The following is a 143,664-nucleotide window of genomic DNA, read 5'->3' on the forward strand; positions in this document are numbered from 1 at the left end:
GCCTTCCCCCATCCCCTGGCACCTCAGCGCACCGCATCCAGGAGTGGCCCTGGACAGAGCTAAAGCGGTGTGGCTCCAGCGGGGCCTGAGCTCCTCCCTGCTCAGAGCTGCATGGTAAGGGGGTGGGGCTGCGAGCTCCTGGCTGACCGGCGGGAGCTCAGGCCCCTCTGGAGCCATGCCGCTGCAGTGCTGTCCAGGGCCGCTCCTGGATGCGGTGCACTGAGGCTCTGGGAGGGTAAGCAGCATGGCAGGGGGGGTTGGATAAGGGGCAGGGAGTCCCAAGGACAGTCAGGGGACAGGGAGGGGGCAGAGGTTTGGGGGGGTGGTCAGGGGATGGGGAACAGGGGGTTGGATCGTGGGCATTCCAGGGGTCTGTCAGGACTCAGTGGGTGGTGGGGGGGTGGCTAGGGGTCAGGGCAGTCAGGGAACAAGGGGGGGTTGGTGGGGGGGTGGGGTCCCGGGGTGGTGGTTGGAGAGGGAGCCTCGGGGGGCGGTGAGGGGACAAGCAGCAGGATGGGTAGGGAATTCTGAAGGGGGCAGGAAGTGGATGGGGGTCAGATAGGGGGCAGGGCCAGGCTGTTTGGGGAGGCACAGCCTTCCCTACCCTAAAGCTCATTCAGCAGTTTGAGGCTTGCAGACAGCTATTTAACACAAAGAGCCAAGCTGTTATCTTTTCCATGGGGGAGGGATCACATGAGAAGAGCAATATCCTACACCACTTACCTCCTTCCCAACCCTACCAAGGGAGACCCCCCCCTCCCCTGCATTCCCTGAGGCTCCAGAGGGGTTAATTCAGTGGTTCTCAAACTTTTGTTCTGGTGACCCCTTTCACATAGCAAACCTCTGACTGTGACCCCCCCCTTATATATTAAAAACACTTTTTTAATATATATTTAAGACTATTATAAATGCTGGAGGCAAAGCGGGATTTGAGGTGGAGGCTGACACCTCATGACCCCCTGCAGGGTCCCGACCCCCAGTTTGAGAACCCCTGGGTTAATTTAATTTTAGCACCCTGTGTCCATTCACATACATGTGCTATTTTGAGCATTTCAATTTTCACAACATAGGCTCATCTCAGATTCTGGAACAAGCTCAAATGCTCAGTTTGTGGAGTATGTACATACACTATATTAAAGACAAACCCACAGTAACCGTCTCCAGTTTGTGAGGGACCCCATGGAGCCAGTCTGTAGAAAACAGATACATTTATGGAGTTAAGTCCATTAATGGTTATTAGCCAGGATGGGTAAGGAATGCTGTCCCTAGCCTCTGTTTGTCAGAGAGTGGAGATGGATGGCAGGAGAGAGATCACTTGATCATTACCTCTTAGGTTCACTCCCTCTGGGGCACTTGGCATTGGCCACTGTTGGTAGACAGGATACTGGGCTGGATGGACCTTTGGTCTGACCCAGTATGGCCATTCTTATGTTCTAAGCTAAATGAACCCAAAGTTATGGGGATAGATATGAGTCAAGGAAGCCAGCAGAGTATCAGAAACCTGGAAAAATCTCTGAGTGGCTGGGCTCAGGCATTTGGACACAAGCTGAAGTGGTTCAAAAGTTTTGGATTTTTTTTAGGCAGAATTTTTTTTATTGTTTCTTTAAACAAACACAGCAAGCAGCAAATATTTGGCCACACACTTCTGAAACCCCAAACCACGTTCAGGTTTTGGCAGACGAATTTCAGCTTTTCAATTAAAAAATCCACAACAAATTTTGAAGGAAAACAGACATTGTCCGTGATTTTTTTCTGCTTTTTAAAAACCCTTAGTTTTCGATCTAAAAAAAGTTGACAGAAAAATATTTGTCCAACCCTTTTAATGAGCTTTAGTGCCTTTTAGCACTAGCTGATGCTGAGAACAAGTGATACCTTGTAAAGAAGTTTTCTCAAAACTGGGTTTGTGCCAAGATGCGGAAGGTTTGTATATGTTTATTTTTCCCAGGGCTGCCCGAGGGCAGGGGGAAGCGGGGGGGCACAAGTAGGGCAATTTGCCCCAGGCCCTGCAGGGGCCCCCACGAGAATATAGTATTCTATAGTATTGCAACTTTTTTTTATGGAAGGGGCCCCTGAAATTGCTTTGCCCCAGGCCCCCTGAATTCTCTGGGTGGCCCTGGCTGGGCCTGCTTGCTCCTCTCTCGGCTTTGCCTATTCCAACTGAGCTCTTTGGGGAGGGACTGTGTCAGCGTGTATCTGCAGTGCATCATGCAACCGGGCCCCTCCAGGCACTACTGTCATACAACCAGCCTGCGCTTGCTTTGGCATTCAGAACAGGGAACTGGCTGCTTCCGAAGAGAAGAGGCTTCTGGCCAAGGGCTCCCTGAGGCAAAACCTATGTCTGGAAAAGCACATACAGCTAGATATTCACTATCCAGAACTATGACATTAAAACAGATATTAAAAGGGGAGAGGGGGGAAGACGACTAAAATCATCCCCTGTACATTGGTATGAGTGATGATTTAGACGGTTTACAACACTGGGGCAAGGACCATCTTTTTGTTCTGTTAGTACAGCACCTAGCTCCCTGGGTCCTGGTCCATGACTTGGCCTTGTAAGTGCCACCCCAATAAATGATCCTAAAGTGAATGGGATGGGTTGGTGAATTCTCATTTTTCAATCCCTCATTGTTTCCACCGTCCCCTTCAGTGGGAATCTAGGCCTGTACCATCACTAACATGTTTTGGTTCACTGTGCTGTTAGACAAGTCATTCTTAACATACAGATGGGTGCAATGGGCAGTAAGATTTCAAGCTAGATTTCAAGTTAGCTCTGGCTAAGCCCGGGCAAGAAAAATTTTAATGCAAAAAAGCTTGTTTTTCAGGATGTCAGGAGCATGGGGAGACAAAGGGCTGGAAGGAAAGTTCGGACCTGATCTTAGCCAGAAAGCTAGAATTAAATAGATGTTAAGAGGAAGGAAATAAATCTGTGAAGAGCTCATGGAACCAAGCAGCAGCAGTCAGATATTGAGTCAGTTACTTGTTTGCTTTTTCTATCCAACCTCAAAGTGACTGGATGAAAGGAGCAGATGGGAAAGGTTGGGTTTCAGTTAAGTGTAGGACATAGGAGTGGAAGGGCCATCCTAGGTCATCAATTCTGGTTCCATGCAATCACAGGCAGCCCTGTCATATAATCCATATAATTCATAAATCCATCAAGCTCCATTTTAAAAATGAGTCAAGTTGTTCCCCCTCTTCCCAATCCATGCTACTGGGACGCCATCCCAGAATCTCACTGCTCTGATAGTTACAAAGCTACTAATTTCCAGCCTAACTTTGTTCATGGCCAGTTTATCCCTATTTGTTTTTGTGCCATTAGCTTCAACAGCTCTTCTCCCTCACTTGTGTTTACACAACCCTGCTGTATTCAGAGAGAGCAATCAGATCCCCCTCCCCCTGCCTTTGTCAGGCTAAATAGCCAAGCTCTTCAGTCTCCTCTTGTAAGCCACACCCCTAATCATGCTAGCAGCCCTGCTCTGCACCTGGTCCAGTTTGAATTCATCGGTCTTGAATCTAGATGACCACATCTAGGTGCAGTATTCCAGAGTGGTCTTACCCCTGCCTCCTAAAGTGGTATTAATACTTCCTTCTCTCTACTGGAAATACCTCTCCTGATTCATCCTACAATCGCATTTTCCTTTTTCATAGCCACATCATAGAGTTGGCTCATAGTCATCCCACAATCAACTATACAGCTAGGCCTTTCTCCTTCAGCCATTTCCAGCTGAAGTCCTGAGCTTATAGCAATTTTATTAGTGCCTAAGTGCATGATCTTGAACTTTGTACTATTACATTTCATCCCATTTCTATTACTCCAGTCCTCAAGGTCATCCACTTCTTCCTGTATAATATTCCAGTCTTCTTGACAAGGCCTCCCAATTGTCTCATCAGCATACTCCCAACTTTTTGTTCCAAGGTCATTATTTGAAAGTCATTCCAAATACGTGGGTATTAGCATGATTGTATGGCCACACAGTTAGGCCTGGTTTAAGTCCAGTCACAGATCTTAAGGGCAGAAGGGACCATTGTTATCATCTAGTCTGAACTCCTGTATAACAGAGCCCAGAGAACTGCCCCAAAATAATTCCTGTTTGAACTAGAGCAAAGAAAAACCTCCAATCTTGATTTAAAAATGACCAGTCATGGAGGATTCACCACAGCCCTTGGTATGTTGTTAATGGCTAATTATACTTACTCTTAAAAATTCAACAGGCACATGATGCTAAGTCGGTGCAATACACCAGCTAGGAAAGGCAGAGTTGAGGGGGATATTATCAGCTAATAGCCCACCTCTCCAATGAGATGGAGAAATGAGGGCAACAGTACTTCTGAATGATGCTCAGGGGTGGAAGCAGAGAACTTAAATGGAGTTTGCAATATTGCATGGTAGCAGAGATCAGTGCAGGATACACAGAGGCACCCTACCTGATTCCAGAATAACTTCTGCATGCAGCGCTATTAAGACCAGAATGCACCACCCATATCATAATTTGACCTCCTGTACAACACAGGCTAAATAAATATCACAATGCAGCCCAACAACCAGAATTAGACGCAAGTATTACAGCCTTCAGAAAACTACACTATTGTGTGCCACAGGCAGAGAACAGGATGGAAGCCCTAAATTACAAACGCCTAGGGAACCCAATGCCCACAAAGAGCATGAAGGGTGCAAGCAAAGTGGAGAGAAATTGAGTTGGTCAAAGCAGGCATAACAAAGAGATATAGAAGGGAAGGGCAGGGACACATCCTGCTGTGAAGACACATGGCAGCTGTGCGATCTTTCAGCTTGTGAACCCAGACTGGAAGGTGATGGAGGTTTTAAATCTGGTTCTCTAGTTCCTTCCACCTGAGCCTCTCAAAGCACTTCCCTGCTTCAATGGCTGTTTATATATAGTGACTGCAGTTGGTCTGAAAAGCTTTTGCTTCTCTGCTAAAAACCCCATCAAGTTTCAGAAGGCTTTTCTTCAGTAAAACCCAAAGCTATGAAGGAGCCCGTGAAAGGACGCAGTGTACTGAGTCTCCCAACAGACTTAACGGCATTAGAGGTGCCTACATGAGTCAAAAGATGACATCCAACAGAACATGCATAACGGGTGCTTCATCTTCTACTTTACAAGAGCCTGAAGAGTGGCAGGATCTCTAGACTATTTTTTCCAACAGAAATATTGGTCTGAAGACTGTCTAATCAGAGAACTAGCAGAGGTCTGACAAGGAAACCATCGTTAACGGAAATAGGAAAAGCTAAATATGCACAATAAAACATCTGGTAGGACTGTTATACTCTTCTGGTCACCTCAGGGGTAGCAGGATGATGGCAGTGAAACTAGGAATCTGAGTGGTACCATCAACTTGAATTCACCTTCCCCTCTCGGGATGTCCAACACCCACACAAACAACGTGCAGACCCGGCAGTGTTTTCTTTAAACTTTTATTCCAAAAATCCACCCCCAAGAAACAAAATATTTCCCTTCAGAGGCTGGTATCTTCCCCTCCCTCCCCCACAAATGTCTCTCCTGTTCATGTGGTAATAGGTTATGAGTAAAGATTCTCTCTAAAACCAGTACTGGAGAATGCTTAGAAGAGAAAATAAAAAAAAAATTCCAACTAGCTCCCCCTCCCTTTGCCCCCAAATAATAACCCCCAACCCAAACAGCATAAGACTTGTTTTCTTTTACCCTTAATGCTTACATTTAATTTTAAAGCACAAATGTTGGAGATGGACTCTAAATCGCTAACAAAAATATATATTTACAATATTTCTCTGGGGGAAAACAAAACAAAAACACAAAAACACAACCAAAACCCTTTAAACCAATAGTGACTTTCTTCAGGGAGTTTTATTTAGGGAGCAGGGCTTTTTTTTAAATCACTACGTGATTTCATATATATATATATTTATTTCTTCTTTCCTTTGTGGATTTTCATCCCTTGCCCTCCAAGGTGGTGGCCAGTTACAGGAACAAGTATCACACCTTTATTTTAATTTTTTTAAGTCTCTGAAGCCACAGACTTAGTGGAAGGCTGCGTCTGAGAAGGCTGTGGGACAGCGAACTTAAAGACTGACCACTTCCTTCACCCATCAATCAGCTCGACTCCTCCTCCTGCCTACCATGGACACCCCTGGCACACTGATCCACTGTTGCTCAGCGCTGAATGCATATGTGACAGTAGCTAAGATGCTTTTATTTTTCAAACTGAAAAGCCAGCCCAGAAATCCTCTGGGCTGGAGTGTCCCCCAGGTTGGATGCACTTATATATCCTGTTTATAGCTTCCCCCTGCCTTCCTTTAAAACAAATAAAAATAAGTAGTTTGATTCTTCTGTTTTCCACAGGCGTTACCAAAAACAAAATGGCAGAAAGCTTCCACTCCTAGGTCAGTGATGATAACAAAGTGAGCTTTCCCCCCCCCACAAAACTCTTAATCCATTGTAGCAAAACTCCCATGTACCGAGGCACTGTGGAATTCATCACACTTGCACGTTCCAGTCAGCAAGCAAGCAGGCTCACGATATGGAGGCCAGAGGGCAGGAGGGGAAGCACAGGACCTGAGCCCCCCACTGGGGGTTCAGTGGATCTAAACAAAGACATCCCCCACCCACAGCCAACACTGCAGCAGCAGAAGACATTGGTGCCAGAGAATTCGGAGCCAGCAGGCAATGGGGAGAGCTGGAGGGGTGACAGCTGCTTCTGCCTCCCTTATTGCTTTTGAAGCAGTGAGGGTGCATCTGGTCGATTCTCCTTTGAGGTTTCACAACCGCTTGTCCCTCCCCTTTTTCCCTGCTGCTTAGAGAGTTCCTTTCTCCCCTGTAAGGCTGGAGAGGGGCTGGGGAAACACGTGGCAGGCTGGTATTGTGCTATCAGTATGCTTAGAAGGAGGGGATTTGGGGGGCAGGAGGAGGGGAGGGAGAGAGCAGAGTGCAAACTGTGCATTAAACATCAACAAGCTCAGACAGTCAAGGGAGCATCCAGTCACTTGGGGGAGGGAGGAGGAGAGGGGAGAGGAATAATGACCCAAAATAAGATTCCAACCTTTCTTTTTAAAGTGCAAAAAGCTCTCTGCTGCCCAAGAGAGAGGGTTCTTTGGACCGACCATTCATTGCAAAGGAAAAGTGGCAGCTAAAGGGGTAGGGGGATGGGGACTTTCACACCCCCTTCCACATCTCCAAGTTCGAGAGCTGACAGCTACACACTGGGTGACAAGATGGAGAAGCATCCTCTCCTCTGGCCGCAGCATCCCAAGAGTGCTTAATTATACACTAGCCTGCCCGAGGGGGTGGGGAGAGCATGTAGCCCACTCTGTGCAGGATCCAGAAATCCCTCTGGATGCCTTCTGAGTCCTCCCTGAGCTCTGATGGACCTGGCCACCTGCAGACACCCACCCCCAGCCCTTCCAGAAGGGCTGGACACTCTCATCCTCACAGGGGCGTGGATATATGGTGCTGTGAGCAGTCTAGTGCTGCTCTGGAGTGGAAGCTTGGCTAGCCAAGGGAGACACCTAGCCTTGAGAACCCACTGCCATAGGGCTCTCACCCTCCACATACAAGCTGCAGGAGGCAAACCCCGGACACTTCAGTGAGGCAAGGCCAAGAGGAGGAAAAGCTCAGGGGGCAAAGACGTGGCATGTGTGCCAAGTATGACAAGCCACAGGGCCAACAGCCATACCCGTGGCAGTGGTACTGGAGAGACCAGGCATGCTTGCTTCATACCATCCAGCTCCAATCCCTTTTCCAGGGCACTCCCCTTGCCCATGCTGAGTAGGAAGTGAAATCTGTTTTGGGGTGCCAAGGCGGGGAGAAAAGAGGGGCACATTTCCCTGCGAAGACACCTCTGAACAACCTCAGACTAAGAGCAGCCAGGCTCCAGAACGAGCGCCCCTGGCCATGGCCCATTCCTCCTCAGCTATGGGTCAGCCTGGCAGGACCCCTTCTGCTGCCGAACTCCCAGGAAGAGGAGGAGGAGGAGACCCAGTGGAATGGGGCTGGCTACTGCCCTGCCTGTGGAGGTGGGTGATGGAGGAGTGCAGGATGCTGGCCTCACAGCAAGACAGGGCTGGGGAGGAAGAGCGCCTCTTCGAGAGGGGTGGGATGGGATCTTTCCTTCTCCTCAGTCTGCCTGGGGTTGGTCTCTAGCTGATTTTCTGGATCAGCTTCTCATCGGACAGGCAGTAGAGGCTGCTGATGGACAGGTCTGAGATGAAGTGCTCGCAGGCCTTGCGGGTAATCTGCTTGCAGCCTCGCAGGTCGATCAGGGTGAGGTTGGAGATGCGCCGCAGGTACAGCAGGGACTGGTCTGTCAGCTTATTGCAACCTGAGCAGAAGAGGAGGAAGGGGTTACAGCAGAGCACGCAGTACCCCCCACATGCCACACAGGGCCCTGCACACCCCACAGGAAGCTGGGACAAGTTTGGCAGGGGGCTGGAGTAGCCAGGTGGGAACGTGGGGTAGATTAGAGGAAGGGAAAAATACATTGAAGTTTATACTGAATATGAAACATCCCAGTCAGAACAATATCCACTTAAATATCCCAGTCAGCACAGCACCCCCCACACCCCAAGCTAACATCTACCCCTGCCCCTCAGCCCCATGAATACCTCAGCCAGCACCTCCTGGGGAATTTAATCTGATGTCAAACTCAGACTAAGCAGCCCCTAGATTTTAAACTTTTCTGCCTGCCATAGACTGGGTCTCTACCATTCACCCTGCAATTGACAAGAGGGAGATGGTGAGTTCTGGTAGCTAAGGGAACCCTTGGGTCTGGAACAGAGCTGGCTGGAAATTGTCAGACAATGTTTGTCAGAAAAAGCTGATTTCACAAAATCAAAATGTTCCATTGGGATGTGTTCACTTCATCCACTCTTCCAGTTGTGCTCTGAAAGCCTGCCTGGTTCCCAGCCATCTCGCCTGGTTCCCTGCACCTGCTAGGTCAGCTGCCAGAGCACAGCCCTGGCTCAAGCTGGGGGTCCTGGCTGTATGCCAGAGAGCCTAGAAGCAGGGCTGATAGGCGTCTGGGCGGCTCAGAGAGTCTCAATCAGGAAAAAGATCTTGGAGTCATCGTGGGTAGTTCTCTGAAGATGTCCACGCAGTGTGCAGAGGCGGTCAAAAAAGCAAACAGGATGTTAGGAATTATTAAAAAGGGGACAGAGAATAAGACGGAGAATATATTATTGCCCTTATATAAATCGATGGTACGCCCACATCTCGAATGCTGCGTACAGATGTGGTCTCCTCATCTCAAAAAAAGATATACCGGCACTAGAAAAGGTTCAGAAAAGGGCAACTAAAATGATTAGGGGTTTGGAACGGGTCCCATATGAGGAGAGATTAAAGAGGCTAGGATTCTTCAGCTTGGAAAAGCGGAGACTATGATAGAGGTATATAAAATCATGAATGATGTGGAGAAAGTGGATAAGGAAAAGTTATTTACTTATTCCCGTATCAGAGGGGTAGCCGTGTTAGTCTGGTTCTGTAGAAGCAGCAAAGAATCCTGTGGCACCTTATAGACTAACAGACGTTTTGCAGCATGAGCTTTCGTGGGTGAATACCCACTTCTTCGGATGCAAGTGGGGGTTCTTCTTGCATCTGAAGAAGTGGGTATTCACCCACGAAAGCTCATGCTGCAAAACGTCTGTTAGTCTATAAGGTGCCACAGGATTCTTTGCTGCTTTTACTTATTCCCATAATTCAAGAACCAAATGAAATTAATAGGCATCAGGTTTAAAACAAATACAAGGAAGTTCTTCATGTAGCGCACAGTCAACTTGTGGAATTCCTTACTTGAGGAAGTTGTGAAGGCTACGACTATAACAGCGTTTAAGAGAGAACTGGATAAATTCATGGTGGTTAAGTCCATCAATGGCTATTAGCCAGGATGGGTAAGGAATGGTGTCCCTAGCCTCTGTTTGTCAGAGGATGGAGATGGATGGCAGGAGAGAGATCACCTGATCATTGACTGTTAGGTCCACTCCCTCTGGGGCACCTGGCATTGGCCACTGTCGGTAGACAGGATACTGGGCTAGATGGACCTTTGGTCTGACCCGATATGGCCGTTCTTATGTTCTTATGAAAGTTTTGATCTCACTCTCACGTGGAATGAAGGTTTTCATCCATCTGAGCATTTCCCCACAGGATGGGAATTGTGGGTTCCGATCAGCCCTACTGGCCATAAGGGCTATCGACAATGTGTTTAAAAGGAAAAAGAGTACTGATTTCAGAGCACAACCCTGCAGTTGCTGAGGAACATCTGGGGCACTGGAGACAATGCCATATGAGCCCACCCCCTTCATTCAGCCTTGGGAGCAGATTCCTAGCTGCCGGGTATTGTCGAAGACTCACAGTTAACTCATCCCTCAGGAGCAGGACTGTGCTGAAGGCCACAACTGAGTCAACATGGAAACTAACCCCCACCCCGCCACTGTCCCCCAGCAGCACGGAACCCCTCCGAAGCTAGGGTAAATGAAGGCGGAGCAGTGGCCCTGTCTGGCACCATGCAAGGTGCCAGTGGAGGGATGCAGAGGTTGCAGGCACCTGCCATGTTGATCTCGGTGAGTGAGTTGCGCGTGGAAGACCCCACGGCCGTTAGGAGGTTGGCCGACTGGTCCGTAAGGTGGCTGCAGTGACTAAGGTCGAGTCGTGAGAGCAGGGGCATATGGCGGATGATGAGCCGGAGCGTGGCATCGGTGATGTCCAGACCAGCTAGCCGGAAGTCTGTCATGTTGCGGAGTTTGCTGCGATTGTCTTGACCTGCAGAGGTACGTGAGAAACAACCATGTCATGGCCACCCCCAGCTGTATTCCCACCTGCTACATGCCAGCACCTCCCACTTCATCACCTGCACCAAGAGATGAACTTCTACTAAGTCAAGTATCAGGGGGTGCATTTGAAGAAGCGAGGTTTTTTACCCACAAAAGCTTATGCCCAAATAAATCTGTTAGTCTTTAAGGTGCCACCGGACTCCTTGTTGTTCTAATAAGTCAGTGCAGCTCAACCACCCTGCAACACTACCTGGAGACTACAGTCCCCATCTTGCGCCCAGAAATATGGATCCCTGAGGAAATACCCCCATCCCATGGCAACCACAGCTCCCACCACATTCCCTGAACACTGCCCTCTGGAGATTCTTCTTGGTAACCACAACCCCATCCCACCTGAACACACGCCTTCCTTGTGCAACCATGCCGCCCACCCTCATATTACCCAGGAACCAACATACTGGGTTTGTCTGTGGGAGGTGTGAGCAAGTCCCGGATCTGAGGGTCCTTGATTCCTACTGCCCACCGAAGATCGAGGGTCCTGAGAAGGGGGCAGCTGGAGGTACTGAGTGCACAGACTGCAGACCAGGAACAGCCTGCTAAGATGAGGTCTTTCAGGCCTGCCGGGAAGAGGGGGAACCAGTGAGTCAAGAGAGCCCTGAACTCCAAGACACCCCCGTAGCCTCCTTTCTGATCTGCGACCAACGGGACCCTTTGTCCACACCCCTGCCAACACATTCTAGTGACTTCACCTCTTGCCCGCCCCTGGGAGAGAGGAGGCCAGGACGGGGATGTACACAGAACCTGAATTCCCATCTCATCCTGGCAGGATAGGGGCGGGGAGGTCTCCCCACCCAGCACTGAAGAGGAGCTTCAGTGATGGGGAGACTGGGGCACACAGGGAACTTACTGCAAAAGCTGGCTTCCCCATGTGACTCAGGAAGATCCACAAGAACTCCTGGGAATGGTTGGTACCATGAGATACCCTGAAGATACATGAACATGGCAACAATCCTAGGTTACCTCTGACATCCACAGGGTTATGGCACTCACGGGCTGGCTGGCTATTCGAAGTGGTGGTGGGGCTACCAGACAAAGAGCAGTTCTGCTTTGCCCTCAGCATTACAACCCATACGCTGAAGAGACAAGCCCCACCTCCCCCAAAGCACAAGTCCCACTGACCTGGCAGCCTGTTGACAAGCCAGGTGAGCTGTTTTTTGGAGATATTGGTCCAGCTAAGGTCGAGGCTGACCGGCTGCCTCTTGATGATGCCGCTCAGGGCCTGGGGAGTGATGGACTTGCACCTGCTCAAATCAATCTTCGTCCACAATCTCTTGTCACAGCACCTGATGCACAGAGACACGCAGGTTGGATAGGAAGAGCCCACAGCCCCACCCGATACAGACTGCTGGATGCCAAGGGAGTGAAGGAGCTCCAGTGGTAACATGCTCCAAAGGACCAAGGGGCTTGCTGTGCTAATCAACTACTGCAGGCTCTTCAGCACCAGTCTGTCTCTAGACACATTCCAGCTTGTGCTGGAGGAGCAATCTCTGATGCCAGTCATGCGGCTCATGCCCCAGAACAGGGGTTAGGCTGTCCCGGGAACCAGCAGCAGGGCAGTCAGTTATCTCAGCACTGCTGGTTACAATAAGGACCAGGGAACGCCTGAAAGAGAAACCATGCTGGGCCAGCAGCTAACAGGTCTTGCAGGCCTGTAGGATCTAGTGTGCTTGTGCCTTCATGGGCACTGAAGCTGCTAAGGCTGAGGGGTTAGGGAAAGATGGGTCCCTGCTTCCCACCTCACTAGCTAGGAGGCTGCATGTTCTGCCTGAGGGGCCAGCTCTCCTCACACAAGCTACAGGTAACTCCATTGCCTTGATGAGAGCCACCAGGTAGCCTGAGGTGAGAGAAAAAGGCCCCTGGGTGGAACAGGTAATCACCACGTGCCCATCACGACTGGGGACTGGAGAGGGTAAGAGATACTTAGGACCCCATGGGAAACATCACTGCAACAGTGCAGAGCCCAGAGACAGTCCCCAGTCCTCAGTGCCTTTGTATAGCGCCCTCCACAGAGAGTTAGTTTGTACAGCCTGGAGACAGCTGTGCAAAGCCACCAGGAGCGGGCTGGTGGACACAGGACACCGTGTCAACCACAGGAAAGGTAAGGAGAGTGCAGGATTAGTCACTGTGGGCACTAGCAAGGATGGAAGGCAGGGACTGGAAATCAGGAAATGCTCTCCGATGGAGAGGACAACCCACTGGTCATGGCCCAACAGAGCCATGCAAAGGTGGTTATTTCTTGAGGCTGGAAGAGCAGGTATGGCACAAATAGCATGACAAGCTTCTAGCACCAACATAACTCACCCAAGAGCCAGAGGGACATGGCACCTCTGCCAGGGCCCCAATATGCACCAGCTGCGATGAGGCCGCAATTGAGACTGAAACAACCCTCCCAGCTCTAATCTTCTCCTATTTGGTACTGACCAGCTGGCAGGGGTCCACTGCCTTTGATGAGGGCGGGGATGGCACCATGCCCCACTTACCATTTGTACCAGGTCTTGCACACCCGCATACACTCGCAGAGCTCTCTGCGGCTGAGGTAGCGGAACACGGACATCCACACCTCACGCTGCATCCAGCTCTCCTCGCCGTCCTGCGCTCGGCCGCCTCTGCCATTCAGCCGGGCCACCCCGCCCTCCTCCGTGCTTTCCTCCTCCTCCTCCTCGTCTGCCGCCTCCTCCTCGTCTGCCGCCTCCTCCTCCCCGGCCCGCTGGGGCGTCCTGGCTGGGCAGTGGCGCACGACCACGCGGGGAGAGTGCCGCAGATTAGTGGAGGAGGCGGTGATGGCCTGCAGCTTGGGCACAATAGAGGTGCCGTGCAGGTCTTTGGCAGGCCTCTGCAGCGTGACCGTAAGGTAGGAGCCGTGCAGCTTGGCCTTCTCCACCTCTGACAGCTCCTTCTTGCCGCTGGGGTTGTTCTCCTTCTCCCGCACCATGGTGCGCTCTGTGACCTGGAGCCGCTGCAGCTGCCGCCGCTTGAAGCGCTCGTCCCGGCTGGCGCTGTGGTGGTCACTGGGGCCGGCCCCCGGGGACGAGCGCGTCACCACACCCCGCGGCGATGCCGGGTCATGGATCAGCTGCAGCATGGAGGTGGGCGAGTGTGGCGGGGGTGTCAGGGGCTCCTCGCAGCTCCGCAGGGGTCGCAGGACTTTGGCCTGCACTGTGTCCTCGTCACTCTCCTCCATCTTCCGCTTCTGCAAAGGAGCCAGAGGAGAGGGGAGTTAACACCTCACCTATCAACAGTGCCAGGCCCAAACAGCACCCCCCGATGGCACAGCAGGCAAAACCCCAGGGGAACACACCGCCACTGTGCTGATGCAGGGCCCCACTCACCTGGGCAAGACCACCTTCTCTGGGCACTGAATAGCGGGGTCCGCACCAGCAGTGCCCAGTATGTGGAGGAGGGGCTAAGAAGAGCTTGCCCAGCACTGTCCATATGGCAAGTCTGCTTTCCCAACACTGACCTGTAGTAACCAGGGTAGGGAGTGCAGAGTGTTACAACATAAAAGGCAGAGGGGCTCGAGCCAACCATCCAGGCTGCGGGCATCTTCTTTACAGTAACCTCGCACCCAGGCCATGGCAAGTTCACCAGGCCTCACCCACAACTGGTTTCCAGGGAGGGGCCATAGGCCCCTCCACCATTTGCAAACCCACCTGCATAGAAGACTCAGTCAAACTGTTGGGAGTCACACTGACGGGAGGGGCAGAGATTTGGAGGCTGGCTGGGAACAGCACCAGCTTTTAGGAGTTATGTGATCAGAGCTCAGCTCCTAAAGCCACACCTGGCCACCTGAACAAGCAGCCTGACTTTCAGGATGGCTAAGTACCCACTGAGGTCCTTTGCCTAAGGGAGTGGTGATGGAAGGATTAAGCCACAAGGCTTTACTATGTCCTTGAGGCCGATGGGAAACCTGCCCCCTTCCCACTGCTGAGCTCTGCACCCAGGCTGGCCACATTCATCTCCTCCCAAGTTGCAGGCCCACTCCCTGCAGGAGGGTCCCCCACCTTGCTCGCCTCTGCTGGGACACTGCTCTCTGGGGCAACAGGCACAGTTCTACGTATGAGCTGGTAACTGTAGTTCTGCTGCCTAGGCAGCGCTGCCAGCCTCCACTTGGCCAGCCGGCGCCGCACATAGTCTGCTCGCTGCTTGGTGGCAGGGTCTGGGCGCCAGTGCCCTTTGAGGAGTCGTTTCTTCTGCAGGATGCTGGAGTTTGCTTGTTGACGGGCTCTCTGTGAACGTCGTGGGGGGTGGACACGGAAGAGCTATGAACCAGCTCCACTGGAAGTTAGCAACGCGCAGCTTCACCAGTGCCCGCAAGCCACCTGGCCACACCGAGGTGCCACAGCTCCACCAGTGCCCACCTGCCTGAAGTGGCACTCACTGCCCTCTAGAGCATCAGTTCCTGTTGACCCCATGTGGCCATGCACATACATGCACACGTGCCTGGCTCCATGGGCATGGTGACCTCAGACCCTGCTCAATTCTCCCTGCAACTCAGTGTCCAGAGTGAGTAGCATCCCACAACCAGCTGGGCTCCCTGCTTCCCCACAGACCTCCCCCACCTGAGAAGAATGAGTGGGGTGTGCGTTTAGAGGGCAATCCAAGTGCTCCCATTCTCCCCACACTGGTGCTGTCCAGGCAAGTGGGTCTCCTCTTACCTGGCCCTTCTCCGAGTCATCACCCTGGTAGCACTTTGGACACTCCCAGCAATTGGGCAATTCATCATTCAGCAGCCCTTCCCCGTCCATCTGCAGACGGGACATACCAAGTGGTTAGGCACCACCCTTCAGCCATTTGCCCCCACCCCCTACATGAGTGTGGACCCAAAACCCATGTCCCTAGGCCCACCTCACCTGCAGGCAGCCAGGGTGAACTATCTCATTACAGATGCAGCATTCCATGAGCTTCTTCTCAAAGTCCTGCGAATCCTCATTCTGATCCACCTCCCCGCAAAGTGCGCACGTGACCGAGTGAGGCAGCCTGGGCTACAAAGGAAGCCAAGAGTGAAACCAGGGAGACGGGCAGCCCAAAGGAAGTGCCCTCAAGCTTGGGGGATGGGTAGTTCCAGGCGCTCCCTTGTGTTGCCCCAAATTCTGCTGTCAAATTCAGATTTGGAGTGGAAGGCTCAAGCAAATTCTCCTCCATCCTTGGCCCCAAGTGGCCAGCCACTGCCCCCAACGTAACTTGCCGCAGAACTCACCGCTAAGCACTGCCGGAGGACGCAGGACTGCTTCATGCGACCAGGCCCCCCAAACTTCTTCATGTCCCTGCAGTAGTGGCACATGCCGCACTCGCCTTGCATGCAGGCCTTGCATTTACGGCACCGCACTCGCCTCCGTCGTGCTCCTGACACTATTGGAGACACTGTGGGCCTTACAGGTGCCAGGCGTGGGGCTGGCTTCATGGTGTGAGGCTTGGTGATGGGGATGGTGGGCAGGCGCACCTTCGGTCGGGCCTGGAGCTTTAGCTGGCGATAGAAGCACAAAGGAGAGGTCGAAGACTGGGAGGCTCATGGCTCACCGCTTTCTGTCATGTTCGGGCAGCAGGAGCATCTCAGCAAGCCCGTCTCGCACCTTTCATTTGGATCTCAAAGGACTGCACAGACTCAGCCCAGTCAGCATTTTCCCCATTTTACAGAGCTGGGAATTGACGTAGCCAAGGGAAGGCAGGATTAGATCCCTAGCCACTAGACTGCTACACCACAGAGTCGAGTGGGAAGTCAGCACTTTCATACCATGAACCAAGGAAGGGAAGTGACTGTTTGCAGCACTTATCTTCTTTCCCAACCCATACCCCAATCTCTTCTTCCAGTCCAGTCAGAGCTGCAAATGGGCCCCTACATCTCACTATGATCTTAAGACAGTGGCTCGCTCCCTTCCAGACTTCCCCTGGTGAGACTTGTTTCTGACCCAGGGCCAGGGACTGGGAAAGTATGCCAAATCTGAAATTGTTTATAACTGGCCCAGCTGCTAAGCACCTTCGCAACAGTCTTCTCCATGCAACTGCAGCAAATTCTCCAACTGCCAGTGCTTTATACCACTGGGAAGCTGGGATCCAAGCTCAGCCTGTTAGGGCTGGTCAACGGTCTCCTCATCTAGGAAGGCTTTTTGGTCCAAGCCTGAATATTGATGCATTGCTCCTTGGAGCTGTACAGTTCCCAAATTCTCCTCCAAGAGACATCCTATTCTGACATTTCTAAGAGCAACACCCATGGTGAGAGCAGCCAGAACAAGAGGGACAGACTATCAACCCTCACAGAGCTATGGGGCATAAACTAATCTCTAGCTGGGGTAAGCTGCAGACCCACTGGCCAAAGGGCCTGAGTGGGGGGCTTATTGTATCTCCCTTTCTCCAAGTCAAGAGATAGGAAGGCAGAAAAACTCCTTGGCCAACTGCCAACACAATAATTTCTGTTAGAGGGAGCCCATTGTCCAGCACGCTCACTCCCTTTTGGGGAACAAATTCTGACTTATGAATGTACAATTTTATTTTATTTTTTCAAGTATTTAGGTACCTAACTCCCATGTACCTTTTAAAATCTAGACCTCACTGCTTATTCCTATATATTCGCTGAATAGGTTAGGCAAACATTTCAGCCTATGAGACCTTTCACTAAGTTTTCCCTGTGACTATTCACCACTAGCAGCAAGTGACTGAACAAATAAATCACATGGCATCACTTCAGCTCCATGACTGGATGGCAAACTATGGATGGAACTGACGGAGAGTGGTGACTCCCGTTTGCATGTGAATCGTATTCAGACCAACACACTTAGATTCATGGATAGGATGTGAGGGCAGAGTCTGAAGCACTCACTCTGGATCGCTAGCTAGCTGCCACCTTTGGGAAGCATTTCTTTGCAGGACAGCTGAAGCATAGCTGGGACTGATACCCATGAGGGTGGGGAAGCTGCCTGCTTCACCCTGCTGTGGGCTTGTTAAGACAGCAGACACTAGATAAAGGGCCTATCTGTGGGAGGCCCAAACTCTGCTCCAAGGCAGCCACTTATGGAAAGTTCACTGGCTTAGAGGTGCTTGCCGCTGGGTGCCAACTCTTGTACACAGAAGCGCACTTGGGTTTATGTTTATCTTTCACTTCTGCACTTTGCATTTCACCTGAAGTGGGGAATGTGACAGCACCACTTTCTCTAATCCTGCATCTTGCTGCCTCCTCCCATTCATATTCCTGCATTTAAGTGACTCTGGGAAGGGCTGCCGGGAACATGACTCCCCTCCCCTATGGAGGGTCACAGGGCAATTGGGCTCCAGGACTCTGCTCTCCACTTCCACCACTGCAATCTCTCCGCAGAAGAAGCAATAGGGAGGAGAGAGATCAGACGAAACCCAAACCACCAGCAGTTGGCTGGGCCATGGTACAGCCCCATCTCTTACCTTGTCTCTCTTGGGCCACTGGATGATAGGGACTCCTGTAAGTGCCAGTTTGGGGTCGCTGTTTGCGTGCTCTTCCAGCAGCAGCTATTGGAGAGTCAGAAAAAGAAAAGGAAGGAGACAAACAGAAGCACAGATACGTAAGCAAGGGAACAAGAAACTGCTGCCAGCCTGGATATGTCCAGATGCGAGGGAGAGAACATTCTTTTCACACACTGCTGCAGTAGCTGCGGAAGAGATGTCCTCCACTCCACCCCCAGCTGCTCCACTCCACTCCCAGCAGAGACACCTGTTCATCGTTAGCAGAGCTGAGCTACACAAGTGATAGTTATCTAGCCATTTCAGCCCAGAAGTCCCTGGCAGACCATGCTGAGAGGAGTGTGCACATGTATGGGGACTAGTTCTTTTGAAAGAGTGTAGGGTAGAGGAGAGGAAGCCCGGCCCGTTTCCCTGAGGAGCCGAATTGGGGCATGATGCATCCCTGTAACTCAAATGCTTGAAGCAGCAGACAGAGTGCAGGACAGCCAGCCCCTGCTCTGGTGTAGGAGGCAGTCAATCTCACAGGGAAACCGCACAGCCCTGTGCTGGGTGCCAGGTAGCTAGAAGTGTCTTCCTATTCTGCCTTCCAGTTTGGATTTCACAGTAATGAACAGTTCCAAAAGGTGGCAGGGTTTCGAGGCTTCTGGGAATGTTCCCAGGGCTGGACTTCCTGCCTTTAACTCAAGGACAACATCCTACAGCCAGGTGTTAGTGACAGGCACCTGCATCCCCAGGAAGGCTCTTGGGCTACCAGTGCCAAGCCTCCTGCCTCTGCTCTCCACCCCACCCACCACCCAGATTGCCGTTACAGATGTGCTTTATTTACTTGGCTGTTGCTATGGCTACATTTTCAGGAGCCTCCTGCTGGCACTCCCATGTGCCAGGAGAGTGCAGTGCTTCCTGCTGCCAGGAGGAAACAGGGCATGGGCTGGGCTCACTCCCCCACCCCAGGGGATGCACGTCCCCCCAAAGGAAGCCTCTGCCAGGGAGGGCTGCTTTCCAGTTACTCCCCGCCCTTCTGAGAAGGCTGCGGGCGGGCGGAAGTGGCTGCCTCCACTCCCAGAGCAGCACAGTGTGCTGTCCACAACCAGACTTTCCTCCCTCAGCCAGCCTTCCCATGAGCACACACTGAAAGGAAAGGTCAGGGTCTGGGGGTATTTAGACACACACGCCTCAATGCCTATCAGAGCATGGAGAGGGAAATGCACACACCCCCTGCCCTGGGCACTCCAGGGGGTGGCTGACTGTTCAGAGACACACACCCTGCTCTGAGTGGGAGGGGGCACACCCTGATCCACCATCTAATCAAACAAGGCAGTTTGGGGTGGAGGACCCTAAATGTGTCCCCTCTGCTCTCATCTCAGGAGGGAGAACGCCAACTCCCAGCCTTGAAACACCCCACTGCGACGATCACTAGCACAAGTGGAAAATGCTCCCAGAGAGGGAACGGGCGACTAGATTCCCACTTTAGAATAACCCCCAGAAAAAGGTGCAGGGACCCCACGTAAGCAAGCCAACCCCAGTCAGATGAGAGAGGACAGCCCGAGCCCCAGCAGGGAGCTGTTTTGAGAGGGCGGGATCTCACAGAACAGCGCCAACAGCATTGTTCTGCAGAAACGTGGATGGCAGCTGAGTGCCTCCCCCCCGGGGGTTCCCATCCATTCCCCCGCCAAGGAAGCTCTGCTAGCTGCCTGACCTTGTGTGCCACGTCCCTCTGGAGCTGCCGAGGCTGTGGGGGGTGAAGTTTCCGAGCCCCTTTGTTTCGCTGCCTGCACTGCGAGCTGCAGGGCTCTCCTTGGCTCCACTCCTTCCGATTTACAGTGGGTAAATCAACAACCCCCTAGCTCTTCAGGAGACATGTTCTCAAGAGCCGCCCCCCGAACCCAGCTCGCTCCTTTCCAGACCCGGTCCGCAGCTTCCTGTGCCTGCAGACAATGCTGCTGCGTCACCCACATGCGGCTCCCAGCAATGCTTTGCAGCGGAAGATGGCAGAAGAGAAAGAGCCAGCGAGGGAGGCAGCGCGCAGAGGGCAGCTCCGTTCTGCTGCAGAGTCAGAGGAGGCTGGGACAAGCGGCTGGCGGCTCGCTGATTGGCAGACAGGGCTGCCCAAAGAGCCCCCCTCCCCTGTCCCCTCCCCTCACCACTGCAATCGGAGAACCCAGGGCCAGACCCCCGAGGGCTCCGGCAGTGTGGCAGACTTTAGAGAGCAACAGAAAAGCGTTAACCCCTTGTGTGCGTTGCGGCTGGCCTGCATTTGTCCTCATCTTACACGCCCTGGCTAGCCACCTTCCCATTGTCTTAATCAGGCTGTTTTACGGGTACAGCATTGGGGGAGGGGGGGGAATATTCAGATGAGAAAGGAGGTGGTCGGGGACGATTGCAGACTCTACGGAACACAAACCGAGTTTGCAGGCATTGATCCCAGGGAACCTCAGGATCTAAAAACATGAACCTCCACTACTTCAGCTAAGAGACCACGTCCACTAACTTTTGGAGGCAGTTGCAGCCTCGAATCAATTTATGTGTCCCCCTCTAGTAGCTACATCAAAGAGTCATACTGGGTTTACATGAGTTACACAAGATATCCCAGTGCACCCATCCCGTTCCCATCACTGGTGAATCTCAACATAGCACACTGTGGGACAACTTCAGCTAAAAATGGAGGATGTTATTTAAGTATGAAATATATAAGGAAAATTGTACTAATTAAGGTCTATTAAATTGTGTTATGCTGCCAAAGTTTAATGTATTACATACCACAGAACCTTCACTCTTGTAGAAGCTGGAAGGGAAAGCTGAAAATCTGGCAGGTGAGCAGGGGACAGTTGGATTTTTTTGCACCCAAGGGGCATGGGGAGCAGTTTGGGAAGGATGTGGCAGGGATTAGCTGGATTTTTCCATTAAAATAATCCAATAGCTAACAAGGCTGTGGTTTGAACGGTCATCCATACTGGGCATCAGCATTAACACCATGGTGAACTGACCCTCTTAGTGCTACTGTTGCAGGCTGTCTGCAGACTCAGGCAGACATCTCTGCACCCATAAAGGTTAGAAGATTTGTATAATAAAAAGCTGAGATACTAGATTACAATTCTGCAGAAGTCTGCAAATCATGGAGTACGAGGTCCTTCATCAACCAATCACATGCACCTGTGAAACATACTCTGCATTCCTGTTCCTCAATGGGAAATGCTTCTTCATACAGTCTCATTAGGTAATGGACCTCACCTTCAATACATATGCCTTCTTACTCATCTTGTGCTGTAGGAAGCTACCTCCTCTCATCACCAGGCCGGCTCCAGGCACCAGCACAGCAAGGAGGTGCTTGGGGCGGCCCATGGAAGGGGGTGGCACGTCTGGGTCTTCGGCGACAATTCGGCAGCGGGTCCCTCAGTCCCTCTTGGAGGGAAGGACCTGCCGCTGAACTGCCGAAGAATGAAGCAGCGGCGGTTGAGTTGCTGCTGATCGTGGCTTCCCCCCGCCAGCGGCAAAAAACACTGGAGCCGTCCCTGCTCATCACACCCTGATATATCAAGGTTGAGAGTTTGGGCAGTTGTCTACTGCACTTTACAGGTGAATAGGGAAGGTTTAACCCTCCCTTTTACAGCAGGAGAGATGAGAAATGGCTGGTTTCTCAGAACAAACACCTCTTTCAAGCTACACCCTTCTCAGATTTCATTGTAGGTTTCATTCTGCCCTGTGGCATGAGAACAACTTCCCATGTAGCCAGTGACCTCTCTGCAGAGGGTGCCTATTTCATGCTTCTGGGCAGCCTCCAGAACTGAGCAATGGCCAGCTCCCTCCAGCCATGGTTCCTCTCTGTCCTAACCTTGTCTCCAGCCATGGCTTTCCTTGTTCCAGTATCAAAAAGGGAGGATGTAATGACCAGAGGTCTAGTTTGGCAATTTTGAGAGATGTGGGCTTCAGCGACAAAGTCCTTGCCACCTCTTTAACAGAGACAGGAGAGAGCAGCTCTAGACACTCAGAACCTAGAGGGAGAATAGTGAGGCGGGAACCTAAAGGATCCTGATTTATTGCAGGGGGGAGAAGACTGGGGTACAGGAGAGCTATCCTGCTTTGAATGAACAGTGACTACCCTTGCATGGCTGACAGATGGAGTGGACTACTGGCCCTGCAGGCAAGGGAAGGCCATAACAGCCCATCATGCAACAAAGGAGGATTTAATTAGTGACTGCAGAGGTAACAGAAAATAGATTGGTGAAGAGATATAGAGCAGTTCTGGGAAGCAGTCAGACTCTGCCATGAACAATTAGCTCAGCTACACTCTTGCGGCAGCCAGACCAGAGAGATCTTGGATATGGGAACTTCAGATTGTTCACCCTTCAGGGTAGGGAGTCTGTGTTTTTACTGCACCCAGGTCAATGGGGTCCCAATCCCAGCTGGGCCTCCAAGCACTACCAGAATATAAACATTTACTACTGCAATTACTAAGAGGTCAAGACTTGGACTTATGAACAATCTAATTCCAATGAGCAGGTAGTAGATATAACAGATTTCTCCGATGGCCCACTGAACAGCTATACCACTAAGAAACCAGGTCCCCACTAAGACTTTGGGGAGCACTGGATGTGGGAAGACTGAGGGACAAGGGTGATTGGAAGAAATGGGTGTGTGTGAAGCAGGTTTTAAGACCACAAAGCAGGGAGAGGGAGGGGAAGGAACCTCATTTATTGAGACCAGATGAGGCATAAACTAATGGCTGCCCTGTTAAAAACTCACAATTGCCAGCTTAGGTACCTCAAGAGGAACCAGATACACCTCTACCCCGATATAACGCCACCCGATATAACACAAATTTGGATATAACGCGGTAAAGCAGTGCTCCAGGGGGGCGGGGCTGCGCACTCCAGCAGATCAAATCAAGTTCGATATAATGCGGTTTCACCTATAACATAGTAAGATTTTTTGGCTTCTGAGGACAGCGTTATATCGAGGTAGAGGTGTATTAGCTATGCACCAGTAAGTGTTGTTCAGTTGCACAAGGCTTTGCATGATGGTCTGGAGGTAAGAGTGCTGCTGGATAAAGGGAGTTCTGAGAAGTTTCTTCTTTGCAAGAGATCTGGCCCAAGCTGCCACATTCAGGTTGTATGTATGAGGACTGAGGGATTTATGCAGCTCCTGAAGTACACATCACTGTTTTATGATGCAGGTTAAAGTAGGAACGCTCCCTTCCAATAGGGTATGAGGACGAGGTTTTCTAGTTCTCATAGGCCTTCTTAGTGAAACCATTACAGTTTGCGTAGTGATTCAATCATGGGATAAAAAAGGAAAGACCTGGAATCACACCAAGAGGTTGTTGAGGAGCCAGGAAAAGCTAAAATACAAAGTCTTGGAGAAGAGGGTAAGGCATGATGAGATGAGGTTAAGAGAAAGATGAAGGTGGATGTAGTACAACCCTCTCAGTATTGATGTTCTACAGTCAGATCTCACTCTTCAGCCTCTATACTCCCAAGTGGTGTAGAAGTCAGGGGTATACCAGTGAAGGTATAAACTATGTCCAAGTATGGGACCCCAGATAAGTATGTATCAGAATGGCCCACAAAAGGAAGAAGCCAGTAATCCCTAAAGCTTGTAGAGGAATGGTCCTAAAGGTTTGACATACAATTCCATAGGCAGGACCCCTCTGCACCAACAAGAGGAAACCTAGGACAGGATAGCACTAAGATTTTATTGGCCTGATTTGTATCAACAAGTAGAGGAATGGATTCAAGCCCGGCCTGAAAATCCAGAAAGTTGCCTTCACTAAGAAAAAAAGGTGATTACACATCTTGTGATATTTCCAGTTGTAGGAGGTGTCACTTTCCCCCACGTAATGATGGATGCTGCAAGACCCCTAGAATGCAGTTATTTGGATAACCAGTATCTAATGGTTGTTAATGACTATGTACCCAGAAGCTTTTCCCAAAGAAGATATTAAAAAGCCAGCCAGCAGGTGGTGAGTGCATTTGTTCAACTGTTATCCAGGACATACCACAAACACCAGAAATGTCATTTCCAAGGTTATGTAGCCACTGTACAGACAATTGGAAATAAAAGGGAATCAAATGCAGCCCTAGAGAAAGGTTTAAAAGATGCAGTGGAATCTATAAGTGCTACATGGGCAGTCTGGGATAGGTGACCGCTCATGTGTAAATACCTCAGGTATCTATAGCTTTTACTTTGTTCTATTATGTCTGACAGATTTGAGGACTGCTACGCGTTCTTCAAGAAACTTGGGAACCGCAGCTAAGCCTGGAAAGTAAAGCAAGTCAAGAGCTTCAGGTGAGCAACGGACTCTTCCAAATGAGCAAGCTGGCACAAGAACATTTTAAGGAAGCCCCCAGTTAGAGCGTAATGAGGAAGCAAAACCTACTAATACCAGGACAGAGGGTTTTATTTATTAGGCCTAGTCTACTCTGCAGGGGGTGGGAAGAACTCGATCTAAGTTACGCTCCCCTGTCGACTCTGCCTGCGCCTCTTGCCGAGCTGGAGTACAGCGCTTGGGGATCGATTTATCCCTGCTGGATCAATTTATCGTGTCTAGACTAGACACGATAAATCGATCCCTGCTGGATCAATCGCTGCCCGCAGATCCGGCCAGTAGTGAAGACATACCCTTAGTGTTGCAACAGAATAAGTTACTTGCAGAATGGGAAGGACAATATGTAAGTTTGAAGAAAGCAAGGCTGTTAGTTATCAGACAGCTATCCCAGACAAATGCCAAGTGTGGTGAGAATATATCTTAACTCTCTTGGAGCGAAGCAATGAGCCAGACAAGGGTGGAGGATGGAGAAGATGTAAGATCTAGACAGGCTACGGTTACACCAGGAAGAACCTCATCTGAGCCACATCTCAGAGAACAAAGAACTGCAAGGGAAGACTGAGCACTACTAGAAGACAGACCAGTCAGAAGAACATATCACCACTGTAGGACTCCATTCAGATACAGCAATAGTATCACTGTATTTCTGAAAAGATGGCTGCAGTTCTGCAGGAAGAAATACAAACCATGATGAATATGGGAGTTACTGAACCAACCGACAGCAAACAGGTAAGACTCACAGTACTGGTACCATAGAGATGGGAAGGTCTTCAGGGATATTTGCAAATTAAACACAGTATCTAAGTCTCATTCATCCTTTATGCCATGTATTGAATTATGGAGGCATCAACAGCAACTCCAAAAAGATAAAGTTTGGTTCAATTTTGCTACATAAAGCAAAACCCCTTTGTTTTCCCTAAGTAATGGAGCGTATCTTGTCCAAGTTCTCAGCACATAATCTGAGAGTGAAGATTTAATGTTGAGGATTTTACCAAATTGATCAAGAAATTTAATTATAATTTGTTTAAAATGGTCCCTTTAACTTTATTCATGTCTCAAACTTTTGGTAAAAAATTACTCATTTAAGATTAAAAGACGATTACCTTGTAGATTTTAAGGGCATCTAAGGGAAAGCTGACTTTAAAGTTTCTTAGTTGGTTATTTTGATTTAACAATATTCACCTGAGCTGTTTTTTCCTCCATCATGATGTTTGTTGACTAATATTTCTGATGACAAGTAGTTGCTCCAGAATCAAAGCTTTCATTTGAATAAGTTTCTAGCCCTCATGGCTGTGGAGAAAGTCTTGAAAATATGGATTGAGCTAATATAGGCAAGCTTCAAAGAGGTTCTTTCACAAGAGATGTGAACTTCCACAGAGATCCTAATTGGCTTAGGAGTTCTATTGCATGTTCTGGTCAGTCTGTACTCCTTTTCACCCACAGTCCTTTCTGTTGATCTGCAGGGCATGATCCACCAGGTTTGTGGACTACAAAACCTAGGAAAGTGGCCAAGAAGTTCCTATACTCCTTCTGGAGCATCCATTAACTGATGTTTAGAATGTGCCTAATATGCCATGTAATTCACAAGATACGACATCAATTGTTGCAAGCTGCGAGGGGATCTAAAGGCAGTACACCTAATATTCAAATGGTAAGGATACGCAGCAATATCCCTTACTCAGGTCAAGAGTGCAGACACACCACTTTCACAATTCTTATACAACACTATACTGTGTATCGGTTAAGGCTGCGACATACATGACAAAGCCACAAAAGCGAAAGAAAAAAGTTAAAACCATCCAACAGTACACTCCTCTATGCAGACACACCTCTCCACATGCGTAACTACTATAAACCACAGCTGTGGCTCACTTCCCCAAACTGGAAGGAGCATGTTTTTTCTAAATTTTGTACAGAAGGAATGGGTGGGAATCTGGTCTACTTGTGCTGATGGCAGGAATATGGGCAAAGCTTGGCTAGAAGGCTGGCAGTGCTACTTGTGGAGAGGTAAGGCTAAGTTTGCCTCTTCATCCGCTTCAGAAGGGACAGAGAGCATAACATAGGACTGGACAATGAGGAAGAGTGGGACAGAAACCCAGCCTTCTAACCTTGGTTTTAGGATCCAAAGCTGATATTTTGGGAAAAGGGTGGGCTGGAATTCCCTTCTTCCTTCAGTAATGCAAGGGTTAGAGACCTGGCTCATGGTGACCATCTTCATAAGCCTGCCTATTGCAAAGCATGGTGGGATACAGGGTGAACATGAGAAACATGCATATAATAACACACCTAGCAAATTCTGCAAGAGATCATATATCCTGGGCAAACAACCAAACAAAAATACAACAGAGTCCATCTGTACTGGGCAATGAGGAACAGAAGCGATTGTTCTGCTGACCACTAACAGAGGATGAAGGCTAGTATGGAGAATACATTGTGCCATGAACAATCTTGCAGTGGCACCTGAAAATGGACCAAATGGGTCCTAAGATGATTTTTAGAACTTGTGTCCATGACGGCACCAGAAAAAACTGCCTTGGTAGAGACTGTCACACTAGCATCTCTACACCCCTAAAGGAATCAAAATTAGGTTGGGTTCTGTGTTCCCTTTTGGGCCCAGAGACCCTCTAAACATCATCATTTGGTAGGTTGAATACCTACATTTTATCTCTGAAATATGAGTAAAGACCATAAGTCCCCACTGGAAAAGGGGGGAGACCAAGTTAGAGGGTAGCACATTTAGAACTAAATGTGCCTTTGGGGGAGGGGTATAGCACACTTTTGGGGCACCTCTCACAGAAAGTCACCAAGACAGAGTGGACTCAGTAATGGAAGGTGTAGTTTTATAACCATTGATAACTATGTGCCAGCTTAGATCATGTAGCCAGACCTCATGGTTTCAGGCACAAGCTGGTCAGCTGCAGGGGGAATTCCTCCCTAAGCCTCTCTTGCACTGCCCCCAACAAGCCAGGAGCATATTGGCACTCCTTGCTTTTGTATACAGACAATGGCAGGCAGTGGGAATGGGACTCCATGAAACAGAGGTTCTCAGCTCCTACATACCTTAACGTCAGCAATGAGGGCGTCCTCATCCTCTATGCCCGTGGGGACACATTTCTTGTGCAGAGGCAGTGATTCCAGCTTGTCCACCAGGCAGCGTAGACCTTCCAGTTCAAACTGGGTCAGATGCACCTTCCTGTACTTGAAAGGACTGCTGCCATGGGGATCCCAGGCCTGACCGTTGTGGGAGCCCCGGCTGGAGTCAGAGGAGTCCATAGACAGAGTTCTCTTAAGGCCTGGCAGAATCCTGCAGCTTCTGCTTAGTTCATCATAGTCTAGGTTGGCACCATTAGCCACAGGGCTTGTGAGGATTGATCGTCTGGTGACTGGGCGCCTGGGCTCCCTCCCTGCTGCATCGTCCTCTTCATCCATGTTCCCCGGCTCCAAGCAGCTCAACTCCATATCTGCCAGGAGGGTGAGGGGAAAGAGTAGAGAGTGAGAGGAGCAGAATCACAGGCCTGCCAAGCAGACTGCTTACAGGAGATTGAGGGTTTTCAGGCTAATCATCTGAAGGAGACAAGAAGGGATCTCCCTCAACCACCAGAGAATGGCATGTAAAGCCAGGAAAACAAGCAGTTGGACAGAGCAAGACATTGAATGGATACACCAGTGGGGCTGATCCAGAGTGACCACTGTGCGGAAGTGGCAGAAGAGTAGCCTGATTTCCAATGAGTGCCAAATATAAAGCATCCCTCCCCACCAAGGCCAAGAGAGGAGAAGGGCTGCAGATGCTGCTGGTCCTATAGCTGTCCCATTAACGTCACCTCTCTGTTCATTATTTCACCACACTCCACTGCTGGGGGAAGCTGATCAAATGGACAGAGTCACGCTGTAGAAGAGCAGGAGTTTCAGAGCAGCCGGCTGCCCTGAACTGACCATCTTATGCTTCTAAAGAAAATACTCTGAAATCTGCAGGAGGAGGAGCCGCCACAGGGCTTTGCCTTTGTTGGAGCCCTTTGGGTAGAAGTTCGAGCCCTGGAAATGCTACAGCTGTGATGAGAGGCATCCTGCAAATGATTTTTGGATCCCTTTTGAGAGCAAGGTCTCATACATCACCTTTTATTGGATTCCTAGCTCCAGCTATGTTGCAAGAGGCCCCTGCAACCATCAATGTAAAAAAACTCAGACACAGCAACTTAATCTAGCACACCATAAGGTTCTAGGCCACCGGAAATATTTTCCCCATCATCAGATGGAGCTGGCCCTTGAACACAGCAGCAGGGACTGAATCGCCCCTTCCCATTCACTAGAGGCTGCACGCCACTACATTGGGCACGTACACGGTGACAACTTGGGCCAGATTATCTGCAGCTCTTTCGAGCAGAGATGGCGGGCCTAGCACTTCATGGGGTAAAGGAAAGCTCCAGGACAAACTGCTGCTTTTGACTCATTGATAAAACCATACCTCCTCCATCCTGTTTGCCCTCTCCCCACGGATTCCATTAAACACAGCTAACAGGAAATATAGGAAGTGTGAAATTTAAGGAACTGAACCTCTTGAATGCCCACCCCACTCTGCTTTATTGGCAGGGAGGGAAGTGGAAGAAACTCCTCCAGTATGACAAGGAAGACATGGGGGCCAAGCAGCTGCTCTTACCCATGCTGAGTGATTCCTTCTGGAAGTCCTTGGTCAGGTGGGAGTGGCTGGTGATGCAGTAAACGTAGCGTTCCAGCACATACCAACACATCTCATAGTAGAAGGGGTAGCGAAACTTATTTGGGACCTGTCATGGGGTGAAAGAGGCAAGACAGAGCCAAGGGAAGAGATCAGTTACACCCAACAGAAAAGCACAGTGATGGCACTCCAAGCACAGCTATCATGGTCCCAGAATGAGCATCTTGTGGGAGGTGGGAATTGCAGGTACATGGAACAGCATATACAGGGAGTGCTTCCAGCATCCTGACATTTCGTCTCACCGTCAGAAGCTGCCCAAAGGCAGTGCAGGCATAGCTCACTCCCAGGCCATTCACATTTTATTCTTGTTTAGGGTCACAGATCTGTGCTACATTTAACATCGAACAAACCCTCCCGCATTGTTGCAGGGATAGTAGCAAGGCAAGCACACTACACAACACCTTAGCTGCGAGTACCACACTTTGACCTCAAGCTAAAATCTAAGTTACATGTTCTGAAGGATGCTTAAGAGAAGGGAAGGCTATTGTCAATAACAGTCTGTGTAGTGCTTTTGCAGCTTCATGTTAGGAGCTGTGCGCTACGCCTGGCAAGTCCTGAACCTAATTCACAGCAGTTAACTGGTGGGGATGTATCAGCCTGCAGATCCAAGCACTCTCACTCAAGGTCACAAGAGGTCTTTGGCCTCATTAATCGTCTCCGCCTGGTCAAAACTTAGCATAAGACTCCTAAGCAGCAGAGGAAGGAAAATGAAAATGCAGAAGCATCACATTTGAGTGACTCCAGTGACAAGTAATCTTCTTTTTCCTACAAAGAAGGGCTTGGAGAGCCCCACTCAGATTCACTGTACTCAATTCCCTGCTCCCCCTGGTTCTCCCCAACCTGGAGCTGGATTAGAACCAGTGCCCTAGAAGTTAATACCCCATATCCCATCCTGCCCCAGTCCCAAACCAGTCAGTCCTCCCATTTTCTTAGACACGGTAAGCTTTTGGAAGCTTGGTAACCTGTATTTTTTCCATTGCGTTGAGGTAGGGTCTCTGATTCAGAGGTCACCTTCAGGGCCTCCTGATGGTCCTTACCCGTGTGCGATCTTCAATGTTGTAGATCCGTAGTTGCATGGGGATGTTGAAGCTGTGCAGGAAGTTGCCCCCGAAAACCAAAGTGTCAGTGGGCGTGTACACAGCATGGATCCAACCTGTCAGAGTAAGACAGTAAGCAATGATCTTAAATTGCAGTGCGGGAGGTCTAGGTTGGATATTAGAAAAACTATTTCACTAGAAGAGTGGTGAAGCACTGGAATGGGTCACCTAGGGTTTTTTTTAAAGCCTGGCTTGACAAAGCCCTGGCTGGGATGATTTAGTTGGGTTGGTCCTGCTTTGAGCAAGGGGTTGGACTAGATGACCTCCTGAGGTCCCTTCCAACCCTAATCTTCTATGAAATGGAGAGTTCATAGACTAGCTCTGTCTAACAAATGCATGGTTGAAGCATCCTCACACACCATATTAATTTAAAATACCCCTCTAACTCTGAATCCAGCTGGCTGATCCCAGCCCCTGGAAGGATGTGGACAGTGTGTGCCTGGCGGTGCTAATCCCAATCTTAGCTGCTACAGCCACCCCCACTCATGTATGTCTACAATTTCTCATTTGTCACTCACTTCCTTACCTCCAGCAGCACCTTCTCTCCCCTTTTCTACTTTTTCCTCGCATGATAGTCAGATTAAACTCTTTGGGGCAGAGCCTGTCTGTATCTGCATGTCACCTAGCACACTCGTGGTCTCAAAGAAATAGCAGGCAGTCTACCTCATCCATTTAGAAATTAAAGTGTTTCTGATGACACTAGATTCTCCAGTAGGATGTGATCTTGGTCATGGGTTTCCTCGGTTTGGATAGCTCTATAGATGCCTTTAACCAATTCGTTCCAGTGAAAGTTTCCAGTTCTCTGTTTTGCATGCAGGCCAGCTATAACAGACCCTAAGTCAAACAGGTCAGTGCCTTGAGAAAAAGCAGAGATGGGGTATGCACTGTTTACTAAACCAGAAGATCTAGAATGCACAGATATGATCAGCAGCGATGCCTTCTAAACAGTGGTCTAATTCCTGATCCTCCCATCTTTTCCAAAGGTGCATGTAATTCTCACGCTTTCATACCATTAGCACTCTTCACTCTCACAGCTCTCTCCCCTTGCTGAAGCCTTCCCACAACCAGCAGGGAGGAATTTACTTCCTTCCAAGCTGCGGCAGCTATGGTTCAGGGAAGTATCTATCTCCTCCTTTCCCCCTACCTTCCTATCATCCAATCTCTTAGGAAAGCCACCTCTGCAACATTTGTCCCTAACTCCATATTCCTGCCACTCAGCTCTTTTATTCAGGTACACCTCTACCCCGATATAATGCTGTCCTTGGGAGCCAAAAAAATCTTACAGCGTTATAGGTGAAACCGCGTTATATTGAACTTGCTTTGATCTGCTGGAGAGTGCAGCCCTCCGTGCTGCTTTACCGCATTATATCCGAATTTGTGTTATATCAGGTTGCATTATATTGGGGTAGAGGTGTATCTTTAAGATCTGTTCTCGCCTTTAAAAAAACCTCTCACTTACCATTTATTTGTAATCTTTGCTTTCACAAAAGCGGTGTTAGCTTTCCTCATCTCTCCAATCACCTCTTACAAACCATGCCCTTGACAAATTTCAGCATGGGTTTCACTGCAACAAGAGCCCTCTGAGACAACTTAGATGCTAGGCATTATGAGCACAGTTGAAAAAACCTGACACATTTGGTATTGTCCATTCCTTGCCCCAGGAGGAAGCTGCATATGGTAATTTATGTGCTTTTATTAGTGAAGGCAGGCTAGAGTGTGCCTGGCATTTGGAACAAAGTAGTGACCCCCAGATCCTGCAAGTGTTCCATAGACTTGGACCAGCTCTTGAGAAAGCTCTCTTGCTCAAACAAGCTTTGCCTTGCAGTAGACCATTCCATTTGCCAGCACAACCCAGCTGACTGTTAATTTTCAAGACATACCAGACTCAAATAATTAAGAGTCTTAAGATAAGTGTTCAGATCTATAGATTTCCACAAGGATCAATGCTTATCTTTCTGCTTTATCTACCTTTTCTCTGAGTTCTCGTCACCTTCTTTAACACTTACTTGGATCATATTCAGCGGTATGTTTAAGGACTCTTGATACTTTTCTGTTTATCCTCTGCCTGCCTTGGCAAAGTCAGTCTGAAGCTTTGTTTCAGCTCCCTTTACCTGAATATCCCAATGTCTCAAAAGACAGAAGGGTTCCTCTTGGACTGATGGAACAATCTCAAAACCCACTTCTCATTTATCTTCTCATCTGTTTAGAGCTCCCAAGTGCTTCCACAGTTCCTAGCCCTGGAACCATCCTTGGCTATGAACTCCCTTTTGCCACATGTTTGTTCTACAAGTCACTACACACAGTTAGCCCTCAAAGTCCCAAGATCCTCTGACCTTCACTCCTGCAACTCCCATCTCAATGTTTCCACCTCCACAGATTCCAGCATCTGCCGGATGCTGCTGCCACCTTCTCACACATATAAAGCAGTGCAGTCACATTTCTCATTTCCTAAATACATGCACTCTCCTCCCCACACCTTTCATTACAGGACACAGGTCAAAACTGTCCTCATTTTAGAAATGTCCACGGAGTTATTATAGCCAACCACACACCCTCCCCCCTACCTTGCTTCCTCTATCAGGACTAGCTTCCATTTTGCACCTCCAATAGTTCCCACCAAGCACCTTCTCTTCAGCTTCTGCCATCTGGAAGAGCCTCTCTTTGTCCAGCTCATTTCAAATATTCAGCTGAATATATCTTTCTCCTCTGCCTATTACTGACCCCTGCTTTGTTATTTAGATTTAGTATCTAGTTAACTTGGTGATCTATTATGGGAGTTTGTATGAAAGATACTATAGAGAATAGAGGTGTATCATATTTTCCTCTCTCACAGAGACTTGCTATCCAGGAAGTTCAGGGAGAAATCACCCTGCTCTGAACTACCCTAATTTTATGGGTGCATCCCCCAGAGATTCTTTTCCCCACTGCCTCAGACTTCCTGACCCCTAGCACAGATCATATTCCCTTCAAAGACAAGGACAAATGCACACTTCCAAGGTTCTCCCCCCAGCCCCTTATACCTGAGGGGATGACGAACGTGTAGCCCTGCTTGAGCTCAATTCGTTGACAGTCTGACACTTTGTCACCAAGAAAGATGTCCCCCTGTTTCCCTGACAGCAGCCAATTCTCGTAGAGCTCCAGGTTCTGTGGTGTTGGCGGGATCAGCCAGAAGATCTGCAAGGTTCATTGGGTAGAGATCCTTTAACGGTTGTGGACAAAACTCCTTTCACTCCTTTTCTATTATTTCTTTCAAGCACCAAACATCCAGCTCTTTCCACCCACAATAGGATCCACACAAAGGATGGTTCTAACAGAACCATCAATAGGTATTCCCTTAGAGATACCAGCAACTAACAAGAGAGACTTCATATCAGAATGACGTGAGGAGTACTGCAAGCATCCAGGGTATGTGGAAATTCATCACCTTACAGGCAAACCACCGAGACAAGAATACAAAACCCACTGGAAATTCTAGATCCTTAGACACGCACAAGATGTATAGCAATGTTTTCTGAAGTGAAGTTCTACTACTGAAAATGCCTATTAGCCTCTGTGTAGTCCTACAGTATACAAAGACAGTAACTCCTCACTTAACGTTGTAGTTCTGTTCCTGAAAAATGCTACTTTATGCAAAACGATGTTTAGCAAATCCAATTTCCCCATAAGAATTAATGTAAACAGGGGTGAGGGTGTTAGGTTCCAAGGAAATTTTTCCAAAATGGCTCATTTTTGTGAGCCTATAATAAATAGTAAGTTGCCTGTTACTACTGAACACCCCGGGATGACTTTCAAAGGCAAAGATGAGAGTTGTGTACCTTTCTGTGGCAGACAGATGCCTTAGCTTCCTTGGGTGTTAGAAGATCTCCCTCTTCCTGTACATGTCAAACTCCATAAAGTGTTGTGCATAATTAAAATAGTTTTTACAAAAAGCTATCTCAGATCTTTGACATCCATGACACTGAGGCCTAGCCTACACTAGAAAGGGTTAAAACCTCCCAGATGAGATAGCTTATACCAGCAAAAAAGGTTTTTTTTGCACATAGAGCCTATACCAGGGGTTGGCAAACTATGGCCCGCAGGCCGGAGCCGTTTTAAGCCGGCCCGCAAGCCTCACCATGAGGCTCAGCCCCTCTCTGGCCGGGAGCCGTATCACACAGCTCCTGGAAGCCACGGCATGGCCCCACTCTGGCTCCTACGCACTCCAATGGCTCCCTCCGGTGCTCCAATGGGAGCTGCAGGGGCGGTGCCTGTAGATGGGGCAGCATGCAGAGCCGCCTGCCAGCGCCTCCGCATAGGAGCTGGAGAAGCGACATGCCACTGCTTCTGGGAGCCGCTTGAGGTGAGTGCCGCTCTGAGCCTGCACCCCTGAGCCTCTCCCCCCTGCCCCAGCATTGATCCCCCTCCTGCTCTCCAAACCCCTTGATCCCAGCCTCCTACACTCCAAACTCCTCATCCCCAGCCCCTCCCCCAGAGCACTCACCTCCTCCTGCACCCCAACCCCAATTTTGTGAACATTTATGGTCAGCCATACAATTTCTATCCCCCAATGTGGCCCTCGGGCCAAGAAGTTTGCCCACCTCTGGCCTATACCAAATTCCCTAAATGAAGTAAGCTATACTGGCAAAAGAACTTTGTCAGAATAACTGCATCTACTTTTCGGCTTTTATTAGCATAGTTGTTTCAGTTAGGGGTGTGATTTTTCCCCATATGTCCTTAACTGACATAGCTATGTCTGCAAAACGTTATAGCTTAAACCTGATCTGAGCCTCTCTTAAGCTGAAATATTGGAGTTTTTTTGCACTGGTTTAAACTCAAACAGTGCAAATTTGTCTCAACAATTCTTCAGCACTGTCTACACTAGTGAAAATGGTGTGTTATTAAAACATGATAGCTATTGTACATCCCAAAATGAAAAAAGTGAACATCATTCTTGCAAGAGTGTTGTAAACAAGATACAAGGAGCAATTCTTCCACTCTATTTCACACTGGTAAGGGCTCAACTGGAACAGTGTGTCCAGTTCTGGACACCACATTTCAGGAAAGATGGATAAATTTCAGCAAGTCCCAAGGAGAGCAACAAAAATTATTGAAGATCTAGTAAACATGAGGAAAGATTGAAAAACCTGGGTTTGTTTAGTCTGGTGAAGAGAAGATGGAGGGGGGGCATCATAACAGTTTTCAAGTACATAAAAGTTTGTTACAAGAAGGAGGGTGAAAAATTGTTCTAGTTAACCTCAGAGAATGGGTTTAAATTGTAGCAAGGGAGGTTTAGGTTTCACATTAGGAAATACTTCCTGTCAGGATAGTTAAACACTGGACAAAACTGCCTAGGAATCTTCTGGAAGCTCCATTACTTGAGGTTTTTAAGAACAGATTTGACAAACAGCTGTCTAGTTATTATTAGTCCTGCCTTGAGTGCCGAAGCTTGGACTAGATGACCTATCAAGGTCCTTTCCAGTCCTTATACTTCTGTGATTCCACATTTTAAGTCCTAGTGTAGACAGGGTAAGATGGTACTTAACACATATCAGGCAGGGTGCTGGCCCAGACGGATCTTGGGTCACATTGGGGCAGACAATTCCTACATGAACCCAGAAGGGTTCAGCACAAGAAGCTAACATATGTTAAGTGTTAAGACCAGGCCTGAATCAAGCCAAAGTATAGTTTCAAGACCAAAACCCCCCCAAACATTTAAACACTTTCTATGCAAGATGAGTAGGCAGGGAGATCGATCATGCTAGGAGGATGTAGCAGCCACATATTTGCTACAACAAATATGTAAGAGACTGCAGGAGCTGGGGGATCCAGCTCTCTTTCAGGTGTGTCTGATTTCAGATGATATCTTAAGTCTATGGTTCCAGACCTACAATTCCTTTAGAGACTGGTGTTGATGGGGTCAGAGCTCTGTGGGCTTCTCTGTGCATTTTACCAAGGACTAGATCCTCTGTGACAGAGTATAGACCAGGGATGAGACTCAATGATGTTTGTACAGGGAAGAAAACCTGGATTATTCAGAGCAGTTTTATATGCAGGAGTCCATCTAATGCCTATGTCTTTCAGATATCAATAGCCCAGGAAGGCTTTTCAACATTGAGTTTATGCATATAAAATTTTATGTACTGAAGTTTGTTTATGCTTTATAATTATGCTTGGGTAGTTCTTTATTATTACCGTGTTGCCTTGTACCTTTAAGCGTTACAAAAAACTAACATTCTTGTTAATAAAGATAGCACAGTAGAACCTCAGCGTTATGAACTGACCAGTCAACCATATATCTCATTTGGAACCAAAAGTATGCAATCAGGCAGCAGCAGAGAAAAGAAAAAGCAAATACAGTACTGTGTTAAATGTAAACTACTAAAAAAGATAAAGGGAAAGTTTAAAAAAAATTGACAAGGTAAAGAAATTGTTTCTGTGCTTGTTTTATTGAAATTAAGATGGTTAAAAGCAGCATTCTTCTTTTGCATAGTAAAATTTTAAAGCTGTACTAAGTCAATGTTCAGTTGTAAACTTTTGAAAGAACCACCATAACGTTTTATACAGAGTTACAAACACTTCAGAGTTACGAATAACCTTCATTCCTGAGGTGTTCGTAACTTCTGTGCAGTTCATGTGTGTTGTTGTATTACAGTAGAACCTCAGAAGTCTAAACCAGTGGAAAGTCACATTAGGCTTTCAAAGACATCCCACAACCTTAATTGTAAATCATCAGAAGTCTATTATGCAAAGTTGAGAGACTTAATGCTAACCAATCAGAGATGAGCCAGAGAAATTTGCATCCAAATCCATCCAAGCCTTGATGAAGTTTGACAGATTTGGGTTCAGTTATAAGAAATGGACTAAAGCTGAGAAGCTCAGAGTTGGACAAGAGTTTCATATTCAAACCCATCACCACCCATCCTGAGCTCTGATCCTTATACTTTTAACCCATGTGTCACTTTAAGGGTACCTGTCTGCAATTTAAGATCTTTAGATAACTGCACTTTTGAAAGCACTCCAGTTAGTCTTTAGGAACCCCAGATAGTCTCTACCGCTGGTCCCAGAATGCTGATAGTTATGTCACACCTACCATGGAACAGCATCCAAGTTTAGAGGTCAGATCTCTCCTGAAGCACATGGCTTTGTAAATTTAGCTCTACTTTGGTTGCATTCTAAAGACCAACATAAAACATTTTTAGCAGTCCTCACAGGTGCTGCCCTCATACCTTTCCCCCTCGGTGAATGTGGTACCATACGGAGGTGCCGCCAAAGTCCACATGGAAATCTGTGTAGCAGCCCTTAACACTCATCAGACAGTACCTAGCCAGAGACAGGAAGAAGAGATGAGCAGGATGAAAGTGAGTAGCACATACCTCTGTTTTAAAGCTGTCACTTGTGAAACCCCCAACAGCTGCAGCATACTCAAGGGGTGTGGAGAGGCAAGATGGGGGTGGGTGGGTGCAGGGACAAATAGTAGTGTTAGGCTCCAGGAAAATGCAGACTGAGCAGCATGTGAGTCTAAATACTACAGTGATAGATTGCTGGCAATGGCAGGAGAGTTTATTTACATCAAGAAATCAAATACACAGGAGGAGCCTTAGCCCAGGCAGGACAAGGAAGAGCTTCCCTCCTCATCTTCCTAAAAGCTCTGGGATTCTAAAAGATCACTGAAGTCTGTCATTGCCTAGTCTTGCTTGCTATGGCAGGACAGTAAACACTTGGCAACTTGTCCAATTCAACATGCTGTATTAGAATGACAAGCCAAGCAAGTTTTACCAAATGCAACAAAGATGAATTTGTGCAACTGTCCAGAGGCTGGAGGAGTTAACAGCTCTGCTGTTTTAATGGTATATACAAACAGTACCTGGGGGCAGGTACAGAGGGACACCGACTCCCTCATCTCTCCTCAAAACCAGGCTGCCTGCCACATTCAGTTTTACTTGCGTGACTGCCTCACCCCTTAGATCCACCAAAAGAAGGAGGAGCTGGGTACATGTGCTTCATGAGGTCACTTACTTTTGCACCTTGGGATACTGCATTTCCAGAATGGCATTTGTAGACTCCGTTTGACTCTCCTTTAGGTGTCTTGGCCACATGTTGTCGACCCAGTCAATCAAATCCACCTGCAACCAGAAAGGAATTAGGCCCAAGTCTCGGTAAGATGGTCCATGGCTCTTTTCGCATGCTTGAGTATTTCTAGGAGGTCCTGTGGCCAATCTGACATCTGCAATGGCCAGGTAACAAAAACAAAGGACTACTAAAGTAGAAATACTATTTATGGCTGTAGTGAGACTGCCTCCCAGGCATGATCACAGTCACAAGGATGACCAGGTGTCAGTTCCTAGCCACTTTGCCACACTGCTACTTCAGGCTTGGGACCGGAATCCAGGATTTTCATGCATTTCACAGCTCTGCAGAATCCAGCGTGCAGATCACCCTTGCCACAGAACTGTGCTCTGAAATCTAACTTACTTAAACAAACTGTTCTAATTCTTATAGTTGTGTAGGAATTCTTCCAAATATGAATGACGAATACGTAATACACCAGTGTCAGAGTCTGCAGAGAATCTGACACAATAGCTAAGGTATGAACCACTCTGCATTTATCTCAATGGGACCCTGTCCTTAGGTTTATGAGTTAATTTAGTTGTCAACATTCACTACTCCATCATATTATCATCATCCTGCTTGTGTGCTTCTCTCACATTCCCAATTGTTTTTTACATATTCTCAAGACCCCTCCCCACACTCCCTTTACCCAAGCTGCAGAAATCTCCAGCTCCCCCTACCCCCCACTGCAACCTCTACATAGTAATGGACATTTGTAACACAAGATTCTGAAGCACATGGAAGGTTTAAGAACAGCATAAATAATCTGATGGGATGCTGCCCTGACTGGGTTATTTTCATATGTCATGCAACAGAAGTATTACTTTGTAGCTTTGCTGGTATTCCCACCTTTTACTTGGCTGTCTGTGCTTCCCCCAAGATGCAGGAAGGGGTTCTGCCAAACTTCATAGCAGTTCAGTGCACGCAACTGAATGCATAAGCAGGCACTGGTTGGAAGAGAGCCATGGTCTTGTCAGGCAGTGGAACCAGCTTAACAGGATGAGGTTGGGAGTCAGTGATCCAGTCCAGGGACTAAAACTTGGACTAGCTCAAATGTATCCTTTATTCAGACTTGGATGTGCTCTACCATGTATCTGTTCTTGAACCCCTTCCAGCAGAGCAGGTTACTCCACTGCCTAGTTAACCGTCCTCATTAGGAACGGCTTACATTTCTCTCACCTGCAGGCTGTCACTCCGCAGCTTTGCCCCCCAACCTACCTCATTAACTACAAATAATTCTGCCTCCACAATGACTGTCTTGACGATTTAGATAGGATTACTGTGGCCTCCTCTGACAGAACAGCCTACCCATTCCTTTCTGCACTTCTCACCAGTTTAGCAAGGTCTGCAATGGTGCAGGTGCTCAAAACTTACATAGAGCTCCAGCTGCTCTTTGGGGTTGGAGAAGCAGCAGCAACCCTGTCTGACCCCATAAGTATTGTAGGGAGGCCTTTGGTTGCTCTCTTCTTCAGTACAGAGGGACCAGGCTCAGTGCTCTACCTTTACCAAAATGAAAGGAAAGGGGGGAGAAGACAACAACTTTACTGACCGTAGCAGGTCTCTGCACCAGGTTCTCCAGCCTTGTATGGCTGAACTCCAAGCTGATGACATTATATAATTTCTCCCGTTCCTCCTCTGGGGTCTCATAGTAGCGTGCCCACTGTGCCATGGACATCTCAATGTCCCTTTGTGTGTTCACATCCATGACATCCACCATCCGCCGGCTCCCTGCCAGAGCAAAACAGACATCACTGCTGTGCACAAATTGCTACTAAGAACAGACAAGCCAGGATACAAGAGGACAGGCCCTTTCTGAGGGATGAACTTGTAAGCCCCACCCATCTATGTGCAAGGCCAATCCCTTTCCTGCAGGAGTGTACCAAGGCCCTCGTCCTCATCCACACCAGGGCAACCAGGAACTGTTTAGAGTTTTCTGAACAAAGCCCATGGCTCAGCTACTCCTGGTCAGACTAGATTTCTTCTCAGGCAGTAAAAATCCTTGATTATTTGGACTGGAGAGGCTGTTAGAACCCAGACAGCAATGTGTTGAGGGAGCCATAAAGACTGTTGTAGCTCATGCATTCAACAGTCTGAACTAGTCCCCTCCACCCCTTCTGAAAAATCACCGTGGCCAGTTACTACCATGCCACAAGGCAGCAGGAGAGACAGACACTTACCTACATACAGTCGCACGTCATTCACACTGAAGTCAGGATCTGGCATCCTGCAAGACAGACACTTAACTAAAACAAACCAGGGTCTCCACCACAGGCCTCTCTCCCTCCTGTAGCCCTTGGCTTCATATAGGCATTTCAAAGGCTCCATCCCTCCACATTTGCCTTCCTCTCCCCTATAGAACGCTATATGCTTGCCCCTCCACCTTTGAGGGCAGCCAAGAGAGCCATGATAGTAGCACACAAACCAATGTGTGCAAACAGATTCTTCTGTAAACAATAAATCCACTCAGGTGCCTCAACAGGCAAATGCTGGCCACAACTGTCACAAGGGGAGTAGTGGTAGTTTAGGAATAGGATAAATTGTCACCAGCAAGTACACGCATTGTATAGAGGCTCTAGGAAAAGGTCAGCCTATACTTGAGAATCACCGGACACGTCTACGCTATGGACACTATAGCCGCACAGCTCCCCCTATGCCACCGTAGCACAGACACTTCCTATAGCAACCCAAGGGGTTTTCCAGGCGATGTACGTAATCTGTCTCCCGAGAGGCAGCAGCTAGATCAACAGAAGAATTCTTCCGTTAACCTAGGGGTTAGGTTGGCTTAACTACAGTGCTTAGAGGTGTGATTTTTTTCACACCCCTGAGCAATGTAACTAGGTCAAACTAAATTTTAATGTAGAATAAGCCTCAGCTTTCATTTAAAAAGTCAAAGTAATGGCCTGTCTATACTGGCGATTGGTATTGGTGCATCTACAGCAGTACAAGCCGCATCACACCGACGCAGCACATCTACCTTTGTGTTTGTACCGGTGTAGCTACACTGGCATAAATATCTCCACTGCATGCAGGGCCTAAGTCTCTAACCTTCATGGTTAAAGAAAACCTTTCAAAGTGTGAACTGAATAATGCAGCAATATATGATACACCAGTCATGGTGTTTTATCTACACTGATCCGGTTAAAGTGGTAGAACCCCCACTAGGGTGGACTGTTATACTAGTACAAACGGGGTTTCATTGATATAGCTTACTTCCAGTTTATTCCTAACTATAATAGGTAAAAAAATGTCATCCCCATAACTAGCAGACTCATACCAGTACTAAAAACTGTGAAGACTAGGCCTAAATTTGCAGGGAGTCTGAAACAATAGCTCTGAAGGGTGAACTGTCCCATTCATCTAAAAAAGGGGTTAATTTGAATGCCATCAGCATTAGCTGATCACAGCATATAAGGAAAGAGGGATGAGCATGTTAAGCAGATCCGCACAATTGTAAGTGACATCTCACTTGGCACCATGAAAGCACAGCACTTGGGAGTGTATCAGTTAATTCCCTCCACCCAAGTCAGGAAAGAGCCATGCCCAAGGAACCTACCAGATCTCAGAGCAGAGCATTTGAGCCCCACTAAGGGAGAGCCAAACCCAAAACCTATATAGTGTGTTCATTATCATATTCTGAATGGTCCTAACCTATTGACTAGCCTCTCCCTTTAGCAACTCAGGTAGGCAAGAGCATCTTCACTTCACTGATTGACCCATTCTTGTAACTCTTGCCCAACTCATACTCTCTCAGACAGGGCTCATAAGCCAAGCAACTGTCTTTGTTCTACATGCATCCGACAAAGTGGGTATTCACCCACGAAAGGTCGTGCTCCAATACATCTGTTAGTCTTGCCACAGGACTCTTTGCTGCTTTTACAGATCCAGACTAACACGGCTACCCCTCTGATACTTGTCTTTGTGTGAGGTGCTGTATCAGCACAGAACAATGTGGTCTGGCCCACTGCTGGGGATCCTAGGCGCTGCAATGATACAAATACAACCACCCCCCCAGATGGGCGCCCAGTTAGAATGAGCACATATGTCAAAAGCACGGTAAAAACAAGTTGGACACCGCACTGGGGCAGCTACCAGAATCTGCTTTCCCACAGTTGGACTAGATTCTGAACTGGGAACTCTTAGGAGAGCATCCACAGATACAACTTGGGATAGAAAGACCACCCTCAGGTGGAAAGGCCCTGTCAGACTGCTAGGTTATTTCTGTAGTACAGCCAGTGGCCAGCTAGGCTAGAGTCACCCACCCTTCCATATCCTCAACACTTACTTTATTCCGAGCCCGTCAGAGTTCTTGAAAATCAAAGGGTCTCTCAGGCCACCCCGCTGGATGTACTCAACATTGAAGTCTGTCATGAGTGAGAGAGAAGAGGGGATGTATTAAGGGGAGGTTGCCAGCCACAGAGATACTGGGGATATTAACCAGGGAAGGGGCAGGTAGCATGAAGAATGGAAAGAAGAACTGGGCTTAGCCACCCTCTCCTACAGAATTTCATCTCCAAGTACTGTCCTAACCAGCTGTAGGCAGCCTGCCATAAGCATGGGCCAGAGAGGCACAAGCAGGGCAGGGTATGTGGGCCCCTATCACTGAGTCAGACAAACAGGGAAAGAGTTTATCATTTCCCAAACAAACTCAATCAAGCAAAAGAGGCCTTAAAGCAACCAGTTAGACTTCCTCCTCCCTGAGAGCTCTGCATCTAGAGCCTAGCTCACATCAGCTGTGTGAGCATCAGGAATCCTAGTTTTCCATGATTTAAAAAAAAAAAAAAACCAACCAAACAAAAAAAAACCCACCAAAATTCTCTGATAAAACACACAAAAGTCCATGCTTTCCCACGATTAAAATGAAACGCTGAACTTAGTTTCCTTAGCCACAATATATTTAGGTATCAGTTGAATACAAGGTTTTATTGATATATTTACAATTTTTAAGCTGACAGCCTGAGTCCCGCCCATTCTCTTGATTATCTGAATTTGATTATCCGATCTGGGACCGGGGCAAGTTAGATCGGATAATCGAGGTTCCACTATGTTTTTATTTTTTTCACAGAATATAAAAACTAAAGATTCTCTGTAAAAATGCAAATTCCATGTTTTCCCGTGGCAAATGGATTTCTAGGATCCCCGGTTATCACAGGTAAGGCTAAGATTTTGTCATGGTTATTTTTAGTAAAAGTCATGGACAGGTGAGGGGCAATAAACAAAAATTTGTGGAAGCCATGACTTGTCTGCGACTTTTGCCACTGCAGCTCCATGGTTGCCCCTGCCACTGGGTGGCTGGGAGCTACGGGGTTCTCTCCCCTCACCTCCCTGCAAGGCTGTCCCCAGTCACTGGAACCCTGCAGGGGGACCCTGAAGAGACTGTCACCTGTTGCTGGAACCCTGCCGGGGCCCCACTGGCTGCTAGCTCCAGTCCCGCAGACCCAGGGGCTGAAGCAGAAAATGTAAGGGCAGTCTCTGGAAGTCATGGCTTCTGTGACTTCTTGACAATAATGTAGCCTTAATTATAAGTGTCACATGCAAGCTTATATTTGCCCCTCTAACTCTCTTTACCCCACCCCGCCTGGGTATGCAAAATTAGGGACCTAGCTCCTCTCTTACTCAGTATGTTTCAGGTGGAGGTTTGCTAGGGAGCAGCTTCAAAAGCCATTCTTAGGACTGGATTCCCAGCTGCTGGCTCATTGGCAGCGTGGGGTAGAGTTGAGACTTCACTTAGCATGTTCCACTCCATCTCCAAGCCACTTAACAGTGGCTACAGCAGGGCTTTTTTGGGGAGGTGGGGTTGAAAGGCCATATTTACTCTGCTGCATGTGCTAGGAAAGCAGAGCAGCTCAGAGAAGAGAAAGAATCAAGACAGACAGCAAAGGGGAAGAAGGCCCAAAATATCAAGGGGGCCAGGGGTGAAGGGAAGAGATAGAAAATAAAAATAGAGGCAAATCTCTGGATTTAGATACCAGTTCTTGTGTCACCACTGATCCAACTGGCAGCTAAAGAACTTAGCAGTGAGTTTTGTCCTCTAAGGCCCTGAGCACTGGGGAAGAGCTCCTCTCCTCCCACACATACATACACACACACACACACACACTACTAGAGAAGTAGTTCTCCTCCCTCCCACAGGAGTGAGGACTGTGGAGGACACACACTGATCAGACAGTTTGTTCACAGGGGCACTTTTCCTACAGTGTTTCTCTCTAGAAACTTTGCAGTAGAGTGGGTGTGGGCAGTGGAGGGGGCACAGACCTTTGCCTTCCATAAAGAGGACGAAGTTGGCATTGAATTTGTTGGTGGAGAGTTTCTCCTCCAGGTCAAATGTCCTCTTTCCTTCAATTTCATCATCTGAGATGCCATCATCTTCATAGCGCCGCCTCATTGTGCCACGCTGTGGAGAGAACAAAGAGGAGGATGAGAACAGCTGTAGACAGTGCCAAGTAGCCAGCTAACTTCCTTTTCCAACTGTCACAATAACCCCAAATTAGACACCTGGATGCATTCCAGCTTCACAGAAACATCTAACCTGTGTTTTCAGAGGGCCTCACATTGCCTGACTGGTATTACATTGGAAAGGAGCACTCCACCCTCCCAGAAAGGAAGAACAGCCATGTTAGCATGTCAACATGTTGTCCCGGTATTTTTCTGGGACATCTACCACTGGATAACTGGTGCACACATTTATTCCCCAGTCCCTTTTGTTCAGGGAAAATCATCAACTATTGTGGTCAGTTCCCTGGATGCAGGCCATGCAACAGCAAGAACAGCTAAGCAACCTCTGCCCCCACTACCAGAAACCATGCAGCTGTAACTCCATATTTGTTCCCCTCGCTGCCTATAAGCTCCCGCACTTTAGGCAAGATGGGGGACAGATGGGATTAGAATCATTGGCCCTGGGTGTTGACCACACCTCAACTCACAAGGAAGGGAAGGGGTAGTGGTTCATGTGACGTGAGGCCAGTGCCCCCTGTGTCTCTGCCAATTTTCACCAAGAATGTTAGCTGGGCTTTACAAACTCATCAGTATTTTGTCTTGAGGTGGGAAACAATTGTGTCTTTTGTACATTTAGATTCCAGCAGGCCTACCACATTATTGATTACACTGGGCATACAGAATGCAGGCACATTTTCATCTTTGGCCTTGTTGGCACAAAAGAGTAGTAACAGACAGGGAATAGGGGATACCAGTATAAAGATGCTTCTGAAACCACAGTGCTCTGCAAACAGGTTTATAGCACCTGGAGCAAAGGAAGTGGGATAGGTGGTAGGTGTTGAGGCTCATCCACGGGCCCTCTCCACAGGTTCAGATCTGACTTTCCATCCCAGCCACGTGAGCTGGGAAATAAGGGAGTAAAAGCAGTAACTCGCATGGGAAGAGCAAACCCCAGGAGATGCAAATCCCCCAGCAGGAGGCACTACCACCTCTGGACATAGAGATGATAATCAGAACAACTAGCTTAGATCCTGGACTCAATTTGCCATTTGACTTGACCTCCTTCCCCATCCCTCACACACTCTCTGCTGCCAGCTTCACTCTCCCCAGCTTTTCCAGTCTCCCCAGACCACATGATGCATTATAAAGCCAGATCATAAACACAAAACCAGAACACTAAGCAGCTACAACTAAATTGCCAACCATCACCCTTATCATTGTAGGTTGTATCTTTCACCCTTGTCCTTCAGTCTTGTCTATTTAGACTAGAGGTGGGCAAACTATGGCCCATGGGCCACATCCGGCCTGCAGGACCCTCCTGCCCAGCCCCTGAGCTCCTGGCCTGAGAGGCTAGCCCCCTGCCCCATACCTGCTGTTCCCCCTCCCCTGCAGCCTCAGCTCACTGTGCTGGCAGTGCAATGCTCTGAGTGGTGGGGCTATGAGCTCCTGGGGCAGCAGAGTTGCAGAGCCTGGCCTGATCTGGTGCTCTATGCTGTGCAGTAGCGTGGCTGGCTCCAGCCGGGCAGCGCGGCTGTAGCACCGCCAGCCACCGCTGCTCCAGGCAGCACAGTAAGGGATAGAGGTCAGGGGAGTTCAGAGGGAGGGAGTGGTCAGGGGGTGGGGAGGTGGATGGGGTCAGGACAGTCAGAGCGCAGGGAATAGAGGGGTTGTAACTCAAAAATTCCGGTTAACTAAAAGGGAGGGAGTTTGGGTGCGGGAGGGAGCTTTGGGCAGGGGGTTGGGGGGCAGGAAGGATTTCAGGGTGCCAGATCCAAGCGGCGCTCACCTCGGACAGCTCCTTGAAAGCGGCGACATGTCTCTGCTGCTCCTAGGCGGAGGCGCAGCCAGGCAGCTCTGCGTGCTGCCTCCACCCGCAAGCACCGCCCCGTTCCCAGCCAATGGGAGCTGCGGAGCCAGCACTTGGGGCAGTGCACGGAGCCCTTGTCGCTGTTTCTCTGCCTAGGAGCAGCAGGGATATGTTGTCGTTTCCATGGAGCCATGCAGAACGCCTGCTGGCCCCACACCAACCAGACTTTTAATGGCTGGTTGAAAACTGGACACCTGGCAACCCTACTGAAGATCAGAAATGCCGGTTTATAGAGCTTTCTGCTTGGTAAACTGCCAGATAACACTGCTTTTACTGTATTTTGACTACCTCAACTTGCAAGTAATTTACAAGTTTGATCTAACAGCATCCTCAAAAATCACTGATCAATTTATAAGGTATTTTCTACCATCCAGCTAGAGAAAAATTTACTCACTGATAACACCTCATTAACTTAGCTTGGCTTTCATGAAAGCCAACACATTAGTATAAGCAATAGGGGTGTAGCCACCTTATCGGCAAGACATGCAACAACATGCAAATTTTGAATGATTGTTTTAAAAGTTACCTAGCTAAATATTCTACAACAATTTTTTTGTTCTCAAACTTGTTTGCATAGTTTGTAGATGGTTAAGCGTTCAACTCCAGTGAAAGATAATGTCGGTCTTAGAAGCCACATTTCAAGAACAGATTACAAACATGAACACTATTCTTAATTCAACAAAAGTTTGATTTTTTTTTTTTTATAAAATACTGTAAGATAAAGTCAGTTTATATGTAAGGCCATTTTAGGACAAATTAAGACTTTAGGAAGTCTATTTTTATTATATAGTTAGTGTACAAACATGGCCAAATTAGGGTCTCAATACTAACCGTTATAAATGAAGATTTCATATTGAATAATTTTAATATTGCAGTTTCAAAGCCATATTTTGCTCACTAGCCACTGGGAATAGCACTTACTACTATTAGCCCCAGTGAGAATACTCATAGTAGTTCCGCTATTGTTTTTAATAACAATACACCTAGATGTATTTGTAGGACAAGACCAACAGGCTGAATTCTCAACTTCATCGCTGGATTCTTGATCACTTGAAATCTTTAAAAGGCCGGGTATCTTTCTAAGAGATATGCTATAGGTCAAACAGAAGCTATGAGCTTAATGCAGATGTTACTGGGTGAGCTTCTAAGGCTTATGTTATACAGATCAGACAAGATGATCATAATTGCCCTTTCTGGCCTTAAACTTTTTTTTTTTTGGGTCATGGCGGAATCTACACATACCTAACAGTTAAACACAGCAATTAAGAGTCCTATTCTATGCAACTTTGGCCCAGGATTTTGAGCTATAACGGTACCACATCTGTGGTCTTAAGCTCAAAGTTTGGTAACAAGTAGTATTTCAGGAGGCAAGAAACATTAGTGCCTGTATGCTGATTCAGGAAAGGTTTGCTTCAAGCCTAAATTTTCTGACCACACTAGCAGTTAATGTACTTTAGGAAGCTGTGCACCAGTGCAGCTGTACCACAGCTGAAAAAACAGGTAAGAAGCTCCTTAGAGAAGACAAGGCCAGAGCTACACTACTGCACAGCAAAGTGCTGTGCTTTTTGCACAAGTCTTAAAATGTTTAGAAATGCAACTCCCCTGTAAATGAGAAGCCTTGTGATCCCACCTCCCAGCTGCAGTAAGCCTCCCATCAGGAGGGAATGCTAGGATTTGACAGTAGTCAGAAGAAGCAATAGTGACTGGCTTACCACATTGTGTTCATTGCAAGATGCACACTTGCAGCGTGCCACCTCCTGCAAGATGGAAGTGAAAGAGACCAGCTCCTTTTAACCCCTTGGGATCTGGCTCTTGTCCCCTGGGAGGGTCAAAAAGAGGAAAGCCCCAGATCAAGAAGTGAAGCGTTATCCTAGTCTGTAACCGTATCACTGGAAAACAAGTTCTGAGACTATTATACACCCTCCCCACCTCCAATGCAAATATAACGTACATCTCTACAATGGAAGTCTGAATCAGGATTGGCACAGCATCTCATTTTCCCTGCCCCCCAAGGATTTATTTTACAGTTCTGTCCCTACCCCTGCCCTTTGCACAAGCTAAGGGAGGGAATGATTTGCCAGGATCTTTACAAAAATGGGACTTTCCTGAAAAGCCAGAACGTTAGTCACTCTACATAGCAGAGGTGAAGCATCTATAATAGGGGTCGGCAACCTTTCAGAAGTGGTGTGCTGAGTCTTATTTATTCACTTTAATTTAAGGTTTCGCGTGCCAGTAATACATTTTAACATTTTTAGAAGGTCTCTTTCTATAAGTCTATAATATATAACTAAACTATTGTTGTATGTAAAGTAAATAAGGTTTTTTAAATGTTTAAGAAGCTTAATTTAAAATTAAATTAAAATGCAGAGCCCCCCGGACCGGTGGCCAGGACCCGGGAAGTGTGAGGGCCACTGAAAATCAGCTCACGTGCCACCTTCGGCACCTGTGCCATAGGTTGCCTACCCCTGATCTATAGTCTGGCAGCCACACAGAACCAAAGCCCAGTCCAGAAACTGGAAGTTTCATTTCTGCTCACTTGCTGGGAAAGCTGCATAGCTGTAGATTTTAAGGATACTGACTGGGGCACACCCAGCCCAAAACTGAAAGTGAAAAAACTGGGACAGCTTTATTTGTCAGACAACCACACTGGAGATCTGGAGTGCTATTTTAAAATAATTCCTAGGCTGAAGAGAAAGTGTAAGGGTGTTCAAGAAGTCTTTCACAGTTATGTTTAAAGATTCTTTGTGGCAGCAGGCAAGTCAGTTAGGCTTGATGCTTTCCCCTTCTTTATGATATTAAATAAAACCCAAAGGTTCTCTTCTGGTTGTTACATTAGAAATTGAGGTCCTATCTGTAGTAGGAAATTTTAGAAATAGCACCCTGTGGCAGTCACAACAGTTCAGCTGCACCAGAGGAAACAGAGCAAACTTCAGCGGCTTCTGATGATTTTACCACTGTGTTGGAATGAACCTGCTTGTGAGAGGGTTTAACTAAGGGTATTTTTTGTGTTAGTGGTTTCTCCCTTATTAATAGACTACAGGGAAGCTGACTACTCACAAAGTACTGTCAAATGTCCTATCAGAAAACAGAGCCTTCCTCCCAGCATTACTTTTTACTTACATGTAACAGGTAAGGTTACTATAGCAATAGTTGACAGTATCCCTTTAAATACAAAAACTGAAGAGACACCAGTTCCCAGCATGCAATGCTCTATCTGAATAGAAGATGTGCATATTGAAGCAGACTATCGAGCCTAGCATGCTGTATATCGGCCACACCCACATGTTGAACAGGAGGGTGGAGGCAAACTGCAGTGTCAGATTGTGGGCTGCATTGGGCTTGCACTCTGCCCAACTCCAGATACATCACTAGTCCTAGATTACTGAAATGCCCACTTCAAATGCTTTGAGATCTTTGGAAAGATCTCATTTTTGCAATGCAGTTACTGGTACAAACAGATAAACATTAAAATGGCACAGGGGCATCTGTGTTGGGAAAAACAGGCTTCTTGCAAACTAATCCTAACAGAAGAAAAATCTGGTTGCCATGCCAGAAACAAGAAGGGTGTTTCAGGGCTTCCAAGATAAAGCTATACCAGGGGTCGGCAACCTTTCAGAAGTGGGCTGGATGAATGGATGGTAAGGTGGATAGAAAACTGGCTAGATGGTCGGGCTCAACGGGTAGTGATCAATGGTTCCATGTCTAGTTGGCAGCCGGTATCAAGTGGAGTGCCCCAAGGGTCGGTGCTGGGGCCGGTTTTGTTCAATATCTTCATTAACGATCTGGAGGATGGTGTGGACTGCACCCTTAGCAAGTTTGCAGATGACACAAAACTGGGAGGAGTGGTTGATACGCTGGAGGGTAGGGATAAGATACAGAAGGACCTAGACACATTAGAGGATTGGGCCAAAAGAAATATGATGAGGTTCAACAAGGACAAGTGCAGAGTCCTGCACTTAGGACGGAAGAATCCCATGCACTGCTACAGACTAGGGACCGAATGGCTGGGCAGCAGTTCTGCAGAAAAGGACCTAGGGGTTACGGTGGACGAAAAGCTGAATATGAGTCAACAGTGTGCCCTTGTTGCCAAGAAGGCTAATGGCATTTTGGGTTGTATAAGTAGGGGCATTTCCAGCAGATCGAGGGACGTGATCATTTCCCTCTATTCAGCACTGGTGAGGCCTCATTTGGAGTACTGTGTCCAGTTTTGGGCCCCACACTACAAGAAGGATGTGGATAAATTGGAGAGAGTCCAGCGGAGGACAACAAAAATGATTAGGGGGCTGGAGCACATGACTTATGAGGAGAGGCTGAGGGAACTGGGATTGTTTAGCCTGCAGAAGAGAGGAATGAGGGGGGATTTGATAGCTGCTTTCAACTACCTGAAAGGGGGTTCCAAAGAGGATGGATCTAGACTGTTCTCAGTGGTAGAAGATGACAGAACAAGGAGTAATGGTCTCAAGTTGCAGAGGGGGAGGTTTAGGTTGGACATTAGGAAAAACTTTTTCACTAGTAGGGTGGTGAAGAACTGGAATGGGTTACCTAGGGAGGTGGTGGAATCTCCTTCCTTAGAAGTTTTTAAGGTCAGGCTTGACAAAGCCCTGGCTAGGATGATTTAGTTGGGTTTGGTCCTGCTTTGAGCAGGGGGTTGGACTAGATGACCTCCTGACGTCCCTTCCAACCCTGAGATTCTATGGTGTGCTGAGTCTTCATTTATTCACTCTAATTTAAGGCTTCGCGTGCCGGTAATACATTTTAACGTTTTTAGAAGGTCTCTTTCTATAAGTCTATATTATATAACTAAGCTATTGTATGTAAAGTAAACAAGGTTTTCAAAATGTTTAAGAAGCGTAATTTAAAATTAAATTAAAATGCTGACCTTATGCCGCCAGCCTGCTCAGCTTGCTGCCTGGAAGTTGGGGGGGGGGGGAGTCAGGGCAAAGGGATGGGGTGCTCGGCTCATAGGGGTGCTCCCAGCCCCCTGCCCTGAGTGGCTCATGGCAGGAGGCTGGAAGGGATATGCCCTGTTCCACCCCCTTCCCCAAGGCTCCGTCCCTACCTCTCTCTGCCTCCTCTATGGAGCTGTGTACATGCTGCCGCTCTTCCCCCTCCCACTCGCAAGGGCCATCAACTGATTGGCGCAGGGAAGGAGAGAGAAAAGCACCACACTCAGGGAAGAAGTGGGGGAGGAGGAAGCTTGGCTGCCGCAGAACCAAGCTTCTGCCTCCTGCTCCCGCAGGGGAGAGCGGTGGGGCTGAGTTAGGCTGGAGGCCGGGACCACGGCAGGCAGCTGCGTGCTGCTCAAAATTGGCTCATGTGCCGTAGGTTGCCGAACCCTGAGCTATACAAATGTAGGTAATAAAAGGGACTTGACCTGAGGCATATCAAGTCAAATCTGAGCCTTCTGCTTCAAGAGGCTGAAATTCAACTTTGGTCGCAAGTGACATGACTAGCTACATGAGCTTAGTTTCTGACGCAGTCTGCAGCAACAAGCACAGCTATTTAGGATAACTAGCAACCATTACTCAAGGACGGCAAAGGATTGGAATAGCAGGGAGTGCTGCAGTAAAACAGGAGACCTGCATGTGAGTAAATAATTGAAAGTTACTTGTAATGGGAAGTTCTTTGACATTTGTGACCCCTATCTGTATTCTATATGTGGGATGCAAGCGCATCACGTGCCTGAGACCGGAAAAAACTAGCAAATAGTGTCTGTTTTCACACCTGTGTCCTGGATCTCCTCATGCCCAGCACTGAGAGCACAGGGGGAGGTGCAGACTGACCACCTCTCCAGGTCCTTCTCTACCATGAATCCAGTCATGGTCTGAAGCAGAGGGGCAGGAGAATGGGTAGCAGAATACAAAGAGACCACACACCCCAAAGAATTTCCAGTTACAGGCACGTAACCTCCATTTCTTCTTTGAGTGCTGGTCCTTCTAGTTATTCCATGTATGGGTGGCTGGAAAGCAGTACTCAAATAGGAGGAGGGGAGTGCAAGGATGCCAGCCATATAGATGTTTGTAACATTGCTGTTCCAAAGGCTGCATCAGGAGAAGAGGCTTGAACCAAAGTGAAATGCTTAGTGAAAGCATGAATGGAATTACAGGTTGCTGCTGTACAAATGTCCAGCATAGGCACTTCCTAAAGAGTTGCTACTGAGGTCGCCTGTGCTCTAGTTGGGTTCTGCAGACTATGTCTAAGATTTCCAAAGTGGTCCACACCTCCATTCAAAAACTTTTTAGGGGTCCACAAATGAAAAGAGGTTGAAAACCTCTGCTCTAGTGAAAAGGTCCCTCACCTGGTCCAAGGGAGGGAGATGACCCAACTGATAGCAAAGGAACATACGTCAGAAACCAACTTAGTCTCTGAGCAGATATTACTTGTCCCACTGCTTGCTCTCCCATAGCAAAAATTATTCACGTGATTTTCTAAATAGTTTTGTTCTTTGCAGGTAGAATGCGAATGCTCATCTGATGCTGAATGAAATCTCTTCTCCTCACTTGAGATATGAGGCTTCAGGGAAGATACCAGTGAGTTGACTGGTTTATGTGGAAATTGGAAGTTACCTTCAGGTCAAATTTCAGGTGGAGGTGAATGGATTCCTTTCTCTTTATGAAATGCAGTGTATGTTGGGTCAGCCACTAGGGCATCCAGCTCACCCACCCTCCTGGCTGATGTAAATGTTGACCAAGAAGGTGACCTTCAAAGACAGGTGGGGCATGGAGCACATGGGCAATGGTTTGAAAGGACAAGATGGAGGTTCCATTGTGGTAGTGGCTTCACTACTGGTGGGAAGTCAGTCCTACTCTTTAGGAATCTGGCTGTTACTGGATGAGTAAAAAGTAGAATAGCCATCTACTGGAGGAGGGAATACACCGATTGTTGCTAGGTGAAGCTGCAGTGACCTAATAAAAAGACCCAACATCTTGAGAGGGAGGAGGTAGTATAAAATAGCAGGAATACCTGCTGCCCTTGATAACTGGCTCTGTTGCAACAGGTAAAGAAACACCTCAATTTGGATAGATAACATTTTCTGGCAGAGAGAAAAAGGTAGGTGAAGTAATATCTTCTATTGGACCTACTTCTGTTGGTAAAAGAGGCAGGCTTTTGAACTACACAGAGCTCTTCTTCAGATCTGGGAAACCCGAATATCTTTCTCAGACCTGAATAATAGCTCCATGTAGCTCAAAAGCTTGCCTCTTTCAACAGCAGAAGTTGGTCCAACAGAAGATATTACCTCACCCACCTTGTTTTCTTAACAGCCTATGACCAACAAGGCTACAACATTGCAAACAACATTTTCTGGTAGTCTTTCCTGCTGTAATTACGAAGAGAGTTTGAATGGCCACCGAACATGAACACTCTCAATATTAGGATGGGCGTCAGACTTAGCTGTGAGTGAAGCGAGTTGGGTTAGGATGTCTGATTCCATGGCTCTTGAGTTAGCAGGTCTGATAAGGACTGAATGCAGATGGGTTAACAGGTTGACATTTGTAGAACGTCTGGAAATCAGCACTGTCTGTGCCAATAGAGTGCACTGAGAATGACTCATGCTTCATGGTGACGAATCATCCATAGAACCTGGGATCATAGTGGGATGGAAGGGAAAGCATACTTCAAGTGGTCTGTCCAGTACGGTAGAAGAGCATTGTCCCTGGAGTCCTGACACCATGCTGCTCTGAAATAATACAAGTTAACTTCTTGATCATGAACACGTCCAAGATGACGTACTACACTGAGTGAATATATTGTTCAGCACTGAATTCTGCAACTCCCACTTGTGATCCATGGCAAAATGCCTGATGAGGGCGTCTGCCAATCAGTTCTGAGTGCCTGGGAGGTATGTCAAAGAAATTGAGGTGGCTCTGGATACACCTGTGCCATAAGTTGCTCATCTCTATGCACACTGGGAGGGATTTTCCCCCTTTGTTTACATAGAAGATGAAAGGTCATGTTCCTTATATTTTCCCGACATGACAGGATCATGTGAATGGGAGTAATGCATTGTAGGTCTGACTGCTCTTAGTTTCAGGAGACTGATATGCATCATGGCCTCCAAAGGTATCCAAGTACCTTGTGCTAGCACAACAGGCAGCTTGAGATGCATATTACTGCATAAGGTGCCCCCAAACCTAAGACACTCTACACATATATATTGTAGAAACCATGCACCAAAGAGCTTTCAACCACTAGGGAGCAAGAGAACTTCACTAGTTAGGCATGTTGCCTATAGCTGCCACATTACCTTGACATTTAACAGAGCTCAGCACCAAGTGAGGATAGGTGTAAAAGTATTTCAGTTATGTTAGCACAATAGTATCTGAGTGTTCTTCATACTAATGAGAGCTCATGTAATGAGGGGCTGGACTGAAGCCCAACAAAGCAGCTCTCACTGCAGCAGAGTCCAAGCTTGAATCGGTTAGAGGAGGATAAATATTGACAATTACACATTATTCTCCATTCATCCCAACACTCAGACGCCAGTGGTCACCTCTTAGATACCTTTTACATGTCTCTTCCCCATTTATTCCTAGGAGGTAATATACTCTAAGGAAATAGAAAGCATAGATAATACTTCTACACAGATAACAGAACTGCAGCTCTCCCTACTCACGCTGATCCTTCCACCTCCCATCTCATCTCCTTAAGGATGACATGGCTGAGGCTTACACCTGTCTGCACAATGGAATTCTTCAGACATTACTTCCTTTGATACCCACATCACCCCTCTGCAGGCTACTTCTGTCTTCCAAGTGTTAGACCCATCTCTAATATGGAAGAGAACTGAAAATCCAGATTTCAAAACAAACTATGAATTGTGTACTTTTAAATACAAGGTCACATGTAAAAACAGATCAAGCTTGCTCAACCCACCTCATGTTTTAGGAATGAAGCCAGTGAACAACACAGTGCTTTAGTCACTTCCTGCCTTATTTGTTGCAATTTCCTCCATGATCTTCCTCAATCTCTGCTCTTGAAACTTCAGGGGGCCCAGAATGCTGCCCCCAAGTTCTCTCCATCATAGAAAGCAGGAGCTCAACATGCATCTCTCTTCCTCCCCATGTCACCTTCCCTAGCTTATCTTTTGCTTTCAATTGAGAACAGTTCTCCTGGTTTGAAACGCTACACAAACTTATTCCATGAACTTCCCTACTACTCTCTCTTCCCCATACACCCACACAGTCTACATTTCTCTAATCTTCATATCTCCTTTCCACAAAAGGAATTTTTAATTAATTTGTGCATACTTTTCTGAACTCTTTCCTTCAAAACTAACTTACACATATATACCACACACCTCTACCTATACATCACACCTCTACCTTCACATGATGTTTACAGGGAAGCATGCATGAGAACTAGTAGCTGTTGCTTTGCTCATAAGCAACATCCTCATTAGCCACACACACACACACACACCCCTATTCACTTCTTCATTTTCACCCCATTCTGACTAAATTTGGATTTTTTTTACAGTACTTTGGCATCCATCCCCCAAATATATGTAGATTTAAACTCAAGTCCTCTGAGGCAAAGTAGTATTATCTATAAAAATAGGAAACTGAGGCAGAGTTTAAGCAACTTGCTCAAGGTTGCACAAAAATTCTGTGGCATTTCAAGAATTAAATCCAGATCTCCCAAGTCTTAGTTAACCTTAACCACAAGACCATTTTTCCTCATCTCTAACCCTTCCCTCAGCTCCTCCACAATTTACCTCCATCCACTGTTCCTTGATCACAATGACCTGCCTTCTAGAGTCCAATCAACACCAATCTTGTGTTGCCACCTTTGGTGGGGGACAGTATAGTCGTCCAAGCACTCTTTATTCTTTCCAGCACTAGAGCTTTTATAGTTTCAGCTCTGCTTTTCCTGAACTCCATCTCTATTCTTCTTCTCCCTCCTTAGCTGTAAGAACAGTTGCACACAATTCTGCAAGGCATGTGCTACTATGTCTCTCGCTGCAAAAGGGTGTGTGAAGGACCTTATACAGATGAACTTTGTGTTGTAAGGTTAATAATATTCTGATTCCCCATGGCAATTTGGCTCAACCAAAATGGCTGGACCCTTGAGGGAATTTAATACAGTAGTGTTGTGTTACCTCTGTCCAACTTGAAGGTTTCAAACCTTAGCATGATATATCATGCAACCCTCCATACAAGTGACCCTAGATACACTCTGCCAACTACTGCATAGATCTGAATGCTGACCTTAATCTGGAGTCCAGCCTGACACTGGGAGAGACAGGTGGCTAATTTTAGTAGTACTGCACAACCCATCCTCCAAAGAAGGGTTTTTGGAGAGAAAGCTGTATTAAACTAACAGTGACTGGCTGGTTTCACATGAAGAACCCTAGAACTAACCCAGCAGATTTATAGGTCTAATACTACTTAGAACTGGAATGGGTTACCTAGGGAGGTGGTGGAATCTCCTTCCTTAGAGGTTTTTTAAGGTCAGGCTTGACAAAGCCCTGGCTGGGATGATTTAGTTGGGTTTGGTCCTGCTTTGAGCAGGGGGTTGGACTAGATGACCTCCTGAGGTCCCTTCCAACCCTGAGATTCTATGATTCTATGATTGTTTTATGCTTTCAAAGCCCTATACAAGCTAACTGGTATTTCATACATTAGGTGTTTATCCAGAATAGGACAGACTCAAAAACCAGGCTCATGATTTAGCAGGAATCTAGTCAAAATCTGGAGACCTTCCAGGGTTTAAAGTTCCAGGAGGGCTTCCTATCACAAGCAGGGCTGGCACAGTTTCAGAGCAAGTGGGGAGGAGAGTGTGTGGTTTGTATGTTTTCTGGGGGAGTTATAGCTGATAGTGCCAAGGAATAGCTGGACAATTCAGGGGGAGGGGCATCCAGTCAGGCTCTTCAGTACTCACAGGCTGAAGACGACTTCAGCAGCTGTTTACACAATGTGTACTGATAGGCAACACTGTTTAACTCTAGGACCCATGGTGAGTTTTTGGCCAGGTCAAAGACAGGTTCTTGGCAGCTGCCTCTGACACAGGAATGCTGTTCCCAACAAGGAACGTGGCAGTGCCATCCACTGCACAAGCTGCTGGTTGCATTGTACTTTATACCCTCTTCCATAATGTCGCCCGTGTTCCTGATTGGCTTATCACTTCAGAAACAATATTCTGCCTATGGAGATAAGAACAGTCACTCACTCACGGAAACCTACTTCTTTACTGCGAAGCTTTTTTTTTTTGCCTTTGCTTACATTTGACAGCTTAAGTTTAAGTAAACTATGAAAGACTGCCCTGGAGATGATGTCCTCTAGTAACAGGACAGGTAACACAACCTTTTAATACCCCACCTGTATGCCTCAGCCTAGTCTAGTAGTTAAATATTCATTGGCAGTGCTACCAAACAAGGGCTGAGAAACCAGACTGCCAAACAAGAATGTCTATGAGTGACAGCATACTGGAGTTAAGACATAGCATCCATGCTGAATTTCTCAGACCTAGACGAGGACTCACTGAAGCTTTGCATCACTATGGTCCCCGAGTGTCCCCAGTATATGCACTACCCACTAGACCCAATCAACAGCATGTATCTTTGTTAGCTCTTATTCTGTACTGGTGACAAAGCACCTTAAGAGTGATCAGACAGACTTCTCCAAATAAACCAGAAGGGAAGTACAAATGTGTAAGCTTAAATTACTCTCTGCCTGTCCTCTCTCATGACACCTTGATAACTAAGTTGCAATGCTCTCAAATCTCACAAGCTAGACAAGGCTGGACCAGGACAGTACTTGGACAGCAGATGTTGAAAGATGTCAACAGTATGGGAAAATTTGGGTTGCCGTTCCCTCCAAATCAATGCCATCCATTAGACAAGTCATCCCAAGGCCCTTATCACATCTGCTTACAGGGCCCATCCGTGGTGCTTTTTAACTGAAGTAGGGGAACTAACCTCAGTGTCCTTGTCAAATTCAAATTGCATGAACATGGCTAGTTACACTCACATAGTTGGAGCACTTCAGCTTCTTCCCATGTAGAATGAGAATCTCACACACATTGCCTTATGCGTAGTGTTACTGTGTAGCTGTCATGTTCCATCACAGAAGTAGCTGCATTTTATCTTTAGGTGAAGCATTCACTATACATCCCTTTGTTATTTCACAAGGGTATTAAGCAGATTAGCGAGCATTTATAAAGCACTTGGAAACACTCAGGTGAAACATGCTAGAGAAGTTATGGTAGTTGAATACTCAAGCTACACACTTCTCAGCCCTCTCCTCTCTACTTACAGCTGCTAAAACCTTCCAGTGCTAGCTCCTGCACTTGACTCCCAGAAGCACATCCATCAGAAGCTAGCTGCAGGGAGGAAGGATTGCATGAGACTGCATGAGAATAAAGGAAGATGGGGCATATTATGATTCATTCTAGTCAAACAGTTAAATTCAGCAGTTTACAAATCTGTTGCTTAGGACCTTGTACTTCTCCTCCTCTTCTCCCAAACTCTCTGGAGGCTGGCTGTTGAGTAAAAACAGTACAATTTCTCCAGTCTGTACCCAGTCTTCAGGATCAGCAGCAGTAAAAACTACAGGCATTTATCACACTGTGCATGTCTACACAGCAATTAAACACCTGTGGCTGGCCCAGGTCAGCTGACTCAGGCTCATGGAAGTTGGGCTATGGGACTGTAAAACTGCAGTGTAGATGCTTAGGCTTGAGCCCAAGCCCTGGGATCCTCCTCCCCTCTCGCAGGGCCCCAGAGCCCAGGCTCAAGACCAAGCCTAGACATCTACACTGCAATTTTACAGCCTCAAAAGCCCAAGTCTGCTGACCTGGGCCAGCTGCAGGTGTTTAATTGCAGTGTAGACATACCCACTGTGGGGCTGCCTCTTCACCATCAAAAAAGGGTGTAAGCTACCCTGCTGCAAAATCCTAGTGGGGATAAGGCACAAACAGTTTTTATTGCGATACAACTGGGTGAAGTATTAGTACTGGCCTTGCTTAGCTACGTCACAGTAAAACCTGCCTGCATCTCACTTCCATTAGGATTTTATAGTGGGATAGCTAACGTGTTCGTTTTTTAACAGCATGATAACTACCTATTTTGGCAGTGAAGAGCCTGAATTCTGCATCCTCCCTGGTGCACAACTTGTGCAGATGTGTAACAAAGAAAGACACCTCTGCTTAAAACTTCTATTCGGTTTAAAGAACCTGTGTCTGACAGAACTGTTATTTAGAATCATAGAATATCAGGGTTGGAAGGGACCTCAGGAGGTCATCTAGTCCAACCCTCTGCTCAAAGCAGGACCAATTCCCAACTAAATCATCCCAGCCAGGGCTTTGTCAAGTCTGACCTTAAAAACCTCCAAGGAAGGAGATTCCACCACCTCCCCAGGTAACCCATTCCAATGCTTCACCTCTCTGAGTGAAAACGTTTTTCCTAATATCCAACCTAAACCTCCCCCACTGCAATTTGAGACCATTACTCCCTGTTCTGTCATCTACTACCACTGAGAACAGTCTAGATCCATCCTCTTTGGAACCCCCTTTCAGGTAGTTGAAAGCAGCTATCAAATCCCCCCTCATTCTTCTCTTCTGCAGACTAAACAATCCCACTTCCCTCAGCCTCTCCTCATAAGTCATGTGCTCCAGCCCCCTAATCATTTTTGTTGTCCTCCGCTGGACTCTTTCCATTTTTCCACATCCTTCTTGTAGGGTGGAGCCCAAAACTAGACAGTACTCCAGATGAGGCCTCACCAAAGTCGAATAGAGGGGAATGATCACGTCCCTCGATCTACTGGCAATGCCCCAACTTATACAGCCCAAAATGCCATTAGCCTTCTTGGCAACAAGGGCACACTGTTGACTCATATCCAGCTTCTCGTCCACCGTAACCCCTAGGTCCTTTTCTGCAGAACTGCTTCCTAGCCATTCGGTCCCTAGTCTGTAACAGTGAATGGGATTCTTCCATCCTAAATGCAGGACTCTGCACTTGTCCTTGTTGAACCTCATCAGATTTCTTTGGGCCCAGTCCTCTAATTTGTCTAGGTCCCTATGTATCCTATCCCTACCCTCCAGCATATCTATCACTCCTCCAAGTTTAGTGTCATCTGCAAACTTGCTGAGAGTTCAGTCCACGCCATCCTCCAGATCATTAATGAAGATACTGAACAAAACCGGCCCCAGGTCCAACCCTTGGGGCACTCTGCTTGAAACCGGCTGCCAACTAGACATGGAGCCGTTGATCACTACCTGTTGAGCCCGACGATCTAGCCAGCTTTCTATCTACCTTATAGTCCATTCATCCAGGCCATACTTCTTTAACTTGCTGGCAAGAATACTGTGGGAGACCATATCAAAAGCTTTGCTAAAGTCAAGGAATAACACATCCACTGCTTTCCCCTCGTCCACAGACCCAGTTCTCTCCTCACAGAAGGCAATTAGGTTAGTCAGGCATGACTTGCCCTTGGTGAATCCATGCTGACTGTTCCTGATCACTTTCCCCTCCTTTAAGTGCTTCAGAATTGATTCCTTGAGGACCTGTTCCATGATTTTTCCAGGGACTGAGGTGAGGTTACTACCAAACCTTTGCCATACTGTAACCTGTAGCACATTTCATATCACCATACTTCAATCCAGTTTGTTTTAGTTAAGCTCTTGGAGTCTCCACCGAGATTCAGAGTCCCTGCACAGAGAGCTCACACTGTTTACTGCCAGTACTGTTTCTACAGCAACAGAGACAAGCAGAGCATAAAGACACAAACACTGCCCTTATTCAGTTCTCTTTTTAGGGAACAACTGCACAGAAGTTGAACAGGTATAGTCCTCTCTAAGAGAGGCTTTCAGAGCTGAAGGTGAGAGAAATCCAATTAAGTGGACTCAGCATCTTTTCCTGCGGCCTATACACATTACTCCCTCTCTCCTGATGTTCAAGTCACAAGCTAGATTTCATCCCCAAGTTTCTCAGAACCATCTGAGGTATTGACAGAAGTGCTATCAGCAGCCTGTGGGCTGCTATGAAGTCTCTCCCTTTTCCACCACTGCTTTCAAAGGTCTCCTTGTTCACAGTTACAGGGGTAGGTCTAAAAGGGAGATCTGGAGTATACACCAACCTAAAGGAATTTCTATGGGTACGTCTACACTACCTGCCAGATCAGGTGGGTAGCGATCCATCTATCAGGGATCGATTTATCGTGTGTAGTGTAGATACGATAAATCGATCCCCAATTGCTCTCCCGTCGACTGCTGAGCTCCAGCAGTGCAAAAGGTGGAAGTAAAGTCGACGGGGGAGCTGCGGCTGTTGATCCAGCGCCGCGAGGACGCGAAGTAATTTTAATTTGATCTAAGATAAGTCGACTTCAGCTATGCTATTCTCATAGCTGAAGTTGCAAATCTTAGATCGATCCCCCCACAAGTGTAGACCAGGCCTATGAGCCTACCTCTTCCCCTTCTGTATGCCCTGGATTAAGCCACACATCTAGGGTGAAGGGAGCTCTCAGTTCCTAAGGACCATCTAGATCTCGGCATCTCTCCTGAGATGGAACCCATTGTGGTGGTAGTTTTAGGTTTCATTTATAGACTGACACTCATTGTGCGAGTGCCTCATATAGAGGTGTTTAGGACAAATCCATTAGTATTCCCATTTTGCAGACGTTAAGATTGAGGTACAAAAAAATTCAGTAACTTGCCTATAATCAAGCAAGAGGTCTCTGGCAGAAGTTATCATCAGAACTAGATCTCCGGCGTTGCAGACCAGTGCCTTAACCAGCCATCTTTCCTCTCGATGTAACTACTGCTTCATTAGGAACTGGACTAAGACTGACTCATGTCTCAGACCATTGAACAGTTGTGGGAGGTAACCACTTTCAGACACTACCAAGTTGGGCCATACTGGAACTGAAAGATGAGAGAAAAAAATTCTATATCCCATTTCCAAATCCTTGTGCCCTTCCCTGAATGCTCCCCCCAAAGGCAGATAACAATCCACACTTGTTCATTATGTACATCACCTTTCCACTCCAGCTGATTCTCTTGATCCATTCTAACTCATTCTCCCTCAAACCTATTTAGCATTAGGGTGCTTGCCTCCTATTCCTGTCTTCCTTCTCTGAAGTATTGAGAATGGGCAAATATCAGAGGCTGGAGAGACTCCAACCAGCAAGGGCAGAAGCAGGCAAAGCAGCGACCTTTGGACTTTCAGAGAACTGACTACAGTTTTGACTGGACTTTCTCTGCCCCGTGCTGATTGGCTGTTCGCTCCAACCTTCCCACTCCTCCTGCCTCACAGAGTCTTCCCCTCAGCTTCACCTCCAGTGTCCTCTTATCCTCTTCTCTCCTGCCCTGTCCCCCTCTACCCTTTGTTTTCTTTAGCCCCAGTTAGTTTTTTAGGCATATCTTTAATAGAGCCTCATATCAATAGAAATGATCCCCTTCTAGTTAAACCCACGCCCAAAATAATCACAGGACTAACCTATCACTTGCTGCCATTATATGGCATGCTCTGTTTGTGCATTATACCCCTTCTCCCATCATGTGAGTGAATCATCTATTTAGATTGTAAGCTCTTCAGTGCAGGGGCCATCTACTACTTCCTATGCACAATACCTAGCACACTAATCAGGAACTGGCTAATAGTGCTGTATTAATATACTAGAGACCACAAATAAGAGCAGAGCTCAGTATTGCCAGGGGTGGGCAAACTATGGCCCGTGGGCCAGATCTGGACCACAGGATTGCCTCTCCCCTGGCGCGGCAGGCCCTGCACCGCTCCCGGAAGCAGCTGGCACCACATCCCTGCCACCTCCCGCAGCTCCTATTGTCCGGGAACAGGGAACCGCAGCCAATGGGAGCTTTGAGGGAGGTACCCACAGGCAAGGGCTGTGCGTGGAGTCCTCTGCCCCCCCCCCTCCAGGGTGGCACGGACATGGTGCCAGCTGCTTCTGGGAGCAGCACGGAGCCAGGGCAGGCAGGGAGACTGCCCTGGCCCCAGTGCATGCTGCTGCCACCCTGGAGCCGTTCCAGATAAGCAGCACTGGGCCGGAGCCTGCACCTTGAACCCCTCCTGCACCCCGCAGCGCAACTCCCTGCCTTCAGTCCCTTGCCGCACCCAACACTGTCCTGAGCCCCCTCCCGCACGCTGCACCCCCTCCTGCACCCCAACTCCCTTCCCTGAGCCCCCCTTACGCCCCACACCACTCCTCTGCCCCAACCCCTTGCCCTGAGCCCCTTCCTGCACATCGTACCCCCTCCCACACCCTGCACCTCAACCTCCTGCCCTACATTCATGGCCCTGCATGCAATTTCCCCACCCAGATGTGGCCCTCAGGCCAAAAAGTTTGCTCACCCCTGTTATTGCACATACAGAACACTGATTATGGCAGGTCTCTCAGATCCTTAACTTCCTTCTCTTTCACAGTGATGAGTATCTCTGGGCATTGTCATATGATCATAGGATTTAACTACAAATCCAAACAAAACAATGACTGCATAATTCTGAAAGCCAATGAACTGAAAGGTCAACAACAGCCACTGAATTAACTTTCAGAGTTCATACTAGCCATTTAGAGCCCGCCACTAAGCTTATCCATGTCCTCTCCTTCACTGGAATCAGCAAATTTGGTCTGTGCATCAGAAGAGCTAACAGCTTTCCCCAATGGCAGGGAGCAATTGCCCCAAATGTTTGCACAGACAATAACCTAATTCAGTCTGAGGTAAGACCTTTTGTTTTTCCTCTAAACACGGTGCCACTGCCCCATCACATGAAGTACTGTCCCAAAGGAGCACCTGCTGAATTGCAGGACCAGAGTTGGGACTAACAAATAAGGATTAGTGAACAAAAAGCCTGTGGGGAAGAACAGGTATCTTAAGGAGTTAGCAACACCTCCAGCAGGGATAACCCCATAAAAATATTCATGCTCATTAAGAGGAAATACTGATGCTACTTGCAAACTTTGTTTAGTATCCGACAGGCAACTGAAAGTGCTTATCTGCTGTACAACTAGTCTCTTCAGCTCAGTCAGCACTGCAGCTTACAAATCATGTTCAAGGGATAGTCAGCTTTTAAAAACAGCTGTGTTAAATAATAAAGAGCAAATCAGCCTTTTAAATGTTTGTTTAAAGGCATTTATCTCCTGCATATCTCAGCTGAGAGAAAATGAACACAACTGAGTCACATTTTAGTCTTTTTTTCCTTCAGATTCTCTCATGGGGTAGCACAAGGCTGCAATGTTTAGGATGCAAATGCTGCAAGGAAGTGCTTTTTTAACATAACTGTTCCACTGACATTTCAGAGCATTCCAAGTAACCATTTCTACTGATGATAGGTTCCATTAAAAATATGCCCAAAAACTAAGTTTGGGGCTAAACATGAGCAGTCTCTACAAGACAAGATAGTTTGCTGCTCACATATTGTTAGCAAAGTGAGCCTGAAACCCATTTTTTGAGGCCAACGGGAGGAGTGAGTTGATTGAAGTGAAGTGATTAGTCTCAAGTCTTGTCTAGACTAGGAAAGTAAGGTGTGTTTAGTAGCTATGATCACATTACAGCTGAAGAGCATTCAGCCACACAAGGTTTCACCTAGTTTGCTGGAGAACCACTTTAGTTGGTCCTCTTAGGTAATTTAACAAAGCACAACCTGTCAAGGAAGGTGCTCACAGAGCATCTGTTCCCAAACTGGGAGGCAGTCCTAGAATATGAATATGGGGTGAATGCAACCCTTCCAGATTCACATGCAAGTATATTTGGCACCTCTCACCCCCAAGCACCCACAGCTGCATGCACTTAGCAATCCAAGCCACCCTCCACCCCGACAGCCATAGCTGCAAGCACTTGAATAACTGGGATCAGGACTTGAAGTGCTACCACCCATGACACTGATCTCTTTTGTAAAGCACTTTGAAATCTAAAGTCAATTGCTAGCTATTACTACTTGGTACAGGCCAATACAAGAGACCCTAAGGCTAACAGAAGCCCTAAAAATTATTCTGATGAAGGATCACCCCAACATCCCCCACTGCTAGGAAGCCACGGGCTACTTGGCTTCCTACCCATTGGGGCTTATATTTTGATGCTAGCCTATATCTGATCAATTTAGAGCCTCCAGATGACAGAGGCCTGGTCTAAAGAGGAGGAGAGATTGATCTAAGATACGTAACTTCAGCTACGCCACTAACGTAGCTGAAGTTGACGTACTTAGATCAACTTAGTGTTATGTCTTCACCGTGGTGAGTCAACTGCTGCCCCTCCCACATCGACTCCGCCTGTGCCTCTCACGGTGGAGGAGTACAGGAGTCGACAGGAGAGCGCTCGGGGGCTGATTTATCACATCTAGTCCAGATGTGATAAACTGACCCCGCCCCCACACCCGATCTGGAGGGTAGCAAAGACATACCCTTAGAGCGACAAGTCCTGCCTACTCTTAACTCCCTATATCTATGATTGCTGTAGAGCAGTGGTTCTCAAAGGGTCCAGGACCCCTTGGGGGCCACAAGCAGGTTTCAGGGGGTCCGCCAAGCAGGACCAGTGTTAGATTTGCTGGGGTCCAGGGCAGAAAACCGAAGTCCCACTGTATGGGGCTGAAGCCTGGGGCCCTGATCCCCACCACCTGGGGCGGAAGCAGAAGCCTGAGCAGCTTAGCTTTGCAGTGCCCCCTGTGGCATGGGGCCCTGGGAAACTGCCCTGCTTGCTACCCGTTAATGCTAGCTCTGGCTTTTATATGCAGAAAACCAGTTATTGTGGCACAGGTGGGCCGTGGAGTTTTTAATAGCATGTTTCAGGGGCTTCAGAAAGAAAAAAAGTTGAGAATCCCTGCTGTAAAGGATGGGGTTGTGCCCACTCTTCCATTTCTGTTGCCTCTCCCCACCCCCACCATGCAGTGCTTTGGGGTGTAGTAAGATTTTGCTGTTTTTCCTGCTCCCAACTCCCAGCATAGCATTCTGAGTTACAGTGGTCTAGCCAGTTTCACTGCTACTCAAAAACAGGAAGTATAAAACTTACTATACTCATATGTTTTACTCTGCTGCAAAGGGCATTTTCCTAGAGAAAAGTCTGTCTCTCACCTGCCTTGAGTGCTTCCCCAAAACACAGACTATGATCTTTCCTACAGCATGATGGAGGTCAGTGTCAGGAATCGTGGTTAAGCACCTTCCCTTATCCTATGACTCCACACACTGTAAAGCATATCAACTAGTGCCTGGAGGGATACTGCGGACATCAAACATGTGAAAGCAGGTTCACGCTTTGCATGGAAGAGCTTTCACTTTGTGCTGGTGGGGACAGTTTCTCTCATGCAGAGCATATGCAGATTTCACATGTGGATCTAGTCAGAGGTCAGGCCAAGGCAGTACTTAAATGACAGACCTCCAAGAACACCTAGAGTCAGTGGGAGGAGAGAAGGTGGGAAGCAGTATTGGTGATTCAATAGGAGGCATTCTACTATGACAAAATAGCCAGCATGGGATGTGTACATTGTACAAAAGGAAATGCAGCCTTTCAGATTGTAGGTATTGCAGTAGGGTCCAGAGGCCCCAATCAGCAATCAAAGCACCCATCGTGTTACACTATGTACAAACACAAAAAGATTGTCTGCGACAAAGACCCTCGGCCTTGATGACTTGACAATATAAAAGACCCAGTGACCTGCAAAATTTCCAGTTAAGGTAATGACAGTTTATTGCTCTACATTCTAGTCAAACTGCTTTGACTAGATACAATGTTATTGCTCTTCATTTCCTAACTTAAACTTCATTACTGAATGGTTGTAGAACAATTTCAGTGGTGGGTGAAATAATCCCTAATTTCTCTCCCAAGGGTCTTGCAAGTCTTAATTCGTGTGTATATGGATAACGCTTTGAATTCCACTGACTAATGAGAGGGTGAGACTTCTTATTCCTGTGATTCAAATATTCACCCCCATCCCCGCATCCCTAGATTGCTGAAAGGATTAAGAATATGCAGTCTTTCACACATTGGTTCTAATCCACCCTTCTAGTACCAACTGCATATAGCTCCCACCAATGACTATTTGCTACTGACAGTATACAAAAAACAATGCTTGTGTTTCCAGTGGAACATTTTTACACTATTAAAACTACAATTACCATCCCATGCTCTTACCGACATCAGAGAAGACAAGATTTGAGTAGGCCTTGGAGACTGAATTCCCCTTTCACTGCTACAAATCATTAGCCAGCATAGACATTCTTTTTATACCAATGCTATTTAAAAGTATGGTTGAATCTAACCAAACTGATGTGGGAAGCTGGGATTATTTTGCTCTTGTGCACTGAAACCAATGATGCTCCACTGACGGGAAAAGAATCTCCAGAACTAACAATACCTTGGTTCCATACCACAAGAGTAAGGGTTAGCTTTTCAAACTAGAGCCATTTCTCTCCAGGACAGACTGTAGAACTCACTATCGGAAGGGACCATGGAGACAAGTACAGCATTGGGAGAGCACAACATGATAACTAAACACATTTGTGGTTCTGTGAACTCAGATAGTGATGCAAGGGTAATAAAGTCTCATGTTTCAGCCAGTAAGATGATCACAGAGGAATCTTCCTCTTGTATAGCACTCTACAAATGGCCAAGTGCAATATGGAAAGGGTTTTAATTTCCATCTGAAGCATCAGATACTGATTGCTGCTGAAGATATGATCCTCGACTAGTTGGACCAATATTCTGATGCAATGTGACAAATCAGACTCTTCAAAATGGCCAGACAACTAACTGGAAAGCCTTAACTCATGCACTCCCTACAATGTCCATCTGTACATGTCTGCATGAAAACGGAATTATGTGGTGTCTTTGACTATGAAAAGTATTGGATTGACAGCCCCAGGAGAATGAGTTTTTCAGTTCATTCTTCATAAGTAGAGCCTAAACATCTGCAGTTCATGCTTCCTACTCACACTGCTATTCCTGCCAGCATGGCCATGCAGGCGCCAAGTGGGAAGTTCAGTCTCCACAGTGGTCAAATGCCTGACCCATAGACTTGACGTCCACTTGGTGTCGCTCACTCAAATACATTCAGGCCTGGTCTACACCTAAAAATTAGAGGGACTCACCTACACGGCTCAGCGTTTGTGAAAAATTGTGCCCCCTGTGTGCTGTAGTTACATCGACCTACCCCCACTGCTCAGGGCTGTGAAAAATTGTGTGTCCTGTGCAATATAGTTAGGTCAACTTGTCCACATTGTAGACACAGCTAGGTTAAAGAAGCATTCTTCCATCGATCTAGGTACTACTTCCCAGAGAAGTGGATTAACTAGAGCAACGGAAAAACCCCTTTCATCAATGTAGGAAGCATTTACACTATGGTGCTCTAGCACTGTAGCTGTGCCGCTGTAGCACAGACATGCTCTCGGACTCCTCAGAATCAAAGCTTGCATTTAGAAGAGTTTCTAGACTTCTTTGCAGCCATGATCACGTTCTGGTTTTATCTGTAAAGTTAACTGATGAAGTGCAGTCTTTTTGAGTCTGTTACAGCCCGAGACATTAGCTAGGACAGGGGCTCTCAGACTTTTTTTTTGCTAGGATCCCCTTTGAAAATATTTCAGACTGTGATGATTGGCCCAAAAAAGTGACTCCCCATCCCCTCCATACCATGCCACCTTTACTGCTGCTGGGTGCAGCGCTGCCTATAGAGCTGGGTGCATGGCCACGTAGCTCTGAAGGGCTCGGACTGTCAGCCCTGCACATGACTCACAGCCGAAACCCTGGCACGCATGGGGGCTGACACCTCGTGAGCCCCTGAAGGGTCACGACCCCCAGTTTGAGAACCCCTAGGCTAGGAGAATTACTTTTCCAGCCCATTCATCTCAAGATGTTAAATAGTTAATGCTGGCACTTAAGAGTTAACCCCAACAGATCTTCAACCACTGATCATTTTTAGCAGAGGAGATTATTTGGGCTTCATTGCCACCCCATTCCTAAAGTGGTAGCGTGGTAAATTGGAAGTCGCTACAGAGAAGAAAGCAGCAGACATTTGCAAAACGTTAATAAATTAAACATCATGACCCTCATGTGACAGATCTCCCTGTAGAGCTACACAAGCCGCCCCCTCCAGTGGAGGCAGTTTATGCCGGCAAAATAACTCGTTTTGCTTAAGTCAGTTAACGCTATCAGAATAAGCCATAGGGGTAAAATAAACCATAGGGACTTTTTGCTGATATAGCTGCATCTACACTAGGGTTTTTGCTCAACTAGCTATGTTGGTTGTGGGTGTGATTTTTCTGGCAAAACTTTCACTGAGGTTTCTGCTACACTTACTTACCCCAAGGCCACAGGAAGACCAACAGAACCAGGTAGAGAACTAAGCTTATGACTCGGTCCTCTGCTCTAATCCCCAACCATGCCCCTTCTCCTGTGGTCTGAACTTAGTTCAACACTGCTGTTTATTCAGCTCATAACATTTTGTTGGAGCTAAACCACCAATACTACTACAGCTATAGGTAAAAGAGCCCATAGTTCATGGTAATTTTAAGTTTGATGACTACAGCCATTTTTAACAGGTATGGCTGGCAAACAATGACAACTATACAGCCTGTAGCAGTTACTTCAGAGTTTCCCACAGAAGCCATAAGGGGCTGGAAGTATGAAGAACGTGCGTCTTTCACTAAGATGTTTTCTGCACCAGATGTTTATCCTGAAGATTATATCCACAAAATTTAAGATGCAACAGACACTATCCCCTGCCATACACAGTCCTCAAACTAGAGCTTTATCATTAAGTCAAGATGAAACATGGCCCTAACTTCTCCTTCCTCTTAGGAACAAATTCTTTAGTTGCAGTGACACCAGTTACTCTAGAGATTACAATTGCTACCTCACCTTTATAAGGTGAGCACTAGTTACAACTCTCCAGCATGCTCTCTGTAGGCTGTTAAGGCACAGAAGTAGCGACTGATTAGACGACAAGGAAAGTGACTGCTCCCCCTCTCTGGGAAATCTAATCCTAGAGATCAGTGCATCACTTCATTAGACTTCATGCCAACTGATTTTATTTCAAAGCGTTAAAGGATAAAGATTTAACTGCAGTAGTCACAAGCCTGAGGGTTAGGGCAGAGAGACCAAGCTGACCATGCAGCTTAGCATGACTTCTCCAAGAAGTGGGAATGAAAGAAAACACCAGCTTTTTTTCTTTTCTCTTGATGGGAACTCTGTCCCAGACACAGACACCATTAATAAAATCTCAGATTCTCTAAGAGAAGGTCTAAACTTAAAATGCTGCAGCTGCGCTACTGTGGCACTACAGAGAAGATGCTACCTATGCCAATGGAAGGGATTTGCCTCTCAGTGTAGGTACTCCACCTGTACAGGAGGTGAGAGCTATGCTGATGGGAGAATTCTCCCATCAATTTAGCGCTCTCTACACTGGGGGTTAGGTCAATTTATCCGTGTCGCTCAGGGGTGTTGGGTTTTCACATCTCTGAGCAATGTACGGTAGTTATAGCGACCTACTTTCCTAGTGTAGATCTGGCCTCTGAAGTGCGAATACTAAAATAAGACAATCACACACAAACAGTTCCAACTAACTTCAGTGTAAAGCCTATTTCCTCCAGCTGGTCTACACTGAAAAAGTACATTGGCATAGCTATGTCTCCCAGGGCTGTAGCTATGCCAACCTAAGCCTAGTGCAGACAGTGCTAAGTTGACAGCAGAACTCAAGGAGGTGGATGACTAAGTGACAGGAGAAGCACCTCCTGTTGTTGTACAGCCTCTACAATGAAGCTCTATAGTGGTGCAGCTGTGCTGCTGTAGTGTTTTAAATGTCGACAGTTGCAGGTTCAAAGTATACTCAAGTCAGATCTGGGCTAATGTAATGCCAACAGAAAACCACCCCAGTTTAACGTACACAGCATCCCAACTCCTCCTCTCCCCATCTGCCCCAAATACTAAGAGATGCCTGTTTTGTCACAAGTAACAACTATACCAGTTTCTCATGTCTGAAAGCATATTCTTTGACCTGTGACTTTTCCATTTTTGAAGCTTAAATAGCCATGTATTGGGCTGGTAACAACCATGGTTATAATGTTCCCCCATAATAAGACACACATGTATGATGTGAACTGGAGTCATCAAATGATCTGATTGACTGCCCACCTAAGTGGTTATATGTTTCATTGTATAAACTGGAGATGCTAGTCTCATTGCTACATGGGATGGTAACAAGCTTGCTCCGACTATAAAGCCAGGGAGTTTTTTGGGGGTTGAAAGGCAAATAAAGAGACTAATCGTGAGAATTTGATGGGTAAAAGTGAATACTGACCAATCTTTGGCTGTAACGGATCCTCTCTTCCTCAGGCTCCATCTCTGACTCTTCTGAAGAGAGTGAGAAGGATACTCCGGGGCTACTGTCTTCCTCCTCTTCCTCCTTAGTAGCCAGAATGAAATAGTGAAAGATTGCACACAGATATTAGAAACACTCCTTTAAGCCTTCATTTATTCATTCGTAAGTGAATGATTCTGTAATATTGTGAAATACTATGTACAGAGGCCACAGAACAGCAACGGGCTAGCTCCTGCAAATAGTTACAAAGGGATCTCACTGAACTGGGCGACTGGGTAACAAAATGGGAAGTGAAATTCAATGCTGATAAGTGCAAAGTAATGAACGTTGGAAAATAATCCCAACTATACAAATGATGGGGTATAAATTAGCTATTACTACTTTAGAAAGATCTTAGAGTCATCATAGATAGTTCTCTGAAAACACCCATTCAATATGCAGCAGCAATCAAAAAAGCTAACATGTTAGGAACTATTATTATATATCCCTTTCGTAAAACAGAAGATATAATGTCACTACATAAATCCATAGTATGCCCACAACTTAAATACTGCATGCAGTTCTGGTCACCGCATCTCAAAAAACTCTATTAGAACTGGAAAAAAACATACAGAGAAGGGCAACGACAATTATTAGGTGTATGGAACAGCTTCCATATGAGGAAACATTAAAAAGACTAGCACAGCTCATCTTAGAAAAGAGACGACAAAGTGAGGATATACTCATGGTCTATAAAATCATGGTGTGAGAAAGCTAATATTTACTCCTTCACAAAGCAAAAACTAGGGGTCATCTGATGAAATTAATAGGCAGCAGGTTCAAAACAAAAGGAAGTATTTCTTCACACAACGCACAGTCAACCTGTTGAACTCACTGCAAGGGGATGTTGTGAAAGAAAAAAAGTATAACTGGGTTCAGAAAATAATTAGAAAAGTTCATGGAGGCTAGGTCCAATCAATGGCTATTAGTCAAGATAGCAACCCCATGCTCTGAGTATCCATAAACCTTCAACTTCCAGAAGCTGGAACTGGATGACAGAGTATGGATCACTTGAAATTGCCCAGCATGGCCATTCTTATGTTCTCCTTTCTCCATTAACTCTAGCTTGGCCCCAGGTGACTAGTAATCTGGAGTCACTATCATTTTCTGGTCTATGTGAAGTGAGTTCATATTCTCAGTTCAGGGAGATGCCTCCTCATTAGAGTCATCATTGAGCCATTCCACTTTGGGATCAGAACCATACTGGCTTCAAATGTATACTTAAACATATTTAGTGGCAGCAGGACTGTAGCATGGTTTTCCCCCAGAAGCATGTCTCCTAAATCATGCTGTAGACTCCTCCTCTTAATAGTTTGTAATGTGGTTCTCTGCAGCTGCCCCCTACCCTTCAACAACAAATCCACATGGACTCTTGTCAGGGAAAATGCACAGAAACTCTTCTAACAGTATTTCAACATACTTGTGAATAACATGACTGACTCCAGTGTGGACAGATTCCACAGCTCAGAATTTGCCTCACTGTAGCGCTATCACATGGAGGTGCTCTGATACAGTACTGTTTGATCTTTTCTATATGGACAAGATAATGCTGTATTATAACTACGTTAAAAAGCCCGATCTTTATGGCCTTGTCTTCCCTATGCTGTTTGGGGAAATCTCCCATGGTTGGTAGCAATAGGAGTGATAGCATAAAAAGAGCTCAAGCAGCAACTGGTGTTTTCACCACCAAGTCATATCTACCCATTATGAGCAAGATCAGACAACATGGTAGTTAAAGTGCCACTGCTCTGTTTATACTAGCTCTTCTGCCACTGCTACCACCAGTTACTTAAAGTTTATTATAGACCAGGAGTTCTCAAACTTCATTGCACCACGATCCCCTTCTGACAACAAAAATTACTAAAAGACCAGGAGTGGGGACCAAAGCCTAAGTCCGCCCAAGCCCCACCACCCTGGGTAGGCCAAAGCCCAAGCCCCATCAACCCGGGCAGTGGGGCCAAAGCTGAAGCCCAGGGAGCCTGTAACCTGAGCCCTGCCGCCCAGGGTGGAAGCCCTCAGACTTTTGCTTCAGCCCTGGGCAATAGGGCTCAAACGTTGGCTTTGGCCCTGGGCCCCAACAAGTCTAAGGCAGCACTGGTGACCTCATTAAAATGGGGTTGTGGCCCACTTTGGGGTCCCAACCCACAGTTTGAGAACCACTGTTATAGACAATTTACTTGGATTGAGCGTGGTCTAATAACATAGTCAAACAGTTTTTTTCTCATGTACACAGACAAGCTATGGTATAATAACCAGGGCACTTGTACATCATAACACAGTGCCACAACACATGGTAAATTACATAGTGTAGTTGAGACTGCTAGGGTTGGGGGCCTGTTAGACCACATCAGAGAAGGCCAGTTCAGATATTGGCCCACAGACTTAACTCTCCACTCCTCTTAAAAGTGATCTTGGGCCTGGGCAGAGAGTCAGTTGGCTGGGCTAGTGAAAGGAGATAGCATGGCCACTGCTGTGGTTTGGCTGTGCTGAGAAGACATTCAGGATGTCAGTCTCTAGGGAAGTGTCAATCCAGCATCCTTCAGTAACACAGAACTTACTTTAAATTGCACAAATTATTAAAACAGAAGTTTGACAGATGTCAGATGACTTGCCAATAACAAGAAGTCTTAACCTAATCTCCCTCTTCAGGAGTCAGGGAAAAACCCCTTACAAAGTTTTGTATTTATGAGTAGTAAAAGACAAGAAGGAAAGAAATCCCATCAACTCTTTCTTCCTACCTCAGGGATAAAACCAACCTCTTCCCTCACCCCACTCAGTGCCCTGCTCTCTCTCTTCAAAAATATTTTTAAAAACATGAAATAAATGAGAACAGTGCAATATAGTAAAGAGATCAAACAATGCCCACATACAAATCCCAGCTCATCTCTGAGTAGAAAGGCAAAGGAGAGATAATGCCAGTGACTGGCTGCTCCTAAGAAGCCACAATAAAATGCGTGGTTCACTGAGTTACATAAAGTTAGAGGGGCCGAGGAGGAGAGACACCCTGGACACTGGAGAGGTCACTAGACTCATCATTGTTAGCAAAAGCAGGGGGATATGAAGAAAATCAAGTCTCTCACCAGGTCTCTTCTTCTCCTTTGTCCTTTTCTAGGAATGAAAAAAGATTCAGAAAAATAAAGAGAGGAGAAATTAAATCCCACGCATGGCTGTCTTCATCTTGGGTGTTCACAAGATCCTAGTATCCAGAAGGGATGGCAAGTCCCAGGAAAACAGCTCTGCTTGTAGAAGGGGGTCAGGATGGTCTCAGGGTGTCTGCAACTCTCACCCTTTTCATTCCCCAATAAAATCCTCACACACCCAGTGAGCAGACTCACAGCCAGTTACAGGCAATGCCCTGGGGGAAAGTCACCCCACCCCCAAATCAACCCCCACAAAGCCCCACCCCACCAAGCCCCAACTCACCCCAGCCCCCCCCACCTCCTACATCAACCCACCTCCAATCTCCACCCACCCCCTAACTCACCCCAGCCCACGGCCCCAAATCCCCTGCCCCACCCCCAGTCACCCTATCTCCAATCTCCACCCACCCCACCCTCTAACTCACCCCACACCTATCTCAAATTCCCTGCCCCACCCCCTCAATCCACCCCACCTCAAATCTCCCCCCCTAAACTCACCCCAAGGGAGGTTACACTGGGGGTGCCCCAGGGCTATGAGGGAGTCACTCTGGGGGTACCCCTCCCCTAACTCGCCCCAATCCCTTCCCCCGCTCCCCAACTTGCCCCCGGCCGCCTCCCTGCCCAGACCCGGCACCCCAAGGCCGAGCGTCCCCAGCGCCCCGCTGCCCTGCCCGGCTCTGCCTCAGCGCCGGCATGCTCGGCACCCCACTGCCATCCCCACCCGCCCGCTCCCCGCCCGGACTCGCTTCCCCTCCTCACACAGGACCAGTCGCCGCCATTTTGAACCCGTCAGACTCTCACATACACACAGGATCAGCCCGGCCGCTACACTGCGCATGCGCGACCGCGACCTCCTCCCAAGCGGCTTCCTCCCTCCCTCCCGTTCCGCGCACGCCGTTCCCCTGGCCGCGCACGCGCAGCGACCTCCCTCCCCCGGCACCAAAAGCGCGACGGGCATTCCCACGCGGCGCACGCGCACGAACCTCACGTCCTCCGGCCGAGAACGCCGGCGCAGGCGCTTTGGCTCCATCTCGCGGCCATATTTTGGCGCAGGCGCAAAAGCTACGCCACGAGTCCGGGTCCGGGTCTCTCAACTTAATCCGCCTGGGAACCCGTGCGCATGCGTAGTAGTAATAGCCATGCCTAACTCGAAAGGGCTCAGAAAACGCACAGTGGGTGACAACGGAGGGAGAGTGGACTAGAGCTGGGGGCACTCCTAGTGTGACCGCCCACGCCTCCCCTCACAGCCACGGGGCACCCTCAGTGTGACCCCCCCAGCCACAAGGCTCCCCAGTGTGACCCCTCACCCCCCCACAGACCTGGGGCACCCCCAAGTGAAACCCAGCACCCCTCTCCACATAGTTATGGGATTCCCCCAGTGCTCCCCAAATAGCCATGTGACTCCCCCAGGCCTCCCCACACAGCTTGGGTGCTCCCCCAATGTGACCCACACACACCTCTGGGGACACACTCTAATTCTTCAGACACCTATTTGTACAGATCCCTGAGGGTGAATGGGATATACCCATCCCAAAGACTAATTCCCACAGAACCCTAGGTGGCCCTGAGGGGCATACAGCATATCACCCCCAAGACTCCTCTCTACACAACCCTGAGGGTGCCTACAGTATAATCCCCCCTAAAGAACCTTCCCCACAGAGCCTTAGGAATGTCCGCAGTATAAACCCCCAAAGACCATTCCCCACAAAGCCCTGGGGTGCCCACAGTATAATCCCTGCAGACCCTGCTCCCCGCACAGTTGTGGGGGCATACACAGTAGAATGCCTCTGAGACCCTTCTCTCTAGAGCTCTGGGGATAAACACAATATCACTCCCCCTCCCTAGATGCTGGCATGGAGGTCACGCTGTATCATCCCTTCTGCCCTCTCAGATTCCAACCCCACACCCCGAAGGCACCCATGTAGGAATAGTTTCCCCATCCCACTCCTTGCCTAGAGCTAGTTGGAGCTGGGACAGGAAACCAGTAAGACTCCCAATCTGCTTTCTTGTTCATCAGAATCTCAGCTCTCATGAGAAAATAACAGAACTAGAGTTTCTAGTTGTTGCAAATAAACCTTGAAAACGTGACCATGTGTAACTATTGCAGAGAGGCCATGAGCAGAGCACTGATCTGAGGCCTGGGTTTTATTCCCAGCTCATAGACTCATAGACTTTAAGGTTAGAAGGGACCATTATGATCATCTAATCTGACCTCCTGCACAATGCAGGCCATAGAATCTCACCCACCCACTCCTGTAACAAACCCCTAACCTATGTCTGAGTTATTGAAGTCCTCAAATTGTGGTTTGAAGACCTCAAGCTGCAGAGAATCCTCCAGCAAGTGACCCGTGCCCCATGCTGCAGAGGAAGGAGAAAAACCTCCAGGGCCTCTGCCAATCTGCCCTGGAGGAAAATTCCTTCCCGACCCCAAATATGGCAATCAGTTAAACCAGTGGTCCCCAACCTTTCAGTGGCCAGTAGCACATTCATGTCTTCAGAAGAGTGTGGCGGGCATCAACAGTTTTTCAAGACTTATTTTGTATTTGTACATTAAATAATATGAAAAACATCATATTTAATATAACATAATATATGAAACCAGAGAGAAGCCTCGAGCACAGAGAACACCGGCGCCTGCAGCCCCAGAGATCTCTGTCCCCAGCAGGCGCGGGGCCGTGGCTTCTCTCTGGCTTAAGCCATGGCCCCGCACCTGCCAGGGACCGAGAACACCGGCGCCCACAGCCTGCAGCCCTGGAGTTCTCTGTCCCCGGCAGGCACGGGGCTGCGGCTTCTCTCCCTTGCTGGGCACTAGGCGGGCGCAAATAAATGCCCCGGCAGGTGCCATGGCGCCCGCGGGCACCACGTTGGGGACCACTGAGTTAAACCCTGAGCATGTGGGCAAGACCCACCAGCCAGCACCCAAGAAAGAATTCTCTGTAGTAACTCAGATCCCACCCCATCTAACATCCCATCACAGACCACTGGGCATACTTACCTGCTGATAATCAAAGATCAGTTGCTAAATTAATTGCCAAAATTAGGCTATCCCATCATACCATCCCCTCCATAAACGTATCAAGCTTAGTCTTAAAGCCAGATATGTCTTTTGCCCCCACTACTCCCCTTGGAAGGCTGTTCCAGAACTTCACTCCTCTAATGGTTAGAAACCTTCGTCTAATTTCAAGTCTAAACTTCCTAGTGTCCAGTTTATATCCATTTGCTCTTGTGTCTCCATTGGTACTAAGCTTAAATAATTCCTCTCCCTCCCTAATATTTATCCCTCTGATATATTTATAAAGAGCAATCATATCCCCCCTCACCCTTCTTTTGGTTAGGCTAAAGAAACCAAACTCTTTGAGTCTCCTTTCATCAGATAGGTTTTCCATTCCTCGGATCATCCTAGTAGCCCTTCTCTGAACCTGTTCCAGTTTGAATTCATCCTTCTTAAACATGGGAGACCAGAACTACACACAGTATTCCAGGTGAGGTCTCACCAGTGCCTTATATAGCAGTACTAACACCTCCTTATCTTTGCTGGAAATACCTCGCCTGATGCATCCTAAAACCGCATTAGCTTTTTTAACGGCCATATCACATTGGCGGCACATAGTCATCCTGTGATCAACCAAAACTCCGAGGTCCTTCTCCTCCTCTGTTACTTCCAACTGATGTGTCTCCAATTTATAACTATATTGTTATTACTCCCTAAATGCATGACCTTGAACTTTTCACTATTAAATTTCATCCTATTACTATTACTCCAGTTTACAAGGTCATCCAGATCTTCCTGTATGATATCCTGGTCCTTCTCTGTGTTAGCAATACCTCCCAGCTTTGTGTCATCCGCAGACTTTATTAGCACACTCCCACTTTTTGTGCCAAGGTCAGTAATAAAAAGGTTAAATAAGATTGGTCCCAAAACTGATCCCTGAGGAACTCCACTAGTAACCTCCTTCCAGCCTGACAGTTCACCTTTCAGTACGACCCGTTGTAGTCTCCCCTTTAACCAGCTCCTTATCTACCTTTCAATTTTCATATTGATCCTCATCTTTTCCAATTTAACTAATAATTCCCCATCTGGAACCGTATCAAATGCCTTACTGAAATCGAGGTAAATTAGATCCACTGCGTTTCCTTTGTCTAAAAAATCTGTTACCTTCTCAAAGAAGGAGATCAGGTTGGTTTGGCATGATCTACCTTTTGTAAAACCATGTTGTATTTTGTCCCAATTACCATTGACCTCAATGTCCTTAACTACTTTCTCCTTCAAAATTTTTTCAAGACCTTACATACTACAGATGTCAAACTAACAGGCCTATAGTTACTCGGATCACATTTTTTTCCCTTTCTTAAAAATAGGAACTATGTTAGCAATTCTCCAGTCGTACGGTACAACCCCTGAGTTTACTGATTCATTAAAAATTCTTGTTAATGGGCTTGCAATTTCATGTGCCATTTCCTTTAATATTCTTGTATGAAGATTATCTGGGCCCTCCGATTTCGTCCCATTGAGCTGTTCGAGTTTGGCTTCTACCTCGGATGTGGTAATATCTACCTCCATAGCCTCATTTCCATTTGTCATCCTACCATTATCCCTAAGCACCTCATTAGCCTCATTAAAGACTGAGGCAAAGTATTTGTTTAGATATTGGGCCATGCCTAGATTATTCTTAACCTCCATTCCATCCTCAGTGTTTAGCGGTCCCACTTGTTCTTTCTTTGTTTTCTTCTTATTTATATGGCTATAGAACCTTTTACTATTGGTTTTAATTCCTTTTGCAAGGTCCAACTCTACATCGCTTTTGGCCTTTCTCACTTTATCCCTACATGTTCTGACCTCAATAAGGTAGCTTTCCTTGCTAATCCCTCCCATCTTCCACTCCTTGTAGGCTTTCTGCTTTTTCTTAATAACCTCTCTAAGGGCTTGGCTACACTTACAAGTTGCAGCGATATTGATATCATCGTCGGAATCCTCACTGTCACTTTGGAGCTGAAGGAATAGCTGGACTGCCAAACGTGTTGTGCTGGTGACACTCATCAGCAGAGTCCTCAGCAGATCGGGCTCCATTTGCCACAGAAATCGCGATTCACACAGAGAGTAACAGAAAGACACTCACAATGGCGCCAAACGCTGCTGGAAAGAGTGAATGCTGGGATGTGAAGCGATGCACCACGGGGCGCTGGCAAACAGGAAGCGGAATGACCCGCACACTTCCTTCTCCTTCCCACAATACTCAGCGCCAAAACGGCGCCAAAACGGGACGAGGTGCTCTGTGGGATAGCTGCCCACAATGCACCTCTCAATACAGCGCTGGAAAGTGCTGCAAGTGTGGCCACACTGCAGCGCTGGTAGCTGTCAGTGTGGCCACACTCCAGCGCTGGCCCTTCCACAGCTGCATGACCAGCGCTGTAACTCCCAGCGCTGCAACTTGTAAGTGTAGCCAAGCCCTAAGATGCTTGCTAATCCAGCGTAGTCTACAACTCCTGCCTATGATTTTTTTTCCCTTTCTTGGGATGCAGGCTTCTGATAGTTTCTGCAACTTTGACTTGAAGTAATTCCAGGCCTCCTCTGCCTTTAGATCCCCAAGTTCTTCAGTCCAATCCACTTCCCTATCTAATTTCCTTAATTCTTTAAAGTTAGCCCTTTTGAAATAAAAAACCCTAGTCCCAGATCTATTTTTGTTTATCGTTCCATCTAGTTTGAACTGAATTAGCTTATGATCACTCGAAACAAGGTTGTCCCCTACAACCATTTCTTCTATGAGTTCCTCACTACTCACCAAAACCAAATCTAAAATGGCATCCCCTCTTGTTGCTTCTTCAACTACTTGGTGAAGAAATCCATCAGCTATCCCATCCAGAAAAATCTGAGCCCTATTATTATTACTAGCACTTGTCTTCCAGTCTATATCTGGGAAGTTAAAGTCTCCCATGATCACACAATTCTCATTAGTGTTTACTTCATTAAAAACATTAAAGATGTCTCTATCCATATCCAAATCAGATCCCGGCGGTCTGTAGCACACCCCAAGCACTATCTCAGGGGAAGCTCTAGTAGCTTTCTTTCCCAATGTGATTTTTGCCCAGACAGACTCTGTCTTATCCATTCCATCACTTCCTATTTCTTTACAGTTTACCTCATCAATGACATACAATGCTATTCCACCACCTTTGCCTTTATTTCTGTCTTTCCTAAACAGCACATAGCCTTCAATACCTGTACTCCAGTCATGACTACTATTCCACCATGTTTCTGTTATCCCTATAATATCCGGTTTCACTTCCTGCACCAGTAGCTCTAGTTCCTCCATTTTGTTACGTAGGCTCCTCGCATTAGTGTACAAACATCTTAATTTTTGCCATTTGGTTTCACTGACGTTCTTTACCCGGTTAGGCACAGACATTCTACCACCCGTATCTCCAATTAGACTGGTATCTATACTACCCTTCTTCCTTATGTCCATTCTCCTGCCCATGGCTGCATCCTCTCTTAGTTTGTTTTCTTCCCTCTCAATGTTGAATTCCAGCGTGGAGATTACCTGGACATCTCCCAACCACCTCCCCCAAATTCCTAGTTTAAAGCTCTCTTAATCAGTTGTGCCAGCCTCCATCCTAGAAGTCTATTTCCCTCCTTACTCAGGTGAAGTCCGCAGGGCCGCCCAGAGGATTCAGGGGGCCTGGGGCAAAGCAATTTCGGGGGCCCCTTCCATAAAAAAAAATTACAATACTATATTCTCGTGGGTGCCCCTGCGGGGCCCGGTGCAAATTGCCCCACTTGCTCCCCGCCCATGGGTGGCCCTGGGAAAAATAAACCTTCTGCATCTCGGCACAAATCCAGTTTTGAGAAAACTTCTTTACAAGGTATCACTGGTTCTCAGCATCAGCTAGTGCTAAAAGGCACTAAAGCTCATTAAAAGGGTTGGACAAATATGTGCCGTCAAAACTTTTTCTGAATTGAAAACTCGGGGTTTTTAAAAAGCAGAAAAAATCACGGACAACATCTGCTTTCCTTCAAAATTCGTTGTGGTTTTTTTAATTGAAAAGCTGAAATTAGTCTGCCATAACCTGAATATGGTTTGGGGTTTCAGAAGTGTGTGGCCAAATATCTGCTGCTTCCTGTGTTTGATTGTTAAAAGAAACAATAAAAAAATTCTGCTTAAAAAAAAATCCAAAACTTTTTGAACCACCTCAGCTTGTGACCAAACGCCTGAGCCCATCCAGTCAGAGATTTTTCCCAGGTTTCTGATACTCTGCTGGCTTCCTTGACTCATATCTGTCTCCATAACTTTGGGTTCATTTAGGTTAGAATATAAGAACAGACATACTGGGTCAAACCAAAGGTCCATCCAGCCCAGTATCCTATCTACCGACAATGGCCAATGCCAAGTGCCCCAGAGGGAGTAAACCTAACAGGTAATGATCAAGTGATCTCTCTCCTGCCATCCATCTCCACCCTCTGACAAACAGAGGCTAGGGACACCATTCCTTACCCATCCTGGCTAATAGCCATTAATGGACTTAACCTCCATGCATTTATCTGTTTCCTAGAGACTGGCTCCATGGGGTCCCTCACAAACTGGAGATGGTTACTGTGGGTTTGTCTTTAGTATAGCTTATGTACATACTCCACGAACTGAGCATTTGAGCTTGTTCCAAATCTGGGATGAGCCTATGTTGTGAAAACTGAAATGCTCAAAACAGCACATGCATGTGAATGGACATAGGGTGTTAAAATTAAATTACCCCAGGGATTCTCAAACTGGGGGTCGGGACCCTTCAGGGGGTCACGAGGTTATTACTGGGGGCCGCGAGCTGTCAGCCTGCACCTCAAAGCCTGCTTTGCCTCCAGCTTTTATAATAGTGTTAAATATATAAAAAAGTGTTTTTAATTTATAAGGGGGGGGGTCACACAGAGGTTTGCTATGTGAAAGGGGTCACCAGTACAAAAGTTTGAGAACCACTGAATTAGCCCCTCTGGAGCCTCAGGGAATGTGTGTGGGGGGGTCTCCCTTGGTAGGGTTGGGAAGGAGGTAGGTGCTGTAGGATATTGCTCTTCTCATGTGATCCCTCCCCCAGTGGCTAATTTTAAATGAAGCTACCCTCCCCTGAAATGAATCTCCCTATGGCACTAAAATTAAATATAGACTATAATTTGGCATTTGAGAAGTGAAAGGGATGGTAGCCCTAATGGAAAAGCTAACAGCTTGGCTCTTCTGCAAGCCTCAAACTGCTGAATGAGCTTTAGGGTAAGGAAGGCTGTGCCTCCCAAACAGTCTGGCCCTGCCCCCTATCCAACCCCTACCCACTTCCTGCCCCCCAACTGCCCCCCTCAGAATCCCCGACCCATCCTGCTCCTTGTCCCCTCACCATCCCCCAGAGACCCTCCACTACCACCCCAGGACCCCACCCCTGCTCCCTGTCCCCTGACTGCCCTGACCCCTATTCACTCCCCCGCTGAGTCCTAACAGACCCCTGGAATGCCCACAATCCAACCCTCCTGTTCCCTGTCCCCTAACCGCCCCCCCAACCTCTGCCCCCTCCCTGTCCCTGGGACTCCCTGCCCCTTAGCCAACCCCGCCCTCAGCCCTGGCCCCTTACCCCTGGCTCCCCGCTCACCTGGAGCCTCAGCGCATGCAGGAACTTCGCTCAACCGAGGCAGCGTGTCTCCGGCGGGGACTGAGCCCCGCCCCGCTCAGAGCCGCGTGGTCAGGGGGCGGGGCTGGGAGCTCCACGCTGAGCTCAGCTTCCTCTGCTCAGCCTGGAGCTCGCAGCCCCGCCCCCTCACCACGCGGCTCTGAGCGGCGTGGGGCTCAGGGGCCCCGCCGGAGACACGCTGCAGCTGTCCAGGACGCTGCTGGATGGGCTGAGGCTCCGGGAGGAGACGGGGCCGGGTGGGACCGGGGAGGGAGCCTCAGCCATGCTCGTGGGGGCCCCTGCGGAGCCCGGGGCCTGGGGCAAATTGCCCCACTTGCCCCCCCCTCTGGGCGGCCCTGGAAGTCCGTCCCAAGAGAACAGTCCTCTGTCCATGAATGCTTCCCAGTGGCCGTACATCCCAAAGCCCTCCTTATAGCACCACTGCCTGAGCCATCTGTTGATCGCCATAATCTTGTCACACCTTTGTTGCACTTCTCTAGGAACAGGCAGAATCCCACTGAAGATCACCTGAGCCTCTATTTCCTTAAGCGTCTTCCCCAGTCTGGCATAGTCTCCCTTGATACGTTCCAGCGAGAATCTAGCCGTATCATTTGTTCCCACATGAAGGACAATCAGCAGATTCTTTCCCGCTCCCGTTAGGATCCTTTTCAGCCTCAGGTCCACATCCTGTATCTTAGCACCCGGCAGACAGCACACCCTTCTGTTCTCCGGATCAGCTCTAGTTACAGGCCTGTCTATTCTTCTCAGTAAGGAGTCCCCTGTCATGTAGACCTTCCTTTTCCTGGTGATGGTGTGATTCTCTGGTCTATCCCCTGTCCCTCAGGCTGCAAGTCCTCTCGATTTCTATTGCTGGCAGGGCCGGCTCCAGACCCCAGCGCGCCAAGCGCGTGCTTGGGGTGGCGTGCCGCGGGAGGGCGGTGGGCGGCTCCGGTGGACCTCCCGCAGGCATGCCTGCGGAGGGTCCGCTGGTCCCGTGGCTCCGGTGGAGCATCCGCAGGCGTGCCTGTGGGAGGTCCACCGGAGCTGCGGGACCAGCGGACCCTCCGCAGGCACGTCTGCAGGATGTCCACCAGAGTCGCGGGACCAGCGACCGCCAGAGCGCCCCCCATGGTGTGCCGCCCTGCTTGGGGCGGCGCAATTCCCAGAGCCGCCCCTGCCTGCTGGATGACCCTTGGGCAAGCTGTGCTGTTTCTCTGGGCCTCAGTTTCCGCATCTGTGAAAGAGGGCTAATGATGCTGGCCTCCTTTGTAAAGTGCTTTGGAATGTATGGATGAAAAGTGATATAGAAGAGCCAGGGATCCTGAGGATTTCTTTAAGATAACAGAGCAACTGCTCTGCTTTAGCTAAAGCTGAGACTCGCTGTTTAACAGATGATTTTTCAAAGTGCCCTCACATCCACGGGCTTGCTCAGATTGTCTTGAAAATGCCTGTGCCTCATGGGGCTCCAGAGTCAGCTAAGTGATCCAAATTTGGGGTTGTTACATAAAGGGGTCCCTGAGATACAGTGCTCCTAAAATATGTGCCATCAACATTTTCCAGTCCTTGTAACATTTTGTTTGCACCTAGGTCAAGCTGTATCAGGGAACTGACTTGGAAGGAAAAAGCATGTGGTTGAGCCCCAAATCGGCCTGGATTCCCTAATGGCTATGCAGACCCCAAGCCAAGGAGTCTGCTAGGGATGTGGAACAGCACAGACTGTTGTCCCTGAGATCCACCCATACAGGAGGGCCCACAATACTGACGCTGTAGTGGTTCCCACAGGGTGTCCCCAGCAGCCAGCCCCTTCCCTGTACATGGATTCTTGGCCACCAGCCAGCCCCTTGCAAAGAGGGTGGATGGTGCAATGCAAATGTCAGAGCCCCCTTCTGTGTGGAAGGGTGTAAATCCCCAAGAGGTGGGCAGATCCTGGGGCGCTCCACAGGCTTCAGTGTTGGAGATTGGAAGGCGAGAGCTGAGCTTATACTAGGCGGGTCAGGCAGGCTGGACTGTATATCTCTTATTGTCAATGTGGCTCCCCGCCTGGCATGCTGGCTTTTGTGGATTGCTTTCTAAGGCACTTATTTCTCCCCATTCATCATACAGGGAGCCTAGGTGCCCCACTTGGGCTTTGTGGATCACAGCATTGTTCTGTGACTTTCTAAGCATCTGTCCACACTTAAAAGTTAGGTCAACATAACTACAGTGCTCAGGGGTGTGAAAAATCTGCACTCCTGAGTACTGTAGCTATGTCGACCTCACCCCCAATGTATACACAGCTACTGGACAGAAGAATGTTTCCAGCCTCCTAGCTCCTGTCTCCCAGGGAGCTAGAATTCCTACAGGAATGGAAAAACCTCTTCTGTTAATGTAGGAAGTGTCTACGCTACGGCACTACAGCACCCACAGTGTAGATATGACCTGAGTCCCTTTGTAAATCTGGGCCTATGCTCCCCACTTACATTAATTTCAACAGAAGGTAGGACTGTAAATGCCTTTGATGATCTGGGTCTGACCATCTGTAGCCTGGAACAAAAGAGTGGAGAGTGTTCACACTAGCAGCTACAAATGGGCTAAGTACCTTTAGTTAATTGGCTATTAAGGTACAAAAATCCAGTGAAGACAAACCCATATGAAAAGCAACAGGGGTATTTCTTCCTATCTATGGATTGTGAGATCTGCTTTTCTGGATATTTCTGCTCTCCTTCTCCCCTGGCCTGCAAGGACAGTGAATCACCCTCTGCTGTCTTTATGAATGGCAAGAATGGTGGTACATGGGGTCTGGCAGCAATAACAACTTCCTGTCCGAACACATTGATCACAGTGAAAGATTTCCCACTTCCAAACTGCAACCTTGTTCTGAGCTCCATCCTGCCAAACCATAGCATTGTATCTACCTGAATTCATGGAGTCATGGAGTTTAGTGCCAGAATGGACCATTAGGTCATCTGCATAACACAAGACCCTAAATCTTCCTTCCAATCCGCATGTGTAGCTATTGCCCTTTCACTGTATCTTGTCGCTCCCCTGATAATGAGTTTTTTCCTCTTTAGATGCAGTTCTCTCTATCAGTCTGTTTGGGAACAACTGGTTTCCATTCTGATCAGGGAGGACAGGGCTATCTGCTATGATGCACCAAGTTATTATTAATTAATGAGCAATGTCTGTTTAATTTTCAAACTGCGGGAATGGGAGTCAGGACTCCTGGGTTTGTTGTTTTATTTTTACAAGCTTTGGGTGGGAGTAAGGTCTAGTTGGGTTAGAGCAGGAGAGGCTGGAGGCTGGTCTTCTGGGTTCTAGCCCTGGCTCTGGGAGAGGAGATGAGTCTAGTGGTCAGAGCAATGGGGCCCAAATGTCAGGGGTCTGTGCAGTGCCTGGCACAATGGGCCCAGATATCAGTCAGGGGTCTGTACAGTGCCTGGCACAATGGGTCCAGATGTCAGTCAGGGGTCTGTGCAGTACCTGGCACAATGGGCCTAGGTGTCAGTCACGGGTCTGTGCAGTGCTTGGCACAATGGGCCCAGATGCCAGTCAGGGGTCTATGCAGCACCTGGCACAATGGGCCCAGATCTTGGTCAGGAGCCTTTAGGCACTGCTGTAGTCACATATAATAACACTGCTCTAGAAGAAGGAAGCAAGTACAGTCACAGCGTGTAGGTAACGATGACCCCTTGTTCCTCCCTCAACCTGTTCCCCGTGGGTACTGGAGCCAGAGCCAGTTACAGCTGGGTTTGACTGCTTTCCTGCTGCTGTCCCTTCAGAGCCAGCACAGCAACAGGAGAGAGAGCTGGATTGCTGTCTGCCTTGAGCATTGCTAGCAGAACCATGAACCTGCTGCTGCCCACTGCAAACTCTTCATTCTGGCTGTTGCTTGAGAGGGAAGGAGCCTCCTGGATCCCAGGTGGTGACTGTAGGGCTGGTCCATGGTTAGGGAAAGCAGCTTCATTTTGCTTCTAAATTGGGCATGTAGTCCATCTCTGAGCTGGTGAGCTGCGATAAATGAAGCCCATGAGGCTACGGTGTCCCCAATTCTCCTCTGAGCACTAAAATGGGAGGGAAGGGGGCAGTTCGAGCCATGGGAAGCAGAGAATAGCTGGAATATAGGAGCTCCCCCTGGGCTGAGATGCTAGAGGTGAACAGGGGAATCAATATTAAGACCTCTGTGCTGCTCAGGGAGGCCCTCTGCCAGTGGGTTATTCCCTGGGGGCTGTCTCCACTCACTTTCACCACGTCTCCTGCCTTACAGGGGCTGGATCACAACAGAGAATAAGGCTATAGAGCAGAACAGCGCTTTAAGGCTAGATCTCGGGGCGGCAGCAGAGGGGGTGGCAAGAGCCCTGAAAGCACCATAAGGAGTCAGCTCCCAGCCACATGAAGTTCTTGCTGCCAGCTGCACTGGAATGTCCCATGGGGCCGATGTTCCATCACCCAAAGTGATTGACTCCCCACAGTGTCCTGCTGCCCATGGGAGCAGGGGTAGAGCATCCATCACCCTGCTGAATGGAACAGCCTGGCTGTCTAGTTAACAGAATGGAACAGCCTGGGTAACAGACTGGCTGTCTCCTGAACCCGAGCTGGAGAGGAGTCTCAGAGAGGAGGAAAAGATATAAAAATGAGGAACAGAGGCCCCAAATCACCTTTCCCCTCATCTGTACTCATGGCATCAACAATGTTTGAAAGACAAAAGAAGCATCATTGAACTGGGGGATGGGTCCTGGCTGAAAAATCCAGCCAGACTGCTGTAAGCTTATGGTGAGAAACTCTTTTGCTTTAAATTCACTTAGCTTGTTAAGTTCAGGGCCGCCCAGACGGGGGGGCAAAGGGGGCAATTTGCCCCGGGCCCCGGGCTCCGCAGGGGCCCCCAAGAGAGCAGCTGAGGCTCCCGCCTCCGCCCCTCTCCTGGAGCCCTAGCGCATCAAGCGGCGTCCTCAGACAGCGCCGCAGCGTGTCTCCGCCAGGGCCCCTGAGCCCCGCCCCGCTCAGAGCCGCGTGGGGAGGGGGCGGGGCTGCGTGCTCCAGGCTGAGCTCAGCTGCCTCCGCTCGGCGTGTAACTCCCAGCCCCGCCCCCTCCCCACGCGGCTCTGAGCGGGACGGAGCTCAGGCCCCGCCGGACACACGCTGCGGCTGTTCAGCGAGGCGCTGAGACTCCAGGTGAGGAGGGAGCCGGGGGTAAGAGGCTGGGGCTGGGGCTGGAGGGGGTTGGCTAAGGGGCAGGGAGTCCTGGGGACAGTCAGGGCACAGGGAGGGGGCAGAGGTTGGGGAAGCGGTCAGGGGGCAGGGAATGAGGGGGTTGGATTGTGGGTGTTCTGGGGGGGGTGAATAGGGGCGGGGCAAGAGGGCGCAGGAGCGTCTTCGTTCCTGGTCTTTGCTGGCGGGGGGTCCGTCCGCTCCCGGGCGGACGGACCCCCCAGTGGCGAATTACCGCCGAAGCGGGACCCGCCGCCGACGTGCAGCCTGGTCTTCGGCGGTAATTCGGCGGCGGGGGGCCCTTCCGTTCCGGGACCCGCCGCCGAAGTGCCCCGAAGACCCGCAGCGGGGACCCCCCCCACCGCCGAATTACCGCCGAAGACCGGGCTGCACTTCGGTGGCGGGTCCCGCTTCAGCGGTAATTCGGCGGCGGGGGGCTCCCGCCGCGGGTCTTCGGGGCACTTCGGCGGCCGGTCCCGGAACGGAAGGACCCCCCACCGCCGAAGACCCCGGGCCCCTGGAATCCTCTGGGCGGCCCTGGTTAAGTTAGGTATTAGTTTGCATCTTACCTTTTATTTCTTTGTAACCAGTTCTGACTTTTATGCCTCATCACTTGTAATCACTTAAAATCTACCTTTCTTTAGTTAATAAATTCATTTTAACTGAACCAGTGTGTGTTTGGATTGAAATGTTTGGGAACCTCCACTTGAGATAATGGAGTTTGTGCATATCATTTTCTATTACTGAAATGACAGACTTTCTATGAGCTTGTATTGTCCAGGAGGGTGCTGGGCAGTACAAAATGCACATTTGTGGGGACAAGTCTGGAACTAGGAATTTTCTGGTGTCACTCTGCAATATAATTCAGGAGCAGCTGGTTTAGAGCAATCATATAACTCAACTGGGAGTAATTTACAAGCTGGAGGCTGTGGGTGAACAGTCCGGGAGTGGCTGCTCTCACAGCAAAGCAGTGTAAAAGGCACCCCAGATTGGAGAAATGAGGGGACACAGTTGTTCAACAGACCAGATTGTACGCTGGGGAACATCACAATCCCATTGTTTAGTCTTTGTCTCTGTCCATCTGATCTCCTTGGTCTATTCCCAAATGAGAGCCCCGGACTTTCTCCAGCAGCCAACCCTTAACACCCCCACCTCCACAGTTCTTAGTCTTTTGTTCTTCAACCCAGGTTTTTGCTTAGCTGCCCTGCTGAGAGGTGAGGAAACCATTCTCCCCCTGGGTCCTTGGTTGCTAGGTGTCAATGTGCTGGTGACTGGGTTTTCCATTGTCTTTTTGGACTTTCCATTGATATGGGACTGGCTTTGGCCACTCTTTTTTAAAATGACCCTGTAATGGGGTGTATGTACCCCATGCCAGCCCAGCAACTAAAGGGTTAACACAGCCCTCATTGCCTGCCCTCGTTGATTGGCTGCCTCAGTGCAACTGGGAATATAAAAGGACTGGGAGAGGGTGGTGTGGTTCCCCAAGGAGTAAGCAGGCCTGGAGCAGGGAACTCTTCCAGCAAGCTGCTGAAGAGCTGCTCAAGGAGAACACCTTAGGAGGAGACAGCCCGCAGCACCTGGGGGAGGTAAGCTGGCGCTTAGGGCACAGCTGGAGGTGATGAATACTGATCTGGCTTACTTAGCTTGAGAGCCCTGAGTTGGAACCTCCTTGAGTGGGTGGGTCTGGGTTCCTCTACTAACCCCCTGATCATAGGTGTGGAAACTAGGGGTGTGGGGGGTGCTGCAGCATCCCCAGGTTTTGTGCAGGCCCACTGGCCCTGCACCCAGGGCCGGCTCCAGGCACCAGCTGAGCAAGCTGGTGCTTGGGGCGGCAGATTCTAGGGGGTGGCATTGTGCCCAATCCTAGGGTGGCACTGATTTTTTTTTTTTTTTTTTTTGCTGTTCTGGCCGCCCTGTAGGGGGTGGAGGAGGGGAGCGCCCTGCAGCAAATTTGGCAGGGCAGCCTGTGTCCTTCCCTCCCCACCGACTGGAGCAGCTCGGAGCCCTCCCGGCAGGCGGCGCGGAGGTCGGGGCCGTGGGGTGAGTGCCTCCCTGAAGCCCTGGCTGCCCCCTTCTCTCTCTCCCCCCTCGCTCCCATTAGACTGGGTGCGCACTCTGCAGCACAGGAGTCCCCTGGCTCCGGCCGCCATGTAGCGTTTTTTGTTTTGTTCTCCCCTGCTTTGCCGGCCGTGCCGTTCCCCCACCCCCGCTTTGCCGCTCCATCCGCGCCGCAGATTGTTTTTTTTCTTCACCTGCTTTGCCGCTCCAGCGCCCTGTTCCCCCCCCTTTACTGCTCCAGCCCCACCGTGGTTTTATGTTGTGTTTTTTTTTTGCCCCCTGCTTTGCTGCTCCGGCTGTGCTGCAGTTCCCCCTCCCCCTTTGCTATTCCAGCCGCGCTGTTTTTTTGTCCCCCCCCACCCCGCTTTGCCGCTCTGGCCCCGCTGTGGTTTTGTTTGTTTTTTCCCCTGCTTTGCTGCTCCGGTGGCCCCCCCTTTTTTTTTTGCTTGGGGCGGCAAAAAAGCCAGAGCCGGCCCTACCTGCACCCAGGCCTCCACTCTACAGCCTGGGGCTTGGGTCCTGGCTGCTGGTCTGTGCTTGGGGCTCCTGCCTCAGGGCCCCACTCCTAGCCCTGGGGCCCTGTGCCTGGGACTCCACTCTCTGGCTCTGTGCTTGTGGCTTGCACCTCAGCTGTTGGACCCGTGCCTGGGGCCCTGCTACTGGCCCTGTGCTCACCCCCAGCCTTTGCCCCCTTATCTCTGTCTGGGTCCCCCTTCCCAGAGACATAGCACTGCTCCTGGCCCCAGCTGGGGGAGGGGTGTGGACAGGGGTAAAGGGGCTGGCTTTCAGCACCCTCACTGTGTGCCAGGCCAACTTCAGCTGTTATGCCCTATCTGGCCAGAGGGGGCACCATTGCACTGACACCAACTCACAAACCCATACAGGCTCAGACAGGTGACATTAATACTTGTGTGTCTCAGCCTGCCCTGAGAGCCAACAGTCCTTCCCTCTTCCATGGCTAACAATGCAACATGGGGAAACTGAGGCTCATAAAAATATTACAGAAAATCCCCACTTTGTCACATACTGAAACAGTCTTTTGTCCTGTCATAGATAGGGTGGCCTTTTTTATTTCTGTGTTTTCAGGTATTTGCAGTGGTTTCTGGTGGTTTTCTATTGATAATCTTGGGATGGAGCAAGGCTAGACAATTGAGCCTTGCATTACATCACCACTAATGAGGGACGCATGACAACTCCTGCTTGAATGTGTTCTCACCAGACATATCCCTGGGAGACCATCTTCGACTGAGTCCATAAAGCATACTTTCAATGTAGTTATGTTTCTTAAATTATTACCTGTTACAACTACTTGCAATGATTAGGAGTCTTGATAAGTCACAAGCTTTCTGTAGCTATCTTCCATGTTACCCTTTATGGATAAATGCTGGGCAAGGCATGTTTGATGTAGTGAATTTATCAGGTCTGAAATAAGAGTTGCTTGTACAGAACAGGGGACCCTTTGCCAAGGGACCTTTGTGTCACTCTTGTGGTTAACTCAGTTAATTCCCAATGGGGTGGGTCATCCCATTCCCTATAACTAGTATGTATGCCTGCCTCCCCCAGCCCCATGGGGCTGATCAGCATCACTCCATTGGAATCAAGGAGGCTAGGTACCCAGTGGGTGTAAACTAACTCCAGAGCTACAACCAGGAGAGCCAGATCCCCAAATGGTGTAAATCAACCCTATTTCCATTGGAATCAATGGGCCAGATCCCCAGCTGGACCAAATCAGCTGGAGCTGCAAGGGGGCTAAATCCCTAGCTAGTGTAAATTTGGCATTACTCCATTGGCATCTGGGCCAGATCCCCAGCTGGTGTAAATGGGTGCAGCCCTATTGGAGTCAATGGAATGATGCCAATTTACTCCAGTCAGGGTTCTGTCCTGTTGTGCTGAGCTCTGGGTACCACGTTACCAGAGTGAGATCAATACACTGGTAGCTGCTCAGAGAAGAGCTCAGGTGACTGATTTAGGAGGATCCAGCTGATTTAGGGATGCAGCAATGAAGGGGGGTTAAACCCCCAGGAAGGAGGAGCTTAGTTTGACAGACAGGGGAATAACTAGAGTCATAGGATGGAACCTGAGTGAGGGACAAGGGAAGCAAGGAGATATTCTGGGAGATGTAGGACTGCCCAGAAGGGGAGGGGGGCAAGTGGGGCAATTTGCCCCAGGCCCCACAGGGGCCCCCATGAGAGGTTTTTTGGGGCCCCTGGAGCAGGGTCCTTCACTCGCTCCGGGGGCCCTGGAAAACTCTCATGGGGCCCAGGCCCCTGGAGCTTCTTCTGCTCCAGGTCTTTGGCAGCGGGGGGGTCCTCCTGCTTCTGAAGAGCCGGGTCTTTGGCGGCAATTTGGCAGCAGGGGCCCCCCGCCGCTGAAGACCCCAGGCCCCCTGAATCCTCTGGGTGGCCCTGGGAAGATGAGATGGCTTAGGCCATGGGATCTGCTTCCAGGGGAGGTGATGGGAGCCCCAATGGCATTGAACATGACTGGTCAAGACCATAGGAAATGTCCTGTTGGGAGATCAATCCTGCCCTGGCTTTGTGGTGATAAGCTGGGTGGTCTAGTTGGTCCTTCCCATCTCTCACCAAGGGGTCTTTGGGCATTTCCTCACTTGGATCTCCCTGATGGGAGAGGGAGCCTCACCCTCAGCCTTATCTGTTACTCCCAGTTAGTATTTATTATTTGTATTATCGCAGCATCCAGGAGCCCCAGCCATGGGCCAGGACCTCACTTTGTGAGGTGCTGTACAAACATACAACAAAGACAACACCACAGTCCCTCCTTGGGCTTATGCACTGCAGAGACTTGTGGCTGTGGAGTCTTATGGATGGATTCAGGGAATTGGTCACTGGACATGGATGGGGCCCCCGTGGATCACTGTGGTGGGAGTTGTGCGGGAACCATGCCAAGCCAAGCCTGGTTGTGGTGATGGGAGCAGTGCTGAGCTGAGCTGTGCTATTAGAAGCCGCGTGGGCTGGTAGCTGCCGGATGGAGCCAGGTGAAGCTCGGAGGAGTTAGGGCTATTGAACATGTACTTGTGTTCTGTTACAGAGCTGAGGGAGTGAATCTTGAGAGCTGGAACCAGCTGCAATGAGACCAGAGTGGAGAAGGAGCCATGTCAGACTATGGGGGAGGCACTCGCCCTTCCTGTGGCATCATTCACCTTCTGATGATGCCTGCTGCAAGGAGGGCAAGATCTGCCATCGGTCTTGGCTGTGTGGGAGCCGATGCCCATGGAGATGCTGGAGGGCACTGCTGGCCCCGGGATGGGTGCAGGGCATTGGGGCATCCCCAGGAGGAGTGTGGAGCCGGCTAGGAGAGCAGGCAGCTCCTCTTGGGTTTCCGTTTGCGCTGGCTCTTCTGCATGGCGCTCAAGGCAGCATTGGAGGCCTCTGTGAAGATGGTGGTGATGTTCTCCTGGTACTTGGCCGAGCACTCGAGGTAGGTGACAGCATGCACTTCCCGGGCCATAGCCTCCGCCTGCAACAGGGGAGTGGCGTGAGACCTGCAGTTGGTAGAGGGTGGGGACCCTGCTGAAGGCATGGCATGCCCATTGTACAGCCTGGGGCCTCCAGGATCCATTCCCATTGGGCATCACCTCCCCTACCACCATCCCTGGGCTTCCCCATGTCTCTGGCAGGGCCCAGGACATGCCCTACTTCGGCTGATGTAATTGCTGCCTTGCCACAACTTCATCCCAACATGGAGTCTAGGAGCTTGGCTGACCCCTGGCCCATTATCTCTGGGAGGGACTATTTTTCTTTCCTGAGGATTCAGGATGGTGTGTGCTGGCCAAGTGGGCTGGGTGGGGGGGGGGAGGAAGGGGCTGCGTCACCTTGTGGTAGGTGATGGGCTCCAGCCGGTCCTCGTGGAGCCGCCTCAGAAGGACCTTGTCCTTCCTCAGGTCAGTCTTGCAGCCCACCAGCACGATGGGGACACCCTTGCAGAAGTGATTCACCTCCGGGTACCACTGTGCAGGAAGAGAGATGGAGACGGGGGGGCTGAGCACTGGGGCAGGAGACCCTGCATGTCTTCAGAGGCTTTAGGGGAGGGTCTGAGCCCCATGTTCACCCTCATTAAATCGGAGAATGGGATGTACACCTAAGGAACACAATAGAGGCCAGCGGAACAGAGCTAGAGCAGGGATGGGCCAACTTTTTGGCCTGAGGACCACGTCTGGGTATGGAAATTGTATGGCCCGCCATACATGCTCATGAAATTGGGGGTTGGCTGTCGGGGAGCTCCTGGCTACTCCAGTCCCAGCCTCTCCCAGCTGGGGGCACTGCAGAGAGAGGGGTGGGAGTGCTGGCTGTGTGGTCAAGGGGAAGCTTCCAGCTACTCCAGTCTTTGCCTCTCCCAGCAGGGGATGCTGCAGGGAGAAGGGCAGCAGTGCTGGCTGGTGCGGAGCTTCCAGCTACTCCAGTCCCAGCCTCCCCCCTTTGATCTATAGACCATTTTGTTACCTTTGTGAGAATGTTGTCAAAGCTGTTGGGACTGGTGACATCGAAGCACATGAGAATCACATGGGCTCCTGTGTAGGAGAGGGGACGGAGCCTGTCGTAATCTTCCTGCCCTATGAGGAGGAGATGGCAGTCACTAAGTACCCCTCCCCTTCAAATGCAGGGTCCCCAACCTCCCTCCTCATCCTCTGTATGTGAGAGGGGATCTAGCCCTCAGGAACAGCTAACCATGTGTATTCAGCCACCCACTAGTGCACTCACACATACACATGAATACTGACACACACTAACATGTGCTGATACATATGTGCATGCATACTCACATATGCACAGATGCATGTACATGTGTGTACACATGTACACTCTAGCACATGCATGAACTCCCACAAACTTACACTCTCTGACACTCCAAATAGACCCTGCAGAGAGCCCCCCAATAGCTGGCAGAGATTCGAGAAGTGGTGATCTATAGCTCCTTCTAAGTGCCAGGGGAATCCCCTCTTGGCTCTTTTCTCCTTGGCCTGCCTGCCATTGTTCTGGCTGGTCTGGGTTCAAATTCCTGCTCTGCCATAGAGTTCATGTGCAACCTGGGGTGAGTCTCTTAGCTGTGCCATGCCTCAGTTTCCCCATCTGTACTAGGGGGATTATAGCAGTGCACTAACTCACAGGGGCATTGCAAGGATAAATTTGCTAGAGATTGCAAGGAGGTCAGCTACTGTGAAGATGGGAGCTAGAAAAGTATCTTAGGTAGACAGCCTTCTGCCCACACCCCCATTCACCCATGCCCGGAGTTCCCATCACTCCACACACCCATTATCTGAACGATAGCCCTGCTTTTGCAATGTAGGTGTGATGAGTCTCATGATTTTATCATGACAGTGGGTATTTCTCCAAAAGCTCCAGCTCCTGGAGTCATTTGATTAGGGGTGACTCTCCTCTACATTTAAATAAAGAGGAAGGTTGTAGCTCTTATGGAGTGGAGGAAAGTGACAAAGTAAGGGCTCAGAAACCAAAAAGAAAAGAAAGCGCTCCCAGTTTATTACAGATCTCATGATTTTTTTTTGAAGCTGATCTTGTGAATTTCTGATGCCTGGCCCCTGCTGTTGGAAGGGATGGGGGGCCAGCAGACCTGGGCCGTGTCACTTGAAGCTCAGAGTACGGGACAGAGCGCAGGATGCCAACAGCAGAACCCAGAAAGAACTTTAATCTCACAGTGCTGAGGTGGGCCTGTGGGAAAGGGGCCTTTCTGTTTGCAGGAAAATGTTTTAAGAAAGTTTGCATGCTAATAAAAGCCACCATTGATTTGCATAATACACCACACACCTGTACACATGTATAGTGTACACAGTCTTAGATCAAACTATGATTTGCATAGCAAGCCATGCCCCAAGCCTTACTCCTGTGACTCTCATTTGTTCCTGACTACTGTACCCCTTTTAGGAATCTGATTACTCTTGCCTACCCCAAGTTTCACCTCACTTAAAATTATGTGCTTACAAGATCAGACATAAACATACAAGTGTCACAGCACACTATTAGTGGAAAATTGCTTACTTTCTCATTTTTACTATATGATAAAATAAATCAATTGGAATACAACTATTGTACTTGCATGTCACTGTATTGTATACAGAGCAGTATAAAGAAGTCATTGTCAGTATGACATTTTAGTTTGTACTGACTTTGCTAGTGAACATAACGGCCATACTCGGTCAGACCAAAGGTCCATATCTAGCCCAGTATTCTGTCTTCCAACAGTGGCCAAGGCCAAGGCCAGGTGCCCCAAAGGGAGTGACCAGAACAGGTAATCATCAACTGATCCATTCCCTGTCACTCATTCCTAGATCCTAGAGACACCATCCCTGCCCATCCTGGCTAATAGCCATTGATGGACCTATCCTCCATGAATTTATCTAGTTCTTTTTGAACCCTGTTATAGTTTTGGCCTTCACAACCAGGGGCGGAGCTACCTTTTTTGCTGCCCCAAGCAGGGCAGGCAGGCTGCCTTTGGTGGCTTGCCTGCAGGAGGTCCACCGATCCTGCGCCTTTAGCGTACTCCCTGCTGAACTGCTGCTGAAGCCGCAGGACCGGCAGACCTCCCGCAGGCAAGCTGCAGAAGGCTGCCTGACTGCTGCCCTTGCAGGGACTGGCAGAGTGCCCCCCGTGGCTTGCCACCCCAGGCACACGCTTGGAGCACTGGTGCCTGGAGCCGCCGCTGTTCACAACATCTTCTGGCAAAGAGTTCCACAGGATGATTGTGCATTGTGTGAAGAAATACCTCCTTTTGTTGTTTTAAACCTGCTGCCTAGTAATTTCATTTGGTGACCCCTAGTTCTTGTGCTATGAGAAGGCCCAGGACTTCCTTATTTACTTTCTCAACACCAGTCATGATTTTATAGACCTCTATCTCATTCCCCCCGCTCCTTAGTCATCTCTTTTCCAAGCTGAAAAGTCTCAGTCTTATTAACCTTTCCTCATACGGCACCTGTTCCAAACCCCTAATCATTGTTGTTGCCCTTTTCTGAACCTTTTCCAATTCCAATATATCTTTTTTGAGATGGGGCAACCACATCTGCATGCAGTATTCAAGATGTGGATGTACCATGGATTTATATAGAGGCAATATATTTTCTGTCTTATTATCTATCCCTTCCTTAATGATTCCCAACATTGTTTGCTTTTTTTGACCGCCGCTGCACACTGAGTGGTTGTTTTCAGAGAACTATCCACAATGACTCCAAGATCTTTCTTGAGAGAGTGCTTTTTATGTAGCCTATTGTAAAATGAGGCAAATATCTAGATGAGTTGATGTACCCCCTGGAAGACTTCTGTGTACCCCTGGTTGAGAACCACTGGCCCCCACACACATTCCTAGACTCAAATAGACTGGTTAATTTTTCTCTCAGGATGTTGGCTCCCTCTATTGTTCACATTGGAAGTATCATAGAATCATAGAAGATTAGGGTTGGAAGGGACCTCAAAAGGTCATCTAGTCCAACCCCCTGTTCAAAGCAGGTCCAATCCCCAGACAGATTTTTACCCCAGTTCCCTAAATGGCCCCCTCAAGGATTGGAACTCACAAGCCTGGGTTTAGCAGGCCACTGAACCACTCCTCCCCCCCATACACCCAGATCCTCTCCCTGTACATACAGTTAACTCTTCACTTAAAGTCCTTCCGGTTAACCTTGTTTCATTGTTAGTTGCAGATCAATTAGGGAACATGCTTGTTTAAAGTTGTGCAATGCTCCCTTTTAAGGCGTTTGGCAGCTGCCTGCTTTGTCCGCTGCTTGCAGGAAGAGCAGCCCATTGCAGCTAGCTGGTGGGGGCTTGTAACCAGGGTGATCGGGCAGCCCCCCTATCAGCTCCCCGCTCCCCCAAGTTCCCTGTGCTGCAGCTGCCCAGCAGGCTAGCAATTGCAGCTGTCCCTCCCCCCACTGCCACGGAGCTGCTCCCAGAGACTCCTACTTGCTGTAGGGGGGAGGGGGAAAGTGGGGGGCTAATGTCAGGGGTCTTGCTCCCCCTGCTCCTGCACCCTGCTTACCCCATTTCCATAGAGCAGGGGGTACGCACAACAGGGTTCAGGACAGAGGGAGCTTCCAGGCAGCAGCTGCAGTCTCAGCAAGCTGATCTAATAAACAAGGCAGTGTACTTAAGACTGGGGTCAGCTACTTAAAGGGGAAATGTGCATCTCTCGCTCTCACACACATGGTGTGTGTCTCTGTCTGCTATGCTCTCTTCCCTCCCTCCTTGCTGTCTTGTAGAGTGAGGCTACATTAACAACGAGTTAACACTTGAGGGCTCAAACAAATGCTAGTTCATCATTTAGCAGTAAGTCATTCTCTGCGAAATATCCCACCCTCTGACTTCACCACCTCAACCCAGCTTCACAATCATCATCACTGTGTATCAGTATTAAATTGTTTGTTTAAAACTTATACTGCGTGTGTGTATATGTGTGTATATATACACAGTGTGTGTGTGTCCGTATATATATTATATATATAGTCTTTTGTCTGTGAAAAAAATTTCCCTGGAACCTAACCCCCTCATTTACATTAAATCTTATGGGGAAATTGGATTCGCTTAGCATCATTTTGCTTAAAGTCATATTTTTCAGGAACATAACTACAGCATTAAATGAGGAGTTACTGTACCTGCTGTGTCCCACAGATTGATTTGCACCGGCTTGCCACCAATCTGGAAGGAGGCAGAGTACTTCTCAAACACGGTGGGGACATAGACCTGAGAGGAGAAAGGAGGGGAGAGTCACTGTGCTGAAAGGAAAGACAGACAGCCATCACTACTGCTCAGCAGGCTGGCCCATGGGGAGCTAGTGTTCATTCTTCCTTAGATGCTTGTCTGTCAGTCTATCTAAAGTACTCACATGACCTCCATTGCTGTAATAACGGAGTGCCTCACAATCTAATGTATTTATCCTCGCAACACCTTTGTGAGGTAAGGAAGTAATACTGCCGTTGTAGAGATGGGAAACTGAGGCACCGAGTGGCACAAGGTCACATAGGAAGCTCTTTGGAAGAGCAGGGACTTGAATGGAGGTCCTAAGGATGGCCCCTAACCACTGTCCATTCACTGCAACAGTGTGTTTTCCCTCCCCACCCAGCCAATGTGATGTGCTAGGGGCCAGGGTGCTTGTGCTGTGTGTCTCCCTGTTTTTTTTTTAAATAATTATTGTTTTATTTACATGTAGAGATGAACCAATATTGATTTTTCAGTTCAGGGGCTGAACTGAAAGGGAAAAAAAATCAGTTTGAACCAAAGTGGATTTTTTGGGGGCTTTTCTCATTGAAACACAAACCAAAACCACCCACAACTGCAAACCTTCTCCCCCAAAACCCCAGAAACCAAACCCCTGAAATAAAATTCATCTTGGATCAAATGGAATGTTTCATTTGAGCTGAGACATTTCCCTCCTAGTGTTTTGTTTCATGATGGATTGTATTGGAGTGTGTTTCACCTTTTTCATTTAAAAAAACCTGTCTACATTTCTAAATGAAACACTGTTTTGAAATGAAAAGATGAAATGTTTAATTTTGAAATGGTGAAATACAACATTTTCATTTTTATTAAAAACCTTTTTGCCTCCAATTTTTTGGAGCGAATCTGAAACTATTCACTGAATTTGACCCAAGTTGGTGAATAGTTCTGGTGCTCTAAAATATGCATTTTGTGGGCAAATTTAGTATTCACTGAAAAATTGTTTCCCAGATCTATTTGCTTACGAGAGACACCACCCCATTGTGCTCAGCCCTGTACATGTATAACAAGGAGGTGGTTCTTGCCCCAAAAGGTTTACATGCCAAGCGTGAAGTCAGAGAGGATGGATGGCTGCCACAAACACAGTGAGATGGCCATGGTGAGTGGAGCCTACAGTGGCCATAGCTCCCCAGTTGCTTGGTGGTTGGTGTCATTTGCAGGCCATGCAGCAGAGGTGGGTTTGAAGGAGAAGAACGTGTTGGCTTTGTGTATTCTTCCAAGCTGCCTCTCCACCATGCAAGAGGCGCAACCTGAGAGCAAGCACCAAGGTGCTAGTGGGGAGATGCGGGCAGTTCTTCAGGTGAAAGAGGCGCCAATATAGAGTGCCCCAATGCATGCTCCAAAGAAGAGCTCTGTGTGAGCTTGGAAGCTTGTCTCTTTAAAAGCTATTCCCTCACCCACCTTGTTTCTCTAATACCCTGGGACCAATACAGCTATAACAACATTTCATATGGTCTTTTTGAATCACCCTATAGCATTGAATAGGGCATGATACCCCACTAGAGAATTCTCTAAAACCGGTCACAAAAGCCTTTAGAAAATGTTTCATTCTCCATTGCTTTCTATAGTAGGTTTGTAGAGGAATTCCTACACAGCCCACCTGTTTCCCGCCCCACTAAATTCTATAGGATTTTGCCCTGAAAGATTAAGAGAACCTTTGATTTTTCACCAGCCTAAGAAACCTGAAGTAGCTCTGTGTCCTTCTGACTGGGCTCCATTTATGAAACCACTGAGATAGGTATGATGGCCATACTGGTATACACATGCTACAGCAAACTGCCTGGGCTAGTTAAGTTCTAGACTAGACCAACTTTCTGTTTAAAGCTCAACTTTTCTAAATGCTAGAAAATCCTCCCAGTTACTTGGGTTGCTTTGACATTTTTTGTGCTTCATGGAGGTGTGGGTACAGTTAGTGAGCAAAATTTGGGGTCATTTCCCCAAGGGGTTACTGAGTTTATACTAGCGCAGCAGTTTTCAAACTGTGGGTCAGGACCCTGTTTTAATGGGGTCACAGGACTGGTGTTAAACTTGCTGCGTGCCCCCCTTCCAGGGTAGTGGGACTTGGGTGGGCTCAGCCTTCATTTCCCTCCTCCACGCTTGGGGTTGTGTTGTAGTAATTTTTGTTGTCAGAAGGGGGTTGCAGTGCAATGAAGTTTGAGAACTGCTTTACTAGTGTAACTGTCACCACTAGGGGGTTATACAGCATGCTCTATACCAGTACAGCCAGAGCAGCACAGCTACAACTTGTGTGTGCAGCCAGTGCCTTACAGCAGCTCAGCATGTAGCTGGAAAGTCTGGAAATGCCCTGGTTCACTGCTGGAGGTGACCCGAACAGGCTGGGATCTCTCTAGCCACCGCCGGCTGCTAAGACAATCCTGCCTAGGTGAGCTCCTGCCAGTTCCTTGGGGAGGGTGTTTGCTGGCAGCCTTAGCAGAGCAGGTTTCCTGGGCAGGGAGAATGTCATGAGGCCGGGCCTCTCCTCAGAGCGATCACTTTCACTTCCCTTGGCCAGCCGGGCTCCTGCAGTCTGCTGATGGGGAGAGTTTCCCTCCACCCGCAGAGGTTCCTGCCTGGCTTTGCTCCACACAGGGCTCACTCAGAGCACCTGGCAGGAGAGAGTGGGGCAGCGAGCTTGTGTCAAGGAGGGGCTGCTCTATGGATCAGGGGTTTGACCCAGTGGGGGAAGAGGTTATCTTGGAGACAGAACAGGTGGGCCAAGCATGCCTGGTTCAGGGTCCCATGTGGGAAGTCATGTGAGGGGGTTCTCTCTGGGTTGGGGTCTACCAGGGGAGGGACACGGTCTGTGTCCCATGTTGGGAAGGGTGGGAGAACAGTGTGAGGGGAGGGGGGTCTAGGGCAGGGTCCCATGGAAAGCAGTGTGTTTGTGGGGGTCTCTCTGGGGCAGGGATAGGGTCCCATGGAGAAGCAGTGAGAGGATGGGGGGAAGCCTCTCTGTGGTAGGGACAGGGCCCCCAGTGTGAGGGGAGAGGGGTCTCTCTAGGGCAGAGTCCCCTTGGCGGATCAGTGTGAGGGGAAGGGTATCTCTCTCAGGCAGAAACAGGGTCCAATGGGGGAGCAGTGTGAGGAGAGGGGAGGTTCTTACCCTGGGGAAATCCCCCTTGGCGAAGACCATGAGCAGGGAGGTCTTTCCACAGCCCCCGTCCCCCACGATCACAGCTTTGATCTCGGTGGGCCCCGTCTCCGTGCCCCCTGCTGTCCGGCTCTGTGCCCTGTCTCCTCGCTGCATCTCCAGCACTCTGTGCCTAACAGCCCATCTGGGGGGGCTCTGCCTGTCTCTGTTACTCAGCTGCCCTGAACCACCACCTGCCAGTGGGCACCATCCCAGAGCCTGAGAGCTGGACGGGGCAGGATTCTTTTCCCCCTCAGATCACGCCTGAGCCTGCCTTCTGTACGGTGAGTCGGTGACCTCCGCTCTCCAGGCCTCCTCCTCCTCCCCAAGAGTCCACCCCCCGCCTCTGAGCTACTCTTGGCTCTGAGACTGCAGGCGACACTGGCTTCTGCCCTACACCCAGCTCTGGCAGGAGGGTGCGGCCAGGAGCCGGAGGGTGCGGCTAGGAGCCAAAGGGGTCCACACCCTGTGTGTAGCCTCCCGTGGGGTGGGGAGAGTGGGGGCAGGTGTGGCCAGGAATGTGACTGAGGCCAAGGGGACAGGTTGGCACAGGAGAGAGTAAATAGTGACACACACATGCACACACGCTCATTCTATCTGGACTCAGGCATGGCAGGTTTCAAAATTTTTTTTTTTATAATTTCAATGGATAGTATCGATGTTGATATTTTAACATTTTGCCCCCCACTTTGTATAGATTTAAATTTTCACAGTTGTGGGAATCCTGGGGCCTGTGTGTCACACAATGGGGGAGAGGGCCAGGCAATCATTTAATGGCAGTAGATGCTGAGATTCAAAACAATAAAGCTTTATAACTGTTAAATGAGGTTGACAATTTGTGATTTATCAGAATATACCAACTCAAATCAGTTCTCAAGCAGCTGTTTTCTTACCTTGCCCTGTTGTACATTTCGCTGGTTATTGAAGGAAACAGTTCTTCAGAGGTGTGTATGTATGCTGAAATTGACATTTACCAACATTCATCAATAAAAATAAAATCCTATTTACACTGCAGGTGGGAGGTGTGATGCCCAGTCCACGTTGAACTGGTTAACCTGTGGAACTCATTGCTAGAAGAGGTTGTGAAGGCTAAAAGTCTAAAAAAAGATTTCAAAAAAGAATTGGATAAGTTCATAGAGGTCCAGCAATGGATGTTACCCAAGATGGTTGGAGATACAACCCATGCTCAGGGTGTCCCTAAGCCTCTGACTGCCAGATGCTGGGACTAGATGACAGAGGATCGATTTCTTGATAATTGCCCTGTTCTGTTCATTCCCTCTGAAGCATTGGGCACTGTTGGAAGACAGGATACGGGGCTGGATGGACCATTGATGTGGCCATTCTTATGTTCTTGGGCAGACTCACACTAGCTCAGCTCGAGCTAGTGTCATAAATGTAGCACTGTGGCTGGAGTGGCCCAGATGGTGGCTTGGCTTAGCCAATGGAGCTGAGATCCAGAGGGCGTGGTGGGCTCTACACTGCTATTTTTGCCACACCAGCTAGAGCAGAGCTAGTGCAAGTTTGTCTATTCGGCCTGGGTATTACGTCTCCTGCTGGCAGTGCTGACGTACGCTCCTAGTCCACACATGCGTGCACTAGGTCATCAACCCCCAAAGTTACATAATCATGATCAGGCCCCCAAGAATCAGGAGAGCCACTTTGAAAGCTGGAGACTGGCCCCAACCAGGATTTTTTTTTTTAAGATCAAAAGATGAAAGATACAATTTAATTTTTTTGATCTCCTCCTGCCTCACTCCCATAGTACACGTGTGTGTGTGTGTGTGTGTGTGTGTCTTTCTCTCTCACACACATAATCACAGCATGCTGAGAATGGGGATTCTGGCCCAACTGGAGGAGCTCTCAGTGCACAGCTTCTCCTTGAGCCCCAAAAGTCTAATAGATTAATTCTGTGACCCACCTGCTAGCCACACACCTGCCCCTCCCTCAGACTCCATGTCCATGTCCCCTGCAGCTCCCAGGCCTTGGTTCTTCACCCCCCTTCTCTTAGACCTGACGGTGCAAGGATGCAGAGGGTTGTGGAGAATGAATGGGGCCAGATCCCCAGCTGGTGTGAATTGGCCATAGCTCCACTGGAGTCAATGGGGCTGGATCCTCACTGATGTTAATTGGCTGGATGGGATTGGTGGTATCTGAAGGCCCAGAGAAGGAGGAGGAATCCAGAGCGGGTGTAATAAGTCAGGAAGCTATAAACCCTGTGCCCTGAAGTTCTATGCTAGGGAGCTTGTTACTGTCATGAATTGGTGGGAGCCTTCCAGAGCTGCTTCATGACTTCAGATGGGCAGATGCTCCCCAGGGGAGGAGCTTTCCACTGCCTTCTATTGGTGACCCAGGGAAGTGACTGAATAAGCCAGAACTCATTTGCATTTTGTTATCTGCATGTGTAGCTATTGCCCTTTCACTGTATCTTGTTGCTCCCCTGATAATGAGTTTTTTCCTCTTTAGATGCAGTTCTCTCTATCAGTCTGTTTGGGAACAACTGGTTTCCATTCTGATCAGGGAGGACAGGGCTATCTGCTATGATGCACCAAGTTATTATTAATTAATGAGTAATGTCTGTTTAATTTTCAAACTGCAGGAATGGGAGTCAGGACTCCTGGGTTTGTTGTTTTATTTTTACAAGCTTTGGGTGGGAGTAAGGTCTTAGAGTGGATTGGAGAGACTATGGGGAATATTGACAAAACTAACTCACCAGATATGTGTTAAGGGTGGAACCTCCAGACTGAACCATGTAGCCCTTTCTTTAGGGGCTAAAGACAGATCTGTCTGAACTCTAGACTGTGTGACCCATGGACCACAAACTGAGTGGCGTGTTTGGTGAGGAAGGTGGAAATGAGTGCTAAGGGTGGGGAGCTGAGCTAAAAGACTTTGACCAAAGACCTCATGGAGTGGGTGCCTTACTTAGTAGTTATATATATATATATATAATTAGTTGATTTATTGTTGCTGTGCTTCCCAGAGTGGATTCTGTGTCCATGCCCCAGGGGTTTGAGCATTGGCTTCCTAAACCCAGCATTGTGAGCTTAATTCTTGAGGGGGCCATTTAGGGATCTGGGGCAAAAATCTGCCTGGGGATTGGTCCTGCTTTGAGCAGGGGGTTGGACTAGATGATCTCCTGAGGTCCCTTTCAACCCTGATATTCTATGATTTATACAGTTCTCTTTGTTTCATACCTGATCACTGCATGTGGGTGAGATAGGGATGTCTGTTAAGGTCACCTAGGGAAGGTATTTAGTTTTTTTTTCTTCATGTTTCTGAGTGGAGGCTCAAAGTGTTTGTTAAGAGGAACCCTAGATATTTGAATCTGGCCCTCTTAGCTGCCCACCACACCTGGCAGAAGACTTGGTCAGATCTCAGGACCTTGGCTGGGTGGTGGAATTGTGACCCCAAGAGAAAGTGTGGGAGCTGGGTAGACTGGGCCACGCACTAAGTAAATGATCAATAAGTTGTTTGAGATATGTAAACCCATATTAACTCTGGATGGGGTGCTGCCTCTTGCTGGTTGTTGGATTGTATATATTGGTTAATAAGCTAAAGAAGCAGCTATATGAGCAAAGAGGGTGGACTAGGCTTAAGTAGCAGAGGCTCCTGCTTTTTTAGATCCAGAGGTTGTGGGTTTGATCCCACACGTGGCTAGAGGATTGTCACACCCACATTGGTTCCATTATCTATATGACTTCCTTGCAGTCACCAGGGAACAGGAGGGGCATCCAAAGTCCAGGGTGCAGGGAGCTTGCCTGAGCCAGAGCCTTTAGCCGGGCTTATCAGCATTGGCACAGGTTTCATGGGAGGGCAGGTCCCACAGAGTCTCACCTTGGTGCTGAATGCCACCCAGCCCCCAAATGCCCCACAGGGTAAACCCAGCCCCCCTCCCCCGCCAGCTCTGCCAGTGCCCCTGTGCCCTTCCTCACAGCCCCCTGCTATCCCAGCCCTGAGCTATCCCCCACAGCTCTGCCCATGCCCCCAGTCCCGACTCAGTCTCCCCTGCTATCCCAATCCCCTAGGTTCTGTATTTTTTTCTCTTCCATTGAGGCCTAGTCTACACTAGAAAGGATTTGCTGGTATAGCTATACTGGTATAACTATACTGGTCAATCCTTGTAGTGGAGACCCAACTTTAGGGCTGCCAGGCATCTGTTTTTTGATCAGAACGCCTGGTTGAAAAGGGACCCTGGCGGCTCCAGTTGGCACTGCTGACTGGGCCCTTAAAAGTCTGGTCGGTGGCACAGAGGAGGCCCAGGGCTAAGGCAGGCTCCGTGCCTGCCCTAGCTCTGCACGGCCCCCGGAAGCGGCTGCTGGGTTCCTACGGCCCCTAGGCGCATGGGTGGTCAGGGAGGCTCTGCGTGCTGTCCCTGCCCTGAGTGCTGGCTCCGTGGTTCCCATTGGCTGGGAACCTGCAGATGCGAGGGGAGCGTGTGGAGCCTCACTGGCCGCCCATGTGCCTAGGGGGCACAGTGAACTGGCGGCCGCTTCCTGGGAGCCGCAGTAAGTGCCACTGGGACCCCGCACCTCATCCTATGCCCCAACCCCCTGCTCCAACCCTGAGTCCCCTCCTGCACCCAAACTGCCTCCCAGAGCCTGCATTCCGCACCCCCCCCTACACCCCAACTCCCTGCCTCAGCCCTGAGCCCCCTTCTGTACCCCAAGCCCCTCATCCCTGGGCCCACCCCTGATCCCACACCCCCAGCTGGAGTCCTCACGCCCCACCCCATGCCCCAACCCCCTGCCCCAGCCAGCCCGGAGCTCTCTCCCACACCCCAAACTCCTCATCTCTGGCCTTTCCCCAGAACCCGCACCCCCAGCCGGAGCCCTCACTCACCCGCAGCCCAGTACCCTGCCCAGTGAAAGTGAGTGAGGGTGGGGGAGAGTGAGCAACGGAGGGAGGGGGATGGAGCGAGCGGCGGGTGGGGCCTCAAGAAGGGGCGGGGGCGGGTCAGGGGTGTTCTGGTTTTGTGCGATTAGAAAGTTGTCAATGAAGCCAACTTCAAAACAGTGCTTTTGCTGGTATAGCTCTGACCAACTCCCTGAATGCAATAAGTTATAGCAGCAAAAGCCTTTTTTGGCTTCTATGACTGCATCTGCACTAGGAGGGTTTGCCCATGCAGCTATACTGGCAAACCCTTTGTACTATAGACTAGGCCTCAGAGGAAGGGAGAAAAATCCCAAGCCTAGGATTTTTTTACACTGGGACTTTCGCTGCTATAAGTGTACTCAGTGCTTTTTTTGCCTGTCTTCACGAAAAAGGTCAGCTCCCAGACTATGGCACTGGGCAGCACAGTATGGGGGGGAGATGACCAGCCCTCTGTGGAGAAAGAAGTGGTTCAGGACTATTTAGAAAAGCTGGACAAGCACAAGGCTATGGGGCCGGATATGCTGCATCCGAGGGTGCTAAAGGAGTTGGTGGATGTGATTGCAGAGCCATTTGCCATTATCTTTGAAAACTCATGGCGATTGGGTGAGGTCCCAGATGACTGGAAAAAGGCTAATGTAGTGGATAGAAAGCTGGCTAGATCATCAGGCTCAACGGGTAGTTCATAGGCAGCGAGTTACCTGGGCCCGTGGTGCCCGTGCTCCACCAATATTCAGGAATGTGGGCCTGGCTTCACCAATGTTTGGGCTTATATTTGCAGAGCCGTCCATAGAGATGTGAAAGCTCTGCTTGGACCCGTTCTGGGCACCACCAAAAATTATACAAACCTGGCGCCCATGGTAGTGATCAATGGCTCCATGTCTAGTTGGCAGCTGGTATCAAGCGGAGTGCCCCAGGGGTCGGTCCTGGATCCAGTTTTGTTCAATATCTTCATTAATGATCTGGAGCATGGCATGGATTGCACCCTCAGCAAGTTTACAGATAACACTAAACTGGGAGGAGTGGTAGATACGTTGGAGGGTAGGGATAGGATACGTAGGGAACCAGACAAATGAGAGGATTGTGCCAAAAGAAATCTGATGAGGTTCAATAAGGAAAGTGCAGAGTCCTGCACTTAGGACGGAAAAATCCCATGCACTGCTACAGACTAGGGATCAGGTGGCTAGGCAGTAGTTCTACAGAAAAGGACCTAGGGGTTACAGTGGACAAGAAGCTGGATATGAGTCAACAGTGCGCCCTTGTTGCCAAGAAGGCTAACGGCATTTTGGGCTGTATAAGTGGGGCATTGCCAGCAGATCGAGGGATGTAATCATTCCCCTCTATTTGACATTGGTGAGGCCTCATCTGGAGTACTGTGTCCAGTTTTGGGCCCCACACTACAGGAAGGATGTGGAAAAATTGGAAAGAGCCCAGCGGAGGGCAACAAAAATGATTAGGGGGCTGGAGCACATGACTTATGAGGAGAGGCTGAGGGAAGTGGGATTGTTTAGTCTGCAGAAGAGAAGAATGAGGGGGGATTTGATAGCTGCTTTCAACTACCTGAAAGGGGGTTCCAAAGAGGATGGAACTAGACTGTTCTCAGTGGTAGTAGATGACAGAACAAGGAGTAATGGTCTCAAGTTGCAATGTGGGCGGTTTAGGTTGGCTATTAGGAAAAACTTTTTTACTAGGAACGTGGTGAAGCACTGGAATGGGTTACCTAGGGAGGTGGTGGAATCTCCTTCCTTAGAGGTTTTTAAGGTCAGGCCTGACAAAGCCCTGGCTGGGATGATTTAGTTGGGGATTGGTCCTGCTTTGAGCAGTGGGTTGGACTAGATGACCTCCTGAGGTCCCTTCCAACCCTGATATTTTATGATTCTGTGATATTCTATGAATGTGTCACAGAAATCACATCCCCTGTAGAGGCAAAAGTTTCTAGTTTTAAAAATATTCTTCCGAAGGGACATAAATCAAACCGAGAAAAAGCCACATGAGGAGTTATATTGGTGTAGTAATGCTGGTAAGTGCCCTGTGTAGACAATCCCTTAGGTGCTGGCTGCTGTTGAAGAAAAGAGACAGACAGGCCTGGTCTACACTACGAGTTTATTTCGAATTTAGCAGCGTTAAACCGAATTAACCCTGCACCCGTCCACACAACGAAGCCCTTTATTTCGATATAAAGGGCTCTTAATATCGATATCTGTACTTCTCCCCGACGAGGGGAGTAGCGCTGAAATTGGTATTGCCATTTCATATTAGGTTTAATGTGGCTGCAATTCGATGGTATTGGCCTCCAGGACCTATCCCACAGTGCACCATTGTGACCGCTCTGGACAGCAATCTGAACTCGGATGCACTGGCCAGGTAGACAGGAAATGCCCCACGAACTTTTGAATTTCATTTCCTGTTTGCCCAGCGTGGAGAGCTGATCAGCACAGGTAACCATAACCATGCAGTCTGAGAATTGAAAAAGAGCACCAGCATGGACTGTATGGGAGGTACTGGATCTGATCGCTATATGGGGAGAGGATTCCGTGCTAGCTGAACTACGTTCCAAAAGTTGAAATGCCAAAACATTTGAAAAAGTTAACAAGGGCATGATGGAGAGAGGCCACAATAGGGACTCACTACAGTGCCGCGTGAAAGTTAAGGAGCTCAGACAAGCCTACCAGAAAACCAAAGAAGCAAATGGAAGGTCCAGGGCAGGGCCGCAGACATGCCGCTTCTATGCTGAGCTGCATGCAATTCTAGGGGGGGCCGCCACCACTACCCCACCACTGACTATGGATTCCGAGGAGGGGTGTACTCTCCAGCCATGTGTAAGCCGGGCGGCCTTGGTTCCCGCCGCCGGCGGTGGGGAAGGGGTCCGTGGCACGCCCCTCGGACAGGGGGGCGCCGGCAGGAGTCTCTAGCGTACCCCTCCAACAAGGGAACGCTGACAATAGTTCGCAGCGCGCCCCTCAGGCAGGGGAGCGCCGGCAGGAGTCTCTAGCGTGCTCCTCTAGCAGGGGAACGCTGGCAGTAGTTCGCAGCACGCCCCTCAGGCACGGGAGCGCCGGCAGGAGTCTATAGCGTACCCCTCTAGCAGGGGAACACTGACAGTAGTTCGCAGCGCGCCCCTCAGGCAGGGGAGCGCCGGCAGGAGTCTCTAGCGTACCCCTCTAGCAGGGGAACGCTGACAGTAGTTCGCAGCGCGCCCCTCAGGCAGGGGAGCGCCGGCAGGAGTCTTTAGCGTACCCCCTCTAGCAGGGGAACGCTGGCAATAGTTCGGGTACACGCACCTCGGGTTCGGTCGGGTAGACCGCGGCGGGCAGCTCCAGCTCCTCCAGAGGTTCCGGTTCCTCCGGCCGCTCGCAGCAGTCCGCGCCGGGCAGTCCCACAGAGTCCCATCCGTTCTCGCGTCCGGGCTTCCCTGGGTCCCGCGGCTCACCGGGGTCGGCAGCCAGGTCCGGAGGGAGCAGCGCGGCGTCGGCGTCCGCGCCCCTCTGTTGCGCCGCCTCCACGGAGCAAAGGGCCCCGCCCTTTGTACGCCCCGCTCCGCCCCTCCTGCAGCTGGGGACGGAGCGAACTCGCTCTGGCCCGCCCCCTCCGGTGGGGAAAGCGGCGGTTTCCGCTCTGGCTCGGCGGGGAGCCACCCTGTCTCCCCACACCATGCCTGAGGATTCTGTGGACGGGGAAGAGGAGGCGGAGGAGGAGGACGAGCTTGCGGAGAGCACACAGCACTCCATTCTCCCCAACAGCCAGAAGTTTTTTCTCAGCCTGACTGAAGTACCCTCCCAAGGCAGTATCCCAGACCATGAAGCCATGGAAGGGACATCTGGTGAGTGTACCTTTGTAAATATAAAAGATGGTTTAAAAGCAAGCATTTTTTAATGATTAATTTGCCCCCGAGGACTTGGGATGCATTCGCAGCCAGTACAGCTACTGGAAAAGTCTGTTAACGTATCTGGGGAGGGAGCGGAAATCCTCCAGGGACGTCTCCATGAAGCTCTCCTGGAGGTACTCCAAAAGCCTTTGCAGAAGGTTTCTGGGCAGTGCAGCCTTATTCCGTCCTCCATGGTAGGACACTTGGCCACGCCACGCATGTAGCAAGTAATCTGGTATCATTGCATGACAAAGCCTGGCAGTGCATGGTCCCGGTGTTTGCTGGCATTCAAGCAACATCCATTCTTTAACTCGCAGTGTTATCCTCAGGAGAGTGATATCGTTCATGGTAACCTGGTTGAAATACGGGAATTTAATTAAGGGGACAGAGGTGGCCGTTCCTACTGGGCTGCTTGCCTGTGGCTGAAAAGAAATCCTTCCCTGCAGTTAGCCAAGCCGGGGGGGAGGCATTAGCACTGAGCTTTTCGCATTTGGCTAGCAGGGATCTTCCCTGATACCAGCCACATGGTGGCGGGAGGCGTAAAGCGATCATCCCAGATAATTGGATTGGGGGGAGAGGTAGTTTGGTTTCTGCTGCTGCACGTTAACAGGAAAACCGCAGCACTCAACTTTGCTTGGTATGTGGGAAAGGAGGGTGCTGGATATATGAAGGCTGCAGAAGCCTAAAGGCAATGGCTTACCATGGCCGCATGCAAGCCGAATTCTGTTGCCTGGACCTGCGTCTGTGATCTCTAACACCAAAGCCACAGACACTCAATATTAAGATGCAAAATGCGACCTTGTACTGAAATCACATGTGCTATGTAATGTGAATAGTGTTGTTCACCATGAAAGAGTATAACCATTGTTCTGTAAAATGTATCTTTTTAAATACTTCTCTCCCTTTTTCCCTCCTGCAGCTGCAATTTTTTCAAGCCTCCCTCCTCCATCCCGAAAGCTATCTCAGATAAGGCGGCAAAAAAACAGGATGCAAGACGAGATGTTCTTGGAAATCATGGAATCGACCCGCAATGAAAGAGCTCATCTGAATGAGTGGAAAGTCACCCTATCCCAGTACAGGAAAGCTGCCAGTGAACGTGAGGCCATGAGGGAGGAACATGAGGAGAGGAGAGACGCTCGAGATGAGAGGTGGTGGGATGCAATGCTGGGGCTGCTGCGTGATCAAACTGACATGGTCCGGCATCTGGTGGAGCTTGAGGAACGGCAGCAGGATCACAGAGTGCCGCTACAGCCCCTGTATAACCACCTTCCCCCCTCACCATGTTCCATAGCTTCCTCACCCAGATGTGTAAGAACGCGGTGGGAGGGGGCAGGTTCCGTGCACCCGCCCACTCCACCCCAGTGGACAGCCCAAGCAAAAGGCTGTTGTTACTTTGAACTTTTTTAGTGGCCTTTTCCTTCCCTCCTATCCTCCTCCCAAACCCAACCCAGGCTACCTTATCAGTTCTCTCCCTCTTTTTATAATCAATTAATAAAGAATCCATGATTTTTAAACGATAGTGACTTTATTTCCTTAGAAAGCAAGCTGTGATTGAAGGGAGAGGGTGGGTTGCTTACAGGGAATGAGTCAATCAAGGGGGCGAGTTTTCCTCAAGGAGAAACAAACAGAACTTTCACACTGTAGCCTGGCCAGTCATGAAACTGGTTTTCAAAGCTTCTCTGATGCGCAGCGCTTCCTGGTGTGCTCTTCTAATCACCTTGGTGTCTGGCTGCGCATAATCAGCGGCCAGGCGATTTGCCTCAGCCTCCCACCCCGCCATAAAGGTCTCCCCCTTACTTTCACGGAGATTGTGGAGCACACAGCAAGCAGCAATAACAATGGGGACATTGGTTTGGCTGAGGTCTGAGCGACTCAGTAACGTGCGCCAGTGTCCCTTTAAACGTCCAAATGCACAGTCTATCACCATTCTGCACTTGCTCAGCCTGTAGTTGAACAGCTCCTGACTACTGTCCAGGCTGCCTGTGTATGGCTTCATGAGCCGTGGCATTAAGGGGTAGGCTGGGTCCCCAAGGACAACTATAGGCATTTCAACATCCCCAACTGTTATTTTCTGGTCTGGGAAGTAAATCCCTTGCTGCAGCCTTTTAAACAGATTAGTGTTCCTGAAGATGTGAGCGTCATGAACCCTTCCCGGCCATCCCACGTTGATGTTGGTGAAACGTCCCTTGTGATCCAGGCACGCAGGAGTGAAATTAGGAAGGCCAAATCACACTTGGAATTGCAGCTAGCCGGAGATGTTAGGAGTAACAAGAAGGGTTTCTTCAGGTATGTTAGCAACAAGAAGAAAGTCAAGGAAAGTGTGGGCCCTTTGCTGAATGAGGGAGGGAACCTAGTGACAGAGGATGTGGAGAAAGCTAGTGTACTCAATGCTTTTTTTGCCTCTGTCTTCACAGACAAGGTCAGCTCCCAGACAGCTGCACTCTGCAGCACAGTATGGGGAGGAGGTGACCAGCTCTCTGTGGGGAAAGAAGTAGTTCGGGACTATTTAGAAAAGCTGGATGAGCACAAGTCCATGGGGCCAGATGCACTGCATCCGAGGGTGCTAAAGGAGTTGGCTGATGAGATTGCAGAGCCATTGGCCATTATCTCTGAAAAATCATGGCGATCGGGGGAGGTCCCGGATGACTGGAAAAAGGCTAATGTAGTGCCCATCTTTAAAAAAGGGAAGAAGGAAGATCCAGGGAACTACAGGCCAGTCAGTCTCACCTCAGTCCCTGGAAAAATCATGGAACAGGTCCTCAAGGAATCAATTCTGAACCACTTAAAGGAGGGGAAAGTGATCAGGAACAGTCAGCATGGATTCACCAAGGGCAAATCATGCCTGACTAACCTAATTACCTTCTATGATGAGATAACCGGCTCTGTGGATGAGGGGAAAGCAGTGGATGTGCTATTTCTGGACTTTAGCAAAGCTTTTGCTACAGTCTCTCACAGTATTCTTGCCAGAAAGTTAAAGAAGTATGGGCTGGATGGATGGTAAGGTGGATAGAAAACTGGCTAGATGGTCGGGCTCAACGGGTAGTGATCAATGGTTCCATGTCTAGTTGGCAGCCGGTATCAAGTGGAGTGCCCCAAGGGTCGGTGCTGGGGCCGGTTTTATTCAATATCTTCATTAACGATCTGGAGGATGGTGTGGACTGCACCCTTAGCAAGTTTGCAGATGACACTAAACTGGGAGGAGTGGTTGATACGCTGGAGGGTAGGAATAGGATACAGAGGGACCTAGACAAATTAGAGGATTGGGCCAAAAGAAATATGATGAGGTTCAATAAGGACAAGTGCAGAGTCCTGCACTTAGGACGGAAGAATCCCATGCACTGCTACAGACTAGGGACCGAATGGCTGGGCAGCAGTTCTGCAGAAAAGGACCTAGGGGTTATGGTGGACAAAAAGCTGAATATGAGTCAACAGTGTGCCCTTGTTGCCAAGAAGGCTAATGGCATTTTGGGTTGTATAAGTAGGGGCATTTCCAGCAGATCGAGGGATGTGATCATTCCCCTCTACTCAGCACCGGTGAGGCCTCATTTGGAGTAGTGTGTCCAGTTTTGGGCCCCACACTACAAGAAGGATGTGGATAAATTGGAGAGAGTCCAGCGGAGGGCAACAAAAATGATTAGGGGGCTGGAGCACATGACTTATGAGGAGAAGCTGAGGGAACTGGGATTGTTTAGTCTGCAGAGAGAAGAATGAGGGGGGATTTGATAGCTGCTTTCAACTACCTGAAAGGGGGTTCCAAAGAGGATGGATCTAGACTGTTCTCAGTGGTAGAAGATGACAGAACAAGGAGTAATGGTCTCAAGTTGCAGAGGGGGAGGTTTAGGTTGGACATTAGGAAAAACATTTTCACTAGTAGGGTGGTGAAGAACTGGAATGGGTTACCTAGGGAGGTGGTGGAATCTCCTTTCTTAGAGGTTTTTACGGTCAGGCTTGACAAAGTCCTGGCTGGGATGATTTAGTTGGGTTTGGTCCGGCTTTGAGCAGGGGGTTGGACTAGATGACCTCCTGAGGTCCCTTCCAACCCTGAGATTCTATGATTCTATGATCCACCAGTGCTTGCAGCACCATTGAAAAGTACCCCTTGCGGTTTATGTAGTGGGTGCCCTGGTGCTCCGGTGCCAAGATAGGGATATGGGTTCCATCTATCGCCCCACCACAGTTAGGGAATCCCATTGCAGCAAAGCCATCCACTATGACCAGCACATTTCCCAGAGTCACTACCTTTGGTAGCAGCAGCTCAGTGATTGCTTTGGCTACTTGCATCACAGCAGCCCCCACAGTAGATTTTCCCACTCCAAATTGATTCCCGACTGACCGGTAGCTGTCTGGCATTGCAAGCTTCCACAGGGCTATCGCCACTCACTTGTGAACTGTGAGGGCTGCTCTCATCTTGGTATTCTGGTGTTTCAGAGCAGGGGAAAGCAAGTCACAAAGTTCCATGAAAGTGCCCTTACGCATGTGAAAGTTTTGCAGCCACTGGGAATTGTCCCACACCTGCAACACTATGCGGTCCCACCAGTCTGTGCTTGTTTCCCGTGCCCAAAATCGGCGTTCCATGGCTAGAACCTGCCTCATTAACAGCATGATCTCCAAAGCGCCGGGGCCCACAGTTTGAGAGAATTCTGTGTCAACGTCCATGTCCTCATCACTTTTGTCACCGCGCTGCCGTAGCTGCCACCTCCTCGCCTGGTTTTGCAGGTTCTGGTTCAGCATAAACTGCACGATAATGCGCGAGGTGTTTACAATGTTCATGATTGCTGTCTTGAGCTGAGTGGGCTCCATGCTTGCCGTGGTATGGCGTCTGCACAGTTCACCCAGGAAAAAAGGCGCGAAACGGTTGTCTGCCATTGCTTTCACAGAGGGATGGGGAGGATGTACCCAGAATCACCAGCGACAATGTTTTTTGCCCCATCAGGCACTGGGATCTCAACCCAGAATTCCAATGGGCGAGGGAGACTGCGGAAACTATGGGATTGCTATGGGATAGCTACCCACAGTGCAATGCTCCGGAAATCGACGCTAGCCTCGGTACATGGACGCACACCACCGAATTAATGTGCTTAGTGTGACTTTATACAATCTGTTTCCAAAAATCGGTTTCTGTAAAATTGGAATAATCCCATAGTGTAGACATACTCTGAGCCAGGGCCTTCGGGGCTGTGTGCACCTATGGAGCAGGTGGTTCCTGAAGATGTGCTGCCACCCTATGACCATTTCTTGTTACACAGTTTCTCATTTCTGCTCTGTTATTGTGTCACACTTGTTTGGAAAGCCAGCATAGAACTCCAGACACCCAATGGGCTAGCGAAGAAGGGTGTTGGTGCATGAAGCTACCCCATGCTCATACTCCCCCTCAGTGCTGGGGATTTAATTCTTCCCACCAAACTCTGATGCATGTGTCCATTCTCTGCAAGGGAGTAAGAGCAAATCACAGAGGAATCTGGGGACCCTGAAAGTCCCTGGCAAAAACACTTGGGAATGGGGAGCGCCCAAGCCCTGCTATTTCTGTGTTCTGGTGGCAGAGGGAGACTTTAAAATACCAGCTCACAGAATCCCATTTACTGGCCCCCAACAGTAGGAGCTGCTCAGAGCAGCAAACAATGCAGTGTTTGTCATCAGGAAACAAGACCCCTGCGCCAGCCATGCTAACAAACATGGGTTCAAAGTGCAAATAAGCACATGCTTGCTGGCTTGGTGTGTGGCTACGTGAAGAGGTGCCTACCCCACACAAGGCCTGAGGAGAAAGGAAGGGCCAATTAATCCTTTGACAGGGGCGGCACCTGGAGGAGAGTCAGGCCTAAGGGGCAGGCTGAGTTGTTATTAAACTAGGAAGTAGCGTGTAAGAAGGGGGCTGCAGTATCATAGGCACCGACTCCGGGGGTGCTCTGGGGCTGGAGCACCCACGGGGAAAAATTGGTGGGTGCTCTGCATCCACTGGCAGCCAAGCTCTCTACAGAAGGGCAAAGCACAAACGTATGACACCCCATCAGTGAGTGCTTCAGACCCTTTATGCATGTTCCAAGGGGACATACAACTATCAGGGGTGGCTCCAGGCCCCAGCACACCAAGTGCGTGCTTGGGGCAGCATGCCGCGGGGGGCGCTCTGCCGGTCGCTGGGAGGGTGGCAGGCAGGCAGCCTTCGGCGGCTTGCCTGTGGAGGGTCCGCTGGTCCCGCGGCTCCACCGAAGCGGGAGGTCCACCAAAGCCGCAGGACCGGCGACAGGCAGAGCGCCCCCCGCCCGGCATGCCGCAGTGCTTGGGACAGTGAAATGTCTAGAGCCGCCCCTGACAACTATTAAAATATTTGTGTGGTGTAGTGCAAAACAAATGAAAAGGAGAACTGGTCATGGTGTCCCTCCAGCCAAGAACTTTTTTCTTGGGCAAACCAATTAAGAATAGCAGGCTTACCACTGCTCTGCAGGTGGCTTCTATAAGTCTGCTGGTCAGATATGGGGAAAACAATACATAACTAACAGCAATAAGCATGGCTGAGAAAGCAAGGGATCTGCAGGGAAATGCTGTGGAGTGTTACTTCCATTCCTATAGCATGTGGACAGGAATCAAGGCTCAGTCCGCATAGCTGGGACAGTGGTTTTCAGATGCTGTTAATTAGTGTTAAAAGCTGGATGGTGTCATAAACAGATAGTTAAGGGTTAATGTCTCTTTTACCTGTAAAGGGTTAAGAAGCTCAGTAAACCTGGCTGACACCTGACCAGAGGACCAATGAAGGGACAAGATACTTTCAAATCTTGGTGGAGGGAAGTTTTTGTTTTGTGTTCTTTGTTTGGGGTTTGTTCGCTCTCGGGACATGAGAGGGACCAGACGTCCATCCAGGCTCTCCAAATCTTTCTGAATCACTCTCATGTTTCAAATTTGTAAGTACCTAGTCAGGAAGGCATGTTAGTCTTCTGTTTGTTTTCTCAACCTGTAAATGTTTCTTTTGCTGGAAGGATTTTTACCTCTGTTTGCTGTAACTTTGAACCTGAGACTAGAGGGGATTTCTCTGGCTATATAAATTTAAATACCCTGTAAGCATTTTTCATCCTGATTTTACAGAGATAATTTTTACCTTTTCTTTTTCTTTAATTAAAAGCTTTCTTTTTAAAAACCTGATTGATTTTCTTTGTTTTAAGATCCAAGAAGTTTTGGATCTGTGTAAAGCCTCTCAAGGCAACCCAGGGAGGGGAAAGTCTGGGGGGAAAAGGAGGGGGGAATGGTTAATTTCTCCTTGTGTTAAGACCCAAGGGGTTTGGGTCTTGGGTTCCCCAGGGAAGGTTTGGGGGGAATGGAAAGTGTACCAAAACACTATATTTTTGGTTGGTGGCAGCGCTATCAGATCTAAGCTAGGAATTAAGCTTAGAAGGGTACATACAGGTCCCCACCTTTTGGACGCTAAAGTTCAGAGTCGGGGAGGGAACCTTGACAGATGGACAGAAAGGAAGAGAGCAAAGTAGCAGGATCTGCTTGATGTGATTTTCAGGAAAAAGACAGGAGACTGAATATGAAAATGTAATTTGACACATGGCTCTGTAATGCCTGAGGTGCTTGCATTTGCATTTGTTTCCTTTTCCCTTTTTCTCTTAGTATGAATATAAGTAAATGTTTCGAATGCAAATTTACAGCATTCAGAGTGCAGCCAGGGCAAATCAATAGGAGTTAGGGGTGTAACTTACCTAGATGCCTTTGTAAACTGCGCTAGGTGGCTATCTGCATATTTCAGTGCCTAAACTTGTTTGTTCATCTGACTCTAGGACATTATTTCTTTTCTTTTGACCATTTTTTCCAGATCCACAGATGTTCACTCATTACATTTCCAAGGAGAGTTTGCAGGCAGCAAGGAGACATTTGCAAACAGCCTTTATAGAAGACAGAGAGACACACACACACACACATATCATTAGCAAATACGGATAATTTGCCTCAAATTGGGCACACTGAAAATCCAAAGACAAAGTAGTTGCCAGGGGCTCTTTTTATATTATATGGAAACAAAGTATTATTGGCCCGATCCTGTTCCCACTGAATACAAAGGAAATTTTGCCCCAATTTCAATGGGAGTGGGACTAATCATCGTGTGACTATTAGAATCCTGTACAATTAGACAGAACACTGGGGAACACGATCTCTAATTTCTATGGTTCTCTGATCTAGAGCAGTGGTTTTAAAACTTTTTTTCTGGCAACCCAATTGAAGAAAATTGTTGATGTCCACGACCCAACGGAGCTGGGGATGAAGGGTTTGGAGTGTGGGAGGGACTCAGTGATGGGGCAGAGGATTGGGGTGCAGGAGGGGGTCAGGGCTCTGGGTGCAGGCTCTGGGGTGGTGCCAGGGCTGAAGGGTGTGGATGCAGGAGGGGCCTCCAGATTTGGGGGGGGATCAGGGCTGGGGCAGAGGGTTGGGGTGTGGGAGGAGGTCAGGGATCTGTGCTGGGGCCAGGGATGAGGGGTTTGGAGTGCAGGAAGGGGCTCCAGGTTTGGGGGGGCTCAGGGTGGGGGGAGGGATTGGGGCACAGAGTTAGGACGTAGGTTTACCTTGGGCAGCTCCTGGTCAGCGGCGCAGTGGGGGTGCTAAGGCAGACTTCCTGCCTGTCCTGGCACCGCGGACTGCGCTGTGTCCCAGGTTCGGCTCCTAGGTGGAGGCGCGCAAGCAGCTCCATGCTACTCTCACTCAAAGGCACCTCCCCCCAGCTCCCATTGGCCAGTTCCCAGCCAATGGGAGTGAGGAGCCGGTGCTTCGGGCCGAACAGGTAGGGACTAGCCTACCTTAGCTGGGCAGCACCGCCAATGGGACTTTTAAGGGTCCGGTAGGTGTTGCTGACCAGAGCCGCTGTGACCCAGTGCCTTACATTCCGCAATCCATTACTGGGTTGCAAGCCACAGTTTGAAAACCACTGATCTAGGGTAATCTCCATCTCCACAATAGGGTCTACCAGGTTGGATGGTGTAGGGATCTGTGATGAAGTGGGGGATTTTCTTAGAGTTTTGCATGAATACTCTGTGGGTCTAAGTTTTCCCTGTGTGTTGTGTGTTTAACACAGTGGCGGGAGAGGGCTTGTTGCAGAGGCCCAGGTGTGACTTCGCCTAGCAGTCGTGACCCTAGACAACTGCCTGGAGATGGAATACCCTAGCGACCGGTGACCTGGTGACAAGGAGGCTCACCCCAGCTTGGCCATCAGCTGGTTCTGGCCAGTGGGAGGACAATGGGTGAAGGAGAGAGGACCCAGGTGACCTGACCAGCCTGTTTCAGCCAGTGGGGGAACAAAGGACGGATGAGAGGAGGCCCAGGTGGCCTGTTTACCTGGGACCAAAGACAAAGGATGGAGGAGAGGCTGTTGGGGGAGATGATATAGGATGCTGGGCTGGAAGGATGGGGCTTCTGGACTGGGGAGAGAGGGCAGCCAGAGCTCACCTGGGTGCAGGGGAGACTTAGATGTATTGTGCTGAGGGTTGCGAGGACTGAGGGCCCTGAGAGTCTCCTATGTTGTCAGACACTCAATAAACCCTTCTGTTTTGTGCTGTCTGAGGCTATGTCTACACTTACAGAGTTTTTTCATTGTCAGTTTCAACAGTGATAGAGAACCAGTGAAAGAAAAGCTCTGGTCTGTGTACTCACTTCATGGAATCATAAAATATCAGGGTTGGAAGGGACCTTCAGGAGGTCATCTAGTCCAATCCCCTGCTCAAAGCAGGACCAATTCCCAACTAAATCATCCCAGTCAGGGCTTTGTCAAGCCTGACCTTAAAAACCTCTAAGGAAGGAGATTCCACCACCTCCCTAGGTAACCCATTCCAGTGCTTCACCACCCTACTAGTGAAAAAGGTTTTACTAATATCCAACCTAAACCTCCCCCACTGCAACTTGAGACCATTACTCCTTGTTCTCCCATCTACTACCACTGAGAACAGTCTAGATCCATCCTCTTTGGAACCCCCTTTCAGGTAGTTGAAAGCAGCTATCAAATCCCCCCTCATTCTTCTCTTCTGCAGACTAAACAATCCCACTTCCCTCAGCTTCTCCTCATAAGTCATGTGCTCCAGCCCCCTAGTCATTTTTGTTGCCCTCCGCTGGGCTCTTTCCAATTTTTCCGCATCCATCTTGTAATGTGGGGCCCAAAACTGGACACAGTACTCCAAATGAGGCCTCACCAATGTCGAATAGAGGGGAATGATCACGTCCCTCGATCTGCTGGCAATGCCTCTACTTATACAGCCCAAAATGCCGTTAGCCTTCTTGGCAACAAGGGCACACTGTTGACTCATATCCAACTTCTTGTCCACTGTAACCCCTAGGTCCTTTTCTGCAGAACTGCTTCCTAGCCATTTGGTCCCTAGTCTGTAACAGTGAATGGGATTCTTCCATCCTAAGTGCAGGACTCTGCACTTGTCTTTGTTGAACCTCATCAGATTTCTTTTGGCCCAATCCTCTAATTTGTCTAGGTCCATCTGTATCCTATCCCTACCCTCCAGCATATCTACCACTCCTCCTAGTTTAGTGTCATCTGCAAACTTGCTGAGAGTGCAGTCCACGCCATCCTCCAGATCATTAATGAAGATATTGAACAAAACCGGCCCCAGGACCGACCCCTGGGGCACTCCGCTTCATACTGGCTGTCAACTAGACATGGAGCCAATGGTCACTACCCGTTGAGCCCTATAATCTAGCCAGCTTTCTATCCACCTTATAGTCCATTCATCCAGCCCATACTTCTTTAACTTGCTGGCAAGAATACTGTGGGAGACCATATCAAAAATTTTGCTAAAGTCAAGGAACAACTCATCCACTGCTTTCCCCTCATCCACAGAGCCAGTTATCTCATCATAGAAAGCAGTTAGGTTAATCAGGCATGACTTGCCCTTGGTGAATCCATGCTGACTTTTCCTGATCACTTTCCTCTCCTTTAAGTGCTTCAAAATTGATTCCTTGAGGACCTGCTCCATGATTTATGTTCCATTCTATGCATCCAATGAAGTGGGCTGTAGCCCACGAAAGCTTATGCTCAATTAAATTTGTTAGTCTCTAAGGTGCCAAATGTACTCCTGTTCTTTTTGCATGATTTTTCCAGGGACTGAGGTGAGGCTGACTGGCCTGTAGTTCCCTGGATCCTCCTCCTTCCCTTTTTAAAAGATGGGCACTACATTAGCCTTTTTCCACTTACTTTCACAGGCATCAGAGAGTGTTTACATTTTCAGCACGTCCATCACCTATAAGAGCAGCGCACTGAAGGCAGCTATCCCACAGTGCAGCTTTCTCCATTTTTACAATAGGTCTTGTGGGAAGGGGGTGGGGTTATTGGGGGCATCCTGGATCCCTGCACAGCCTCCTCTCCCCAAACACTGATCAGCTCCAGTAGCTCAGCATTGCTCCAAGCAGGGTATTGTTTGTTCCCTGGAGCAGGCATTGTCACCTGGCCAGATAAGTGAGCACTTGCCAAGAAAACAGGAAGAGGAGTTTCAATGTTCCTGGGGCTTTACTGGGGGAGGGGGTGGATGTCTGTTTACCTGGCATCAGAGCATCAGAGCTGCTGGCCAGAGTGGTCACCTAGGCACTGTGGGATATCTTGCAGAGGCTAAAAGCTCTATAAACTGGAAGAAAGTGTCTTCACTTGCACATCATCGCAAAAGCATCACCGATAAGAACTGTATGCCTCTTGTGGAGGTGGTTTTCTTTTTGTGGTGAAACTTCTCAGTTTCACCACAAAAAGTCATTGGCAAGTATAGATGTTCCCACGGTTTTTGTGCAAAAAAGGGACTTTTTTCGCTTTAAATGGTAAGTGTAGACATGCCCTGAGAGTCCCTGCCGTCTAGAGATCAGGGTGGCGTTATTTCCTCTGGGTGTGGAGGCCCCAGGGGTCCAGAGTGAGTGGATTCCCTGAGGGGGCCCACAGCAAGAGACAGGTGTGCTGAAGGCTCAGAGAAGTATGGTTCCAGGAGGCGGAAGGGCCTATGCCTTAATCCTTGACAGAGAGTGGACCCCCGAGAAGGGCTGTCACACTGAAGGGGGTTCCTCCCAGGGACCATACAGAGCCGGGAGAGAGCACGAGTCGTGTGAATCCATGACAGGATCCAAGTGGCCATCTCCATTGTTTGCATTGGAGGACTGTCCTCCTTCTATGGGATTTTCTTTATTTTAAAAGACACTCTGGAGAGCATCCTGGAAGGATCACCTGAATCGCTGATTCCTGTAGCTTCCCAGTGAAGAAGTATATCCGGTAGAACCTCAGAGTTACGAACACCTTGGGAATGGAAGTTGTTTGTAACTCTGAAATGTTCATAACTCTGAACAAAACATTATGGTTGTTCTTTCAAAAGTTTACAGCTGAACATTGCCTTAATACAGCCTTTAAACTTTACTATGCAGAAGAAAAATGCTGCTTTTAACCATCTTAATTTAAATGAAACAAGCACTGATATTTTTTTAACGTTTTCAAATCTTTTTAAAAAACTTTCTCATTATTGTTTTTAGTTGTTTATGTTTAACACAGTACTATACTGTTTTGCTTTTTGTTTGGGTTTCTGCTGCTGCCTGATTTTGTACTTCTGGTTCCAAATGAGGTGTGTGGTTGACTGGTGAGTTTGTAACTCTGAGGGTCTACTGTAACCAGACTGATGCTGCTGTTTATAGAGGATGTCAGGAAAGTAATAAAAATGAGTGCCACCTAATAATCTAACTTCTGTCGGAAGGTCACAATACAGAGGGTGTTGATAAATTGTATAGTCAATTGTTTGACCACACTTTGGTTTGTTATGAAATATACTCAATAACAATAACTAGTGTCAGTCAGGTTTATTAATCTGGTACAGGAGAAAGCTTCTATAAGATATCAGTCTCTGAAGAGCAGTCCTGTGCAGCGATGTTACATTCACTTTATGCAGAAGGTGTGCTCCCACATTTCAGTTGGTATTATTTATCTGACTTGACAAGTTACACACTTCTTTACACATCACTAAAATCTAACCCATCAGTTTGTCACTGTTCCCTAACTTGCTGTTCTGTTCATAGACTCATAGACTTTAAGGTCAGAAGGGACCATTATGATCATCTAGTCTGACCTCCTGCACATCGCAGGCCACAGAATCTCACCCACCCACTCCTGTAACAAACCTCTAACCTATGTCTGAGTTACTGAAGTCCTCAAATTATGGTTTGAAGACCTCAAGGTGGAGAGAATCCTCCAGCAAGTGACCTGTGCCTCACACTGCAGAGGAAGGCGAAAAACTTCCAGGGTCTCTGCCAATCTGCCCTGGAGGAAAATTCCTTCCTCACCCCAGATATGGTGATCAGTTAAACCCTAAGCATGTGGGCAAGACTCACCAGCCAGCACCCAGGAAAGAATTCTCTGTAGTAACTCAGATCCCACCCCATCTAACGTCTCATCACAGACCACTGGGCATATTTACCTGCTAATAATCAAAGATCAATTCATTGCCAAAATTAGGCTATCCCATCATATCATCCCCTCCATAAACTTATCAAGCTTAGTCTAGAAGCCAGATTTGTCTTTTGCCTTCCTTCTCTCTGTTTTGGATACTGGCATTCCAGGTAGTGATCCAGGAAGGTACTTCCCTAGCTTGCACTAAGATGTAGAATGAACATGCCTTGCTTTTGACAACTTTCCTGTCTGCTTGTGACAAATGATTACTTCAGCAAATGCAAGATGTTATGGGATACTTAGCCTAAATTGGGCTATAGCATAAGTGAACTGGATTATGCTAACATAAGAATGGCCATACTGGGTCAGACCAAAGGTCCACCTAGCCCAGTATCCTGTCTTCCGACAGTGGCCAATGCCAGGTGCCCCAGAGGGAATGAACAGAACAGGTAAAATGATTATGAAATGTTTTGAACACTTCATTTTGTGCAAAATTCTGAGATTTCAAATCAGGACAAAACCAAATGTCAAACTCTTAGAATTTCCCACAAGATGGAAATGTTGTGGGATTTTTTTTGTTTTTGTTTTTGTGTGCACAGACTCTGTTATCCCTTCATGGAAACGAGGCCCTGCAGCTCAGCTGCCATACACCCTCCAGGACCAGTGCTGATCCCTCCAACCTTGTGGCCACTCTGGATTTACAGATCACCTCCCCAGGGACATGTGAGAGAGCAAACAAATAGACACCTGGGCTTTGCAAAGGGATTCCAAACCCAACTGCTCTTGACATTAGACATCACAAGAAAAATACCGATCTATACACAACAATAAAACACCTATTACCATTTGCCTGCCTTGGTTTCCTCACCACTCCAGAATGTTCTTCTGGATTTGGAACAGTGTCCTTTCAGATTCCACATCCCCTCTCATGGACCTCTCTTTTCATGCCTTCCCCTCTGGAACATGGAGTCTGCCCTCTCTCTCCCCAGTCAGCTTCCTTTGACTTCGGCTGGACCCGCTGTCAAAAAGCCTGTGCCTTTGTTTCTCTTTTTAACCCTGTACTGTGACACCTCTGTCCCTCTGTTTTTCTTTTTGGGGATTTTCCCCTTGCCCTCTGGTTGAATTGGTTTTCCAGCATGGGCATCCTCCTTTGCTCTTTAGCTTCTTCCAGAGTAAGTGATACATGTCAGGATCTTGTTAGCCCATGGTGGACATGATTGAGGCATTCAATAATATAAGCAATTGCATAAACTTAACCAGAATTCATATTCTGTATATAGACGGATTCCCTAAATAGCCACAAAAACACACTGAAAAATTGTTTCTTACACAGAAAGCTCTGCTCAGCTTTAATGGGAAAGTTGCTACGCTCCTTTAAGTGCAAGAAAAGAAATGGTCACACAGTGGCAGCAAAGCCTCAGGAATGTCTGCTTGATAGAAACACAGAACTTTGACATACTGGTTCAGAGCATTGTCCTAATTAGAACCAATTGGAAATTTTTGTTGAAATAGTTTTCTATCAGAAAATACTGTTGTGAGGAAACTAAAAGTTTTTGCAAAATTGTATCAATTTTAATGAAAATTCCAGGCAAAACAAATTTTCCCCAGAAGATACATTTTCCTTGTGGAAAAATGTCAAAATTTTGCTTTACAATTAAAATGTTATTTATAAATGTATTTTGTTTTTTATTTTTATTTTTACAATGTATCATGACATGGCAGTAGCAATAGTACATTGTGCAACATGTCCATATCATGTTAAGTCAGGTCATAATAGTCTCTTTTTTTAAACATGAAGGACAGCTCCTACTTACTACAGATTGAAACAACTTATCTTTCTTCCTAGGATAAAAAGGTCTCCTATTTGTGTTGTAATGGAACAGATGACATTTGGGCATAATTTCTATTTCTCAGGAATTTTGAAATGTCAGTATTTCCTGGGAAATAGAAATTAATAATAATTGGAGATATACCTATCTCCTAGAACTGGAAGGGACCTTGAAAGGTTATTGAGTCCAGCCCCCTGCCTTCCCTAGCAGGACCACATATTGATTTTTGTCCCAGATCCCTAAGTGGCCCCCTTCAAAGATTGAACTCACAACCCTGGGTTTAGTAGGCCAATATGCAAACCACTAAGCTAAATTTCAACCAGCTGTATTTACTGTTTACTGGAAGAGTAGAGGGCTGAAAATCAGGATTCAGGAGCACTGGCCAAACTGTGTGTCTGTGGGGAAGCCAGGGCTGGGAGAACTGGGCGGGGCTGTGGGTTGGGGTTAAGAGGTATAATCAGAATGGAGGCAGAACTGAGATTGAAGGGGGGCTGTGCATTGGGATTGAGGGGCATTGGCATAGTTGGTATGGATGGAACCCAGTGCTGGGGTAGGAGGGGGGTGCGGATCACAATTGAGGGACAAAAAGCACAGGAGTACTTGTGGCACCTTAGAGACTAACAAATTTATTTGAGCATGAGCTACAGCCCACTTCATTGGATGCATAGAATGGAACATATAATAAGGAGATATATATATACACATAGATAGAACATGAAAAGGTGGGACACTGGCAGAAGTGTGTGTGGTGGGGAGCCCATGTCTGCAATAGCAGAGGGTTGGGGTTGAGGGGCATCAGCAGAGCTGTGTTTAGAACCTATGTGTCAGGAACTTGTTACAAAAGGTTAAAAGTAAATAGAGAAAGTTCTGTGACATTGCACTCTTTATGATTTTATGAAAGTATGCTGATGACTGTGAATATAATGTAACTAAAATATGCTTCATGCAAAAGGTCTCTTGTAAGGTATCATTACAAAGCTTATAATCTACTGAGTGTGGTCATCCTATTTGTATAAATGTATCACTCTTGTATCTGAAACTAGAAATATGAAATATAACTCTGAGGTTCTACTGTAGTTATGCAAAGAGTGGGCCATTAATGGTGGTTTGGAATCTTGATGGCTCCCATTAACCAGGACAATTTTCTGTAGATGGCTCTGTTTTACTTGTAAGTCTTCCTGTAAACGTGTGTGCTGGCAAGTGGGTAATGAAGTCTTACAGTGACATGTGATCATGTCACCTGAACTGGAATCCATCTTTAACCTGGTGCTTTTCCACTGAGAAGGAGGGGGTGGGAACCCAGAGAGAGACAAAGGATTCCCGCCTTACGCAAAAGATATATAAATGGGTGGAACAGAACAAAGGGGGCGGCCATCATGAGAAATCCCCCAGCTACTACCTGAGCTGGAAAAAGGGCTGTACCAGGGTAAAGGATTGTGCCCAGACTAGGAAGGCGTCCAGTCTGTGAAAGAAACTTATTGAAACATCTCTGAGGGTGAGATTTTATCTGTATTCAGTTTCATTACTGTACTAGGCTTAGACTTGCAGGTTTTATTTTATTTTGCTTGGTAATTCACTTTGTTCTGTCTGCTATTACAGTACAGACCCGTTTACGTGCGAATCCGCTTAACGTGCGGTAGCACCATGCCTCCCAGTGCTACCTATTTAACATGCGAGACTCTTTAACACGTGGTACAGGAACTTGCCATGTAATGCTACAGATTTGCTCTCTAACTCGCTGACATAGAAATCAACAGGAAGTGCGGGGCGGAAACGTGTTGTATGTCTTTACCACCGATGGTAGGGGAGAGGGAAGGGGCAGCAACGTTAAAGAGCTGCCACAGCAAAGGACCCTGCAGCGCTTTAAGATCCCTTCCCCTTTTGCTCCCCCTCGGTCACTGACAGGTGGGGCAGGGGCGGGGGCAAAGGGAGCAGCTGCCCCAGGGCTGGCGATTTAAAAGGCCCCAGGGCTTTGGATGCTGCTACCTCAGCAGTGGCATTCGGAGCCCCAGGCCCTTTAAATTGCCACAGGAACCCCAGGTGGCATGGACCAGGCAGCCTGGAAGGGCTGGCTGGAGGATGCTGACCCCTACCCCCGCCCCTTCTGCCCGAGGCCCCACCCCTTCTGGGGGCCAGAGCCGCCTTCACTCCATACTGGTAAATGTCCTGAGTTACTTTTACCCCTGTCTAGTTAATACTAATGTTTTTATTAGATTACACATTTGCATTTATATTCTTAAAAAGCGCCGTTAACAGATAGGCCTGCAGTATTTGGGATGCTGTGAATATGTATGTAATCTTAGATAATTATACATGTATATACAGTATAGATATCATAAGATATTTCAGCATGGCCCTCTTTAACGCGCGGTCCGTTAACATGCAGTCGTGACGGCTTGACTTTCGACATCTGTGTGTAAACAGGTCTGTACTGTACTTGGAACCACTTAAATCCTACTTTCTGTATTTAATAAAATCACTTTTTACTTATTAATTAACCCAGAGTATGTATTAATACCTGGAGGGGGGGCGGCAAACAGTTGTGCATGTCTCTCTATCAGTGTTATAGAGGGCGAACAATTTATGAGTAAAACGGATTTATTTGGGGTTTGGACCCCATTGGGAGTTGGGCATCTGAGTGTTAAAGACAGGAACACTTCTTAAGTTGCTTTCAGTTAAGTCTGCAGCTTTGGGGCACGTGGTTCAGACCCTAGGTCTGTGTTGGAGCAGACTGGTGTGTCTGGTTCAACTAGACAGGGTGCTGGAGTCCCAAGCTGGCAGGGAAAGTAGGGGGAAGAAGTAGTCTTGGCACATCAGTCAGCAGCCCCAAAGGGGTTTCTGTGATCCAACCCATCACAAGTTCATTAAGGGCTGATATTTCATAAATCACTAGCACTAGAAACAGGGACACATACATCAATGAAAAGCTCATGTTTTCAGAGCTGCATAACATTAGTTTCTATGCTTAGTTGCTCACAATTTTTGCCTTTGAAATGGCTGACAATGCACATTCCTAAAACAAAGGAAGGATTATTATCTCAGTTTTACTGTTGGGGAAACTGAGGCACAAAGACACTAAGTGACTTGCCCAAGGACTGTGATGGATCTAGGAAATGAAAAAAGATCTCCTGAGTCTAGACAATTCCCTTAGCCCCAAGCCAATCCTCCCTCTCCAATACTATATTTCCATCAGCTTGTACTAGTTTGTCTTTACTGAATTCCATGGTTCACTGAAGGTCACATTCTGCTTGTAGGAAGGGTCTACCAGAGTTGGCAAAAAATATTGTTTGTATAAAATTATTGTACATGACCAATGGTTTTTTGAGGGATTCAACATTTCTGTTGAGATTTTTTGGGAGGATATTTTCCTAAATGAAACAAACAAAAAGTTCTTTTTGGTTTGTCAGGGTTTCTTCTATTGTTCATCTTAAATTTAAAACCAGTCCCCTTTTCCCCACTAGAAAAGGAGGGGGGAAGAAAGGAAAGCCCTTAAAACATTGTTTCATGTTGAATTTATTTTGCTGAAAAATTGAAAAAAAATGGGGAAAAATTGCAAACAAAATGAACAATGTTTGCCCCACCCCCTCATTGCCCCTGAAATTAAAACCAAACGTTTCAAGCAGCTCTGTGAATAACTCTGGGGTGGATGGCACTGCCAAGATATTTGCCCATAACAGTAAATGTGATGCAGACAGAAAGCATTGCCATTTAGATGCCGTCCTATCCCATGGCCCCACCTCCAACAGGAAGTGTTGCGAGAGAAGGATAGCAGACAGAAAGATTGGGAAGCATTTTACAAGTGTGTGGATGAGGATCAAGGGCAGCCTAGAGATGTTGCTTGTGTTTATTGATCTCAAACATGTGTTAGATACAGACAGCAAAATACAATGCAGATACCATGATAGGATACACATAGGAGATTACATTTTGGGAGACTATGTGGGATGTGATATATGGCTATGTGGTGCCAAGGTTTATTAGATTAAACTCGCCTACTAGTTTTCGTTTCTAGCTTGAATACTGGTTCTGGTTCCAAAACCAAACTTATATAAAGGAGAGTCCAGAGAAGAAGATACTGGAATATTAGACATTTCATGGGGCTGTCTTGCTGCAATAGAGCTCACTGGGGTGATTTACACTGGGATATTATTATCTTCATTTGAGGGATGTACTACTTGGAACTAGCCTATGCTGCAAGTAGGTGACCTAAAAGGCCTTTTTCATATTGAAGTTCTTTGATTCTGGGATCTAGGGAAATCTCCATCCCCAGAACAGGGTCTCCCAGGCTGGGTGCTGTAGGATTTAAGTTGCCATCTCCCTGGGCTCTGCCTTGTGCTGTCTCTCCATCCTCTCTGTGATCAGCCTGATTTACCAAGACCCTCTGGAAGGACCCCCAGAATCGCCACTTTCTGGATCTCCCAGATAGGAAGTAAATAACTGGGTTGATACTGCTGTTTGCAGAGGCCAGCATGTGACATATCTCAGCATGGAGAAAAGAATGATTAAAATACTGGAGGAAGCTCCATAGCCTGAGGGAAATGGCAAAGTTGAGAAAGAAGAGGACCGTGAGCAGGATAGTGGTGTATAGCTTTCCTAATTGACGTCTCTGGATTTTGGCTAAAGGCACATTCACAACATACTCAAGAGAGAGTTACAATATTCATACTCTTATCTGGCAAATAGTCTTCCTCGCTGACAAGACTTGCTTTAATTAGGGTAATGTCAGAAGCTGTGTCACACTACGCTAAACAGCTTTTACCATTGACTTTTGCATTCTCTATGAATTCCTTTTTACAACAATGAATAGTATGGCCATGATCCTGTTCCTATTAAGTTCAAATGAAATTTTGTCTCTGATTTCAATGGCACCAGGATTAGGCCCTGAGTGATGATGACAGTCCTCTCTAGATACACAGAACACAGGGGAATAGAATGCTGGGAACTTTCTCGTCTCTAATTTCTCTGATTTTATGATCATTCTAAATCAGTGGTTCTCAACCTACTTACCATTGGGGACCACATGTGCAGCTCTCTGTGTTATGTGGGCCGCATCCACACATACACTATATGTATACTACCTGCACAGTCCTGAGGCTGTCATGTGGGCCTCAGCTGTATGCAGATTGGGCTGGAAGCGGCCTGTGGGCTGAGAACCTCTGTTCTAGAGAAACCTCCAGCCCATAATAGAGTCTTCCAAGTTGATTGCCATAGGGATTTAAGTGGCTATCACCATTGTGTCTCCACTGAAGGCCCCCTTTTCTTCTGCTTTATGTTCAAAAACCCTTTGGAGTGCAAATTTGACAGATCCCCTGAATTGCCGATTCCTGTAGCTCCCAACAAGAAAGTAAATAATTGGGTTGATGCTGCTATTGAGAAAGGCCAGCAGGAAAGTGGTAGTGATGAGATTTAAATCATAATCAAAATTCTGGAGGAAGGTGACAATACTGAGGGGAACAGCAAAGAGCTGGACTGGAACAGATCCACTTTAGCATTGTTGGTGTCCTTAGGCCTGAGTGAACCAAAGTTCTTCCATGCTGTAAACTTTAACCAGCCTAAGATGCTAATAAACAGCAAGCAAAATGTGTAACTGTCAGCTTTCTTAGCTTGCAGCTGCTGGATAGCTCGAAACAGCAAAAAGTGGCAGTAAGACTGGGGGGAGAAGGGGGAGGAATGTCTGCATGCGTCTGTGCTGTGAAGGCCATAGATAAATATGCGAATGAGAACAGTTCTAACAAGCTACATTATAGTGTTAAGTGTAACTGTTGCAAGGGGGGGAGAAAGGGGGAAAAACAAGGGGGGTATAAATGCTGGGACCCCGCCTGCGTGCGGGTGTGCAGGATTTGAGATTATAATTTCTCCCTTGCACCTTTTTGAGCTCAAATAAACTTGGTTTGCTTCTCCACCCTGGTGTGTTAATTAGTGCGACGCACACCGGGCAACAAACCCCACTGTTGCTGTCCTCGGGCCCTCTGGGCCGGCAACAGTTTTGGCGTCCCTGGGTGGGCTCGAGGCAAAATTGTGCCTTGCCCGGACTCCTCCGATGGCTGGCAGACGACGGCCACAGCCGATGCCCAGCGCGCACCGGTGCCTTTACCGGGGGCCTCGGCAGAGATGCGTCAGGCTGACCTTGGAGGACACAACGGTGCAACGCACTCAGATAGTGGAGAAGCTGTTGCAGGCGACGGTGAGGAACCGGTCCTGTGGATAAGGTAGGAACAGTCCAGTGATGTGGACTTTTGCCTGAAGTTGGGGACGCCCAGCCGTTGTAATTCCCATTAGACGATAGAGCGTCCTATAATGGGTCAAGGGCAAGCCCGTGGTATGGGGCAAGGACAGGGTACGGCCGGTAGGGCAAGGTGTACGCCCCTAGAATGCATTCTAGCAAATTGGAAGGTGTTTGGTTTGGATCCAATGACTAAGAGTAAACTAAAGAGGTTCTGTACAGTTGACCGGCCTCAGTATCAGTTAGAGAGCCAGGAAAGGTGGCCACCAGAAGGATCACTTAATTACAACACGATCCTGCAATTACTCCTGTTTTGTCAGCGAATGGGTAGCTTCTGAAGCTGTTTGTATGGAGAGCTCTTGTAAAAAATCCCCCATCATATGCCCCAGAGCTGCACTGGGAGGAGGACTGTCCGTGGGGACGTCTGTCTCTGTTGGGCTCATGCCATCTGAACTTATTGACTTTGCAGCAAGATAAAATGCATGGTGGTAATAGGAAATAATGGCCTTGGTGTGTGTGTGTGGATACCAGTGTGAGTGACTGTTACTAGAAGACGCCCAGAGTACCCTGTGAAGCGAAAGCTCGTGACCAGGACTACTCTAACGCAAGCCCGGTAACTAGTGGATCTTTAGGAGATCCGACCCACGGTGGGCTGACTCGGCCTGGCATCGTCCGGCGAGGAAGCTACCTGGGTCTAGGAGTGTGCGAACCCATCTTCCCCCCACCTTCCTTTCCGTGTGGGCTACTGATAGTCAGATCATCTCACTGGACGCAATCAGAGTAAGCGGCGCCGTCTCCCAGAGACTAGCCGACGCTCTTTGCTGAAGGGAGGTGTAGGAGAATCGTGGTCATCCTCGTTAGTCTCTCCTGTGTGAGTGCCCTGTAGGGAGAGATCCTTAGTTTATGAGCCACTAGCGCGGACAGGGCACCCTCTCTGTGTGTGTAAGTGGAAAATGGGTAAGGGACAGTCTAAACATTCCACCTCACCCCCTAAGGGTACCCCAGCATATTACATGTACGTACATTATGGTCCTAAAACCTGCAGGTATTTAGAGAATTGGAATCTTCACACGTGTGAAAATCCATCTAAACAATGCCCATTAGAAGGTACCTTCAATCTAGATAAGATCATACATCTCAGAGGAGCTTTTAATCACCAAAGAAAAGCCTCTGACACAGTGTGAGCAATTTGTCTAGGAACGGGTTAATCTGAAATTCAGCTTGGCCCAGAGATAAAGAGAAAGTTGCTCTGTGTTCAAGGTCAAGAATCAACGCAGACTATGCTAAGTACAAAGAAAAACTGCTTTCGGCCCCAGCTGGCTGTGGAAAATAGAGACAGAGGCAAACCAAAGGCAGTACAAGTTACAGAACTGAGATTACATTTGCAAAGCTTAATTGTCCAGTGAGATCCAACAGTCTTTGCAACCCCGGAGCCGGTGTGGCTTGGTGACACTGGAGAAGCCACAGGCAGCTGACCTGAACTGGAATCTCTGAAAAAAGACACCGCAGGAGATTCCAGAGTGTAAAAGAACAGCCCTCCCAAGAGCAGAAGTATGTTGGAAATTCTGGACAAGCTGTATACAGGATAATCTCCCGTCCACCTATTCCCCTTCTCTGAACGTTATACACAGACGTGCCCAGTCTGGGACATGTGTGAGTATTAAAGTGGCTTAGGGCTTGGGGCATTCATATTTTTCCTGAGTGATATGGGAGCATTCCCAACACTCTCCATTGTTGTTTTATTATTTTTAATGAAGCTTTAAAATTTGGTTATATGGTGTGTTTTCTCTATCCTCCCCCAACGTCCTGCAGTGTCAGCCTGATCACCTGACATGAGGGATAAATTGGTAACAGAAATTTGTCACAGTTTGGTGAGCAATTAAGAATGGGGGAGCCCTGCGAATTTACACCATCTATTTGTTTTACCTTTGTTATTTTATGTTTGTTTTGTTTGGTACTGTTGGTGTTATATGTTGAGGATTGCATAATTAAAGGTGTGCCCACTCTCAGCTGCAGTAAGTCTGAGAACTGGAGGGGGGTTTAGCATTCCTCTCTTCACCCTGGTTGACCGGGAAGGGTGGCAGGTGGATCTACCCCCAGTCGAAGCAGGACTGGGCAATACAGTAGTTGAAGAAAAAAAAATGTGTACTTGATAACTAGAATTAAGCAATTAAGAGCATAGATCATGAACCAGGCAGCAACTCAAACCTGTGCCAGGGCAAGTTGCAGGTCTTGAGACAGGACTTCCAGTTAGAAAAGGAAGCCCTGGCTAAGCAAGTACCAGTCCTTCAGGGACTTGTTAAAATTTAACCATTCGTGCTCAGCATATGCCATAACAGCAGTGTGTTTGCTACAAGAGGAAATTAAATAGTTAAACGCCAGTGGGCCATGCGTTTTGCCCAGGTGGCAAGCCTTACAAGGGAGGACTCGGGTAGTCTTGTGAGTAAAAATGTTTTAGGGAAAAGACCAGAAGGGTGGGGGCTAGTTGAGAAGCCCACCCTCCTAGCTAAACTGGTAGTGGAACAAGTTGGTGCCCATGGAAGGGACGGTTCAGCGAGAAAAGCAGGATCAGGCCCAGGCGGGCAGGCAACGGACAGAGAGATTGGAGAACAGGTTGGAAACTTTTGAGAGTGTAGTGGAAGGAAGGAGTAAGTAAGTATAGGCATGGGGATTTCAAATACCCAGGAGGATATTTGGAATGGTGATTTGAATTGGTAAGTGGCTGTTGAAAGACAAGCAAGTGATTTAAGGGAAGAGCAAGTGATTTAAAGGAGAGTGAAGAGTTGACTCTGTAGTTGCTGGAGGGAACAGCAGTTAAACTTTGTAAAAATGCTAAAGAGAAAAGTTCTTGTGTCTTTAAAATGTTTGTAAATAAATTCAGGCAAAGAAATTATTAGATTGCAATCATCTGGCTATGAACAATTTTGTTGAATTAGCTGAAGAATGTATACAGTGCTATGTAATTGAAATTTTATTAGGCTCTAAGAGCACTGTAAGTGGTGATGTTTTCTTTCAGTGTTTAAAAGCAGGAGTTAATAGTAAAAAGCAAGCCAGAAAGCATCTGTGTTAATGCAAATTATCTAACTGATGAGGTAGAAGCCACTGAAACCTGGGCTGCCTATGAAACACATACAAGAAAATATGGGGTAATTCCCCTGTTTTGCCTAAAATCAACAAGGGTATTTGTATATTTTAAGCAATGATTAACTGCCCAGAAGGGTAGACCTCTGTTTTTTGTCTTTCAGATAATCAGAAAAAAACTGATGCCAGCTGAACAGCATTCAACGTACCATGATTTACTGGCACAGTAAAAATTGTTTTGTGTTCTATGTTCTGTCTTGTGGTGTTTGTCTTGTGGCCAGAATTGTTGTGTTTAATATTTTCATGGGATGGTCTGGTCTGGTCTGGTTTGAAATCAAGCAGAAGTGTTGGATTAGAATGCAGATACTTGTTTTGTTCAACTTAGAATACAAAGTGTTTGGATACATCAGAAATGTGATATATTAAAGTCTAATACATTTCCTTAAGTAAGAGAAAGAAACTTCATTGGCCAAATCTTTTAATTAAAAATTGTTATTAAAATTTGCATACCAACAGTCTTTGAAAGCAAGGACATGAAAAGTTAACCCACTCCCCATATTGTACAGGGGATCCTTCTGGCTACCTCAGACTTCTAGCCAGAGGACTGGGGATGGTGGGAAGCTATTGAACTAGAGGTTGTATTGAATGAACTCATCAAAGTGGGTGTGCTTGTCCTGGCTTGTTGTTCCAAAGCTCTGTAATAAGGTTATTTTAGTGAAAGGGTATATGTGGCATACATTAAATAATAAGACTAATGTACTGTATAACAGCAATGTGTATGTGTTCATTGTTAACAAAAGGTGTATAAGTAAAAAGTAAAAGTTTCCTTTGTAGGTTAAAAAAAGCCAAGAAGAAAAAAGGAAAAAGAACGAGTTAACTGAGAAAAAAAATAGCTAACATGCTCAGTCTAAGGATAAGGCGCCGGCCCCATTCAAGGACACTGCTCACAGTTAAAACTTGGCTGATAACCAGAAAAAGGGGGGGACTTAAATTTGCCCACGCAGCTATGAAATCCGTAAAATATTGCCAGGCACTAACGAAATGTGTTAGGTTTCTTTTCTCACAGGTAAAGAAGCGCTACCCAAAGACCCTAGCAGCCCTGCCACTCCTTGGAACCAGGAGACTAGATCGATGTAAAGGTCCACCAACGAAAGACTGCTTTGGCTCCATGCTGGAAAGGCCCTTATTAAGTCTTGCTGACTACCACCACCGCTATGAAGTGCCAAAGACTGACTGCCTGGACCCATGATTCTCACTGCAAAAAGACCCCTCCACATCAGGAGAATTCTCCTACTGATGATTAGCCTATTTCTCCTTCTAGCTTCACTGTGCCTTCTGGACAGCAGGGAAAAAGGACAAGGTGACGTGCTAGCTAACCTCTCCCTTGTCCACTGACAGACCTACTGTGCCTTTGAACTTTTCTAGAAGAATAAAAAAAAAACCATTACAGGGTAATGTGCTGGTAACCTCTCCCCTGTAGAATGCTGAACCCAATGGAACACTCACTCCACTGAAATTGCCAAAGTCCAGGAATTCCTGACTAAAAAGGACATTGAGAACTCACCCTGGTGAAGAAACAAAGAATTATACACTGGCAGAAAAAAATTTGTGGGACCCATGCTTGGGAATGTGGTATTGATTGGATTTTGGGGTTTATTCTACAGGCTGCGCCCTGTGTTTTGGATAAATCCTTCAGTATGTATTGCCCTCCCTAATTGGATTTTAAATGACATTGTCCTTATCCAGTTTTCAGATCACTTTTACATACCCAAATTGCTCACAAGGGGCTGCCATTAGATTAGCACAACAGAGAGCCTGGGTAATTTCCTCTGGAAAAAGAGGGAATTGAGCAGATCCCTGTGGGCTGGGGCCAATAGTGCAGCAGCCATTTGGAATATTCTTAAAAGCCAAGAACATGATAAGAAATTGGGCCAACTAGAAAAGGCCACTAGCCTTATTTTTGAAGCTCAGCTATCTTAAGTACAGGCTGGAGTTGGTGAGTTACATGTCATTTCCACCCTTAGTTCTATGACCCAGAAGTTACTGACAGAGATGGTATTGAATATCACTGAGGCTGGGAAGGCATTGCAGTGGGATCTAGTATGTTTAGAAATTCAGGATTTCCTGAATGACCAGCTAATGGCCATTCAGAGTGATCTTGAGCACCAGACTTGGCCCACTGCCCTTACAGACACATCAGGAGTACCATCTGATCTGTGGTCATGGAAACATACTTGGACACTTTCTGGATGAAAGTGTGGACATTCACAGTGCTCCTTCCAAGCATATGGACCGGTTAGGGTGGGTGTGGGCTCCCACATAATGAATCCTGCCGGGTCCATGGGGAGGATGCATATGGGACTAAATTATTCACCGAGACATCTGGGAAATTAAACCACTTGGTATACCTACCTGATTTATAGTCAGTGCCCCGATCCCTTAGTTGTTAAATGAACGAGATTCCACTCTTTTGTCCATGCATTCATTCCTGGGTTGGGGGTAACTAAGCTCAAAAGAGCAGTTATAAATATTTCTGCAGAGCTTCATTGCTTTTTGTCCTCAAAGTTTGAGAAAACTCGCCAAAAGTTTGTTGAGTATTCTCAAAGGGGGGAGTTGTTGGTGTCCTTAGGCCTGAGTGAACCAAAGTTCTTCCATGCTGTAAACTTTAACCAGCCTAAGATGCTAATAAACAGCAAGCAAAATGTGTAACTGTCAGCTTTCTTAGCTTGCAGCTGCTGGATAGCTCGAAACAGCAAAAAGCGGCAGTAAGACGGGGGAGAAGGGGGAGGAAAGTCTGCATGCATCTGTGCTGTGAAGGCCATAGATAAACATGCGAATGAGAACAGTTCTAACAAGCTACATTATAGTGTTAAGTGTAACTGTTGCAAGGGGGGGGGGAGAAAGGGGGAAAAACAAGGGGGGTATAAATGCTGGGACCCCGCCTGCGTGCGGGTGTGCAGGATTTGAGATTGTAATTTCTCCCTTGCACCTTTTTGAGCTCAAATAAACTTGGTTTGCTTCTCCACCCTGGTGTGTTAATTAGTGCGACGCACACCGGGCAACAAACCCCACTGTTGCTGTCCTCGGGCCCTCTGGGCCGGCAACAGCATCTCAATATCAGTTTGTCACTAATTGCAATTCTTCTTGTAAAAGTTCTTTGATGAATAATCTGTTGTCAAGACACTAAAAATTTCCCTGTCAGCTCCTGTGCTGCATCTGACACCCAGTCCCTGCTGGATCCTGTCAGAGAAATGCCTTCTCTGCACTGGACAGAGAAGAGAGGTACACTGACATCAGAGGTATTTTGTGAGCACTGAACAGTTTTGTAACATCAGAAAGTATCAGGGCTCTGCTCCCCTTCTCTGATTGCTTCTGATCTGCTAAGCATAAAGGAAATAGCTTTCTAAAGATTAAGTCTCATGGGACAGATAACAACAAAAGCCACTCATATTTGAGAAAGTCTGGTGTATTTAGGTTGTGTTTGTTGTTTTGAAAAGACTTCTTAACTGTTTAATTTTTCCTGGGAGGAATCTCACCTCGACTCCCTGTTGCCTACTCTCATTGGTGGAGGGAAATGCCACTCTAGAGCAGAATTTCAGCCCTACCTAAGTGAGGACAGGGCATTAGTTGAAGGCCAATCATCTGGCACAGGGGTGGGGACACAGAGAGGAGCCACATAGTTTAGGCCTGAATTCATGTTGCTGTTGTTGCTGGATGATAGGGCCCAAAATTAAGCCTGAAACACGGGCTAGGGGATCAGCCCAGAGAGCAGGCAGAGACACATAGGTAGCCAGGCTGGGAGAGCAGACCAGACATAAGTGATGGGGTCTGATCAGAATGGGGATGGACACCAGGTAAGGCAACAGATACTGGGACTTGCCCACCAGGCTCTTGTTGCACCAGGCAGGTCTCTGCTTGAGGCTAAGGCCCATCTCTACAAAGCTATTTAGAAGTTAGGAGCTGTAACAAGGCTTCTTCTCTGCCTTGGTGGGTCCTATACTTCCTTCTAGCGGTGGGTCAGGCTAGCATCTCGTCTCTCAGAATTTCCCCCCTCTGTTTATAATTGGCAGGGAAATTCTGTCTCCAAGCAGCCTTCCCGTTTCTGGGCCTGCTAGGCCCTTACTACTTCACTGGGGCTTCTGGCCTCCTCAGTGGACATCCGGTTAGAGGAAAAGGGGGTGGAGGGTGGGCTCGGTCTCACCCTCTACTCTGAGTCCCAACCTGGGACCCTACAAGTAACAGCCTCTCGCTGTCAGTTCCCAGGAAAGCTGCTAGGTTACTTCCCCACACCCCTTGGCTTATTGTCCCCACTTTGCTTGGGTGGGGTTCCTCCTGACCCTCCTGCTTGGGGAGGGAGAACCCCTAGTCTCTGGTAGCCCTTCTGGGTGTGGCAGCACCACAGCAAACACACAGCTCAGTCTCTCCCCTCTGTCAGGGTCCTTTTCTTTAGGTCTTTGGACCTGGAAGGGTCCTTAGCTCCTGGTTAGGGTAGGATTTCTCCCCAATGTCTATACCTGTGGGGTTCTCCCCTGGTCCTTGTCAGCTTCCGCACCGCTCAGCTCTCCAACAGCTCGCCTTCACTCTCACAACGCCTATCATTCACCCTGACTGGATGGGAGGAAGGCTTTTAACCCTTTCTGACAGGTTCTTAATTGGCTCCAGGTGTCCTAATGAATCTGGAGTAATCAGTGCTCAGTTACCAGGGAAGAGGGACCTGCTTATCCTGAGGCTAATATACCTTCTTTCCTGAACTCTTCTGTAGCCGACTGGCCTGACCCTGTCACAGACCCTACATACCTTTGTGGATCTGGGCCTAAGATACTTGGGCAGGGGTACAATTTAAAAATGGGTAGAGGTGAGTGATCTTAACTAAGTCCTATGAAACTGAAGAAAGTCTATACCTGAGGTACTTAAATCAAGCCTTTTGAGATTTACTCAACTGAAACAACGTTTCATATAAACTCATTGTGAGGGGTTGCCCATCCCACAAAAGACTGGAAGGGGTTAAGGTGGCCAGGTAGGTCAAATAACCAGCCAAGCTGCACCTGGAGGAGGAGCCAGGGAGCAGGGAATTGATCCGACAGGAGGCTCAGCAGGACAGGAACTGTATAAAGCCCAGGAGCTGAGAGCAGCTGGAGGCTACAGAAGAGTAGTCTGCAGTCACTCCCTGGATGAAGGGAGATGTTTTTGGGGCTATAGAGGCAGGGGCGGCTCTAGACATTTCGCCACCCCAAGCACGGTGTCATGCCGCAGGGGGCGCTCTGCCGCTTGCCGGTCCCGTGGCTCCGGTGGACCTCCCGCAGGCTTGCCTGCGGAGGGTCCGCTGGTCCCATGGCTTTGGTGGAGCCGCAGGACCAGCGGATCCTCCGCAGGCATGCCTGCGGGAGGTCCACCAAAGCCACGGGACCAGCGGACCCTCTGCAGGCATGCCGCCGAAGGCACCCTGCCTGCCACCCTCCCAGTGACTGGCAAAGCGCCCCCCGTGGCATGCCGCCCCAAGCACGCGCTTGGCGTGCTGGGGCCTGGAGCTGCCCCTATATAGAGGCAAGTATGCCACAGTTACTCCCTGGGCAGAGGGAGTTTGGGCTGGCAAATCCAGAGAAGGGGAAAGTCAGAAAGATAGGAAGGGCTCAAGGGAAATGCATCAAGAGTGAGGATAGTTCAGACCTAGGTTGCTGATGAGAACGCTGCTGGGCTGGAACCTGGAGTAGAGGGTGGGCCTGGGTTCCCCTACCAGCCACTGGAGAAGTTGTGCAAACCAGACAGCGGAGAGTGGACTGCCTGGGACAGTTTGCCTTGGAAGACTTTGATATCGTGGAAGGGGAGGATCACAGGGTCAGGTCACCAAGGGCCAAGGCTTGAAGAGGAATCTGCAGCTCTGGGAACAAGAGAGGGCTGTAGGGTGAGACAGGATGGGTGAAGAGACTGCAAGGGGAGAGTGCAGCACCTGGAAAGAGCTAATCCCCACAGGAGGTGCCCTTAGCGGTGAGCGGACCTCATGACGCTCACTTTCAGGAGTGGTCTTGAGGTAGGCAAAGTAAGGAAAATCATGTATCTCCAATTCACCTTAAATCCCGCTATTTCTCTCTGTTATTGAAGTTAGCTTACATCACCTCCCCAGGAGTCTAAATGACTTTGAATTTAAGAGGAGAAGTTGATGATAGCTGAAATTACAATTACATTTTAATTTCCCATTACAAGGATCACAAGAATAAGTGAAGTCTAATCCCTTGGTGATGCTTCTGCAAACATTATCTTATCCATTATGTTGAAGTCTGGGAAATGACATCTTGTGCAAGAGCAAAGCTGGACTGGAAAGGTGCTTCTTCATGCTGTCCGGTTGTGGCTTCTTTGATCTTTGTGTTCTTGTTGCTGTTGCTTGTGTGAAAGAGATGAGATCGATAGGCAGAGTTGAGGTGAAAGTGCTGAAATGAGGGTATTGGTATCTCAGTTCAGAGAGATTCATACTCTTCTCTTTCTTTAGTCTCACTGGATATGTCTACACACAGCAGCTGGAAGGGTGGGTTCCATCATGGATAGGCAGATGCTATTTGAGCTAGCACACTGAAAATAGCAATGTGGCCCAGGCAGTATGAGAGGCAGCTCAGCCCATCCCCCTGAGTACGTACCCAGGGGGTCAGATGGGCTTGTGCTCAGGCAGCTAGCCCAAGCTACTGCCCATAATGCCCTGGTCACACTGCTATTTGTAGCATGGTAGCTTGAGCAGAGCTCGCTCATCTGCCTGTCTGTGCTGGGAAGCACACTCCCAGTTGCTGTGTGTAGATGTACCCAGTGAAGGTGGAAACACACCTCCTTCAGGGGCGTGGCTAAATCCAAGTATCAGCCACTGTTACCTTTTCATTGGCTCAACAGCTTTGTGGGATAGTTACTTCATGAATATGCAATCTGCTAATGCATATTCTGCAGGGTTGTAGTTCTTCTTCAGCTTTATGATGACATTGCTTTTGTCTTTTTGGTGGAAACAAGCAGTGAAACAAGCAGTTCCCAAGATTACAATCTGCAGTAGCTTCACCTACAATTTATAATTAAAGACTCTGTCATAACTATAAAGGGAAGCATAACAGCCCTCCTGTGTACAATACTATAAAATCCCTCCTGGCCAGAGACACCAAAATCCTTTTACCTGTAAAGGGTTAAGAAGCTCAGGTAACCTGGCTGACACCTGACCCAAAGGACCAATAAGGGGACAAGATACTTTCAAATCTTGGTGAGAGGAAGGCTTTTGTTTGTGCTCTTTGTTTTGGGGGTGTTCGCTCTTCGGACTAAGAGGGACCAGACATCAATCCATGCTCTCCAAATCTTTCTGAACAAGTCTCTCATATTTCAAACTTGTAAGTAACAGCCAGGCAGGGCGTGTTAGTTTTATCTTTGTTTTCTCAACTTGTAAATGTTCCTTTTGCTAGACGGTTTACCGCTGTTTGCTGTAACTTTGAACCTAAGGCTAGAG

At 48.2% G+C, this 143,664-nt stretch overlaps 2 protein-coding genes across 8 annotated transcripts; both read right to left on the reverse strand.

The window, feature by feature from the left end:
* Positions 1-5,411: 5,411 nt before the first annotated feature.
* Positions 5,412-76,284, reverse strand: KDM2A (lysine demethylase 2A). Of its 7 annotated transcripts, none has more exons than XM_045014086.1 (23): positions 76,191-76,284; positions 75,148-75,175; positions 72,008-72,112; positions 44,727-44,865; positions 42,757-42,835; positions 40,652-40,698; positions 40,024-40,202; positions 38,382-38,488; positions 37,592-37,685; positions 33,407-33,560; positions 30,327-30,442; positions 29,212-29,338; positions 27,618-28,018; positions 18,200-18,283; positions 16,008-16,274; positions 15,661-15,792; positions 15,466-15,555; positions 14,812-15,036; positions 13,291-14,000; positions 11,930-12,093; positions 11,209-11,367; positions 10,524-10,739; positions 5,412-8,307 (listed from the first exon to the last, which is right to left on the reverse strand). In XM_045014086.1, the coding sequence occupies exons 1-23, from the start codon at positions 76,235-76,237 to the stop codon at positions 8,126-8,128; spliced, it is 3,852 nt and encodes a 1,283-aa protein (XP_044870021.1). In that variant the 5' UTR covers positions 76,238-76,284; the 3' UTR covers positions 5,412-8,125. The 7 variants fall into 7 exon arrangements, with proteins under 7 accessions (XP_044870021.1, XP_044870022.1, XP_044870024.1 ...); XM_045014087.1 differs by lacking the exon at positions 76,191-76,284 and adding an exon at positions 75,967-76,087; XM_045014089.1 differs by lacking the exon at positions 76,191-76,284 and adding an exon at positions 76,013-76,031.
* Positions 76,285-93,429: 17,145 nt separating this feature from the next.
* RHOD (ras homolog family member D) lies at positions 93,430-103,366 on the reverse strand. The gene is made up of 5 exons (XM_045015384.1): positions 102,919-103,366; positions 99,695-99,782; positions 95,544-95,653; positions 94,916-95,050; positions 93,430-94,560 (listed from the first exon to the last, which is right to left on the reverse strand). The coding sequence occupies exons 1-5, from the start codon at positions 103,060-103,062 to the stop codon at positions 94,393-94,395; spliced, it is 645 nt and encodes a 214-aa protein (XP_044871319.1). The 5' UTR covers positions 103,063-103,366; the 3' UTR covers positions 93,430-94,392.
* Positions 103,367-143,664: the final 40,298 nt, after the last annotated feature.

The sequence above is a fragment of the Mauremys mutica genome, chromosome 4 (genome assembly GCF_020497125.1).
Source record: "Mauremys mutica isolate MM-2020 ecotype Southern chromosome 4, ASM2049712v1, whole genome shotgun sequence".
Lineage (NCBI taxonomy): Eukaryota > Metazoa > Chordata > Testudines > Geoemydidae > Mauremys > Mauremys mutica.

Bases quoted from the DNA above. Each gene is read 5' to 3' on its own strand.
- RHOD (XM_045015384.1), bottom strand. From the start codon at position 103,062: ATGCAGCGAGGAGACAGGGCACAGAGCCGGACAGCAGGGGGCACGGAG. The intron at 95,654-99,694 runs GTACAGTAACTC...TCCTCCTCATAG, and splicing joins CAATCTGTGGGACACAGCAG to GGCAGGAAGATTACGACAGG. The intron at 94,561-94,915 runs GTGACGCAGCCC...CCCCTGTTGCAG, and splicing joins AGCCCATCACCTACCACAAG to GCGGAGGCTATGGCCCGGGA.
- KDM2A (XM_045014086.1), bottom strand. From the start codon at position 76,237: ATGGAGCCAAAGCGCCTGCGCCGGCGTTCTCGGCCGGAGGACGTGAG. The intron at 40,699-42,756 runs GTAAGTGTTGAG...TCTGTCTTGCAG, and splicing joins TCTGACGGGCTCGGAATAAA to GATGCCAGATCCTGACTTCA. The intron at 29,339-30,326 runs GTAAGGACCATC...ACCCCATGACAG, and splicing joins ACATTGAAGATCGCACACGG to GTCCCAAATAAGTTTCGCTA.